Source organism: Stigmatopora nigra, chromosome 10, assembly GCF_051989575.1.
Source record: "Stigmatopora nigra isolate UIUO_SnigA chromosome 10, RoL_Snig_1.1, whole genome shotgun sequence".
Lineage (NCBI taxonomy): Eukaryota > Metazoa > Chordata > Actinopteri > Syngnathiformes > Syngnathidae > Stigmatopora > Stigmatopora nigra.
The window spans coordinates 11553455-11675350 of record NC_135517.1 but is presented as its reverse complement, the minus strand read 5'-3'; the positions used below and the strand labels follow the sequence as shown (position 1 = coordinate 11675350).

The 121896-nt window shown below is 41.0% G+C and overlaps 7 protein-coding genes, 2 long non-coding RNA genes and 13 other non-coding genes across 43 annotated transcripts; 7 read left to right on the top strand and 15 right to left on the bottom strand.

Annotated features, from left to right (window-relative positions):
- Nucleotides 1-4354: 4354 nt before the first annotated feature.
- trnay-gua (transfer RNA tyrosine (anticodon GUA)) lies at nucleotides 4355-4440 on the bottom strand. Its single transcript is given in 2 exon segments — nucleotides 4355-4390; nucleotides 4404-4440. It is a non-coding gene; the product is annotated as a tRNA-Tyr (tRNA).
- Nucleotides 4441-4531: 91 nt separating this feature from the next.
- On the bottom strand, nucleotides 4532-4617 carry trnay-gua (transfer RNA tyrosine (anticodon GUA)). The gene is given in 2 exon segments: nucleotides 4532-4567; nucleotides 4581-4617. It is a non-coding gene; the product is annotated as a tRNA-Tyr (tRNA).
- A 92-nt stretch (nucleotides 4618-4709) lies between these two features.
- On the bottom strand, nucleotides 4710-4795 carry trnay-gua (transfer RNA tyrosine (anticodon GUA)). Its single transcript is given in 2 exon segments — nucleotides 4710-4745; nucleotides 4759-4795. It is a non-coding gene; the product is annotated as a tRNA-Tyr (tRNA).
- A 3093-nt stretch (nucleotides 4796-7888) lies between these two features.
- slc2a1b (solute carrier family 2 member 1b) lies at nucleotides 7889-24669 on the bottom strand. The gene is made up of 10 exons (XM_077725638.1): nucleotides 24329-24669; nucleotides 19017-19112; nucleotides 15305-15465; nucleotides 12265-12505; nucleotides 12022-12184; nucleotides 11396-11583; nucleotides 11209-11313; nucleotides 11022-11123; nucleotides 10737-10940; nucleotides 7889-10603 (listed from the first exon to the last, which is right to left on the bottom strand). Exons 1-10 carry the CDS (start codon nucleotides 24341-24343, stop codon nucleotides 10409-10411), a joined length of 1470 nt encoding a protein of 489 aa, XP_077581764.1. The 5' UTR covers nucleotides 24344-24669; the 3' UTR covers nucleotides 7889-10408.
- Nucleotides 12868-12953, bottom strand: trnay-gua (transfer RNA tyrosine (anticodon GUA)). The gene is given in 2 exon segments: nucleotides 12868-12903; nucleotides 12917-12953. It is a non-coding gene; the product is annotated as a tRNA-Tyr (tRNA).
- trnay-gua (transfer RNA tyrosine (anticodon GUA)) lies at nucleotides 13046-13131 on the bottom strand. Its single transcript is given in 2 exon segments — nucleotides 13046-13081; nucleotides 13095-13131. It is a non-coding gene; the product is annotated as a tRNA-Tyr (tRNA).
- On the bottom strand, nucleotides 13401-13486 carry trnay-gua (transfer RNA tyrosine (anticodon GUA)). The gene is given in 2 exon segments: nucleotides 13401-13436; nucleotides 13450-13486. It is a non-coding gene; the product is annotated as a tRNA-Tyr (tRNA).
- On the bottom strand, nucleotides 13579-13664 carry trnay-gua (transfer RNA tyrosine (anticodon GUA)). Its single transcript is given in 2 exon segments — nucleotides 13579-13614; nucleotides 13628-13664. It is a non-coding gene; the product is annotated as a tRNA-Tyr (tRNA).
- On the bottom strand, nucleotides 13757-13842 carry trnay-gua (transfer RNA tyrosine (anticodon GUA)). Its single transcript is given in 2 exon segments — nucleotides 13757-13792; nucleotides 13806-13842. It is a non-coding gene; the product is annotated as a tRNA-Tyr (tRNA).
- On the bottom strand, nucleotides 14113-14198 carry trnay-gua (transfer RNA tyrosine (anticodon GUA)). The gene is given in 2 exon segments: nucleotides 14113-14148; nucleotides 14162-14198. It is a non-coding gene; the product is annotated as a tRNA-Tyr (tRNA).
- Nucleotides 14291-14376, bottom strand: trnay-gua (transfer RNA tyrosine (anticodon GUA)). The gene is given in 2 exon segments: nucleotides 14291-14326; nucleotides 14340-14376. It is a non-coding gene; the product is annotated as a tRNA-Tyr (tRNA).
- Nucleotides 14646-14731, bottom strand: trnay-gua (transfer RNA tyrosine (anticodon GUA)). The gene is given in 2 exon segments: nucleotides 14646-14681; nucleotides 14695-14731. It is a non-coding gene; the product is annotated as a tRNA-Tyr (tRNA).
- On the bottom strand, nucleotides 14824-14909 carry trnay-gua (transfer RNA tyrosine (anticodon GUA)). Its single transcript is given in 2 exon segments — nucleotides 14824-14859; nucleotides 14873-14909. It is a non-coding gene; the product is annotated as a tRNA-Tyr (tRNA).
- trnay-gua (transfer RNA tyrosine (anticodon GUA)) lies at nucleotides 15002-15087 on the bottom strand. The gene is given in 2 exon segments: nucleotides 15002-15037; nucleotides 15051-15087. It is a non-coding gene; the product is annotated as a tRNA-Tyr (tRNA).
- Nucleotides 24264-36621, top strand: LOC144202726 (uncharacterized). 2 transcript variants are annotated; one of them, XR_013327550.1, is made up of 5 exons: nucleotides 24264-24312; nucleotides 26403-26518; nucleotides 31790-32034; nucleotides 33408-33614; nucleotides 35537-36621. It is a non-coding gene; the product is annotated as an uncharacterized LOC144202726 (long non-coding RNA). The 2 variants fall into 2 exon arrangements; XR_013327549.1 differs by lacking the exon at nucleotides 31790-32034.
- A 4353-nt stretch (nucleotides 36622-40974) lies between these two features.
- On the top strand, nucleotides 40975-52168 carry phc2b (polyhomeotic homolog 2b (Drosophila)). The gene is made up of 15 exons (XM_077725790.1): nucleotides 40975-41165; nucleotides 44029-44401; nucleotides 45362-45523; nucleotides 45603-45680; nucleotides 45851-46012; nucleotides 46107-46253; nucleotides 46359-46650; nucleotides 47514-47842; nucleotides 48829-49039; nucleotides 49114-49325; nucleotides 49891-50020; nucleotides 50354-50459; nucleotides 50547-50661; nucleotides 50764-51091; nucleotides 51173-52168. Exons 1-15 carry the CDS (start codon nucleotides 41122-41124, stop codon nucleotides 51325-51327), a joined length of 2844 nt encoding a protein of 947 aa, XP_077581916.1. The 5' UTR covers nucleotides 40975-41121; the 3' UTR covers nucleotides 51328-52168.
- Nucleotides 52169-52185: 17 nt separating this feature from the next.
- On the top strand, nucleotides 52186-87912 carry LOC144202785 (uncharacterized). Its single transcript, XR_013327561.1, has 9 exons — nucleotides 52186-52275; nucleotides 55498-55663; nucleotides 64719-64861; nucleotides 70316-70413; nucleotides 85390-85581; nucleotides 85665-85722; nucleotides 85810-85881; nucleotides 86486-86625; nucleotides 87367-87912. It is a non-coding gene; the product is annotated as an uncharacterized LOC144202785 (long non-coding RNA).
- anks1ab (ankyrin repeat and sterile alpha motif domain containing 1Ab) lies at nucleotides 53417-81297 on the bottom strand. Of its 8 annotated transcripts, none has more exons than XM_077725791.1 (15): nucleotides 80984-81297; nucleotides 77567-77633; nucleotides 71462-71577; nucleotides 65236-65334; nucleotides 64695-64841; nucleotides 62939-63046; nucleotides 62337-62552; nucleotides 61383-61520; nucleotides 60433-60504; nucleotides 60281-60364; nucleotides 60073-60210; nucleotides 59706-59882; nucleotides 58420-58518; nucleotides 56960-57057; nucleotides 53417-53946 (listed from the first exon to the last, which is right to left on the bottom strand). In XM_077725791.1, the coding sequence occupies exons 1-15, from the start codon at nucleotides 81224-81226 to the stop codon at nucleotides 53850-53852; spliced, it is 1899 nt and encodes a 632-aa protein (XP_077581917.1). In that variant the 5' UTR covers nucleotides 81227-81297; the 3' UTR covers nucleotides 53417-53849. The 8 variants fall into 8 exon arrangements, 7 of the variants coding, with proteins under 7 accessions (XP_077581917.1, XP_077581922.1, XP_077581920.1 ...); XM_077725792.1 differs by lacking the exon at nucleotides 53417-53946 and adding an exon at nucleotides 54737-56565; XR_013327560.1 differs by lacking the exon at nucleotides 53417-53946 and adding an exon at nucleotides 58189-58325 and having other exon boundaries at nucleotides 56951-57057.
- Nucleotides 87913-88155: 243 nt separating the features above from the next.
- On the top strand, nucleotides 88156-95083 carry phtf1 (putative homeodomain transcription factor 1). Of its 4 annotated transcripts, none has more exons than XM_077725942.1 (17): nucleotides 88156-88264; nucleotides 89440-89531; nucleotides 89630-89700; nucleotides 89762-89829; nucleotides 89897-90055; nucleotides 90130-90313; nucleotides 90381-90489; nucleotides 91429-91572; nucleotides 91647-91889; nucleotides 91969-92097; nucleotides 92209-92478; nucleotides 92885-93016; nucleotides 93087-93173; nucleotides 93482-93637; nucleotides 93737-93832; nucleotides 94076-94201; nucleotides 94386-95083. In XM_077725942.1, exons 2-17 carry the CDS (start codon nucleotides 89502-89504, stop codon nucleotides 94404-94406), a joined length of 2025 nt encoding a protein of 674 aa, XP_077582068.1. In that variant the 5' UTR covers nucleotides 88156-88264; nucleotides 89440-89501; the 3' UTR covers nucleotides 94407-95083. The 4 variants fall into 4 exon arrangements, 3 of the variants coding, with proteins under 3 accessions (XP_077582068.1, XP_077582067.1, XP_077582070.1); XM_077725941.1 differs by lacking the exon at nucleotides 88156-88264 and adding an exon at nucleotides 88994-89267; XM_077725944.1 differs by lacking the exon at nucleotides 88156-88264 and adding an exon at nucleotides 88995-89267 and having other exon boundaries at nucleotides 89630-89686; nucleotides 89760-89829.
- Nucleotides 95084-95528: 445 nt separating this feature from the next.
- Nucleotides 95529-101255, top strand: pfkfb2b (6-phosphofructo-2-kinase/fructose-2,6-biphosphatase 2b). Of its 10 annotated transcripts, none has more exons than XM_077725947.1 (16): nucleotides 95529-95724; nucleotides 96176-96301; nucleotides 96423-96519; nucleotides 97006-97072; nucleotides 97342-97416; nucleotides 97539-97595; nucleotides 97684-97808; nucleotides 97886-98093; nucleotides 98152-98298; nucleotides 98380-98484; nucleotides 99060-99189; nucleotides 99283-99345; nucleotides 99534-99598; nucleotides 100027-100197; nucleotides 100499-100521; nucleotides 100689-101255. In XM_077725947.1, the coding sequence occupies exons 1-16, from the start codon at nucleotides 95664-95666 to the stop codon at nucleotides 100756-100758; spliced, it is 1590 nt and encodes a 529-aa protein (XP_077582073.1). In that variant the 5' UTR covers nucleotides 95529-95663; the 3' UTR covers nucleotides 100759-101255. The 10 variants fall into 10 exon arrangements, 9 of the variants coding, with proteins under 9 accessions (XP_077582073.1, XP_077582080.1, XP_077582076.1 ...); XM_077725954.1 differs by lacking the exon at nucleotides 100027-100197 and adding an exon at nucleotides 99882-99898; XR_013327571.1 differs by having other exon boundaries at nucleotides 100027-100521.
- A 306-nt stretch (nucleotides 101256-101561) lies between these two features.
- yod1 (YOD1 deubiquitinase) lies at nucleotides 101562-104571 on the top strand. 2 transcript variants are annotated; one of them, XM_077727121.1, is made up of 3 exons: nucleotides 101562-101706; nucleotides 102582-102790; nucleotides 102870-104571. In XM_077727121.1, the coding sequence occupies exons 2-3, from the start codon at nucleotides 102583-102585 to the stop codon at nucleotides 103559-103561; spliced, it is 900 nt and encodes a 299-aa protein (XP_077583247.1). In that variant the 5' UTR covers nucleotides 101562-101706; nucleotide 102582; the 3' UTR covers nucleotides 103562-104571. The 2 variants fall into 2 exon arrangements, with proteins under 2 accessions (XP_077583247.1, XP_077583246.1); XM_077727120.1 differs by having other exon boundaries at nucleotides 101574-101706; nucleotides 102578-102790.
- A 1655-nt stretch (nucleotides 104572-106226) lies between these two features.
- On the top strand, nucleotides 106227-107614 carry mrps16 (mitochondrial ribosomal protein S16). The gene is made up of 4 exons (XM_077726591.1): nucleotides 106227-106387; nucleotides 106517-106555; nucleotides 107040-107306; nucleotides 107389-107614. Exons 2-4 carry the CDS (start codon nucleotides 106543-106545, stop codon nucleotides 107502-107504), a joined length of 396 nt encoding a protein of 131 aa, XP_077582717.1. The 5' UTR covers nucleotides 106227-106387; nucleotides 106517-106542; the 3' UTR covers nucleotides 107505-107614.
- The last annotated feature ends 14282 nt before the right edge of the window (nucleotides 107615-121896 follow it).

Genomic DNA, 121896 nt, shown 5'->3' with positions numbered 1-121896 from the left:
AACATTTTCGGTGAATCAATTGTCATTAACTGCTGGGACTTTTCAATTCAATTCAAGCTGAAAATCAAAGCCTGGGCCTCAGGAAGTGACAAGTCATCTGGGTAAAAGCTGTTGTGGAGAACGGCAGTGCTACTACAATTTGACAGTTCTTTTTACCCCCAAGGCTTCCAATTGAGGAGCAGAAAGTTGCTATATTGTGCCGTATATATTTTCAAGCATTGCAAAGCTGTTCCCCAATGCCACCCTTTAATGTCTTCTACAGCTACAGTTAATGTCCTTGTTTTCTAATGATCACCGTCTTTAGGCATCGTCAACTATTTGTGCAATGCGAGGCAGCGTGTCGCAGCTGCCTAATTGAATCCATTCATTATTCAGAAGCAAGTGCTATGTCGTAGAGAATATCAATGTCAGAAGCACTGCTGTCACTTACGGACTCACAGATGTCAGATGTTATAAATGTCACAACGGGGATCTCTGGCTAAATGGTAAACACCTTACACTCTATCCTACAGGTACAACGATCTGATGCCACTATGGGGTGTCTTACCGAGTTGCTTATAAATAGAGTCGCGCCAGGAATCACTTCACAGTGAGAGACTGCAGAGTCGAAAATATGGACCCAATTACCCTGTTCCGCTTTTCAGCATGTGGAACCAAGTGTGGCGTCATTAATTTTAGTCGCCTCAACCCACTGCACCTTTCGAGGCAGCATGCTGGAGATGACAAATTGGCTATTTTGTATTGTTGCATTGGAAACTTCTTTGAGTGTTAAGTAAAGTTATCAAAGCTGATTATTTCTTTGGAATCCAACACAAAATATGTCTGATTATTGGACCCAATAAAACTATACAAGTATACAGTCAGTTAAGATTTAATGATGGAGATAGTTTTCAATAAATTCACTATACAGCCCAGTACAATTTTTGATATTCTACTCTTTTACTTTAAAATCTGTATTCAGTAGCAAGATTTTGAGGCATTTTATGTCCCCCTTTGCCGCAGCTGAATGCAAAATTCAACAACTTGTGTCAAAATGCCAAAAGAAATAGATTTACACGGTCAACATTTTGGGATTTTCAAGCTCCATATACATTTTATCTTGGCATTCTCTTATTCCATACATAAATAAATACATGAATAAAAAGAATGCCAATCACTGCAAACGAAAAAGGGATTATGCGTCACTAACAAAGCCCTTGCAAAAAAATAAAAATAAATCATACACATAGGATTAGTTCAGTGAATTCTATCCGGTTGACTGGAACTGTCTTGTTTTTTGGCTCTCTCTTTCTACAGGCAGCTGGATGATTCGTGGCTGCTGTTCTGTTGAGCCTCAGATCGATATGTACTAGTTTAATCTGGGCGTTGGTGTAATAAGATGCGGTATTACCGCCGTACTGTCGCCTGGAAAAAAAAAGAGAGACGCTCCCTTGGTGATTGATCAGTTGGAAGAACGGCAGAGAGAAGAGTGCATTTGTGTAGCCAGCCCAAAAGATGTAAACTGGTGGTTTGAGGTCGTAAATTTAAGGGTCTGGTCGTCCTTTTTGTACTGAGGCTAATATAGCGGTGCATGCAAAGGAGATTTTAGGTTTTTTAATTCAGTTTTTGTGTACATATGCTAGTTGTAAGGGCCCGGTGATGAGAGTGGTTAGCACATCGACCTCACAGCTCTGGGGTCCTGGGTTTAAGTCCAGTCTAGAGTTTGCATGTTCTCCCCAGGCCTGTGTGGGTTTTCTCTGTGTACTCTGGTTTCCTCCCACATTTCAAAAACATGCATGGTAGGCTGACTGGACACTCTAAATTGCCCCTTGCTATGGGTGTGAGAGGACATGATTGTCCATCTCTTTGTGCCCTGCGATCGTCTGCCCACCAATTCAAGATGTCCCCCACCTCTGGCCCAAAGTTAGCGGGGTAGGCTCAGCACCCCCTGCGACCTTAATGAGGATAAAGCAGTTCAGAAAATAAGAGATTTCATGACTTGATTTGTTTCCGTATATTGGAGAAACAAAGAAATAGATAGAAATATAGCATGGATCACATGAATAAGACATCACAGAATGACGGATTGCATTTCATCCAGATTATTCACGGCAGAAGTGAGCGAGCCGATCTCTCCACGCTTGTATGTAATTTGCATAATATCTCTTTGCCTTCGCACAACTCCGTTCATGTTTCCCGTCACAGTCCAAAAGCTCAACAAGTCAGTCAGTGGACTTCCTTCCAAGACTGCAGGCTCCCCGAGGTACAGCAATGATAATAATAACAACAACAATAGGCCACCCGAGCAGATGCATGTTTCCGTTTGATTCCAGCTTGTGCATATGAATGAAAAGCAGAATAAATATGGCTATCCCAGAGGGGCCAAGCGCAGGAGAAGAAATATGATTTCAGTTCACAACAGAAAAGGGGAAACTAACCAAAACAGAGTGCAAAGAAGTGCTGAACTGAGTTAATAGCAAGAAATAGAACATTACAAAGAAACCAACATGAAAATTATGTACATACATTCAAAGCATCAAGAGTGGGAAAGATTCACAATATAAACATTTCATCTTTTGATTTTTGGCACTGAATAAAACTATAATTCAAAATTTGACATGGCAAACTTACCCAGTCTCAATGATTATATTCCACAATACAATCTTGGAGCACAAAGGAAAGTCTGGTACACTTCAAAATAACTTCATAAGCATACGCCGGCAGCACAATTCAGACCTTGTTGACAGAATAGCCTCATTCGTCAGGGTCGCCATGTCCGAAAAAAAAGCTTCAATCACAAGGCGGCTGTCATTTCCATCATCTTCATCATCATTTTCATGCCCTCTAGATCACGCCGTCTTAAAAAAAGTGAAAAAATGCTGTGTAAAATAATGTGAGTCATGATAAATTGCTACTGGGCTTGCATGTGTGACGCATTGAAGTGACAGCATTTCTGAGACTTGTAGGATTTAAAAGCAAATTAAATGCGGCAATTTGGCAGGCGGCACATGAATGAGTAATTGTTATAGAAAACAAAAACAAATTTAAGCTTGAAAACAAGTGGCAGGCACTCCCTTCCTTGTATTCCTTATTCAGGTAAGGCAACACAAGTGAGTGTGCAAATATAAATAAAGAAAAAGTCAAATACTCTCAGGTTTGATTGATGCAATTATGAGGAAGACCTGGGTAAAACAGGTGGCTGATTGATTTGTGCTAGAGCATTAGGAACAAAAACTTAATTAGTAGACAAAAACACCACCCAAGAATTTTTACCTCCATGCATTTGTGTTTTGACATGCATATTTTGATTTGGAAAAATGTCACTATATGAATGCACCAACATCATATATTTATTTGTACATTTATTTATGAACTTACTTATTATCTATATATCTCTGTCTAAAATGCATTTTCTGTGTCTGCATTCTCACCCTCTTGCTACTGTGACAATGAAATTTCCCAAATACGGGATAAATAAAGTTATCCAATCCAATCCAGCAAGAGAAGTGCAACATAAGTTGCTATGTTTGTTTTATTGACCAGAGAAAAGCTTTCGACCCCCGAGCACTGGCCACACTTCCTCCATCTATTTCTGACCAATCATTTGTGACATGACACATCAGCAGAGACAGGTCAAGCCTGCTTCACTTTGAGTTGAAGAGTTAAAGCCAGTCCCAATTGTCACTATGGAAAAGTCGCCCACTTGGCATGAAGTGTGGCTGTCTACTAACTGGACGTAGGCGTGCCCGTTATTCCCCCGGCAGCGAGGTCTTTGCCGCATGCCGATGAGGAGATAATTGTAATTAGCTTGCCTCGGAGGTCAGGTCGCTGGTGGACATGTAAAGTTGGAATGTGTGAGCTACTACGAGTGTGTGTGTGTGTGTGTGTGTGTGTGTGTGTGTGTGTTTGGCAGCTGCAAAGCAAACTTGACATTTAAAAGGAACAAGTGTTCCCTCCAGCGCCAGCTGATCCATGTCCGAGGTCAGACGGATTTAGAGCCTACCTTCTGGAACAAAGACTGTGAGGTCACTTTCAAATACTTGTTGTCAGGAGACTTGGTGGTGGTTAACTACCATTCAGTACTATGAGGTTAGTTCAAAGGGGAAAAAGAAGAGGAAGGGGAGACGAGAGGAGAAATTACTTTAAAACAGGCGAAAATGTCATTTTCTGAACCACTTTATTGTCACTAGGATCGCAGGGGGTGCTGGAGCCTATACCAGCTAACTTCAGGCCATAGGGAGTGGACACCCTGAATTGGTGGCCAGCCAATCACCGGGCATGAGTGGTAATTATTTGTTTTCATTTATTATTTTCAAATTACTACTGTTAAATTTTGGCCGTTCAGATTATAGGGCAGTCGAAACACAAAATGCAATCCTTCGAGCCGGATTCGAACCAGCGGCCTAAGGATGTCCAACTCATTCCTACAGTCCTCCGCTCTACCAACTGAGCTATCGAAGGTGTCAATTATTGCATTTTATCTATTTTTTGAAAATACTACAGTTCAATTTTGGGAGTTCAGATTATACAGCGATCAAACCACAAAACGCAATCCTTCGAGCCGGATTTGAACCAGCGGCCTAAGGATATCTAACTCATTCCTACAGTCCTCCGCTCTACCAACTGAGCTATCGAAGGTGCCAATTGTTGTATTTTATATATTTTTTTGAAAACACTACAGTTCAATTTTGGGAGTTCAGATTATACAGCGGTCAAACCACAAAAAGCAGTCCTTCGAGCCGGATTTGAACCAGCGGCCTAAGGATATCCAACTCATGCCTACAGTCCTCCGCTCTACCAACTGAGCTATCGAAGGTGCCAATTGTTGTATTTTATCTATTTTTTGAAAATACTACAGTTCAATTTTGGGAGTTCAGATTATACAGCGGTCAAACACCAAAAAGCAGTCCTTCGAGCCGGATTTGAACCAGCGGCCTAAGGATATCCAACTCATTCCTACAGTCCTCCGCTCTACCAACTGAGCTTTTTCAAACTACTACAGTTCAATTTTGGCCGTACAGATTATACGGCAGTCGGAACACAAAATCCCACAAAAAGGGGTGCAGTTTTTCATTCTAAGCCATCTACATAACACATACATCTTAACTAATGGGGTTTCTGCTGAAACAGGCAGCACCAGACTGAAATCGACTGATTACACTTGTAAGACATCAAATTGCTGAACTGCTTTGCTCTTGATTAGATGGATAAAAAAATATCTGTTATTTTTTTGAGACGGGACCAAATTAAAGGAAGTTGTGTGGCTATGTAGTTTTAAATTTCCATTTTTTTTCCTACTACAGAAGAAAAAAAGTCATTATCATCAACACAGCGCTTTGTAGGGAAAGGTCAAAGGTCAATTTTAGATCCTATACTTTTAATCAATTGAATTGACAGATGAATGATGGTAGAAATATGATTATAACATAAATATGAAAATAAGCCTCCGACAAAATACTGATTTAGTTGTTTCATTTCTTTGTTGTTTAACATTGTATGTAGTAGACACATATATGTATGCATACACACACATTTAAATAATTTAGGGTACAACTCCCCTTACGAGGATGCGCGGTTCAGAAGATGAATGAATGTTTCCTCATTACCCAGCTCACTGCATCCTCTCGTGGTTTCCGCCCTGCAAATAGGTTGACTACAAAAACATGTATTCCAAACATGTTTCCAGGGGCTCAAGGGATTGGTCACGCAATATGATGGGCTGTTGGTTTTCTCATAAATGCTGACCTCAGACCAACAATCTTACAAATCCAAGAGGGAAAAGCAAGTCCACTCAAGCATATTAATTTGAACTCACATTGAAATTGATGGTTTCATTGAACAATAGTCAGAGTGACATGGTAAAATATGGAAGTAAACAATGGTGCTCCAGCTTGTGGGACTCGATATGGTTCTTCAAGCATTTGCGTGGCATTTGGCGTATCAGAGGGTATTGATGAAACATCCATTTTTGCATGAGTAACACGTGCTCATAATGATGTGGTACATCCATCTTGCACCTCCTTTTTGTATGCTAAGAAAAACACCAGGCATTACATTCACCTGCACAATACTTACGATCAAAAGCTTATCTTATTTTTATGAGAAAAAACAAGTGAGGATTTGAGTAAGGGTGTGTAAACATTTATTTAAATAGTCACCTTATGGGGAAAAAATTACTTTCAGAGGCAGAGCGAGACACTGATTCCGACTGAGGCCACTGCATAACAGTCTTGATGTCGTCATCTGCCCCACGTTCCCATTTTTCAAGCTGTCCCTCAACCCGACAGCCTTTTTTTTCCCCCGGGGAGACTCTCTAGTCATGTTGCAATCCAACCTGCTTGATGTTCACTCTGCTGTGAAAGCACAGTCTGCAGCTCTTGGCCGCAACTAAAAAAGGCAAAGCGTTTTCCAACCCTTCCCCGAAGCCCCTTTCTGTTTCCGCCTGCAGCAAATTGGGGTCAAGCAGTCTCAGGAAGTTGCTTTCGTCCAATCTCGGTATGTCACTTTCAACTTTGGTTGAAATCTTACTTTTAGTTAGTGCTGGCTTTCATAATGAAATTAACAGCAGTAGCCATACCAGACATAGGCAAACTACGGCCTGCGGGCCACATTTGGCCCGCTAGGCTTTTAAATCCGGCCCGCCGACGTTGTCCAAATAATGTATTTTTTTCTTCCCCAAGATGGCGCTGTCACGCGGAAGCCAGTGGCAGTAGCTGTGTCCACTCTTATTTGTTTTTCGTGTTTTACAGCCCCTCTATCTTTTTAAAAATTACATTTTAATATTTCTTAATAGATTCCTTTTTACTTTACTTTGTACTTTATACTTTTTATACTTTAATGAGGAGTGATGAGTATATTAATACTTTAGTCCTTTTTTTTCTGTTTATGTTTCATATGTACTGTTAACAGATGCAGTTTTTTATATGTATCGTATCTTGTCCTAACCCGGCCCTGTCTGTCAAATCTATAAAGTCAATTTGGCCCCCGGGCTGAAAAGTTTGCCCACCCCTGATCTATACTATTAAGGTTATGACAAAAAAAAAACAATCCTATGGCAGCCCTTGTCAAATAAAACATAATAATGATGCAGAACAGACATGTAACCATCAATCCAGAAGATCTCCATAGGTCACTGATTCAAATCTGGCTTGAAGGACAAGTGTTTTTTTTAATTTAAGCGAAAAGCTCCAGCACCACAATAATTCCTACCTCTACTGAAGTAATGTAGATACGTGCTGGCTAGACATTCTGACGCCTTAGTCACAGTATTGCCTTTTTGACATTTCCGTTCTTTTATCATATGCTGCATTTATCCAAAGGTTGCATGCCAACATGACAGGCTTATGTGAATAAAGCAGGCAATCAAACAGAGGCCACCCTGGTCACAACAATCACAGCCTACATAATCCACTACAATTCGGAGAAAATTGGAAATGTTTTCAAGACACCGCAGCCTGAATAGGGGTTGCCATTTCCCCGTTGTGCCCACCCTATCCACCACTTTCCCTTAATAAAATAAATAATACGAAACTACGGGAAGTGGAGGTGGAAGCGTTTGAACTGGTGATCCTCTTTATCCATCCAGGGGCAGGAGAGGATTTGGAACTACCCTGGAGGTCACATCTCTAATGCAGTACTGTATCTCATTAATGAAAGCTGTAGCTCACAACGACCTTGAGAACGCTTTTATAACGGCGTAAACCCACCGAGAGCTTTCTCTATGAAGGTTAAAGTTCGCCAATATAGTGAAGTTATTATTCACCACCGAGAAGAGGGACCCAGAATAAGGGGTAGCGTAATAATGACCACTGATTTCTATTGGCGTTTTATATAAATTTGTTGCAATTTTCTACATTGCGAAAAATCCATTTACTGTTCTACCGTTAGCAAATTAAACACAAGCCACATATGAGTGTGCATCATTTCGTTTATTCAGCCGATTTTAACAGCCGGGTCAACAACATCAGTTCATAACATTTTCTTTTCAAATTAGGTTGACATTTTCATAAGATAACACACATCTATTTTTCTTTTTAAATTATTAAAACACTACTATGTTTTTTGTGCCCAAAAAGAACACCTTTTTTCACTCCTTCAACATGTAACTGATGATTGTAAAAACATATATTGAGGCTTTTATTTTATTATTTTTAAATACAGACCTCTTTTGCAATAACAGTTGAATAAAAATCCATTCTATCACTATATTTTGGGGGGATTTGGCTGTGGTGATTTTTTATTATTATTACCAAGTCTATGTTTAAAACCTTATAACAAAATCCCATATTTTTGTGTGAATGAATTGCACTTGAAGGTCACTTGAAAGGCACAGATCAAATGGCACAAAAAAGTAAAACAATCAAAATATGGTCAGTATCCAATGAAAAACAGGTCATTTCACTTTTAGTGTTATTTTTTGGAGTGTAAATCTTGGTGAAAATTTAATTTAAGGATCCTGAGTAAACTCATCTAATACCAGGCTTGGGAAAAATAGGAAAAAAACATTTTAGTGATTAAAAATCAATTTGATAGACATATTTAACCTGGCCAGATACATGAAAAAGTCTCAAGGACTCAAAATCAAAGAATGTTGACTATGTTAGTTGGAGGTAATCCTTTTTTTGTTTTTGTTTTTTTTACTCAGTAGTGACCTGTAGAAGGACTACAGTAGAAAGAATTTGCCTGTGACACCAGTTTAACTGATTTTGAGATGAAACATATTGGAAAACTGCATCACAACAAGACACATGGAAAAGTCTCAAGAAACCATGCAAGAAAATGTAAAGGACATTCTTAATGGAAGCAACCATTTTTCACATCTCAAGGATCCATGACTGAAAAAGAAGTGGAACTTAATCAGACTAGGATCCTCAAGTCTCAAGGACCAAGGCCAGAAAGTAAGTCAAAGCTCTTTACACCTTAGTTAGCTCCCCTCAGGAATGATGGGGGGTGGGGGAGAAGTTTCCCAAAAATGAACCTCTTATTAGTGAACAAATCTGCTTATAACTTATGGAATGGTTGCAATGACAACTAATTTGGATCAAGATCTCAATTAGATGATGCTTCTCTGCCAAAAAGTGTAGTGCACATTTCATACACAACAGCAAAAAGACGTCAAACAATAAGATATGCAAACATGCCTCAATCCCATCCAAACAAATGATTTGAGTTGTTTTGGAGAAGAAAGAAAATATGACATACATATAAAGTGCTGCTAAAGGTATGTTTTTTTTTATGGTTTCCTTAAACAAAAGAGACATGAGCGGTGATACAGCAGAAGTGGACAGCAAGGCTGAGCAAACTCAACCATACTCCGAAATGTAGCAGCGCACAACAACACTTTCACAAGGGAACGCATAGCAAGGATTTGGGAGAATTGATCCGAGACAGGTTAGTAAGGCTGCCTTTCATTTTGGTCCATTTTTTTCCTCACCCACTTCCCCTTCTAAAAACATGCTTTTCCAAACACATGAGACTCTGAAAGAATATAACCTTGAATTTAAAAAGAGGCAGCTGAGGGCCAGCAAGCTATATAGATTCTAATGCACAGCTAGCCTTCAATTTTATTTTTTTCCTGCAATGATAAAATTCATATCCTCATAATTATCCTACTTTTAATTGTTTTTCACTTCAATTCATGGGTGAACATACAATACAGTAACAAGGGCCACACAGTGTGAATTTCCATGATCAAGTTGTAACATGTTTGATTTTAGATCTATATATGTGATAGAAATTGCCTAGACACGCATTTCATATTTTAGTTGCCATTTTCGGTCGATTTATTTCTAGTGTGGCCACTCCTTTGCTTTAAAAAAATCCTAAAAAATATGTATATACTTCTCTAAAACACAAATAAAATATTGTCAAACTAGAGTCAATAAGTAATATAAATATAAAACATTAAAAAGAAACATAATGTAACAAGGAGTGAGAGATCTCACTTTCCTCAGTAACATGTCGCTGGGTTGTTATTTCATGGAAAAGTGCGCCATCTGAAGGCGGAAGCCGTGCGGGAGCTACAGTGCCAGAGTCTACTACAGTGTTACTTACATACAGCATTTTTACAGTATGCTTGCTCAGTGAAAAAGTAGATCTATAAAAATACCCTTCCTTCTTTGAAATATCAAAAACCTTCTGACGCGCCTCCCTGGCATCACGCCCATCGAGTTTGAGTGACACGTAGAGGGGTAGAGGTTTCCGTGTGTGCATGCTGACTATGTGTGCCAGTGGGGTTGGGGGCGGGGGCACCAAAAGACGTAAAGGTGGATCACACGTAATGACGATCGAAATGTGCTGACAAGTGTGAAAATGATTTTTATGCCGGGACCCGTCGAGAAAGTAGAAGCCCCTCCCTTCTCTCCCTCGACTCCCACCTCCTCACTGTGACCAAGAATTGTCCCGTCAATCGGGGAAAGAAGAAACCGCTTCAAAGTTGAGAATCGGCCCCCAGGCTGTTGAGCTCCTCAGGCTTGTCGGCCCCCGTGATGCCACCTTGGCGGAAACCGGACGCGATCTCGTCAAATGTCCGGCCCCTGGTCTCGGGGACCTTGAAGTAGGTGAAGACGAAGAAGAAGAGCAGCAGTACAATGAAGATGACGAAGACGTAGGGGCCGCACGCTCTCTGTACACAAGAGGGAAGACATACAATGTGTTTTTAAAGACTTTTCTTGACTTAGAGGAAAGAAAAGTGACAAAATCAGACACCGAGGTCTAAACTCATGATAAATCCTTATTTGAGTCCATGTTGTACTCACGGCTAAATACTGGAAGCCCATTCCCACAATGAAGTTGGCGGTCCAGTTGGAGAACCCAGCCACAGCCATAGCTGAAGGCCTCGGCCCTTGTGAAAACAACTCGGCCACGATGAACCAAGGGATGGGACCCGGTCCGATCTCGAAGAAGGCGACGAAGGCAAAGATCGCCACGATGCTCAGGTAAGACATCCATTTGATTTGATGCTGCAAGGGAACGAGAGAGGGTCACGCTAACTTGGATATTCTGTCTTTGCAGATCGGAACCATTGGGGATCACCATCTCACCAGCAGAGCCATGGCGATGGTCATCAGGAGGGCAGCACCCGCCATTCCCAGCAGACCAATAAGATGGAGAGACCTTCGACCGGCACGTTCCACAACAAACAGCTGAAAACACAAAACTTGAACTGCTGATCACCACACATGAATAGCATTTTTTTTTTGTTTAGTTGGGCTTTTTTTCCACACTCACCGACACCACAGTGAAAGCCGTGTTCACGACGCCAGCTCCAATGGTGGCGTACACTGGCTGTGCCACGCCCGCCTCCTTAAAGATGCTTGTGGAGTAGTAAAATACCTGCCAAGATTGCATCCAACATTATTTTCAGGTTTGTCCTGAGAAAATGAAGTACATGGCACAATGGGAAGTCTGAACTCACGGCATTGATGCCAGACAACTGCTGGGAAAGTTGCAGTATGATAGCAACGATGAGAGGCTGGCGATAGAGTGGTGATCGACAAAGCTCCAAGATGGTCACCTTCTTCTCCCGCATCATCTGCCGACTCTCCTCTTTCATTTCCTGCATGTCAGCACTCACGTCGTTGGTGCCCCTTAACTTCTTTAAGACTAGATAAAAAAGGGACCAAAGAACAGGTGAGCGTATGAGCAGTGAAAATACCAATTTGCTACCTTTACTTTGTAGTGTAGTATGTTTTTCAATGTAAATTGTAGATTTTATTGTAATGTATTATTATTATTATAAATTAATTGTAAACATATTGAACTGATTGAACTTATTTGAATATTTTCCTCAAATTTTATTCTTAACTCCACATTCCAGGTACACTTGTTTTTTTATCATATATTTTTGCATGTATATTTTGTTCAGTTTTTATTTTTGAATATTGTTTATTTTTTTTAGTATTTCACACATACATTTGAAACAAAGTGCTACTGTTATTTTTCACCTAACTATTTTTAATTCTAATATTTTCAGGATATGTCAAGCCTTTAAGTTAATCTTATCCAACATAAAAGTGTACCTAAAAAGAAGGTTGAACTCACCAGTCTTGGCTTTGTTTTCTTCGTTTTTGTTGATGAGCAGAAAACGTGGACTCTCAGAGCAAAAAGGCAGAAGGATGCACTGCATCACCGACGGTATGAAGATGAAGCCCAAAAGTAGTGGCCACAGTTCGTCATTTCCCATGATGGCTTCCAACCCAAAGACCTAAACCCCAACCATGAGGATCAAATGATTATAGTTAAAAGTCGCAAGACTGCAAAATATCAATAAAAAATGGACAGTACCTGCGCAATAAGGATGCCCACGACAATGCCGAGCTGATGGAGGGTACCCAAAGCCCCACGAAGCGACGTAGGTGACACCTCGCCCACGTACATGGGCACAAAGCCTGTTGAGAGGCCTGAGTAATATCCCACCACAAAGCGACCGATGATGAGCATCTCAAAGGAGGATGCTGTCTTGGAGAAGCCCATCAGGGCTGCTGAGATGAGGGCCAGCACATTAGCCATGAGCATGGAATTTCTCCTGAGAATGGTAAAACCATTGACAATTAGTTTTTTTTTTATATTAAGTAGCCAGCAGGTCAATATGAAATTGAGTCAATCACTGTAGCAACTGGGATTCCAAAGTATGGTAATGATAACCTTTTTTGTTTTTTGTTTTGTTGGAGAACCACAAGAGTACACCAATGGATGTTGAGCAGAATGTTCAATTTATTCCTACAGGCCTCTGGACTATCAACTGAGCAATCAAATGGTACAAATTTGGATGATCATAGTTCAACTTCGGACATTTAGATTATATGAGATATCAAAGGTTACAAATTATCTTTTTACAGTTCAATTTTGGCCGTTCAGATTATACGGCAGTCGGAACACAAAAAGCAGTCCTTCGAGCCGGATTTGAACCAGCGGCCTAAGGATTTCCAATTTATCTCTACAGTCCTCCGCTCTACCAACTGAGCTATCGAAGGTGACGCTTGTGCTGTTTTAATCATTTCTTTCAAATTACTACAGTTCAATTTAGGCCGTTCAGATTATACGGCAGTCGGAACACAAAAAGTAGTCCTTCGAGGCGGAATTGAACCAGCGGCCTAAGGATATTCAACTCATTCCTACAGTCCTCCGCTCTACTAACTGAGCTATCGAAGGTGACGCTTGTGTTTTTTAATCAATTTTTTCAAATTACCACAATTCAATTTAGGCCGTTCATATTATAGGGCAGTCGGAACACAAGAAGTAGTCCTTCGAGCCGGAATTGAACCAGCGGCCTAAGGATTTCCAGTTTATACCTACAGTCCTCCGGTCTAACAACAGAGCTATCGAAGGTGACGCTGGCGCTGTTTTAATCATTCTTTTCAAATTACTACAATTCAATTTAGGCCGTTCAGATTATAGGCCAGTCGGAACCCAAAAAGTAGTCCTTCGAGCCGGAATTGAACCAGCGGCCTAACGATCTCCAGTTAATACCTACAGTCCTCCGCTCTACCAACTGAGCTATGGAAGGTGACGCTTGTGATGTTTTAATCATTCTTTTCAAATTACTACAATTCAATTTAGGCCGTTCAGATTATAGGGCAGTCGAAACCCAAAAAGTAGTCCTTCGAGCCGGATTTGAACCAGCGGCCTAAGGATTTCCAGTTTATACCTACAGTCCTCCGCTCTACCAACTGAGCTATCGAAGGTGGCCTTCATATGTATTTAATCATTTTTTTCAAATTACTACAATTCAATTTAGGCCGTTCAGATTATAGGGCAGTCAAAACATAAAATGCAATCCTTCGAGCCGGATTTGAACCAGCGACCTAAGGATATCCAACACATTCCTACAGTCCTCCGCTCTACCAACTGAGCTATCGAAGGTGACGCTTGAGATTTTTTAATTATTTTTTTCAAATAACTACAGTTCAATTTTGGCCGTTCAGATTATACGGCAGTCGGAACCCAAAAAGTAGTCCTTCGAGGCGGAATTGAACCAGCGGTTTAAGGATTTCAAGTTTATACCTACAGTCCTCCGGTCTAACAACAGAGCTATCGAAGGTGACGCTGGCGCTGTTTTAATCATTCTTTTCAAATTACTACAATTCAATTTAGGCCGTTCAGATTATAGGCCAGTCGGAACCCAAAAAGTAGTCCTTCGAGCCGGAATTGAACCAGCGGCCTAACGATCTCCAGTTAATACCTACAGTCCTCCGCTCTACCAACTGAGCTATGGAAGGTGACGCTTTGGTTTTTTTAATTATTTTTTTCAAATTACTACAGTTCCATTTTGGCCGTTCAGATTATAAGGCAGTCGGCACACAAAAAGCAGTCCTTCGAGCCGGAGTTGAACCAGCGGCCTAAGGATTTCCGACTCATTTCTACAGTCCTCCGCTCTACCAACTGAGCTATCGAAGGTGACACTTGTATCTTTTTAATCATTTTTTTCAAATCACTACAGGTCAATTTTGGCCGTTCAGATTATACAGCGGTCAAACCACAAAAAGCAGTCCTTCGAGTTGTACTCAAACCAGCGGCCTAAGGATATCTGATTTATTCCTACAGTCCTCCGCTCTACCAACTGAGCTATCGAAGGTGATCTTAAGCCTTTTTAATCATTTTTTTCAAATTACTACAGTTCCATTTTGTCCGTTCATTTTATACGGCAGTCGGAACACAAAACGCAGTCCTTCGAGCCGGAGTTGAACCAGCGGCCTAAGGATTTCCGACCTATTTCTACAGTCCTCCACTCTACCAACTGAGCTATCGAAGGTGACAATTACTATTTTTTATCTATTGTTTTCAAAAGACTTCAGTTCCATTTTAGGAGTTGAGATTATACAGCAGTCGTATCACAAAAAGCAGTCCTTCGAGCCGGAATTGAACCAGCGGCCTAAGGATATCCAACTTGTTCCTACAGTCCTCCGCTCTACCAACTGAGCTATCGAAGGTGACAATTATTAATTTTTATCTATTGTTTTCAAAAGACTTCAGTTCCATTTTAGGAGTTGAGATTATACAGCAGTCGTATCACAAAAAGCAGTCCTTCGAGCCGGAATTGAACCAGCGGCCTAAGGATATCCAACTTGTTCCTACAGTCCTCCGCTCTACCAACTGAGCTATCGAAGGTGGATTTGTGCAGTTTTAATTTTTTTTTTTTCAAATTACTACAGTTCAATTTTGGCCGTTCAGATTATACAGCAGTCCTTCGAGCCGGAGTTGAACCAGCAGACCAAAGGATATTTATCTTATTCCTACAGTCCTCTATTCTATCACTTGAGCTAAAATGAAAGTGCAGGTGCAATTTAATATCATAACTCTTAAAATGACTGTGACAATGAGGCACCTTCCAAAGCGGTTGACAAAAACGCCGACAGAGAAGGAGCCAAAGATTCCGCCGACAGAGAAGATGGCCACTGCAATGGACCAGATGGCTTTCAGAGTGTTGTCTTTAATTTTCTCCTGGTAGCGTTCTTGCCATGTGGCATTAATGAAGTTCTCAATGACCTATAGGGAAGACAGAGTGAAATAGATCAAGACAACGATAGAATCAAAATATAGTTGGAAAAACTTATTTCTTAAATACATCTTTTTAATGGCCTCAATTCAGTGAAACTGTTTTTTCTTAGTTCCCACGTCACATGTAGTACTTTATAACAGGGTTTATTTTCAGATGTTTTCAGCTGTGCTGGTGAAGTGTGCCCAGTTGATGGCAGCATAGCATAGGCATAGTCACCACGCTTTTCTGGCAAGAAGTAAACTCATGCCAAATTTACCCCAACCCCCGCCATGAATGTGTTGATAAACTCACCCTGGTGAGTGAATGGCAGCGGGTAAAAAAACTGCTGTGTGTGTGTGTGTGTGTGTGTTTGTGTGTGTGTCAATGTTATGTCACAGCAGCAGCAGCACATGATTCCAAAAATGTCACCACGCGGTGGATGACTTCGCTAGTATGTTGGTTGACCTCTGTCGACTCAATTGACATCCAGGTTGAGTGTCACATGGGTCTTGTGTTTATTATATTACAATTACAATATGACTGTGGGACTATCCCTTTAAAATGAGGCTCTCTAACAAATGCCAACCTTAATTCCAAAATATGTCATATTTAAAAAAACAAATGGAACATTATTTCACTCGTAATACGTATTTTGATTCATCTCATCTGAATTTCTGACCCGCTTTATCCTTAAAAATTATATATCAGAGCTCTATGGCATTAACATTTAAAAGGTGGAGTAAAGTGGGAGTTACAGTTGGTTTAATATACCATAAAAAAGGTCTTACATGTTTTTAAAACATATACAGCACAAGAAAAATTCAAATTATTCAAACAACTACTTTAAAGTGCCAGACAAGCGGGCTCGTCTTAGCTTTGAAGGCACTTATCGCCTCACACTTGCTTACAGATACTTCTTATCACATAGTGTCCCCTCTGCTCGTGACCTTCCCAACCAGTCAAGTCTAGACTGACACGGCAGTTTTTCTTCAGTTTTTTTCCTTTTCTTTAAAGTGGAATCAACATTATTATCCAAAAAATAGTTAAATTTCTTGTTAATATTCGGAGTTATTGACAGATAGGGATTGACGTGGCAAGACGTAAAGATAAACTCCCACACTTCCTCCTTAGCAATGTTTGAATGGGAAGCAGATCACAAAAAGACGTCACACCAGGAAGTGCAGAACAGCTGCAGCATGCAAAGCAGATACAAGTCGCCCCTATGACATACACGCAGTCATAAAAACACAAGCGTGCCTTAACTGTGAAACCCTGTGTACTGATTCCACTCCACTCAATATGGTTGTATTAATTCTTGTTTGTAAATGATTCAGAGCCTCATTCTCAATGTTTGTATTTAGCTATTTCTCTCTATTTAGACTTGTAATTCAATGAGGTGTGCATTCTACAGATGTCCAACATTGAAACAACTAACTGAACTAAGAAAACCCCCCCAATCAAGTTTAGATTTTGACATTACCCCATTGACTGCAATGGGCATACATTTTCTTATGGCAGGGATCATTAACTGTCAAAATAGTGCCAAACTTCAACAAGCGTCCTGACTGACCCCTGGCTTGTGTTACACGCGACAAGTACAGGGCAAGAACGTCCAGCCACTGGCAATAGGAAGCGTGAGTCCTGCAAACAAGCTCTGCATTCATGCCACCAGCACGTCAGCAGAATTCGTGCGTGCTGGCGTTGTCTTTGGTTGTCAAGGTGGGCAATGTATCAAAACCCCCATCTAGTTAACAAGAGTGAGTCAAGATGAAAAACTCTTGCAGTTACAACAATTTAAGTTAAAGACATGAAGAGGGTATATGCCTAAAGATTGTGGTTGTGAAATGATATATACTCTTGGAAGGTCATTAAAAAGTGCTTATTAGTGAATCCATGAGTGTGTAGAATGAACACACGTGAAGAAAACCCCTCTCATGCACCCACCTTGCCACTAGTGCCACTTGGATCCGTGTGATCTTGGATGTGCTGTTTTCACTGTTCCTACAACTCACTTCTTCAACCAGTGCGGATTAAGAGTGCTGGAGGAGGCCTCTAATGCCGTTCCGCATGTGAAATCATCCGAGGCGAGGAGATTTTTTTGCAGAAAAATGACAGTCTAATATCCTTCGACTGTCTGGGTGTGAAATGAACATCTGAATCCATGCAATTTGGTCCATGAATAGGTCCTACTGGTTCAAATGTATTGGAAATTGGATTTCAAATTGGATTTCTATCAAATATCGAATAAATTAAAGATAAGATAAAGACAAATGATTCACGCTTTTGTTGTCTTTTTCCATCTCCAATAGGTAACTGTCTATTATATGTTCCCTGGCATAAAGATATAATTCACATTCTTAGTATGACAAGATAAAGATAAACGATTCACGCTTTTGTTGTCTTTTTCCATCTCCAATAGGTAACTGTCTATTATATGTTCCCTGGCATAAAGATATAATTCACATTCTTAGTATGACTGGATAACTGAAATTCTTAAGTGCAAAAAAAAAAACATGTTAAACACAGAAGCGAGTTATGTAGAAATTAATTTCCCCCTATTACACTTCTAAGTTAACTCACTGTTTGATTTATTGCATCACTCACTCAGAGTTGAAAAGGAAATTGGCAAATCAATGTGGGAATAGCATAACCTAGGTGTATGTGGGTGTGTGACTAAAATCAGTGACATTTTTTTGGCTGCCATTGACTATCAAAACCGTCCCATCCATTTTAATTTGGAAGTTTGGCAGCAAATGCAAAGAATGTGTTAGCTATTACATGCCATAATTGTGCAATAGCTCCATGCCATTGTGCCTATCATTGAGTCATGTATTTGGCAACAAGCAAACAGCTGAGTGTTCTGTTGAAGCAATAGCAAACAGAGAGCTGCGAATATGTTGGGGCCGACTGCCGGCACACCTGAGACAAGATTGATGAGTGGCCGCAGGGAGCGCCCAGACCAACGTGGACAAATAATCCAGCACAGCAGAAAGAAAGAAAATCACTCTCGCCATAAATCCACCAGGAAATTAGCCCTAACCTCCCTGTTAATAAACTTGAAAAAGACTCTGTAGGGGGTGCGGTAAGGGATGGCGACTGTTTTCTTACTACCTGCCTAGTGCCTGGAACAGGTGCCATTTCATTTCCTGTAATAATCCTTGCCTGGTCTACTGTCACTCCGTCCATTTTAGGGCACTGTTTTACACAGGAACCACTAGGAGTCTGTTAATATAGATGTCCTTGGAGCCGATAAGCCTGAATGCAGCTATTATTATCCCCCTCCACTAAGCCCACCCTTTTTCCACTCTTGGGGCCTTAGCTCAGCAGTTAACTGGCATTGGAGAATATTGCAGACCCAAAATATTTAGGATTTGTCTTAAATCAGGTCTGAAACATCCAGCCATTCATTTTCTGTAGCCCTTACAAAATGAGACAAAGTCATGTTCATGACAAAAGCAAGTCAAAACCATGACCGGGATTGTTGGGAGTCATGGAATAGAGGACAAGGCCAATGCATAATAGTACATGTAGATACACAACAACTCAATAATGTTCTTACCTCTTGGGGTGCATTGATAACACCCGTGTTGTATCCAAACTGCAGAGAGCCAATCACAGCAGTGCCAACACAGAGCATCAATGGTAAGGTGATTTGCTGCAGGATGACAGAAATGGTGACATAAGTAGGTTCAATTGGTTAAAATAAAAAAAGACAATCAAAAAACAGTAGATATTCTGTAGGTCTAACAAATTTATAATTGATTTATCTATAATTTTATGTCATTCATAGTCAAACTTTTGTAACCATATACATTTTGGTTTTAATGAACATCCACATCTATAAAAGTAGTGTAGTCTGGGTGACCAGACCCAACATTATGAAAGCGCTGTTTTGGAAAACTGCTAATATTTTGTCATTTCTAAGGAAAGTATTCTTTAAATGTTATCCTTATCTGAAAATCAGATGTATAATATTCTACACAGATTATGTACACACACCTAGGGCCTCCTGATGCCTACATTGTACTTGTTCTTGAGCTCTCCTTATGCATAAAGCTCCCATTGAGCTGAGCAGCTTAAAGTATATATTTTCATCATAACACAAATCATAAACCAGAGTGGAGCATTGTAATTTCCTGACATCGGACCAGCAGGCAGCGAGCCAATCTAAAATCGCAACTTGTTTTCTGCTATTGACAAGCAATCAACACCCAATCCATTGGAACTGAATCTTTGTCGTCTCCATGACAAAATTATACAAACACAATAGAGGGGAATTTGAAAAATGAAAATTAGTGATCACAGTTACAGGCACTATAAAAAAATAGTTTAAAACCACTCCAAGCTTACTTACAAGGCTTCTTATGTCATTTCAATTCATGGCACATCTTCGGTAAATAAACTTCTGGGCATGAAGGAGTTTTTTTTATCTTAAAAGGCCAACTTTGAAAGGAAAATGATCAATATCTTTTAAACTGTTTCAATAAGCTTCTTCACTGTAACAAAAAATATCTTGTCCCCAGAAGAGAACACATTGCTTGTTGTCTGGCAGTAGTTTCTCCCCCCGGGGGGAAATGCTAAAATTATGCGCAAATAGTTTCTTAAAGGCCTGTGTACAGGAAGCGAGCTAAAGACTGAGTTCTGGAGAAAAATTGGTCACCTTTACCTTTTGCCTACATACCAAAAAACTAGTGCTTGTTTGAAGTAGTTCAGCATGCTGTAAACACTCTAAAGTTAATATTCCTGACAGGAAATGTAGGCTTTCTGTGCAATATAAAGGAACATGTGTATATATTCTGGTAGTGGATAAAGGTAATACAGAGATGTAGCGTCTTCTGCATTTTAATTCCATGTCAGAATTATGGTTTGTCTCCTTTAAATGCCTGAGGGGAGGCAGTGAGTGGAAGATTCCTTCTCCTCTGTGAACCCAAGGCAACAACAAAACAGGCCAAGTAATTGCTCAGGAGGCAATTATACGTTAAATAGAGTACAAGATTTGTTTTAAGTTGGGCCCACATCGCTAGTGTATTATTTGTATTTGTGTGCAAATGGCATCACATTTTCTCACAGTATCAAATTTCTATATCGGTCTGCATACAAGCAAAATATTTAGATGTGTGACAAATTAGCTCTTATATAACTCACAAATGATATTAATCTTGGTGAACATTTTAGTTTTTAATGTATTAAAAGTACATTGAAATCCGAACTATCCGAATAAGTTGAACTACCATCATACCCAACTTTTTATAACTTTATGATCTTTTTCCAAAGCAAATGCGGGTATTTTCATTTACATCTCATTACCATAAACTAAAAATATTAATAGTCTGCTCTCAGGAAAGATGACAAACATTAGAGAATATTTACAGTTAAGAGGCTGAAAGAAGGGGATGTAGGCAATTTATAGGGCAACAATGTCCCAAATATTATATTAATTTCCACTCAAAACTTTGTTGCAAGAAAATAACATAACTAAATCTACAACTGCTGTAATAATTTGCCAATGCGATACAGAAGTGCGTACAAATTGTAACATCTGAGAATTTGTTAGGGGAAAAAAAAGTAGATTTAAGAAGTTCATTTTAGTGCACCCAAGAACCAAGGAATTATAAGGTGCTTAGCAGTCCACTCAATCATTCCAAGACAATGCGAGGCCACAACAAAAGCGAACGCTAATGAAAGCAGCTTTGATTGCTCAGCTGGGTTCCCCCGTAAACACTCTCTACGAGGACTTCATCACGTCCTTGCACCTTCACCGTCTCATCTTACATGTCTGTGGGGAATCCAATATGTGATCCTTTGCAACTTCAGTAGGCTCAACACTCATCCTCCTGACCTGCATTTCCCAACACTCTTGTTTGCTTTGGCATGGAGCAAAATCCCACATTAACTTTCTAATTTTGGCTAAATTTGAATTACAGTCAATAACAAGTTGGCCATGTGGTCGTCACTGTTACACACTTTATTTGTAGTTAAATCAAAATAATCTGGGATTTTGTTGTTTTGATCTGACAGTCATTTTGAACGACTGTACTGAGTACCGTAATCTCCATGAAGCATTCACCTGCACCCAAAAAAAAAACATTAAATTAGCAGTAAAATACATTCACATGTATTACTAGAAATGTAGTGTTGAAAGGAGGTGAAAACTGCAAAGTATAAAAAAAAAAATAGTATACTAGTAAAGTTAAATTTACAGTATATTTTCATCATTTTTTAACTGCAATGAATGGTTGTTTGTTTTATTGTGCTCTGCGCTTATAAACCTCGTTTTTGACTGGTGTTGACTGGTAATGTGCTCCAGCACCCTCGTGAGGATAAACCTAATGGAAGATGAATGAATCTTTTGAACTAAAATTGTGATATATAGAATCAGATGTAGGTAAGGCGACCCTTTTCTTATTCTCCCTTCGTCATTGAAAGCATCATCTAAGCAGTCGAACGTGCTGACTACCGAGCTATAAAAAATGGTAAAATTAAGTTTTATAGTATATAGAAAATTAGGATATGGTTACCACGCTCATTGACGTAAAACAATGGGTAAAATTATTTTGACTGTATTTTGTTATTAGGATAATAGTCATTTATAAACTATTTTTAAATAGTAAAGAACAGTAATCTTATTTGAGCAAAGCCTTCAGTGGGGTCTTTTTAAAAAAAAAAATTAAAAATTCAGTTTGTCTATGTATATCCAAAAAGTGATTTAATCCCCTGACATACCAGACGGTCACATGTAGGGCCAACAAAAAAAGCTATGCACTTTACTAAGCGTCGCTAAAGCAAACACGACGACCTTGGTGACAGAGTTCCTCTCAAAATAAATCTTGTGCGTGTGACAAGTCAGGGGGTCTTTTATGTCCTCTCACGATTTACCGACTGAGTGAATAATTTCATTCAAGTAATATATTATTACTACTTGTTAATTGTAGAATAGAGCGGTCTCATTAAAAGGTGCAAATACAATGAAACATCTCAAAAGGGGGCGTCGGCTTGGGCGCACGTGAACTGTAGACCCTGTTATTAAGTAAGATACTCACCAAAATAAGCCGAGTCAAAAGTTCGCTTGATCCCAATTAGCGTTTAATTCTTCGCAGAAGGGAAAACCACAATCAATTCATTGTTCCGGGTTGAACTGTGATAGAGCCAATGTGCTCTTTAAAATTGGTTAACATGTTAGGTGTAGGTGTGTTATTCACTGTGATGTGATGCAAGATAGTTGTAGAATCAGGCTGACAAAATCATAGACAAATTCGATCAGAAATCCCCAATAGAGTTTGACTATCGACATCATTAAGTTACCTTCAATTCCAAGAAAAGAATGTGTAGTCCCAAATTTTGTGCAATGTGTAAATGTGCTTTGGCTGCTTCTTGTCGGACTGCCGTATGACCCAATGTGCACCCGATGGGTAATCGTGGCATGGAAGAACGCTATCACAGGGGAAAAGTGCAATAGCAGCTCTTGGTGTGTTTCTTGTCTCAGAATGCATGGAAGCAACAAACAGTTCTCTTAAATCAGAGACTGTATTATTAGACCGCAAACATAGGCCACAAACAAATGCAACTTTGGTAAAGATAAATCTTGCTCCATATTTTTTTCCCTTTAAATTATCCAACAAGTGTTTTCCTCACTTTTAAACATTGAAGGTTTTGTCCATGCCATGTGGGCTTTTTGATGCTGGATAATGAAATACCATAACTATAAGAAACCTTGACATTGTCGTTCAAATTTGGCAAACGCATTCATTTGTTTCACAGCTGGTTTATCCAGTTTGTTGTTAGATTTAAAGTCCATCTTTTCTTTTGTTTTCCTACAATCAATACTGATAGCAGAATGTATTTCATTTGTTTACAAAACTCTTTCCTGAACATTAATGCTGTGTTTATATTAAATCAATGACTTAGTTGATTTGTAGTTATTTTTCAAAGATTAGTATAAGAACAGGTCTGAAATAAATTCTGCTATTGGGCAGTTTATAATACAGCTACTGTCACATTTGGAATAATTAAAACAGTGGACATTTGCTAGTTAAAAATACTTTTTAGGCTCTAGCCATGCCACTGATAAGTAGTAATCAGAATTGAATAGGGGGAAAATGTAAACAATAAAAAAATAATTTCTGATGTTTTGCAAATTATTGTTAATGTTTGGACATACGTGCTTTGTGCGTGCGTGCTAATAATGACATTTTTTTTTATTTAGTTTGTTTTTCAATTTATATTAAACATTAAAATCTTTCCAATTAAATGTGTTTTTTTTTTTGGCCAGATTATATAATGATCAGTCTGCACAATGCCCATGAACTACACCTTTACTAACCTACTGTATATTAATTTCTTTCTGTTAATTTAACCTTATTAATGATACATATTACCGTTTTTCTGTAAGAATGATTCTATTGAAACAAACATTGAGTATAAAGGCAATTCTCTAGTCCAGTTTATAGAAAACAACAAAATGCCCTGAGTTCACCCTTTTAAATACTAGAAAGAAAAGAAATCCCCCTTATAAATTAAAAAGGTTTCAAAATTAAAATAGGAAGGTCATGCATGCTGAACGAGCCCCAAATTTGACTTGTATCTGTTATTAATTATATATTACACAATATAAACAGCAATTACTATGAAATGGGATACATCTAAAAGAGGGTTTTGGGACATGCAACAGGTTGACACAAACATTTTTACAGCTAAAAGAGCTTAAAAAAGTGTAAAGATGCTCTAAAGTGTTTTAGATGAGCGCTTATTGTCCCGAAGCATCACAATAATAATAACGCGTCTATTATGCGAACTGCATGCTGGGTAATGCGCACCCATCGAACTCACATTTCGAACAACAGCCGGAAAAAGAACAGGTTTGACAAAAGTTACCTTTCCAGAATCCATAGCAGCGCCGTGACTCAATCTTGTTTGTTGTTATATTCGCCCACTTCTTTTTAGCTGAAGTTAGGAAGATAAAGATCAAAAGTTCGCTCAATACTGAAGTTGTCGCTGGGTTTTAAACATAAATGTGCAGCAGCAGCAGCGTTGTTTCTTCCCAAAACAAGTCCCCTCCCACCTTTTTCTGGGACTTGTTTTTTTTTTATTTAAAGGTTAAAATGTTTGCGAGATCGTCTCAGGTTGGTGCTTGTAGGATCCTGGTTGGGTAAAAAAAAAGTCTGTCTGATGATCTTTGCCTCGAGCCCCCGAAACAGCGACTCGTTGGATTCGGAGGCCGGGTTAGGTTGATATACGTCGCGGAGCTGACGCAATGTTTGCAAGAAGTGGGCCGTCCAACCCAGCCTCCCTCTTAGCCAATCGCATTCATTCGGACTTCTTTCGAAACTCGAACAGAGTCCAATAAAACCATCAGTGCCGCAACAACAAAAATGCATTCAAATGTCAAAAGACTTACTTGCTATTCATACAATGCACTTTCTTTGCCTCTAAAGAGAAGCTTTTGTGATATTATATTGGAACAGTAGTTTATGAACAAATTTGAAGAGAGTGATCCAACCTTGAGATACGGATGAGGAGATGTCTTGTCATTTTTGAGATATGAGACATTGTTCATCTGCATTGTTTTGACCTGTGAGCTAATACTGTAATGGAGATGTAAGTGCTGAAACCACAATCAATTTCCATCTTTTACTTTTTGTTACAAAAACTACAGATAATTTATTCAAGACAAAAAATACAGTTCTTGGGACATTACATGCTATTATTTTAAATATTATTTCTGCAACTTAAACACAATACGGGTAAGGATATCCTGCTTTTAAGTCAAAAGTTTTCTTGAAGTATTAAATCATTGAACTTTTCAAGGAACGTAAATTGTCAGATCATAATTTATTAACATGTAGTAATCTGTAATCTGATTCCCTCCACTCAGAACCCTTTCTGGCTCTGATCTGCAATATTTATTTTAAAAAACAAGGCCTGGAACAACAAATTCAAAGAGCAAAAATGAAGCAATACCTTTTGTTTTGGATATATGAGAGGGGTCAAGCCAGCGTTGAGAGTTTGGGCGTGAATCCATGAAAATCCATCTTCTGATTCCCTTTGAAACACTGTGTAAACAATGTCAACGGACACTAAAGTATTTGGACCCCTGACAATGACAAACACTGGAAACTGCATTGTTTAAGCCTGATTAAAATTCTATACAAAAATGGAAGATAGCATGCTGTAATATTGTGCTTTGCTAAAACTAACATACGACATCATACCTGTCAACCTCGAACCATTTGTGATCTTACCAAATTTTGTTTTCGCCCTTACATATATGTATAAATACATGGAAAATCTTACCACTTTACTTTTTTGTAAAAAATCACGAACAACAAAATGAAAGTAAACATAAACAAGGGAACAGGAAACGGAAATCACATGGTGAAAGTGTTACAAAACGAAATGTTTATCATGATCTTTTTTTTTTAGCCAATCAGAGGCGCCGGTACATATATCACTTGGCAGACATGCGTTTCCGGGAACGATTCTCAAAATCACCGTTTAGCGTACCATTTTCATGTGTACAGCGTACCAATATAAAAATGGGCTTTCAGTTGTACCAATTACGGCGAGAACGTACCAGTTGACAGGTATGCGACATCATACTTAAAGACTCGTGTCTTGAAAAAAGTATGAAACACATCTAAAACCTGGAGCATTCATCTCAGCATTCAGGTATTACAAATTGTAACAGATTGAGAAACTGTTTCTGTTCCATTTTAAATTACTATTTGTTTGAGTTAAATGAACAAAAACACACTCCAAACGGGCAAGACAAACATACTCCATGAATAACGTTGAATTGTTACAATCCGGGTTTGGTATTTCAAGACATAAACATAAATACCTGAAATGGAAAGAAAATAATCATGATTGCAGAGAGGGAAGAGCACCTGCATTTGTCTGTGGTCTGTGTATGTGTTTAAAATGCAAACAATAACAGACATTTCTCTAGAACAAAGACCCGACCGACATGGTGGAATACGATGCAAGAGAGGCCCACTTTTGTCCAGTTTGGAAAAAGTGCACTGCAACCTCCAAAGTGGAACACAATTCAATCGATGGCACTTGGTGAGTAACGTGTTGTTCTAATTTCCAAACTTCTAATTTATTTCATGCATAAACTGACAGTGTTGCCAATGAGAAGCAAAAAATGTTTGCTGTATTACTGCAGTAGAATACAAACGGACAAATAAAACTCTGGACACTGTTGGACTGAATCAACAGGCCTGCTGAGATTCACCCACACACAATAGGAGCTGAGCTCCGTGCAGCCTTTCACGTAATCTCGCCTGCTATGTGATTCTTGCCAGTCAGTGTGCATCCCCATCCATTGTGTTGGTAATACTCTTTTGAGGGCCCACTTCACAATGCCAACAGAGCTCAGTATCCGCCCCAAATGCATACCTAGTACTCCCTTTTTTGAGTTTCACTTCATGGCCTTGTTCAAACACTTTTGCATCAGCTTCATGATTAATTCTTGATTTCTTTTCAAATTTACAGTCACTCACTTCAACAGAAGCAACCACCCATCCTCCCATCTTTTTCATCCTCCTCCACAAAGCCGAAAAAAAGCTTTTTCCTATAGCTGCAAAATCACATTGGTAGTGAAATGTGGTCCAACCAGCATTTGTACATACATTGAAATTAGCAGTATTCTATCGGTAAGATATGGCAACAGTAAAACAATCAAATAAAAGACATTAAGTATACCGAGGAAGCCTTCGTTTTGATCTTAAACGGAACCAGCAAATACTTCATTGCTGTTTGTCACTTCTTTCTTTAATGTTACATTTATACTTATAAAAGTCAATCTACACACGCCCTGAAGAAAAGTCAGAACTTAAAACTAAGTTTTGATTGAAAATTTAAAAAATACATTTTATAAACTCAATCATCCTCAAAAACTTGAATAAGAGCAAGTTCTACTGCTTGTATTTCTCTGTTCATATTTTAATGACATATCTAAACTAGGCTCCAACTAATTCCAACTAACTTCTTTCTAAATTGGGAATCTCGTAAACATTCCTGCAGCTACATGTATTTTGTGACTCTTTTTTTTCTTTCTTTTTGCAATGTGTCAAGACAATTTGTATCAAGACACAATAGTGTTCTATAATCAAATCATGCCGCTGATAGGCTATACAGTTGTTTAGGTCTATAGTTAAAACTTTGACCCCACCATACACTTTAGCATCCTTTTAATCCTCGAAGATGTGAACTCGATTGTTTGAGAGGAAATGCGAAAATAGGAAGTTTGATTACGCAGTTCACCTGTTAGACGTACTATGATTCTCGGGTGGGGCTTTTCCACACACACAGAAATAAATAAACAAAAAAAAAACTAAACACGGCATACCGTGAGTGCTCTGAGCACTCCCAAGATTCCAAACTTGGGATGATCCAAGAAAAACAGCTTTGTTTCCTCCTTCTGCACAGCTTGGGATGTGGTCCCACCAAACACAGACCACAGACAAAGGTATCCTTTCATCGTGGGGTCAGTACGTATAGTGCATGGCAAATCTGTTTTTTGTTGTTTTTATTAAACTTGAAATAGAATTTCCGATTTGATGACGTCATTTTATCGCTTTGTTTCAGGCACACAAAACAAACAATTTCCTAAAAGCCAATTACTTCCCATTTATGTGTTCCCAACAAAGTAATATAAGAGTAAATGTGATTTGGATACTGGATAACTTATTGGATAACAGGGTTGTTAGAAAAAGATAGGTTTTTGGCAGCCCAACTGTAGTAAAACAATTGGAATACAAAAAATAATTTTTAATCAATGATATGATTCAGAATGCATGTTTTTATTCTGGTCTGGAGTGAGTAGTTCATAAAAAGAGATGATAGTGTAAACACAGGAGCTTTATGACAAGATTCAATAGGCTTATCCGATGTCTCCAGCAAGAGTAATGGACTTTCACTTGGCTTCAAGCTTGAATGCCTCAGTCAGGCAAGGTCGTGAGGTTGTCCTGTCATCCTTCTTCCTAAACATTTGGACAATAATTGATTGGCAAGAGCTTGTGCCAAGCCATGCCTTCCATTGCCTGTTGAAGCCCTGACTGATGTCCAGGCTCTGAATGCTAGTGGGTGGACATGATAACTGGGTACTGGGGGCAGGTTATTTCTCGTAAAACCATGGATACAGAACATCCGATGAAATGTACTCTGCGGCAATGGCAAGCAATAAAAAAAGAAGCACAGTCATTGTGAATGTGTTTTTTTCCATCTTTAAGATAGCCTTGACCTGTTCTATTTATTGGTCAGGAATATTTCCACTAGAGTATAAATGTATGTAAATATTTATTTTCCAGGACTCAAATGTATGAAAACGATGACTTAGTTGTTCGTGGTAATGAACCTTTAAAGCAAATAAGCATATTTGAAGTTGATATTGGTTTTATACTGAAATGTCTCACCTATTAGACTCGTTGTCCTGAGGGGTGCGGGACCAATGCCTATGACCATTCCGGCTCAACATTGGTGGTAGCATGGAAACTAGTCGCTAGGAATGCGTCACAATTGTGAATCTGTTGTCACGGTTAGATTCCGTTTCATTGTGGCATCTGTGGCCTTTAATCTGCACTTTTATTGACTGAATCTATCAGTGGAATCTTTAGTTTTTTTGCTAATTAACATGTAAACTGCTAAATTGCTCTGTTTTTGCTCAGTTGCGTCATTCAGTCTTTGGCTTTAAACATCGTGGTCGTTGTAACAGTTCTTCCACCTGAAAGTTGAGCTCCAACCAGCTGTTTTAAACTGCCGGCATCTGGTAGGTTAATTGCATTGCTTGTATCAGCAGACTGATAGCTCCAACTATATACGTGACACTTACTTTACCCATTTCCACTTAGGTCTCTATATCTGTTACTGATAAAATGCCTGGCACCTTGCATGCCTTTAGCCTAGGTCAATGGGAGTTTCAAGTGTTTGGGATTTGTTGGTAACGGGTTAAAACTAAAAGAGAGTGGACCTGCATGCTTCCAAATAATTCGCTGGTCTGCATATAATACTGGCTACCAAGTCAGGGCGTCCTTAAATATTTTTGACAGTCCATTCTACAGGGGGTTTGCGATAACCCTTCACCCATTGACCTCTGTTCTGACAATGTTTGCATACGTTTGTCTCCCCTAAAATAACAAAGAACAGGAGAAAACTCTCCTAGTATGAAGCCTTCTCTCTTCTCAGAGCAGCTACACAATTGCACCTCTGTTGTGACCTTCTAAAGCTGCCCAAATCGGAATCCGTCTCAGCTGCTTATGACGGAGGCCCTTTTCCAAGAACCCTTTGCCAGGCACTTTAAATCTAATGCAAGTTGGCTAATTTTGACTAGTTTTTACCTTTGATATACTGGCATTAAAATGACGTTGATAGCCAATTCTTTAGGCGTGACATTCTTTACGTGATACAAACATGTCTTTAAGTTCCAAAGATATATTTACATCTTGCTGTTGTGTGAATTATAGGATTAGCGAAGAATGCGTTGCATAATGAAGTGGAATTCCAACACCATCGAAAACACGTTTACAAGAGTATGAAAAAGCACGAACGTACAGCTGTTTATTTGAATTCCCATTTCTCTCTGCTTGCAATTTATTCTCTGTTCATTTTTTAATTGAACCCTTTAATATCAACTGTTGTTTATATAAATTGGTTTTGAAGCCTTCTAGGGTCTTTTGATCATTTAGGGCTAAAGAAATTAACTTGACTTGGCATGACGTCCCAAAAGAATTGATTTATGCATCAAGAAAAATATATCAGTGGATAAATTTAGGTTTGCTGCAGACATAAATGCTGTTTGTATCTTGGTTATAACAGAAAAGTACAGATATCTCCATTCAGTTTCATTCTGATCTAGGTTGACTGTTGTAAATACATCTATTGTTTCATGTTTTTTTTTTAGTCCACATCCGCAAAGTTCACCAATCCAAAAGAATCAGGAACTTCCACTTCCAAATCTAGAGTTAATTAGTATGTCTAAAATGCCTTAACCTGAAGTCTAAGGATCCATGTCAACATATTGTTGAAAGAATTTTTCTTTTGTTTCCCAAGGACACTCATAGTACGCCTGTAGCATTGCTATGTTACAGCGTATATGACAGTAATGTTCTGTCACAGTCTTGCACCAATACTTAATGACTAACGTAACATTCCATACTTGAAGTGATGCAATTCAACATGCGCTAAAGCAGATAAAGCATTTTAGTTATCCATGTATACTTCAATTTTGACTTGACCTTAAACTGGTTGACCCAGTACAAAGTAACTTGCAATCACCAAGGCGACAGCCACCACAGACAGTCTCAGTGAGGTCTTTTGGCACGTTCAGCGAGCTCACCAATGCTTTCTAAAGCCCATTCTTCTTCCTCTGCTCCTTCGATCTGCTTGTGAAACGACCAGATAAAGCACGGTGCACAACAAAAGGGGAATGTTTGTCTTAAAGTCCAAATTTGCACGCCGCTGGGCTTTCTTCATCATGTTGCTCTAGTTTTGTCCTCATATCGATTTATTGCAGCAGCTGCTTTCTGGGGGGCCCCTTTTGCTACTGGACCGATAATTCTTTTATAGATCATATCTTTGCCAGTTGATTGTCACTCACCAAACCTGTTCTATGGGCCAAAAAGTACAGAATACTACATTGTTTTAATCTTTTAAAACATTTACCTCATTGGTAGCCATTGATTGTGCTTGTAGTTAATAGCTGGGATAGGCTTCAGCACCCCCAGGACACTTGTAAGGATAAATGGCATTCGAAGATGAATGAATGCATTTGAAAATAATGTATTTTAATTACTATTAAGTGTTTTAATAAGAATTAAAAGCCCATTATCAAATAAATTAATAGTAAGATATATGGAGTAATAATGAATAATAATACTTTTTTAAAAATCAGGCATCCACATTTTGCCCTTCCGTTGATTGTTTACCAAATGTAAATATTGTAACCTACATGACCCAAAATCTGATGTCCATCGGAGGAATGAAAGTGAAGCCGAGGATTGCAATCTGATTTAACTCAAATCTGATCACTATTAAGTCTACAGGAAGTTTAAGACATTGTTGTCTTACTCTTTGTCTTCAATCAGATATACAGTAAAAAAGATGCACGGTTAGCCTGTTGGTACAACAAAATGTTAGTGGAAATTTCCACGCCGGCGGCAAAAATCTGGAGTTTAGACAACGAAGCCGTCGAGCGACTTTTTGACAAAGATAAAGCCACACCTACTAGCTACCTGATTACCACCACATTTTTTATTTCTGGTTTCTGACCGTGAAAACCAAACATCTGAAATCTAATCTATCATCTAATTTTCTGAACCACTTTATCCTCACTAGGGTCACGGGGGGTGTTGGAGCCTATCTCAGCTGAGTTCGGGCCAAAGGTGGAGGATACCCTGAATTGGTGGCCAGCCAATCGCAGGGCACAAGGAGACAAACAACCCTTCATGCTCTCACTCATACCTAGAGGCAATTTAGAGTGTCCAATCAGCCTAGCATGCATGTCTTTGAAATGTGGGAGGAAAGCAGAGTACCCAGAGAAAACCCATGCAGGCCCGGGGAAACACGCAAACTCCACACAGGTAGACCAACCTTAGATACTCCCACTGTGATGTTTAACTAAAAAAAACATGTTTCTAATCACAGAAACTGAGATGTTTATGGCTCAAACGTTAACACTTAAGGATGCTTGAAATACAGCCAAATACAAACTTGCTGTTGTTTAGTTTTCAAACTTGTCCCCAAAAAGGAAAAAAAACAATAGACTTGGTTCTTCTAACATGCAATTAAATCAAGAATCCAGAAGGACAAAGATAGCAAAAAAAAAAAGAAAAACTTTCCAACCAACCATCATAAGAACCTCCTCCCACCCAAAAAAAATCTAATGATGCTAATTGCTCAAAGATATTTTTAAAGAATTCCTTGACTGTTAAATAATGTTGCTTGATCATCAATGTCAATATTTTGAAGCTCCCAATGATTTATTATCGGGCGATTGATTGGCTTCCATTTTTTGGCACTTGTAGGCAAACCAAAAAGCAAACTAGAACCAGCTGGTTGTTACAGGAGCCGCCAGAATCAAACAACAGGGGGCTTAATGCCCATTCTTCTTTTCCCACCAAAGCCAACAAGGTCTCAATTCACTGCGAGCGCCTCCCGGCTCAGCAGAGCGGGCAGCAGGCGAGAGGCCAAAATGTTGCCGTAACTCTGCCGGTTAAAGCGCTGACACACTCCCTTCTTTTCTTCACCAGGCCCTCCGTCAGACATTTGGGACCCCAGGAGAAAAAAGTGCGCCCCCACCCCACCGCTACTGGTGGCGATTCTAGGTGGAACTGAAAGTCAAAGACAGGGCCCAAAAAATTGGACATTAATGTAAATGTCACTGTTAACCTTTCCCATGACCCCTTGGCCATTGTTCTACCAAACTTATTGCTCGAAACATTTCAGTTTGTAATTGTTCAGTAAGCTAGGGAAGACAAAACTGCAGTGTACCTCGTTAATCCCCACTAACCAAAGAGACAGTTTAATGTATACGAGCCATTTGTCTACTGGACGGGTGGCAAACTAAAGGCTTGGGGGCCACAACTGCTCCATCCGATCATTTTGTATGGCCTGTGAGGGGAAATATGTGAATTAACTACCCTTTTTCTCACAAAAAAAGCTTCAAATACACTATTTGTATGCCTATGAAAGCTCAAGGAATACATGAATCAAAGGATAGTTTGTTTTTTTAAATAAAAGATAAATAAAATGTGTATTTAACAATTCAGAAGAGAATATTTTGTGTTTTTCTGATATTTTGGCCATATTTTTTAATAATTAGAGTCTTCTTGTCCCATGTGAAGTTTTATTGCAAAAGGATGGGTGCCTGTCAGATTGTAAAAAAAGTGTTGAAGTATGACAAATGCTTATGACTGATTTTGCTAACTTTGTTGTCAATGTGTTTTGGTCCCAGCTCAACTCAAGCCAAACGGTTGCAGAAGGAGTTAAAATCTTGCCCAAATCATCCACAACTGAGGGAGATCATCTCACCTCTCTCCTCATCATTATGTCCATTTGGAAACATGTCACTCCCACGCGCTACCTCGGCAAAAAACAGACTGTCACACGGCATTAGCTGTTTGGTCAAGCTCACCGAACCGTGTGGGCCGATCCGAGTGAGGTAAGCTTGGAATGGAGCAACCGGGGGGTTTGGGAGGGGGACATGCAAACCTGCTGTCCTCTCATTAAACCGTGTTCTCCATTTAGGACTCTCATTGCATCCTGAATCATGAATCTCATGATGAGTTGATGACTAAGACCAATTCATTACCAAACCCTTCCCCTCCTTTTTCTCAAACATATTGATTTTAAACAATGTAATCATTTGTTCTGTCTTCACACTCCATTACTCCACTCCTACATTGATTCCAACACGAAGGGAGGGAATAAACACATGCTCTTAATTTCCTTGTTATGGAGATGTCGTCTTGGCCTCCTTTTTAGTCATGGCGGACGTGCTCCGTGTCCAACAACGACTCACCGTCATCTACTGTGAGTCAGTAACTAACGCCCGACACTTCTCACTTGTGTGTCGAGGCAACTTGGCTGTCCCAGACACTCCGAATAGAAGTTACTTTTCTCTCTTGTGGTTGATCCAACTTAGCCTCCAGGCAAATGTGGTTAATGTGAGGAGGAGGAGAAAATAAATGGCGGTACAGTAAAGTGGAATACTAGTGTTTAAAAAAACTGCAAAAGAACATAATCAATGCATACATTCTGTCCATACGATGATTACTCCTTAGAATTTCAGGATATTTTAATTTTGTCAACGTCTTTACAACGCACCAGTTTGCTTACTGGCTAATTGTGAAGAATGGAAATTTCCACGTGCATGTGAGAGGTTTTTTTTTTATATATATATATAAACAGGTTTGACTAAGCAAACAAACAAAGTAGAGAGTAACATTTCAACTAATTATTCATCTGTTGCGTTTCAGGAATGAAGAAGTACTAGGGAAAAAAAAGGGTATTGTTTATGAAAGTGTCCTTGATGAGTTGATTATTTGTGGATGTTTCTTTAGAGAGACATTTTTCATTTGTTAGCCTTTAATGGGGCGGGTTCATGGGTGTGGAAATGGATGTGTTTTGTTGTCTATACAACACCTAGGGTTCACTAAAGAGACTGAAATGTCAACACGCTTTGATCTACATGAAAAAAACACGTAAAACAATTGCCTAATATCACCAATGTTGGGAAAAAAATGCACATTAACTCATTGACTTGGCTAGACAGGCATTCATTGGCTGCCAACCATCCCCTTTCAAATTGAATGGACATCTGAGAAACTCATTTAATTCACATAAGTCGTCCCTCACCTCAATGGGAAAATGTATATGTTAAAAAAAGTATTGTAGAAAACCAATTCAAATTTACTTCACTGCTCAATCAGTTAAGTATTTACTGGTGCTTTTTCTAACAGAAGAAGAACACCAAACATGCACGGGAACTTCGAATCCAAATAGGCGATTTGTTAGGCCTTTTTTTTTAGTTAATTCAGCCTGCTATAAAAAAGAAAAGAAAACTAAACACTGCAGCCTTGTTCCTCTCCGCACACTACAAAGCACGTTGTAACTTCTATGACGAGAATCCTATTATTTTGATCGGCTGTGAGGGAATTGAAGTAATGAGGGCTCATGTTCGAGAGGTAACTCTGAGCCCTGTTTTTTCGGAAATCTTTCAAAACTCACTTTCTTTCTGAAAATAGAAGAAATTCGAAAAAGTCACATATTCTGATCAACTATTATCAGCTGTTATTTCAAGTCTACCAACTTTTTCATTAGTATTGTTTTTAGCTATACTACTCTTTCCCCTTCAATGTGGTATGCTGATCTCTCAAGCTTTGCAATGAAAAATTGGGAGGTGAGGCTGTAACTACACCCATTGAACCATTTTTAATGTCCAACTATTTCCTCTTGCTCATTCTTCCTCATTAACAGCTGTGTACAGGGGTTATTCAATCAACAAAGTCAGTGATAGTTGAGAAGGAAGGAAACAGACCCATAATTATGACTTAATTCATCATGATTTGTATTTCTTTACAGGTTGCATCTTCAAAAACGCCCTTGGCCACCCTTCTTTTGATCACATGTAAAACAAGATGTCCTGATTTGATGATGTTTATGCCCAAAACATGGTATTAGATTATCTCACAGTTTTTACTTTTTTTTTTTTTGTATTGTCTGGAGTCTATCCGTGGTCATTCTAGGGAGGGGACGTCTACCGCGGCTCAATCAGACTAAATATCCTTTTTTTCACAATAGTCATGGACGCTGTGATAACACAATGTGAACTCAATGGTGAACACGAAAGCCGGTCCTGAACTAATAAGCAAACTTTGATGATACAGTTCAAAAAAAGTATCAAGGTGGCGCTCAGGTCTGTTTACAATGTTGTAAACAAGGATGAAACGCATACACGCTGAAGAGGAAGCAGGCTAGCCTTTGACTGCAGGAATTTTCATTGTCTGGGCTAAACCATTGTCTTCATTCCTGGTTGCTATTCCAAGTTTTTTTTCTTCTTTTTATTATTGTGAACCCCTGTGAGATGACATGTTAAGTTATGCAGACAGGACCCAAAAAGATGCAGATATTATTGCTTGAACCTGTAAGATAAAAAGAAAAATGGTAAGGTAACAGTCACAAATTACTTTTTAAAAAGCAAATCATTCTAGTGTATTCATTCTGTCAATATATGATGGCTTGGATGAAAATTTGATAGCTTGTTAGACAATGTTGCCTCTCTGTGGAGCACTGATGTAATAACGTTTTTATGTTGTTTTTCTTTTTAACAATCAATTTGTGCATGTGTTTTCACTAAACCTTCGTTTCATTAAATTTAATGATTTTATTTCTTTTTTTTTCAAGATTGGGGGTTTGTTGAAAGGGTTATTCTAGTTTGTATTTATTATATTAGCTAATTAAAATTCTCAGAACATCCATTGCATGACAGGATACAAATATTATATTGTTGCATATGTTGTTGAGCATTTTTACACATTTTTGTAATATTTTTTTAAATGCCATATAATTATGGTGTTTCAAAAGATGGATTCTATACTGCTTTGCAACCTTATATGTGTATATTACTGTATTAATAGCACAAGCATATGTATATACATCTTGTTTACACATCTTCATTACATGCTTTTACAAACATTGCTAAAAAATAACGTCCTAATACAATTGTTAGTTTTAGGGCTGTTTTCTTTCATCACCATTATCAAGAATTATGAATAATACTATTATTATCTAAATGATTTCATATTATATAATTATACAATATTCCATATTCAAAGTGTCCCACGTCTGCTGCCCATTGTTGAATGGGATAACCTTCAGCACCCCCTGTCACGCTAAGCGGTAAAGAAGATGAATGTATGAATGAATATATGTAAATAAATGTGTGGATTTAATCATTTATCACATCTCCATTTAAGCACCAAAAGTTCCCATACTGTAAAGTGAAGAGCAAATATCAAAAAGAAACATTACACTTTTAAAATCCTGTATTTTGTAGGCCTCTGAGCATCAGTGTAAAAACCTGCCTTGAGGGGGGTCATCTGAGTAGTGTTGAGTCGCGTCAAGGGACCAATAAGCTTAATTAAGTCATAGCCTAAGAAAATAAGTTATATTCTGATGAATTATTCAGGATTTGTAAGCAGAATGAAGGCAACCTCCGCTTTCCGTCTCTTCTTCCCTTTCTCATGTTACAAGGCAACTAATATGACAGCTGCATAAGCAATCTGTTTTCTTTGCCTATTGTGCTAATGAATGTCAAGCAAAACAAAAGCAGCTGCTGGTTTTTCTTGAGTAAAACTTGATTTAAGTGTTTCAAGTTACGTGTCTCAATGTGGAACAAATTCAACTCGTAAATCAAGGTACCACTGTTTACTCTCACATGGTACGGCCTCTTTAAATGTTGCCATGGAGACCAAAACGGCGCTTTGACAGGCCTTGTAACAGGAGACGGGGGATGAGCACGAAGGGGGCGGGACCCCATCGCTCGCTGTTCAGTCTCTCATTGGATGCTGAGTGTCACATGACTCATGTGGAATGCAAATGCAAAAAGTTCTGCCATTGCTCTGCTTCTGCTGCCGTTTAGCGGTTCTTCGGCGGGCCACAAATGGAATTCGTAGTAAGCTAAGCAAGAAGGATCCAACACCCTGAAGCAAGGACGACCCTTTAAAGCATACGTAAACGGTAAGCCGCGATCTAGTGATTGAATAGTATGTCACGGATCGCTTTCTGTTTGCCTATATGTGCTGGAACGCAGGAGGTTGCCTCGCTAGCTAAAGCATCCGATGCCAACCAAAACACTACAATGTTTCGTTTTCCCCCCTCAATACCCTGGTTTTATGAGTTCAAGTTGACTTGGCTTTCACAACTTTCCGGATCGGTTGAAAACAAAAACATGCGGGGTAGCGTAGACGGGGCTGTCAAGCTCGGTTGCATTGCACGAGTCCTCCATATGCTTGCCTTGTTATTGGCGTTTGCGGGGGGCAGAAGTGCGCGCGTGACGTCACCCGGGCTATTTTGACAAGCATGGCTCACAGCAGCAGCGTGGTAGTTTCTCTCCACCAACCTGGAGTTGAACTGCAACCCCGGTGATGCACATGTGGGTCAAGCACGTGACTGCAGTGGAAAGTGGTCATCCAAGGCCACAACAGTGCAGCTTCATCCATATTTCTGACAACTTAATGCCTAAGGACATGGACTTTTGCGAATGATGCCCGCCTCTTAGAATGTCAAGGTGCCCTTGACCCAGGCACCGATCTCCCCAGCCAATAAATGGGATTGCTGTGACTGGGGGGACTCGTAGTTGACCCATTTGTATCCCATTGAAATGAAGCCCTTGGGGTTAAGTCGAGAGAGACACTACTTCACCGTTTTCCTAATTGGTGGGCTTTGCCTGAGTTTTTTTCCAGCAAATGTGTTTTTTTCTTCAAAGCAGCATTATTTAAAAAAAACTAGTACTGCTGCCTCAGTATAACTGGATTGTGAAGGTAGTAGCAGTCTATTACAGTTGTGTTTTTGATGCGAGTGTGTCACGATGACACGCGGGAATTAGTTTTTCTAATTAGGGCAATTTTACTTGAAACGCAGCCTGGGTGTCTTTTTGTTGCTCTACTCGGCTGTGTGAAGGGTTGTCTTCAGTGTAATGTCTCATTTCAGGAGAAAAGGTGCTTGTTTTTGTTCACATTTGTCAAAAAGTTCTTTTATGACCCATTTCCTCTGCCCTATTTTAAATCATTTCTCAGAAAATTGCATACCATTTTACCAGATGTTTTTAAAGCTATGAACAGAAAGAAAGACCCATTACTTGCTTCATTAGGAATTCTTTTTTTGGTGTAGTGTCACCTGACACTTCCATGAGCCCATCTATTATACCCACAGGTTCATCATCAAGCAGCTACCATATCATTGTCCCTTTCTTCTTATTGTTCAACAGCCCCCATACCCCCACACCCCCACCCGCCTCACAAGTACAAGGCTGGAGGCTTGCATCCCTGGCGGAACCTCTAGCTAATCTATATGCTAATGACATGTTGATAATCAATGAGCTTCATGCATGGTCGGACCCAATCAATACAATGTTTCAGCGGGATGGCTACATTTCTCCCAGCCAGACGTGCGGGTGGCGTCTTAATATGACGGGGCAAACCATAAGCACGCAATTATCCTCTGATTCCATCTACTCTGAGTGCACGTCAATGAATAGTGTTCCCATTAGGGAGAGCTTTGAATTCCTCAAGTCCAAAAGTCAGTTCATTCATGGAAAGGATGTACTGTATATGTACTAATTTCTGAATATATATATATATATATATATATATATATATATATATATATATATATATATATATATATATATATATATATATATATATATATATATATATATTAAAAAAGAGTCATATATGTGAAAATAAAGGCTCGTCATCAGAACTTATGTGGGGTGGTATGGCTCAGTAGCAGAGTTGTTTCTGTTAGGGATTGGTTTTGCTCAGTTTTTTTCCCTCTGTGTGACCTGTCCTTGTGATTGTCCGATGAGTTCACCTGTCGTTTTTCCACCCCCGGTGTATCTCCTGCTTGCTGCCTCTTGTATGACCCCCGGACAGAACGATCCGACCAAGCTGTGGACCCAGCGGGAAGCCGTTGGCGTGAGCGCCGACAACAGCGTACGTTTGTCATGCTCATGTTCTTGTCCTGTGATCCTCGTTTCCCCACGTCCTCCTTGTCAGGTTTGATTTTGTTATTTGATTTCAAAGTCTTTGTTCTCTTTTGAGAACCTTTCAATGTTTATGACAGTTTTTGTGGGTCTGACCACACTTCACAACCCCTGACAGTTTCTTCCCCCCCAATACAAAGGGTATGAATGCGTTTCTCCGTGTTCCCTCATAGGCCGCAGCACCTCCCGCGAACCTGGTGAGGATAAGCGGTTTAGGAAATGAAGGCATGGGTGAATTAGTTTTTCACTCTAGGGCGGTCACAATTGATCGATTAATTTACAACTGGTCAATTATCATATTATAATAGATAACTTTATTCATCCCTTATTTGGGAAATTTCATTGTCACAGTAGCCAGAGGGTGAGAATACAGACACAGGAAAATACATTTTAGACATAAGTAAATAGGTAATATATAAGTTAATAAATAAATGAATACAAATATATATAAATAAATAAGTGTTGCTGAAAAATACATATGTACATATATATAAATATACATACCTATATATAAATATACATATATGTATACATATACATACATACATATATATAAAAATATACATACTTAAATATAAATATACCTATACATACATGTATATAAATAAACATATTCATACATACAAATCGACTATATTAACTATAAAGTCTTTGTACTTGAATAATTAAACACATATAACCACTAAATCGACAAAACAGCTTGATGTCAATTGTCTCGACAAAAGGATAATACTTACAGGCGCCCTCTAAATTCAAACAATTTTTGAGTGTATACCTGGAATCGTGTATACGGCTCCTCAAGTCTTTGTGAAGTGATTGACACTAAATTAATTTTCCTCCAAGCTGCCATTCATTTCTTCTAAGGTTCCAATTTGATTGTAAATGGGGAAGTGATCCCAATCTTAGTTCTTACATCAAGTGAATGGAAATACGCAGTGCTACAGAACCGATAATAGCGTCACATCAGACATTCTATGCGTGAATACAAAAAATAAATAAATCAAAATTGGGGTACCATAGGGGGAGGGGGCGTCATCATTACCATCATCTTCATTAGAGAGCATCCCACCATCCAATCAGCGAGCCGTCCTACTCGGGGATTCCGCCGTGGCTCCGTTGGCTGTCGCTAGGATACCACATAATCAGGAGGCAGGCTGCGGCCTGGTTGGCGGAGCAGGGCGTTGATGCCGGGACGACGAGCTCGTCGTGCGTTAGGGGGTAGGTGGAGGTGTTGGAGGAAGGGGGCTAAAAAGGGAGGGTGGGCCGATATAGCACGCTCGCACAAACGCATCGAGTCAGTCAGTCAGTCGCTCAGTCAATCAGTCAGCCAAGCAAGCGTTCGCAGGGAGCCAGACAAAGAAGAGCAGCATCCTGAAGTAGGACAGCACGCTCCCGGGGGATGGGGCATCATACCCCTGCATCGCGTTGGGGGGGCCACAGGAGGTAGGAGAACCGGGCTTTGTCTCAGCAGCTGAGCACCTCACACGCGCACTAACATTAGCTCCAGCCAGCCACCATTATATATTCGCTTTTGGTGCTCGATGCTGCCTCCTTGGCATTCTCGTTGTGTTGGAGCCAGCCAGTCTGTCTGTCTGGCTGTGGCTTTGACAGCCTCTTAATGGCTCTTCTCCCCTCTTGACTTATCCTCTAGACGCAAGCCCGTTTGACCATGTGAAAACATTACATCCGTAAAGAAGGGGGTCGGAGGGCTGCGGTTGACTTGTCGTAGTTGTTCGTATAGTTGCATTCGTATTGCAAGTTTCCAGTGACGCATCCTAACCCCTAAAAATAAAAGAGAATTGCTTATATTCTGTCCATCTGAGCTTGACGTCATTCAAACACGACGGTGAACGGCATTTTTGTGCGTCTTCTTCCCTAAACAAGACCCCCGTGGTGATGTACGACAGCGGAAGCTAAACGAAAAGAGAGAGCTAATGAATCTGATTTTTTCAAGGACTAAATGAATCACAAACGTCTCAGCAATCTGTTGTCAAAATGGTTGTCGATGAATTTGGTAGTCTAATTCATTGTTGAATGATTGATTCAATCGTAGCATCCTTAATCGTGAAATTTGGTGTTTATTCCTTGACTATTTATATGGAGCTGAATTGGCGCCGCTTGACGTCCAATCCATTTAGCAGTTGCTGCCAATCTCTCACATTCAAAATGGATTGGACGTATAGCACTGTCAAAAGCACTGAAAAGAAAATATATAAGCTTTAGAGTGTTATTGGGGGAGTCCTGTAGGCTATATACTTGTGTAAAAAATGTTGATGCTTTGGCCCACATGACCCAAAATGTCAGCTCTTCATCAAGTGAAATTTCTATAATGACCAAAATTAGCCATTGCTTAAATCATTCACCAAAATTTGTGCATTTAATTACAAGAAAAATGCTGTCAATGATACCATTAACCAAACATCACTTCTGCTGATAGCCTTTTTTAATGGCTTCACTTGTGTTAAACCATTTAACACATGAAACTATTTTGACTGTAGTGACATACATATTTGTATCAAACACTATTAATGATCAGATATTTTTAACAATTAAATCTACCTGCCAAACTTCACTGGAAAAAAATAATTTTCATGGTTAAATCATGCAAATGGTCATGTAAATTCAACGTGTTCTCTTTCTAGTTCCACATTTAAAGCCAAGCATAGAAGGGAAGCATTGTGTATATATTTAGAGGTATTCTCCATCACCCTGTCACTGATGGAAGGGTGATTTACCCTTATGGAGAGACTGCGGGGGCCAAAAGCAGCATTTCCAGAGGGGATTCCCTCTCCTTTCTCCGTGACTGCGGCGCGATTGCGGCGTCTGCTTTGTGTGCAACTAGAGCGTTCGCGCTGTCTGATTGGATTTCACTTCCCTGGCGCACCGACATTGCATTCTAATGAGGGCTTAATCAGATGCAATATTCATGCTCTTTCTCGTTAAATTTGGGCACGGGGGCCAACTTTTGCAGTTGAAGACATGCTTTTTCAGCTCGCCGTTACACTCTGCATTTAATGGACAATCGTATGGTTGCTAAGGGTTTTCATTTAGTTCAAGGTCTGCAAAATAAGCAGGCGGTACATCTGGGCACGGGCCCCTAATCCTCTCTAAATAGTAATGAGAAGGAGGAGGCGGTAATGGCTTTAGAATAGAGGCTGTGGAGGTCTTGATTTAATTACTTCCATGAAAACCCTCCTCTCAGTGTTTAAAAATCCTCAAGACCCTCTCTCAACCTTCACCCCTCATTTTGCCATTTAATTACATGCACACACCTCTAACCTCCAGGCTAGAAATTCTATACTTGCCACTTTTAGTTTTTTTTCTTCACCACCATCAGCTGGTGACCTCTCTTCCTCTATAGCGTCACCACTTCCTCTTTTTTGGTCCCAAAGGCTGGATTTACTTAATTCCTTTCTTTCGTTTTTCCTCTCGAGTGGCATAAATGGGATATACGCCTGTTGACATGAATTGAAAAATAAATAAAAATACGCCCCACCCACCACCACCACCACCAAATCATCCTTCCAGGCTTTTATTCGGTTTCTTTTCAAAGCAGTATATATTTATATATTTTGCCTAGGGTACTTTGACTTTTATGTGACTCCTAAAATTTCTTAGCTCCCGTAGCATCACTGTGTCTACATTTGAAACACCCAGAAAATGAAACGTTATTTATTATTGTTATTGTTATTATATTGTCATAGAGGCAAGTGAGAGTATTTGTCATTGTTTTTTGCCATCAAGTGATGATATCTGTTATGGAAATTATAGTTGAATTCATTTAAGACGGCAGTGCAAAAGTGGAAGAGGGTCTGCATCAGTTTTAGCTAAATAGCCCATTTTTGTCGTGTTTTCCACACATTTGTCAGTGCACTTTTTTATGTGATGATAAGAAAACAAACGCCTAATTCCCATGTATTTCCCATTGCTTTATGTGGAATTTATCTAACTGTTCAATGTGCACATAATATTGTACTAAATCAATCGAAAGCCCTTGAATCGAATTGTGACCAACTTATATTAGACAATATATCCTATTGTTGTTCAAAAAATCAATAGAGGATCATCATGACCTTAATGCTTTACATCCTTATGACTCATTTAAAAAAAACTTCCAAATATTTCATTGTCTAACATAGTTTAAGCGCAACCTCCTCAAAGAAAATGTAATCTTTACCTACCAGACTATTTGCCTTTTACTCATTTGTCCCGAAGACTTGAGCTGTTCCACTTTCCTTTGTGGTTGCCTTTCTATTTTCCAAGTCTGTTTCTTTTCTCACACGCCACATTTTCTGTTCTTTTCCAGGCACAGGCGGGCCATTCAGAAGAGTCGGGGGTCAAAGGTGAGAAGAGCAGAGGGTACCATAATGAGTGAGCCAGGGCCCCCCACCACACCCGCACCAGTCGCCAGCAACTCAACCTCCAGCACTAGCACCTCCAGCACTTCCTCCAGCTCTACTGCGGCCGCCAGCAGCATCACGATGACACCTTCAGCTATTACTGCCGCTTCTGCTAGCACTACAAATACCACCGTGGCCACCACTCCCAGTGGTACTGGCGGTAGTACTACTAGTAGCACCACTAGTAGTAATATCACCACTAGTACTACTACTGCAGCAAGACAAGCAGTCCCTCAGATTTCAGTTTACGGCGGGATACCCGACAGGCAAACTGTGCAGGTGATTTCTTGACAGCTAATGTGACCGAATTAGTGAATATTTATGTTCCTTTTGGGGTTTTAACCAGTCTAAGAGTGGAATGCTTTTTGCACTTTAGTGCACTTGACACCCTGACCCATAGGATTAGCCTCCACACTGGCTGAATGAGGGGCTGTTTGACTTTTAACGGCGGGTGTCTTTTAACGGCGGGTGTCTCCTCCATTCAATCCAACAGAATTGTTACCAAGCAGCAGAAAAGGAGAATGGCTCGTTTAGTGTCTTGGTGCCAAAGCTTTTTTTTTTGGAGTCATTTAAGGTGGCCCGGAAGCTTATAGGTCCAGAAAATAGCTTATAGTTTACTGTCATTTCCAGAGGTGTCCACGTCTTAATATCTGAAGGTTTACACAGAGAGATGTAACACAGAAAAAATAATTCATTTATGAACCGCTTTATCCTCACTAGGGACCACGGGGGGTGCTGGAGCCTATCCCAGCTGACTTCGAGCCAGAGTCTGCGGACACCCTGAATCAATGTCCAGCCAATCACAGGGCAGGAGGAGACGTACCACCACCCATGCTCACACTCATAACCCGGAGCAATTAAGAGTGTCCAATGTGGAAGGAAACCGGAGTTCCCGGAGAAAACCCACGCAGGCCAGGGGAGAACAGGCAAACTCCACACAGGTGGACCAACATGTGGCCCACTCAAGCTGCCGGACCGCCTCAAATCAAAATTTATTTCACTTTATTTACCAAATTAACATCAACATTCTGAGTTAGGTCCTTTACAATCATATGCATGTACTAAAATGTCTGTTTTTGCCACTAGCACGCGATAGCTATTTCATGGCAAACTATTTTAAAATAATGTCTCAACATCCATGCTAGCCTTAAACCATTCTTCTGTAGCGCACTTAGAGTAATGACCAGTTTTTATGCCACATCCATTTTCAAGCAAGCTTTGTTTTTTTTGTTTTTGTAGGTGATCCAACAAGCACTCCACAGGCAACCCAACACTGCAGCACAGTACCTCCAGCAGATGTACGCGGCCCAGCAGCAGCATCTCATGTTACAGACTGCCGCACTTCAACAGCAGCACAGCCTCAGCACCGCGCAGCTACAGAGCCTCGCCGCTGTACAGCAGGTGATAATTCCCTTCCCAGGAACTTCTTTTTTCTCTCAATATTTTGAAATATCTTAAATCCTTGGTTCGACACCCGCAGGCCAGTATCGCAGCCGGCCGCCAAAACTCCAACCAGAACGGCACAACATCTCAGCAAACGGGGTCGACTCAGACTACGGTAAGAAGAATATCTGAAATACTACAAATGACACTCAGTAGAGCTCAGAAAAAAAAGTTTGGATTAAATTTGACACAGTTTGAAATTTAGCCATTCATCTAAGTTAGATGGTGAAAGGAAAGTATTTGGATTTTTTTTAACTTATGACAGTCATCGTCTCTCTCATGTAGATCAACCTGACAGCTTCGCCCGCGACTGCACAGCTGATTAGCCGCGCCCAGAGCATCACGTCAGCTCCCGCCAGTATTACCCAGCAGGCTGTTCTACTCGGCAGCCCGTCAAGCCCCACGCTCACCGCCAGTCAGGCGCAGATGTACCTGCGTGCGCAGATGGTTGGTGGAAAAAAAACTCCTAGTCTAGTCTTTTCTTGCTACCAGATGTTTTTTTTACTTTTTTTTCCTCATTCTATCTGTGTTTTTTCCCTAGGCCCAGCAGAGTAACGTTTTCCAGGCACAGCAAAGCAACCTGGTGCAAGTGGCGCGGAGTTTAGGCCGAGCCGTTCCCCTTTCGCCTCAGCTTATCTTTACGCCGACGGCAACTGTGACGGCGATGCAGTCCGACAGCTCCGCACAGGTACATGACCCATCACTTTTTTTTTTCCAAGCGGTGCGATACTGTTAATAAATTAAAGTTGACTTTGCAATGCGTAAAATAACCCCTGCGCCATCCTGTTTCCAGAATCAGGTCCAAAATTTGGCCATCCGCGGCCAGCAAGGAGTGACCATGACCACGTCCTCCTCCCAGACTCAGACGCTGCAGGCTCTCAGTCTGAAGCAGACCCCCGTGCCCATCCAGCCCGCCTCGCTCGTCAAAAACACGGCGCAAGCCTCTGCCGGAGTCAAGTCCAGCATTTCCGAGAGTCCCTCGGAGGCAGGAAAGAAGGGGGAGGGTGCTGTGGTCACGGAGGCCCGGGCTATTAATATGAGCCGTAACGTCACAACTGTGAGTGCACAGCCTCTCATTGCTCCAGGTGAGTGTTACCTGTGACACTGTGTTTTGAATTTCATTGCATAATTGTTTTAGCGTTGGACCTCCAAAATGATTTTTATGCAGTGACATTGCTTTTCTCAAGGCTGACTTTTAGCTCATGTGCTTTTGAATGAATGAGGTAGCTTAGATTGAGGTATTGAGTTTTTGCATTTGGGGTATTGTTTTTGTACATTGCCAAAAGCAGGTACTAAATGTGGGGAAGCAATAATTGTAAAACGTGGCATGGAATAGCTGCTTGATACAGCATGATCAATATTGAAGCATGGCAACGTGCTCGTAACATAACATAAACAAATTTAAATGAACTTGGGTTACGATGTAGACACACTCAAAAATAGCCTCTCGCGTCCGCTGTATGGTTGTATATCAAAATTTGTCTCGTATCTCAAGATAAATATATGCTCGAAATTTTACTCGTATCTCAAATTACTCATGTCGGGACACTTGTATATCGAGGTATTACTGTATATAGTAAATCTCACCACCAGGTGACGGTACCGCGCTGCAAACAATGTTCTGTTGGGGCTTTTAGCATTTTGTGTTTTTGAGCGTGTCTGGCAGAAGTGTGGGAGTGACGGAAGCGTGTCATGGTAAAATCGCATCTGGCTTTGTTGCACTAATTATGCACATGGAGCAAATGGAGAATGGGGAGTTTGCATGCCGTCAGTTCCAATTCACATGGCTTACCATGACAGCAAGCCACAAGGAGGCAGGAAGAGCATAGATGAGAAATCCTGACAACCGTGTCTGGATTTCCTTAGTACTCAAAAGTTTAATGATTTGTGGAAACGGTCATGAACACAATACTCTTTGTCAAATTTGAAAGGCCCTCTTTTTTTGCAGCTTACACACAGATACAGCCTCACTCACTGGTTCAGCAACATAAGCAGCAGCAGCAGTTTGTGGTCCATCACAGCCAAAATTCCCAGAGAACTCCCAGTCAGCTGCTGCAAACGGCGTCCATCCAACCGTCACCTCACCCCGTCCCCGTGCTGCCCAAGCCGGCGCCGCACTCGCCCACCATTCCCGGCCAGCACGCCACCATATTCCACTCCACCATCAGCCCCCACATGCTTCAGCCCACCGCTTCGGCATCTTCTCCGACACTCACATGTCACGCCAAATCGCAGCCTGTGCAGCTCACGGCCATCAACCTGCAAATACATCCCACGGTAAGAGCTGAAACTTTCCCAGCAACGTAGTTATCGTGACTGGACGTTTGATATTAAACAGTATTTAGATATTAAACAGTACTTAGGTATTAAACAGTACTCAGATATTAAACAGTACTCAGATATTAAACAGTACTTAAATATTACACAGTACTTAGATATTAAACAGTACTTAGATATTAAACAGTGCTTAGATATTAAACAGTACTTAGATATTAAACAGTAATTAGATATTAAACAGTACTTAGGTATTAAACAGTACTTAGATATTAAACAGTACTTAGATAGTAAACAGTACTTAGATATTAAACAGTACTTAGATATTACACAGTACTTAGATATTAAACAGTACTTAGATATTAAACAGTACTTAGATATTAAACAGTATTTAGATATTAAACTACTTAGATATTAAACAGTACTTAGATATTAAACAGTACTTAGATATTAAACAGTAATTAGATATTAAACAGTACTTAGATATTAAACAGTACTTGGATATTAAACAGCACTTGGATATTAAACAGCACTTGGATATTAAACAGTACTTAGATATTAAACAGTATTTAAATATTAAACTAATTAGATATTAAACAGTACTTAGATATTAAACAGTACTTAGATATTAAACAGTATTTAGATATTAAACTACTTAGATATTAAACAGTACTTAGATATTAAACAGTACTTAGATATTAAACAGTAATTAGATATTAAACAGTACTTAGATATGAAACAGTACTTGGATATTAAACAGCACTTGGATATTAAAGAGCACTTGGATATTAAACAGCACTTAGATATTAAACAGTACTTATATATTAAACTCTCTCATGAATATAATTTTAAGAGCTGTCACCATTTGACCGGCGACCAAACGTCCACACACATGTAGTTATTTACCCCAACACATACATTTATATTTTGAATAAACGTTAACTGGCACCAAAAGGGGTTAACAATTATCTTTTCCTTGAACAACTCAGGCCTCGCGAACACTTGTTCACGAGTGTAAAGATAAGCCGACTTCACTGGTGGTGCGAGAGACGTGTGCAGTTTCCACGCCGCAGCATCAGCAACAAAAGCCACCACCACCACCACCACCATCTCCAACACCCCTACCACAGCAGCAGGATGTGATTCCGTCACAACCCAAGAAGTCCGTCGAGCAGCCCAAAGATAACCCCGCACCGCAAGGTTAGTTGCAAAAGGGTCGGTCCACAGTAGAGCGTGGTTTTATGGAGCATCCCACCGTCTCTTTTACCCCTAAGCACCGAGTACCACTAAGAGGACGGCCCCCACACCCGTAACCCCACCTCCGACCGTGACCCCGGAAAACGTCAGCCAAGCGCTTATCACGACTCCTGTCGCGACGCTCAACGGCGAGAATAAGCCGCCACAGGCCATCGTCAAGCCGCAGGTCCTCACGCACGTCATCGAGGGATTCGTCATCCAGGAGGGCGCCGAGCCCTTCCCGGTCTGCGTAAGTAGCATCTATTCGGCGCCGGTCAGACCCGATTAGACGAGCCCCGAGCTATCCAGCACGCTCTCAGTGGCGGGGAAGCTGTCAACCTGCGAACGCAAAGCCTTTTTCTTGATCTATGCGTTCTGACGGCTCCCGGCTTGAATGAGATCGTGGCTTTAATTATGGAAATAGTGCTCTTGCTCTAAAGAATGAACAAAGTGCGAGGAGCATCTTTTTCCTCATCAATTTTAATTCCCTGAGTGGATCCCCTTGAATTTTAAAGATTGCGTCAAACAAAATTTGAGTTCAAACCCATAGGAGACCTTACCAGTATTACTTTTAAGTCACTTCCAATTTTATGGAAGTCGCTGTAGCAATTAAGTTATCTCAGGAAACTTTCAATGCTCACATATTTTAGAGTTTGAATCTCCACTCCTATCAAACTCAAGACACCTGAGCCACCACAATATTTATAGAGGCCCGCCGAAGTAAATCATGTGTCTTTACATTTCCTTCTCATATTCAAAAGAAAAAGCTTCTGTTTTCTTCGATGATTGAAGATTATTTTCATACATCCTAACAGGTGGAGCGTCTCCCCATCCTCATCAACAGCCCCAAGAAACTGGAAAGTCAGCTCTCCTCCGACCCGGACAAAACACCGCTCAGCAATGCGGCAAATTCTGACTCCGAACCTGAAGACTTAAACCAGACAGGTGCCTCCAAGATACTTAATAGGATATATGCTTACCTTTTCTCAATATAACATGAAGAGAATACAATTGATACACAACACACAATCCCTTCTGTGCAATAACTTCGGGGTGTGCAATAACAATGTGCAATATCTTAGATTGTGCAAAATTTTAGATTTTACGTGACTTTTTGTATTTTAATTTTACTTATTGATGTTTTTACTTGGAAGACGCACTTTGTGAAGTAGCACCACCAATTCAATTATAAGGAGCTGTTTATAATAACAATAAAGGCTTTTGATTAATTTTGATTTGATATCAATTGTAAATCTGAACAATCATCTGTCACAACAGAAAAAGATCAAGAGCCCAAGTTGACGTGTGAATATTGCGGCTGGGTGGATTTTGCCTACACGTTCAAGGGCTCAAAACGCTTTTGCTCCATGGTTTGTGCTAAAAGGTGAGTCACTTTTTGATTAAAAATCTGTCATTTTCTTTCGTATGTTAAATGTAACCCCCCCAAAAAAATCTGTGTTTTTGTGCATAGGTACAATGTAGGCTGCACAAAGCGCATAGGACTCTTCCGTCCAGAGAAAACCAAACCAGCAAGCCGCTGGCGGAAAAGAAGTCAGGCTTGTTCCAGAAGTGAAGCTAAGAAGCGGGTATGCAAAATATACGATTATAACAAGTCTGTTTATGAGCATAGTCATCTAAAAAACAAAAAAAATCAAATTTCTCTCATTTCTCTTCATCAACCCTCTCAGAAAATTACACCATCGCCAAAGCAGGCTCAAGGCGGCTCCGTATCTTCTCCACACGCATCTCAACCCAGTCAAGAGGAGTCTAGTCCTTGTTCAGAAATGTCCAGTTACGAGGAGCCGCCATCACCACTTTCCGCAGCCAGTTCGGGACCCCCAGAACCCCCCACCCCGGCCCCAGTCCCCGTCCAGCGACAGTCGAGGAGGGCGTCGTCGGAGCCGGAGGCCCTCGCCGGCAGAGACTCTACGCCTGCTCTGTGTCACCCCTTTGTACCCAATGATCCCACCAAGTGGAATGTGGGGGAGGTTTACGAGTTCATTTGCTCGTTGCCAGGTAAGAGAGAAAAAAAATGTTTAACCGGCAAGAATATAGGAAGCTATTTTCTTATCATGTTGTTATTTATTTGTCCACCAGGCTGTCAGGAGATTGCCGACGAGTTTCGCTCCCAAGAGATTGACGGGCAAGCGTTGCTATTGTTGAAGGAGGACCACCTGATGAGCACCATGAACATCAAATTAGGACCCGCGCTTAAGATTTTTGCACACATCAACATGTTAAAAGACTCGTAGCGACGCCCTGACGAGGTGAAGACCTCACTTTGTCTCCATATTTGCTTCCTACAGAGAATCGACTGAGTTTAAATATCTTTTAAGTGTTATTCAGGGGAGTTGGCATCCTAATACATTTAAATATTGTTGAAAAGTTCACTAGTTCAGGTTTGAAAAAATGCGTTATATGGGGTCAACAAAAATTATTCTCAAAAAAAATCTGTTCCTCCAGTTGTCAAGTCATTTGTGACTTGGGTTTGGAAATTTGGGGTTTTCATTTGATAGTCATTATAATTGCAAAATTTAAATTGTTTTTCCCCATTTTAATGAAACTGGTTTTCCATGATTAAGATGCAGTTTTGCAAGTTGAGATGAGGTTTACATAAGACTAGGAATGAACTTTTCACAGTCTAATTAGCACTGCCATTAAATGATTTTTTTTGTTTTGTTTATTTTTTGGTTTTCTTTTGACATGTTTGTCTTTTTGTCAGCCTGAAAAAATGGCAAAACAAGCAGTTTCATGTCTAGGAACACAATACTGTATTAAGTGTTCCTGAATTGTTCTGTCTTTAGTTATCTAACATGGCACTTAAAGTATTTTTTTATGTTGCCATCTTCAACATAACGTGAAAAGTGTAAATAGCAAACAGACTGACTAAGACAGTGTGGTTAACTTATCCTCGTTATTTGAGTACAGAAATGTTTAATATTTTTTGAAATATGCAAATGTATAAAAATCATTTGAGTTTTTCTATTTGTTTTTGTAAATTATGCCATATGTGTGTATTGACTTGTTCAATGATTGTTTTAAAAGCACCGTTTGGTACGCTACGTTTTGCAGTTATAAATAATTTCAACACCACTTCAGTCGCACTTTATTTGCAGGAGACGCGTATGCGCTTTTGTTGCACTGACTCAAGGGGACGCTGTTTTATATCATTCCGGTTGGACTGCAGGGAGGAAGTTATGGTAAGTCGATGAGCGTGTTTGTTTTCCCAAACAATTCATTAAATATTCATTTCTTCGAGTTGTGTGTTCCAAAACGGTGCTTTAAATCATGAAAAATTACTTAATGGTGCAGCTGGGGCCTTACAAGCTCAAACACAACCAGATCTGTGACTTTGGTTGGCTAAATCAATGAAAGTAAAATTAATTATGCAGCATAAGTTTAATTTGTGTCACATGCAACTGCAAAAAGGCGTCTATTACCTTTATTTGTTATGTAATATAAGTAGTCCCCATTCGGAAATGCAGGTTATTTTACAGATAGTACAATTATCTGACTTTTTTAATGCAAAAAATGCAGTATGGTATGTATTGGGGCTGGTTAATCTTGGAGGAATAAAAAGACAAGGAATTATTTCTCAAAGATATACATGGTAGGCTGATTGGACACTCTAAATTGCACTAAGGTATGAGTGTGAGTGGTTGTTTGTCTCCTTGTGCCCTCCAATTGGCTGGCCACCAATTCAGGTGCCTCAGGCAGGTTGGATAAGCTCCAGCACCCCCTGCTACCCTAGTGAGAATAAAGCGTTTCAGAGAATGAGAGGATGAGGGATACATATTGACAGTAAATGGTTTCGTATATTCTTTTACTGGATACCAAATAAGCTAATACATAGTTCAATGTTATATTAAACAAAGGCAACTTTTCCACCAAAGTTTGATATAGTAAATTGGCAATCAAAATGGACTTGATATTTTTTTGCAATTAACACTCACGATTATATAATCACCCAGCTGCACACTGCGTCCTATTGTGTTCAATAAATTGAGGTTTATCTCTCCTTGCTTTTGCTTAATCAGGATGCATGTGAATTTATGGAGCTAATGGATTGGACATCTATTCAACTCATTCACTGCCTTTGACAGTGATGGACATTAAATCCATTTGAACTGGGACGGATGCCGCAGAGTGATCATGTTTCATTGGCTTTATGGCGGAAGACGTTTCATTCAATTTGACCGGGGGGGCTCACAGTCGAAATGCATTGAACGTCTCGTGGCGTCACCGGATAACAAGTGACTTAATACCATTCCACCAGATTCCCCCATTGACATGAGTAGGACATGAAGTGACAAAAACAAGGCTGACATCAAATTTGTAGGATGCTTTTCACATTGTTTCATTTAATATCATGAATTTAATATTGCTTTCTGAAATGTTGGAAAGAATATGACATTTTCATCAACAAACCCAAACTCTGGTCGCAAAGCTTTGATTGCTGGCACAGGTTATTATTCTTTTTTTTAATTTCTTTTGTTTCTCTCTTTAAATGTATTGTGTGTTCTTGACATTTCTCTGAGTCTCCGACAGACGCGGATCAATCGGCATGCTCGTCTATACAACGCCCTCGTCCAATTGCGGGACCTAAATAACGAGGGAAGTGGCACGCTTGCCAGGAATTGGACGTGACCTTTGGAGTCGACCTTTTCGTGGCGCTCACAGTTCGGTTTAGTTGGCCGTTTCGGACAGGTTACCTTTTCGCCTGCGTGTATAGGTAGTGGGAGCGGGGAGGATTGCGCGGCCAGCGTACTAAATGTCAAGAGTGGATTTGCTCCATCCGGCTACCTCTTCCCTGCTTTAACTCGCTTGGCAACTCACAGCTTGGTGTCCGGGAACTTGAACGTCGGGGCGAGCTACACAAGGAGAACACCAAATGTTAACAGATCCGAAAAGACGGCCGCTCAACTTGCTTCATATAGCTGCAGCTGCTGGAATCCCGCCCGAATAGTTTGTTTCTACCTATTTGTTTTTTTTTTTTTGGTTTCCAAACAAGGTTGACATGGTGATTTGGTGATTTGCCAAGATTACAGAACTGCTGACTCAGGCTAACATAGGAACCGAATCAATGTAGGAACAATTTAATGGATTTGAATGTTTGCTCATTTATTCTTTCAGTCGTGACATCACCAAAGCAAAATTCAAAGAAAAGCGGAGTGAATTCCTCAGATACTCATTGAGCTGAGATTTCACGTTGAGGTATCACTTTGTTATCTTGAACAATTTAGGTCGATCCACTGTAGGTTGCATGACTTTAACAGAGTATACAGTCAATTCAATTTGGGCCTTAATGGCCTAGCATAGACCTCAACGTCAAATAGAAGAGGAGGCTTTTCAAAAACAGTGTTGATTGAGCCAAAAAAAAAATGAAACTCTGGCAAATATAACAAACCCTGTCATTGTTTGGCTTATATTTTGTATCTAATTGAGATAGGGGTCATTGAGATCATCTCTACTTCTCTGATGACATCACAAAAACAAAATAAAAAGTTCATCCACTACAGTATCTTTGATTTCCGACTGGGGTTTTATCGTATATAGGTGGAATAAATTTTAGCGTTGTGGTACTTTGAGATACAAATAATGCAAATAACGGGTAAGGCTGGGCGATTTTAAGCTTGAGATAAAATACATTTAAGACTTGTTAATCAGGTTTGTAATATTTTATTGACTAGTATGGAATAGTCTTGGCAGAGTTTTAACTGTCCCTCAAAAATAACCCAACATTGACCGTTTAAAAAGACTTTTTTTACTCTCTAAACAAATTAAACTAATGCCAAACATCCCCCTAAATTCCTCATTAAAACTCAATCTACATTTATTTCCAAGCACCTGCTATCTTAATGTTAATCTACAATGGTAAATGCCATTGTATCAAACCTACTAGTTAAAAAAAAACAATGTCCAGATTGCCCAGCTGTTACCAACATTTTTTTTGGCATATGAGTTCTTTTAATTGAATTTGCTTTTAATTGCTCGAGTGTTGTGGTACTGTTCGATTCAATTAATACATTGAATACTAGCATGCAATGGCTAGTAATGATCATAAATTTGGCACTTTAAGCAATGGATATTGCACAGGAGATACAAATCCATGTTTTTGCTCATCTGTGAAGAATGACTGTTACTGCTGGATAAATTCGTATCTCAAGGCACCACTGTACTAGAACCAGCAACCTTGTTGCTTGCTTTGAATTTCAAAATTCAAAATAACTGAACTGAGTGAGGCTTTTACCACTCTCACAAGGCCCCCCAAAAATACACTTCACCAACTTAGTTACCCTGGGAGCCGTATTTGGCTTTAGTTTAGCTCCAATTTTCAACCTTGGCTCGACGACGAAAAAGGGTTAGCTCTGAACTTCAGGCCTCAAACTAATGTCTGCTTTTTCCCCATCCTCACATTGCAGCCATACGAGAGCAGGTTGCCACGGTGAGACACGAGACGGCGGGGTGACGATGGACGTACGGTGGGATGAAAGCGACTGACTGATGACGTTCAAACCCAGGCCATGGATGGATGGAACGGCATGGAAGACGCCAGACACACGCACGCACAGAAACAGACTGACCCAGGTACAAAACACAAAAAAAACTGCTCTTAATACGGTGCCACACCAACACACACGAGTCACATGTTGAAGAGTCTGCCAACACGCACACACGGACAGTGGCCAGGCATGGAAAAACGTGTGTGTCTGTGTGTGTGTATGTGTGTGGACGCCACAACAACATCCTTTGCACAAACAAAATGAAACATAGTGTGTGCGCGCATGTCATGCTCTCAGCATATCCAATCCATTCGTTATCACCACAACACTAAAAAGGAAAAAAAATCCATTTGGTTTCTTTTTAAAAACGCAACGTGACACGCTTGCCGTGCGAGATGTTTAAGCGTGATAATGAGATGCTAAATTGGGAGGAAACGCGTGCATGGTCCCTCTGCTCTCTCTCTTTTTTTCTTTTTTTTTTAAATACTGTCAAATATATCGGGGCGTGTCGGGATTCCATTTACAAATAATCATCTCTAATAGTGTCACAGCCTCGGCCTATCAAAATAGTATCACAAAACGGGGGCCCCGGCTGAGATATTCAAAGGGATAGTGCCATGTGTCAACACAGTGTTTTTTCGTCGTCGTCGTTGTTGTTGTTGTTGTTAGTTTTGTCTCTCGGTGCTACCGTAATGCTGAGAGGCACAGGGCAGTTACAAGGCCAGAGCAGAGACCCCCCACTAAACCTCCCGTCCCCCACGGTCTTTCATAAAGTGTTTTAGAGAAGCGGCGTGCAGTCGTTGGTTGGTGTCATGACATGACATCGGGCTGCTGGCCTCCTCAAAGTGCAGCAAAAGTGTGTGGATAGACTTTTTTTTGTACAAATGCATAGAAAACAACAACAAAAACAAAACTGCTCATTGGTTTGGCATCCTGTCCTTCCTCACAGAGCCTCACAGTGGTAGATGCCTGCTAAGACAAGAGAGGCTACACACGGACAGAGAAAAGAAAGTCCAAAATTGAAAAAAAAGACATCTTTTTGGGGTTCAAAATTTACAAATAAGCAACCTCCGGGAGGTATCGAAGGGTTGGTGATGTAAGGAAATACGAGCTCAGTCCAGGAACGGGGGTAGGCATCCTCAACTGCAGTTTGGGAGGGGCGAGGAGGGGGATCCATGGAGCAAAAAAAAAAAAAAAATAGAAGGGAGGGTGCAAGAGGAGGCAGCCCTGAGGGGTTGGTTACACCGTCACAGTGAGAAGGCACGGGCTCGAACTGTGCGTGGATTGCGAACCGGATGCAAGAGGGGGGGGAAAGGGGCGCAGGATGTGGGAACGGGTGGAGGAGAGAGGGAGGGGTCCTCAGAATATGGTGGTCTCGTACTTGGTGCTGACGGGCCGTCTGTTGGGATCGCGATGGTCCAAGAGCCAGGAGGTACTGCCAAGGGAGTGCATGTCGGCGTCCATCTCCAGGGGGTCGATCTGCCGGGTGAGGGGAGTGGGAGGAGGAGGAGGGAGAGGGGGAGAAGGGGGTAGGGAGGAAGAGGCGAGAGGGAGTGCGTCAGACGGGCGTCAGCGGAGGAGGTTTTCCCCCGCACGGCCCGGCGATCGATCGGCGACCGATCGCCAACGCTCGGAGGTTCCATCCACCACATGGATGACGGACGGACGGACGGACGGGCTCGGCGGGCCGTCGGAATCAACTCGAGGAGATTTCACAAACAACAGGCCTCACGTTTCTCAGTTCTGGGTTTGGTGATATGGATTTTGTTTTCGAGATTGTAAGGTTGTTGGCGTGTAGTATTGCCATTCATTTCTCATCCTGTCACGCTCATTCTCTCGTTTTCGCTTTCTCATCATTTGCCCGTGTCTTATGAAGTCTTATGGTCGTATGCCTTTTCCTGCTAAAATGCATTATTGCTGGGAAAGCCTTCTGGCTTTTAGAATTTCGTATTTCATAGTATCGTGTAGTCACATGCAGGAAAAGAGGTCCTGCTCTCTTTATATGTCTGAAAGTTTGCAATATACATGAGGACAAGCCCTATATTCACCCCCTAAGCCCGTTCAAATGGGTCGTACGTCAAATTAATAGCAAACCACAAAGCATACTTGAGCACTGAAGGTCAATTCCCGAATTCCTTAAAGCTATTTCACGATAAAAACCCGCCCCAAAATTGATCCCTAGTCCTCATCATGCAGCACCATGTGACTCTAAAGAGACAGTGCTCATTTCAGCACCTCATTTTTTACCCTTGTATTGTTTTCAAATGTTTAAATGTCTTTTCCTAATGTAGAGATGGATTAATGGCTGATTAGGAGTTCTTCTATTTGAGTGGTTTGTGTGCCTGGCTTTGAATCAACTTCTTGGGTCAATAGTCATTTAATTGTATCTTGTCTTACATTTCCAATAAGTTGTCTAATTTGCCCATAATTATGAATAGGTGCTTGTCGTATGTGTCCTGAAATTGGGTGACATGCTGCACTGAGATCAGTTCCAAGACTCTTGAGAAGAAATGGGACGCTTCTTTATGTAAACCTGAGCGAAACTATTTTCAACTCGTACCACAAAGCCAACCTACGACTGGATTTCTGACAGAAAAAACCCATGCTTACCACACATCGCACTCATTCACCTTCCGATTCAAACGAAAGAAAACATCCAACCCTTTCTTTGCGCTAAACTGCAACACTTGCGTTCACGGCGTCCATGAGGTAAGATGGCGATGACAGGTGCGAGAGGGAGATGGACTCTGCGGTAGCGGGAAAGGAAAAAGATGGTGGGGCGGCGTGAGCGGGTGTTGGATGGCAGCGGGTGGGTGAGTTGAGGCAAGGAAAGAAAAGGACCTGGACTCCGGGGCTAACGGAGTGCAACGGGAGCAAGGTGGGACGGTGAGTGGTGCACGTGTGACAGTGACAGCAGCGGCAATCGACAACGGGGGCAGGCTGAAGGGCGGCAGCGGCAGCACCAAGAAGACAAGAAGACAAGGACATGTTAAAAGACAGACAAGAACATGGCCACCTTGTCACGCGCTTTCCCGAAATATGCGCCACTTTTGGGGATTGGAAGTTAGGGTCAAGCACGTTGTGGGGAAGGTTTTCTCGGGTGTGAGTAGTTATGGATCCTTTCCGCAATTGGAGGACATTTTGGGTTTAAGATTCTTCAAAAATAAACCATGCCACATATAAAGTATCTTATGGATCTGTGATAACGGTATGTTGTTTTGACCATAGGCGTAACTATGTTGCATGAGGTAGAGTGGGTTATTAAATGTAGAATTATTTAGGACTATGACTATTTCACAAAAACTATCAAGTCTAGTGTAACATGGGATTTCCTGCTTTCGTCTTTTCACCAAAGTGTTGAGACAAAAGTCATATTTAAGCTATTATGTGTATTACTTTTTTATCATATTCCTATAGTACTACTATTAAGATGTTTCCCACAGATACACAAGACCGCATTGAAAGATATAACAAGCAACCCCCAAAAACACATTTATTTTCTTTTTTTTAAGATTTACGAATTTTAAGATCTTTGGACGTTTTTATAACCTGCAGGTTTTTGCATTTTGTATGTGGAATAGTTCAAATTAGTGTAAAATGAAGCGTCCTCCAATTCTGGAATGACCATATATTATAAAGCCACCGGTGCATGCATGCTAATTTTCCTCTTTGTAATAGATTTCTTCAAAATATTAAAAGCAACAATATTGGAGCTCTGCTTACCATTTTTTCTCGACGCAATTCAGTAATATTCAGATGGTCTTCTTTCCGGCACATTTTCAAAACTGCATTTGTTTGTGTAATTTCACACTTGATGGTTGGGGAGGCACTTCCCAACTATTTGTATACACACCATTAAAAAGTCTATTTTCCATTGTACGTCCCCTTTAGAACAATAAAAAAAATGGGAAGGGCCATACTCTGCAGACCAACTTGGCTGAAAATTGCAATTTGTCAACGACGTGGACAAACTCAGTAATGACGCATTAGAATGACTCTGGAAAAACTGTTTTTTTGTATACCAGCCTTTAGGGAAATACCATTTAACATAGTTTTATATATTAACAAAAGGGTGTTCCCAAGCATGAGCCCTCTACTAATTATTTGTCAGCGGGGGCGCTACTCACTGCCGATCTCCTCATGCTGCTCCACGCCTGTGACACCGGTCGGCTGCTCTTGGTGTCAATAACCTCGGAACCCAAGGACGAATGGGGGACGTAGTTTCTCTGCCTAGACTGCACGGTCATCTGGTAGGCCACCTCAAAGGCTTGGCCAAGAGTTAAGATGATCTCATACGTCTGCGTCTGTGTGAGCAGATTACAATTTATTTATTTTTGGTTCCTCCATGAGCCGGCCGGAGGGGGGAGGACAATGAGGTTACACTTTGAAGTGGTGTTGTGAATTTTAAGTCTACATTTTCTGGCATGTTCCTCTATTTGAAAGGGATTTTTTGGGGGGAAGATTTTTGGGAAGGCACGTTTACTTAGCACTTACCACTTCCACCGTACTGAAAACGTGACAGAAATGGTGGCCGCTCTTCAAGTCCTTAGTGATATAGGCGAAGGTGCACAGGTCGTCCGGGTCTTGCGCGGCGCATGAAATGTTTCGAATCTCGTGCTCTGCAACTATCGTCTGACGGATGACAAGAAAGAATCAATGAAGGCAAATACCACATGTTGTCCCGGTGGCTCCTTTTCATTACCTTTGTGGCCGCGTCAATAAACTTGACCCCCCTGTAAGTAATGGAGAGAATAACAACAGGGCCCTTCTTGGAATCCTTTGATTTCTATGAAGAAAACAATACTGGTGTAAATAGAACCGTATTTTTTAGGATGTATCGTTATGGATACTTGCCCTAATTTTTGCGCAGGCATCTTGTGTGGACTCGATCCCCCGTAGATCCCTGATTATCATTGAACCTAAGTACTGCCGAAAAGTCCCAAGTTTCAGTTTCATTAATAAGAATATCGTTTTTACCGCACTATAAGGCACACTTTCAATGGATGGTTTGTCTCAATTTTTTTTTTAAATAGAAAGCGGGTTATAAGAAGCAGAAGTAGTAGTGGTAGTGGTAGTAGAAGCAGGGGGTTTTGATCTACATCCACTAGATCAGGGGTTGGGAACCTTTTTGATGGAAAGAGCCATAAACAATTCCTATTTTTTAAATGTTAATCCTTGAGAGCCATGCACATACATGAAAATATGTGCATTTTTTAGTCACTTCACCACTTTTAAAGTACAAAAAGAGAGTATCAATGAGAATATCCATACAGAAGATGCAATGAAAATACATGATAGTAGTGTCAATGCTATGATATCAGTGGAACGCTCCTATTCTTGCGCTTTCTCACCCGCTGTTTCCATAGTTTACCTTACAGCTTAGCATAGAGCCATATGCGGATCCAGAGCCATAGGTTCCCCTCCCCCTGCACTAGATAGACAGGTTAGGAGTTGTGTTATGCGTCTACTAGATACTAGAACGGAATTTTATATAATTATTAACCAATATTGATCCATATATAAGGTGCAGTTTTGACAAAATGTTCATATGCGGATCCCGAGCCATAGGTTCCCCTCCCCCTGCACTAGATGGACAGGTTAGGAGTTGTGTAATGCGTCTACTAGATACTAGAACGGAATTTCATATAATTATTAACCAATATTGATCCATATATAAGGTGCAGTTTTGACAAAATATTCAATCTTAGTTGCGGCTTATAGTGCGGAAATTACAGTACATGTTTTTTTGGATATTGTTTGTAGAGACGGTTGTTTTATGAGACAGGTTAGGAAAGGTGACTTACAGTTGCCTCGTACCCGCAGGCGTCCAGGATGAGCTTCTCAGGCTGGTGGTGCCAGGCGGACACAGTGGCGTAGGTAGCAGAGTGGCTCGGCGGCCGCAGGTTCACCCGAGATTCTTTGTGTCGCTCGCTGTGTCGGTCCTGTGTTGAAAATGGGTGTTTGATAGAAGTGAGCAAAGTGCAAGAGCGGAAACATTTCCTCTGGATTTGCGTGCGTGACTGAGTCTGTGCCGCCGTTGTTGACCTTTAGCGAGTGCTAAGATTTGACGGCGGCGCTGGAGTTATTCTGGGCGCTTTCACCTAAAGGACCGAGAGAGCCGTCACGTGAAAGCTGCGCCGGTTCATGACGGTGGGACCCAGATGTTGGATGGGTTCATGTGTTAAGTCAAATCATCAGAGGCAACCTCGCCGACACATCTGTTTGGGACGGACGGACAGACGGACGACGCTTTTGCGTGCATGACGGCTCGCTTAACCAGGCTCAGCTTTACCTCATTAAAACCTCAAAAGCACTCATCGTAGTAAAATAGTACATTCAAGATATGTCATGTGATTATGTAAATGTACTATTTAATATAAATGAACTAGTAATTGGGTAATATTCAAATGAATTCATTATTTCATTGTGAATGAATTATAAGAATTAGAAATAGTATGACAAATAGGCAAAATATGAAGATTTACTAAAAATATTTTAGTTCAAAGAAATTAGATATCAATAAAAAAATTGTTAAAAGTTAAGTTACATTTTAGTTTGATTTTATTTTTAAGGGCTATCCAATTTAGTGTCTCTCTTTTTTCTTAAAAACCTGGCATTTAACTCATTAATTGCGATTAACGGCAATAGGCGTACAATCCATTTACACTGGGAGTTGAAATTTTCGATTTGTGAAACTGAAACTATTGCAAAAGTGCCCAAAAAACTTGAAAAGGACCCCAAAAAAATGAGGTACTCACAACGGAGCGGGGCCGCTCACAGTAGGAACGCAAAGAAACGCTACAGTCATGATCCAGTCCTCCTCCTCCTCCCCCTCCTCCACCTCCTCCTCCCCCTCCTCCTCCTCGCCGCCGCCGGTCAGGCTCGGCCAGGGGCAGCAGCATGTCCATGGAGCGACTGGTATAGGGGTCCATCTGGCCCAGGGGACAATTGGTCTGGGACAGGAGGTCGTGGAACTATAAGGCATGAAAACAAAAGCCATCATGTTACAACAATGAGACAGCCACGTCGCCTTAAGCGTCCTAGATTTCGATCCAACATTCATCCTCAACTATACAACAGTCATTCGTACGTTAGGGTTACGATGTTGAGTTTCAATATAGAATTCCCTTTGTCTCGATTTCCGTTTTCAATGTCATTCGATTGTCTGTTAGCATATTACAAATGGAGGCTTTTTCAACAAAATTCGACTGGTTTGGTTTCAAACCATCATAATTCAAAGAAGAATTTACTTTCTTATTTGTCATTGCTTGATGCATTTTTTGACCTGTGGCTGTGCTAGTGGCCTATTTGTGCGATCTAAGCCTGTCAAAGAACAGAAAGGATTGAAGTGGTCACTCACCATAATAGGAGACAGGCGTCTGGACTTGGAAGGGGCCTCCTCATAGGGTCTCTCAGCCAGAGAAGCAATGATCCTCTTCCTATGACCCAGTGGACCCACCCTGATGACCTATACAAGGTGCAAAAAGAAGCCAGTAAAGCATCCTTGAAGCAATTCCCAAACAAAAACTAACAAGAGTGGCCTCCAAAATCTACTAACTCGGTGGCACACGCCCCCCTTGACTGCCCATCAATAATTCAGCCTCAATCTGTTTTACCATGGGCTTGGCGTACGCTACTGTCTCTTACCCGGGAACGCTCCATAATTCACGAGGCATCTTTTGTGCTTCGTGCTTAAATAACACAGTGAGCCAATTTCCTTTGCAAATTCAAGAAACACGGCATTGCCGCAAATCAAGGTCATCACACGGACAGGATAGAATTGCATGATTAACTAACTGACCAACTCACTAATCCACTAACCGACTGAGTTACTAAAACTAATCCCAATGCCATATTCACCTGAGTAACTCACAGACTGACTAGTCAACAAACAGATTTACTGTAATTGATTGATTGAATGGAAAGTGGTATAACCAATCAGCTGACTGACTCACAAAGTAGCCTCCATGACTGACTGCCGACTGGGTGAAAAACTAATGGACTGATCGGTCTGACTAGTTGAAAGTATATGCTATAATTATATAACTTGGTCAAAAATGGGTTAAGATTGGCGTAATAACTGACTTATTATAGAGAAAACCAGACTGATACTGACTTCCCTGTTGGAAAATTTCCTGACTGACTAATTCAGTTTCTGACAAACTGAAAAACCACTATAACTGAATGATAAAAATGAAGTTAAATTGTTGTCTACAAAAACGATATTTGGATCCTTTTTGTATTTTTAGACGCTCACCTTCTCAAAGCATGTTCCTCACTATAAACCTGTGATTAAATCCGTCGCAGGTTGTTAGTTTTATGGAGTCCAAACTCTTCTCTTTTGTTTAAATTTGCATAATTGCCGACTAGTACACTCACGCCCATTATTAACGTTTCCGCGTGCAATTAGCTATGCTACTTGATTCTTAGTAACAGTCGCCGCCGTGCGAGTATCTTTTTTTGTCTCGATTGGTCAATTATTCATGGCGTCTCGTGGAAGATCTGGTCTGGAAGTATCGTCTTCCCACAGGGGATTCGAGGTTGTGTAAATCCTAATGATAACCTGGCGATGATAGCGTGTGGGAACGTAAAGTGGTTTGTAGGTCATGTCAATGCTCAATTTGCCGTGAGATGCTGCAGAGCCCCGCGGAAATGTTAGAAGTAAAAGAAGACGGGTCGCTTTAAGAAAGTCTGTGGGACGTAACCATGGCAACGTGCGAGTTTTGCCAACCTCTGCCCGGCTGTAACCCCATAACTTAACCACGAAGAGAAGCCACATTTTGGATGTTTATATTTTTGCCACAATGGATGATTGTAGCCTCTTCGTCAATTGAAACTAACACGGGTAAATGATGAATAAGAGCCCTGAACTAAAGTGAGTCACTCGTCAGAGAGCAGAATACAGCGTGTCCTCTGTTGACCTCAGTTAAATCCTCACTCTAAGAGGCGACTGTCCCTTTGAAAATACTCGCTGGTTTTCATGTGTCCCCAAAATAACCGGCGGTTCTCCGACCTTGGGCCAATTTCCAGTGCTAGAAAAGTCATGTTTCATTTGTAATCAGACAGTAAAAGTGTAACTGTCTTCTTGCGAATGCCATTTATGAATGACCGCTTACGTTAATTATCTCCAACTCCCACAGGTTCTTGACGCACTCCAGCGTACGGTAGCCACTAGACAAGAAGTTGGGCAGATACTCGTGCAGGCCCAGGCCATCCAGCCAAGAAGCCAGAGATGTGCTACCGTCGCAGCCCAGAGCTTTGACCTGCAGCAGGAATTTCACAGGTTAGTCTCCTCTAACTACCCTAGCTGACTGATTAGTACCATTCTCTTTTCTGTTGGATTAGAATGGGTTTAACATTTTAGCTGTGATCGTGCAGTGAAATCCAAAATTATGCAGTGAGAAAAGTTGGATAATGCTTTGTCAAACCGTATCATGAAATGGTTAACCGTTAGTCTTTAAATAGTTCTCCATTCATTTTATAGAGGTTCAATAAATGATTCATAGTAGCACGAATTGCTTGAAGTAGAATAGAAAGATAATCATTTTCCTGTAGATTTATAGATATCCAATCCATTTTGCGCATGATCACGGCTTGCCTTCCTACTATACGTTAAGTCTAGAAAACAGCATGTTTTATATGATGGTTTTGGAGTACCTTTGGCAATCCTCGTGCCGCGTGCAGTATTTTCTTCCTGTGTCCCGGGTCAGTGATCCCGATGTCTCGGAGATCCTGGTCCTCCATCACGTTACTTCCCTACGCATGCACAGAGGGTGTATACAAAATCAGACACATATAGGAACTGTCTCAATTCTACAAACTGGTACGGAAAATGTATCCATCGACATAGACTTAGTGGTCTGGGTACTCCGGACTGATCGCTTCTAAGACCTGGCCCTGGCATACTGTAGTGTCATGTACTGTAGCCGGTGCACACCATTTTAAGTGCACTTTCGGGTAGAAGCCAGACTCGGGATGCGACAAACGAGTGTTTAGCGCACACACCCCTGACACGAGGCGAGTGGGAGGACAATGAAGTCAAATAAATTGTGCATGGCGCGGCGAGATCAATGTGATGCGGTGCGACGCGTCGGGAACAAAGAAAGCCTCAGTGGATGCGTGGAGCTGCTTTCTTTGGAATAGGAAAGCTACATTTTGTGGTTTCTAAAGCAGAAAATTGTCCAGAGCGTTAAATAGACACTATTTTAGTCTTGTTATGTTTCATTCTTAACCATCCTCAGCATTTAGTAAGATGACGCAATTCCAAGACAGAAAGCAGACTTGTCCTGGCTGTCTAAAAGGAAGGGCATGTTTTTTTTGTCTGTTTTTTACAGAACCTGTCACTTTAAGACTTGAACTCAAGTCATATTCTATGGTAGCTTCAATATCTTGTAGTTTTACCCCAAGTATCAGAAAGACTGCTACATCATGTGGTGAATAGAGAGTGATTTCAAACACACAGCCGGAGAGCGAGTGGGGAAAATGTGCAGCTAAGCGTTTTTCCCTCCCCAGTGCGTACTGCTGCATATTGATTGTTCCCGGGCAAGAATGTTAAAATGTTCTGTCTTTGCTCCATCCCGCTGGCTAGGCCTCAGCCCCACTGCAGCCTCCGATTAATAAAAGGTCGCCAGCCATAAATCCATGATGGGAGCCTGAAATAGATTCTCCCCAGTCGGACGACGCCTCGGGAAGCTCTCGTTCGTCGTCTTTGACATCACGCGACGGGCAAATGCGCGCTTGAGTACTTGCATAGCTAATGAGCCGCTCGCGACGGCGTTGACGTGATGCACGGCGACTTGCCGATGGTGATGATGGTGATGATGATGAAGGCAAGCTAGCGACCCTCCATCGCGCTACGTGGGCTGCCAAATAAGAATCACTCTTTTGACCCGTATGGCAATTTGTCTTCATTTTTTTTTTTGGAGCGAGTTCCGCGGGCACGGTTACGCTCAGGCATGTGTTCGGCTTTGTGTGTTTGCGTCCCAAGACTGCCCAAAGGCATGTGCCAATTCAGATGGTAAAAATGTTGTTGTTTTTTTGTTTTATTGTATCTGAAAGTCAACAGTGTTCCCTGGGTATATATACCATTGGCTAAACCTCAATAGGACACAAAGCAGTGGTATAAATGGAAGAATATTCCATTTTACATTAAAATTGTTCATTTTAAACGTTGTAATCTTGCCAAGTTCACAATTTTGGACAACTACTCACGTAAACACTCATGTGGAAGGACACCGGAGTACCCAGAAAAAAACCCACGCAAGCCCAGGGACATCACATGAAAATTCCAACCATTGAGGACCGACCTGGGATCGAACCCTCGACACCATAACTGTGTCACCTAAGCACTAACCACTACACTACAAGGCCGCCCAATGACAAATTCATTCAAGAAAATTCTCGCTTGGCTAGCAACCCAACGAAATATTAACATATGAGTTACGAAAGCACCGCGCAAATGGCTGGCGTCCGCGATCTCTCATCCGAAAGACATCGTCACTTGCAAAATTGATGGCGAATGAGTCGAGAGACTTGTACGATTCTCAGCGGATGATTTTGCACATTTGCTCGGACGAAGAGGCGACAAAGTGTCAACACGCAAAAGAATACCAAGTAAAAACAGCGACGCCGGAGAAGGCGTCGGCGACCCACTTGCGATGAAAAATGATAAACGTCGTGTAAAAATGATCAGAACGGGCACACAGCTGTTCATAATTTATGATCCCTCAAAAGCTGCCTCTCGGCGCTGTCGTCACGGGTGGCGGCGGAGAGTAACGCCATTCGTGTTAGAGGCTGCCAGTAGAGAAAACTTCTCGCGTCGAGTTGGACGGATGGGCGGTGACTGTTGCCACTCCTCAAAATCGGACTCAGAATGGCTACGAATTTGTCGTCCGATTTTTAATACCGTGTTCTTGCACTTCAAATAAATTGGACGGCGGGCAATGAGAGAAATACTATGATTAAAAAAATATATAATAATAAAGTTTAGTGTTAACAGTGAGCATAAGGGTCAAAGGTTACAAAGCGTGCCGCCACCTATTGAGGAACTTTTTGCTTGATGACATTGTTGAATCTGGCAGCAAGTTAAAGGGCAGGCGATGAAACATCGAGCTGCATCCGGTGGACTCGTCTGACCTTTGCCATTGTTTACAAGCATGGCGTCGGCGCGTTTCTAACGTGGCCGCTTTGCCCCACCGAGCGAGCACATCGTTCATCCCACCCATGCGGCAGGTCCGGCAGACGCATGATGCTTCATCCGCAAATGAACAGTAGAAAGCTTAATGACCCGTGGGCTAAATCATAATATGTTTGGGAAATCTTCCATCCTGTGCTGATTTGACCAATCTACTTTTTCAGCTTCGTGTTTATCACCTTTAAACCAGATTTCAGATTATCAAAATCAGTCTGGTTATGCTGGATATAAAAGGAGGGTATTACGGACAATGTACATTTTTTTACGTTATCTTCTGATGGCGCTATTTTTGAGCAATTCCTCATCTTATTTATCTGCCTAGCTACAAGTGGCCACACATGATGTGTGTACTATACAAATCCAACCAACTGCCCCAAATTAGCTGTAAAGTATTTTGTGTTTTGGATGTGCATACATGAATCAAAGAGATTCTACTAAAAGTAATGTAGTAGGTTTTTAAATTTCATAATGGAGCAATTGGGTTAGTGCCAATGTCATTATAATTAAGGAAATCATTTTTGGTCTGGTGACTAAAATAAATCAAAACTCTAATTAAAATTAGAAAACATAATTTTCTGTGTATAGTGTGCATACTATAGTGTATAAAAATATTAAAACGTTTGAAGTATTCTATCCCCAGAGCATTATTTATACACATAAAAATGGCAAAATTCAACAATTTGAATACATATTACTATTCAAATGTTTCTTTCCATATCTCCCCAAATGTAATCACCTCCTTGATTTCATATTACAGAAAAATCATCATTTTAATGTTACCTTGAACCAAAAAATACAGAGATAGGGACCAAAATACATGCAAGTTTTCCCTTTCTAAAAATCCAAAACTACCTTATAACTTTGGTCAACAGCAGTTTGCACTGTGACAAAGAGACTGTTATTTTTTCTCCAAATTAAACAAATCAATTAATATTGGTTCATTTATAGCATAGAAGGCCATTTCCATGACAACGATATTGGGGGTGACAATGTAAAAACCTTTCCAGGGACCCCTATCAGCCCATTCAAAACCATTCAAAGGCTGAATAAACATATGGTTTATTCTAAAAAACATTTTTAGCATATGTTTGTGTTCCTAGTGCTTGCAGCTTTGCCTTTTGGGTCACCATGGAAACAGCCGAGTCAGCATGACTGGTTTATACCAATGTTTTCTTGGTGTGGTCCAGTGTCCCCTTAGCAACAAGTCCATACTCAGCTGTGACCAGAATACAGTGGTTTTATCGTTTTTTTTCGGCCGAATAGTGGCTTGATACGGCAGCGGTTTTGGCCCGTATGCTAAAGAGGTCACGACGCGCATCTCCCCTCCACGCCCACGCTTATCCGAACCGGCGTGACAAGGTGACGTAACCCGACAGCAGCTCAAACGCTCGCTCCGAACCCCTCCGGGTGACGTTATTTACGGCGCGGCGGCCATCGTTTGACCCGGGGAGTCGACAACGTCAAAGGCGTATTTCTGTTTAGCCCCCCCCCCCAAAAAAAAAAACCTGAAATAAAACACGATAATGCTTTTAGTCATGCTGGGGCCAAGGAGGTGCAGTTAAATCAACTGATTAATGTGTAAGTAAGGTGAAGGCCTCACTTTACCCATGCAACTATTTCTCTGCTCGTTATTTAAGCAGAAAATTTGTCCGTCAGTATTTTCAACCGTTGTACTTTGACTTGAGAGTTGATTTTTGTTCGAGACCACATTCATGACTTTTACTTGAGAATTTATTGTTTTCGGAGATTTGTGAGGGAAACACAAGAGATTTTATTGTTTTATTTGATTGTACTTTATTGTTGTGCACTTACTTATTCATTTATTTTTTTATTCCTATTTTATTCACTTATTTTTTACCTGTGTACTTATTTATTTATTTAGTTTGATTTTCTTTATTTATTTATTTTCCTAATGTACTTATTTATTTTTACCTAGGTCTACAATGTCGTCTGTGTCTTATCTGTCTTGCAACTGCAAGAAATTTCCCAAATATGGGATGAAATAAAGTTCTAATCTAATATAATTTAATCTTGTAAATCTTAAAAGATAAAAAGGATTTAAAGAAATATTTTCTGTTGTTCATGATATTTGATTAAATGAATGAAATCAATATAGATTTCAATTTGAATAATGTTAGCAGTGGCCATAACCAAAGTTTATTACTGGTTTTATTCATTTCAATTTGGATTCAATTGGGATTTTACTGGTTTATAATATTATTTCCCCAGAAAAATATAAAATAATCCTTAATAAGAACAGTTTATAGATATAGTTAGTAATGAGACCAGGTGTCGACATATGTGGACATCCCATTTTGGAAATTATGGTCTTAACCTTTTTTCAATGACTAAAAACATTCATGTTTTTCAAAATTCCCAGCTTAATTTTAAAAGTAAAGTGGAGGAATCTCTGTTATTACTGCATCTTGACACGCCAGCATACATAAATCCAAATTTTACTCGCAAGTCAAGACAGAAAAACTGCTTCCCGCCCGGCTCTCTTATGTAAGAGTCAACCTAATTTATATAACCTCTTCCATGCAGTTGCTCCACCCAGAACATGATGGTTTTTCCCGGGCGAAGATCCAGTGCCACTTTTAAGTGACGTCCAATCACATGAACACCCCTTTCATAGATAAAAGGTAAGCAGAGCGAATGACAATCCGGATAGCTCAGATGTAAGAGGAGTGCAAGAAGCTGCACTGCGTTAAAAGTCAGCTTCACTCTGGCTGGGAAAAAGCGTGCAATGAGATCATCTCATTGTTCATAGCGGGGAACAAGTTAATGGCTTTTGATCGGCATTTGTTTTCCCGACGATAGCGGCCAATGCGCCAGACACGTTGCCAGGTGTCGGGGAGGTCATTGTAAATCTTGGAAGGGTCATGTGTTGGGGAAAGGTTGGAAGGAAGGGGAGGCAAAGTATGGTGTGCTCGCCATGTGTGGGTCATGATGTTCTGGATTTGGGATCATGTTTTGCATTCGACCGAATATGAAGATGTCTGATCGTTTTGGTTTAGTTTATTGGTTGATCATATGGATTTTTTTTCATACATGCTGGGTAGATTAGGTCATCTGGTTGAGTAATTGGTTATTTTTTTTATGAAAAAAAAAAAGGTGTGAAAGGCTTGATGAAGACAGAAACATAAAAAAATGAGACTTTTTTTACTTGTTGTCTTAAATAATTAGTGCGTTGGATATGATTTTTAAAAAATGACTGAATTATTTAATTGAAAGGATCACCTGTAGTTAAAAAAAATCAAGTGATATCAAATATTACCTAAAGTAGTTTTGGTTTTCCTGCAAAGAATAAAAAAAAGGTTTATTGGTATATTTTCTTATTTGGTTAATGGATGTTTTAAGAGGGGAAAATATCAATATCACAAAGGTTCATCATTTTGAAAGCAAACTAGTAATAGCTTTAGTTCATTGTAATTTTTACACGTATATGAGGTAACTACTTTCACTTATTAGATGAATTCAGATTCCAATGACCAGTAGTATTGAACAATAAGGCAATACTTAACGATTATTCCAAATATTTTGGACTGTTTTTTTTAAGCCCCAACTACAAATGACCCATCTGACCCTTTTAAAAGACAGCCCCCACAAAAGTTTGGTCTCTCACGATGCAGACGTTTGCAAGTAGAAAGCCGAGGCTGGTCATAGGAAGGCCTCTTTCGGGCGACTCACCATGAAGCGCAGGTCATCGAAGCCGTTGAGCAGAAACTTGCCCTCGTACTGCGGCAGCCCGGCACGTTCCAGCCACTCGCCCACCGGCTGGTCCAGGGCTTTGCCGCACGCCCCATCTGCCGAGAGAGGGAAGCGCTTGAGCAGCGAGAAGCCGTTGAGCCGGTAGCAGCGGCACTCGGAGGACGACACGTGGCACTGCCACATCATCCTCGGCCAGCGCGGGCAGAGCCGAGTGCGGCGGCACCGGTGCCAGGCTCGGAGGGAGGCAGGGTCCGGGGGGCCGAGGGAAAAAAAAAGGAAAAAAAAAATAGAGACAAGAACGGATTCGGGTAAAGGTCGACGGAGGTTGCTCCCTGCCGGGCGAGCGTTTACAGGTTAGGGGCAAAAGTGCTGGGAGAGCGGGACACCCGTCTGACAAATCTGGGCTGAAGCGGGCCCACTAAGCGGACGAGTGGGTGAGAAGGCGGGAGAGGCTAGCATCGTGACGGAGAAAAGGGGTATTGGGAGCAGCAATGCACGTTATCCCTAAAGTCGGGTGCGGGGGGGATGGTTCGGGGTGGTCACCACATACTTGTAAAGCTCTGGCTGAGTCCCATGGCTTCATTGGTCAAGCGCTTTGAGAGCTAGGGCACGGCTCGTACGAGCAAGGTAGCAGCATTCTTTAAAGTACACTTGAGGTACCGCTCATCATTCTCCCAGGGCGACTCGGGGCTCGGCGGGGGGCCACACAGGTTAATAGGGCAGGTGGACGTATTTGTAAAATCCCGGCGGTGTGGGCAACTCCTCAATTGGTAATCCCAAGGGGGAGGCATTCACACGACGCCGCCGGTCCCCCGGAGCGTCGGCGACGATGAAGGGGAGAAGGAGACGCGCGCCGCAGCCCACCTGGCTTCTCCGCCGCTTTGCTGCATGCCCACCCTTGCTGGAATGGCGGTTGCGAGGGGGGGGAGCGCGCCGAGCGGCTCACTGCTCACAGGGCATGACGTCCCGGCCGCTTCCCGGACCTGCCTGGATCTTTCGCCGCCACTGCTGTCCTCCCCCCACGGCTGGAAGCAAAGATCATGCCCCCCAGCCCTCTCTCTCCTCTCTATCTCTCTATCGCTCTCTCTCTCTGTCTCTAGACCTTAGCTCTCATCACCGTTCTTTTGAACAGCCTTGGCAGTCCTCAGTCCTCGTCTCTGTCGATCTGCGAGCCCCCTTCTTTCCTGATCGCACTGCAGGGCTGCCGTATGGGGCGCCGCTCCACGTAATCACCCCTCCTCGCCTTACCCTTTCCTCTCTCGGCTCTCTCCCTCTCTCTTTCTCTCCCTAACACACACTCTCTCTCTCTCTCTCTCTCTCTTGTACGCGCTCTCTCACTGATTAGAGATGCACATGTAAAGGCGCTCTGATCTTGCCGGTACAGAAAGGACATCACAGGTAGAACGAGGGATGGGGAGGGGGGATGCCAGCCGTTGCGTTCGACTAAGGTGATGCAGTGGGGTTAAGTGGAACAAAGACGAATTTTCAAACGATACTAATGCATAAAAAAAAAGAGGCTGATGGCGGCAGAGGGAGGGAGGGCACTGCGAAAATGGAACAAGTGATGGAATGAGGAGACGGAAAAGTTGAAAATAAGAGCGAACAACCATTTTCAATGCTTAAAGTAGAATCAGAATTCTCAACATTGTCATCATTATTGAAGACTGGATGCATGGGAATATAATTCAAAACATACATTAACATTGGCTTCCATTGATTACATTGATTTGTTTTGTTTTTCCAGTTTTTCTTCACGTGGGTCCATACCATTAACCTGTTCTTAATTGACCCACCATGTTATAAGTAGAGCATAAATTGAGCATAGTTCATATTTTAACACAAACACAACTTAAAATCCCTCAGAAAACTTAATGATAAAGCTTAATTTACATTATTTTGTGTCATCCCAAATTTTAAATAGTCAATTTACTGACCTACTATTTAACCTCGTCCTGTACCCACATTATTTGTTGCATGTCCCTCAATCCTAATGATGAATTATTAAAGCGTTGGCTTGTTTTTTGTTTTTCCAATTTCATTTCTCTGACCGCCATAGCCCAACATGATTCCCGTATCACATAGCGCGTGCAATATACCGTACCATGTTTATTTTTAGGTCTGGAGCAAGCATAGTAGTAATACTTAATGCTATTAAGATCAAAGTCTCTCCAGAATATGCGCGTCTTGTCTTTTTTTTTTTCTTTTACATAAGATGCAACCTGCGAGCATTTTCTCGAGCGGATAATGCTAGAACACGGTTTAACATGTCAGGAGTTTGACTCCTGCCTGTCATGCAACCCACTCCCACATTTCAACAAAATTGGGGCTATTGGGGTGTGTTGTCCCAATTTTTACTCATCTTCGAATTGGCATTTATTTACAGGGATGGTTCATGTCTTTGGCGAGATCTGTCATGTGACACTATACACTTAAATGATTGTATTATTGAGATCATTTCCATCAATTTTCTTGCGGATGTTGAACAACAGCGCTTGGTTGAGTTATAGCAATCGTGGTCACCTACCCATTTGACAACCAACCTTGCTCTCCCTGCAAATTTGAATATCTAAATTGAGGATATTATGCTTTTGTTTTAACATATCGAACCCAAGGTGCGGGGTTAATTTAGTTTAACCTGTGCTTATATATCTAGTAAATACATTATTTTAAGAATTTAAAAAAACTGTAGAGCCTAAAAGAAGGGGGGTTTTGTGTCAAAGATTTTTTTAGTTCAACAATCTCTCTAAAAAACATTTACATAAATCACTACTAGTATCTGCTACTAATCAACAACTACTGTTGATTAATCGATTCATTGTAGCTGCTCTATTTGGTAGATGAAATGTCCCTCAACTTAAGAAAGATACGCCCCTGTAATATGACTTTGATAACCCTGTTTTATGTACAGGAATATTCCTGAATCTCGGGGTGTGTGTGTGTGTCAGTCCAGTGATTGACAAGTCATAAATTCGCTTTGTCCATTGGGAGCTGTGTATCGCAAAATAAAAGGTGTGTGTAGGTTTTTCATGAGTTTGCTAATGAATCCAGTTAGAGCTTGTGCCCAGGCGGCGGATATCCCAGCATGCAACGTAGTCGGCGTTATCTGAAGCTGGATTACCGAGGCTTTCGAGCGGCCCGCAATCGCTCTCGGATGGCGGGTGAGGAAGTCCAAATGGGAGACTAGTATTGAGTGGACCTTCAGTTTGATTGGCATGCCGCTGCGCAATGTGTTAGTGATGAGGGAAAGAAAAATGTGGGAGGGGTTTGGGTTTTTTTTAGTGACCTAGCAATGCCCATCTGCAGCTGAGGGAGGCAAGGCCGTGCATGGGCGAGTTAAGATGGTAATAGCGAGTAAGAAGGATCTAATTGTAATTCAGCGTGAGACCCCCGCAGCTTGACTAAAAAGAGCTTTTTACGCCAGCGCAAGCAGACAAAGCCTGTTAAAAATACCAACCGCCCCTTCCTGCCACTTCTATTGCTTTGGGACAACAAGAGGCACATTTTTTTTTTGCGACCTCCGGGAGAGGAAAGTGGGACAATATTGCTTGTTCGCTTTGATACTGGAAGTGTGTATTTTTTTTTTTTTTTTGCTAGTAGAAATTTCAAAGTATTTGAAATAACTTTCTGAGATTGATGGTGACAGACATCCAATTCATGTGAACTAGGATGGGTTGCCAATCTTGCTATGGTGAATCATGACACTTCATTGTAGAACTTCCACAAATTATTGTTTTGATTGTTGACTCGTTACCAAGTTTTTGTGATTAGTCATCTAAGTGGCATGGTTATAAATCAGTTTATTTCTTGTTATATTTCATAAAAGACTTATTTTATTCTCTGTAAATGTGTATTGGATTAGCCCCACAGTTCTGAGTTGGAGGGTTCAATCCCCAATGGGTTCGGACCTTCCCGTGGGGAATTTGCACGTCGTCCCTGGCCTTGCGTGGGTTTTCTCCGGGTTGTCTAGTTTCCTCCATCCCAAAAACATGCGTGGTAGGCTCTAAATTGTCCCTTGGTATGAATCAGAGCGTGAGTGTTTGTTCATCTCATCATGCCCTGTGATTGGCTGGCATCCGATTCACGGTGTCCCCCGCCAAGTGCTCACAGTTGGCCGGGATTAGCTCCAGCACCCCCCCTCGACCCTTGAGAGTCTAAGATCTACGGAAATGAATGAATATTCACATGATTGTTTTTCATGTGATTGACAAGTCACGGCATTTAATCCCCGTGTTAAACATCTTGTTAAATTTACATGGGAGTACGGGACTTGGTCGCAGGCGACGTGGATAAAAGCCGTGTCTGTTTTCACCGTAGAAATCGCCTCTTTGGCTCCTTATCAACACACAAGAAAATGAGCAGCAAAGCTGATTTAATTCAGGGAAACTGAGGGCAGGATTTTGTTCATTTCATTTTTTTCCAATCACATCTGCCTGTGTGTGTGTTTGTATTTATGTGTACACAAACTGCGCATTATTGGCACTCACACTCGCTCTCCTATAAGCTCATTTACACACCACAACGTTGCCCAAGTTGTCCTTGGAACACCCCGCTGATGTTTCTTCCAAGTGACGCATCTGATGGGCTATTGATATACACTGCATGGCGTCGTTATTCAAAACCCTGCTCTGCGTCTTTTGCATACGTCTTCCTGAAACGTCGGCTCGTTTGCACGCGACACACATTTGAATAATGGCGGCGAAATCGCATCCCGATAACCTCCGGAGCAGTAAACGTGACTCAGCCGAATGTGGGCCACTCGCCTATAAATAGCTAACGCACACCTATGTTATGTGTCATGTGTGTGCAGTAGTGCGGAAAAGGCAAACAAACATATTGCATATTCCAGTTTATGTAATAAGGAATAACCTCCGGCGCTATACCATCGTTCTGAGAACCAAGAATGTATAGGAAATGGGGGCATTGAGGAAAGGTGATGAGAACCGCAGAGCAGGAAAAGGATTACCGATTAGATCCTATTTTTGTTCCTTTGTTACTTTACAATGGTACCTTGAGATACAAGTTTAATTCACTCCGGGACTGAGCTCGTATGTCGATATACTCGTAACTCAAATGAACGTTTCCCATACGGGGGGCTTTTTTGCGCATGGCAACGTGCACGCAACATAACATAAACAAATTTAAAGGAACTTAGATTAGGATGCAGACACACTAAAATAATTTAAATCTAACCTTACACTAAACTTAATTCTGATTTTGTTTCATATTTTGGTACCTTTCTTCTTCCAGCCTTGTTGGCTCTTTTTGCCCCGCCTCTAAATATGCAACGCTCCGCCCAGTGCTCGTAGAGGAATTACACGAGAGTTGCGACCAGAAAGACAGTGACCATGATATTCTTATGAGCAGCCGCTGTATGCTCGTATATCAAAATTTGTCTCGTATCTCAAGATAAATATTTGTCCAAAATTTTACTCATATCTCAAATTGCTTGTATGTCGGGGCACTCCTTTGTCGAGGTACCACTGTATTTTGTTCTGTCTGTGTTGTCTTATTTTGTATGTAATTGCTCTCTCAACCATGGGAAAGTGGCAAATACATTTTTGTTTGCATTGTAAGTTTTACCATAGAAGAAGACAAAAAATACTTTTATTTTGCCGTTGATATAGACCATGTTTTATAGTCATATCTCCTGTCAATTTTTTTCTTCCTTTCTGAGTGAATAGGAAATGAATATTGATGACAGTGGTTTGAATGTAAAAGGTACAAACGAAGCGTGCTCTCTTCATACTGTCATTTTTGTCCAAGCTCAGTTCCTTCAGGTAAATCTGGTTATTTTACTGCGCTTATTAAAAAGAGCTAATAATGCCAACAGATGTAATCAGTCACAAGGTCCCTGCATGCGATGCCCGACGCATAAACCTGAGCGGGCTATCATCAATGCGGCACTGAGCAATAACAAGCTCTATAAACGCTTCCTGACTAAGTCTCACTTAATCCCAGAGCCCCCACTTGTCATTTCCGATTAGCACGCCAATAAATTATGTTCATTTCTCCTGGGGGGGTTAGGAAGGCAAGAGGAATAAAAATCACTGCACCGCTCGTATAAAAAAAAAAAAAAAACGTTACCTGAGCTTGCCTGGTTCTTTCCAGACGTCTCGATGCCGGCGCCGATTAGGTCCACAATTTTCTCAATCTGTTGGGAAATAAAATCACATACATTGTATTTCATTTTCACAGAAATGTCAGCAACTGTAAACGATCATAAACCTGTGTGAGATGTTACCGTGAGAAACTAGCGGAGGGCTTTCTACTGCCCCAGACTGTAGAAAAGTGGGCACACATTGAAAAGTACTACAATAGCAATATAACAAATGTGCTCCTTAATAGGATAACTTGTAGTCTTAGCATTGACTCTTGAGGGACGCCACATAAAATGTCCCAAGGATTTCCACTTAAACATGAACTATGACACAAACCGTCACCTTTTCATTCATTTCTGCAGAGCTGCCAATCTCTTTCGACCCCATTTCAGGAGTACCCTTGTCCCATTTTCAGAGCTTATCTGGAGTGAATGCAATTCATGCAAAATCAATATGCGCTGAAGTCGCACAAGACGAATCATTTGTCAGAACTTGTAACTTGGATGAATCACAATGCACTCTTGTTACCAAATTCTTCAGGTTTACAGTGCAGTTGAATCAAGATGGCGGAAGCCGTAGCAATGGTGTGAATTTCCAGGCATTAAATTGGATTTTTTGGGGGAAATCAACGAAGAAATCAACTGCCAAATTCTTTTTGACCAGTTTACTCTCCGTATGTCATGTTTTTGGGGGTTTTGGTTGGTCAAAACATCATGATTTTCTATCAAAGGTTTTCAGGAAATCAATTAAGAAATCAACAGCCAAATTCTTTTTGACCAGTTCAGTCTCCATGTGTCATGTTTTGTTGGGATTTTGGTTGGTCGGTTATTATATGAGTTTTTGGTACCTGTATGTGTAACTCGTTCCTAATTTTAGAAGCTTTACATGCAATTGACACGGAAAATGCATCGGGAAAGTTTCACTGGGAATTTCATGATAAGTCATGGGTGTGCAGTCTCACAGATATATTATATTTTTATTCGCTTTTCCAATATTTATGTACATATACCGGAGGTACTGGGGCTTCGCTTTGAGCTTTTCATGCCAAATCATCACACTAAATTGCTGTTTGCTTAGCAGTCAAGACAAAGAATTGTAGGAGCGGATCCCAGCATCTTTTTTCTTGGCAAATCCTCAAAATGATTATTAAATTCTCAAGTCATGCACTGTACAAATGACTTTAGAGGGTAGGGGCAAAATGCTTCACAATTCAGAGTGTGCCAGTGTCTTGGTTATCCATTAGGGATCATTATGGCCAAGTTCCCAGTCATAGTTAGTCAATGAGGTTTTTCCTCAAAAAGCTCCATCAAACCAAACTGGTTTGGTTCAATTAAGTCATTTCATACTTTTGTTTAAGACACACGTACACATAGCTGTAGATGTATACATACGATTGGTCTTAAGTATTATTAAGTACTTTTTGTATTTATGTCAAATATTTCGATTGCAACCACGTAACGACACAGACTGCGCACCATGTAGTGACAGAGTGGGACGCTTAAATTAATGATGGTAACCAACCCAACCACCCACTGAAGTGACATCTTGACGACAGACACCAGTAAAGGTACACTTAAGCTGCATGGGATGTCATTTTACTCATGTGTGTAAGTGTGTGCTATAGAATGCAAGTGGGTTAATTCAAGAAGTGAATACGAGGTTTGCCTTGCTCAAGGCACAGTATGCCACGTGCCTGCCTGCCTGCCCGCCTGCCTTCCAAATGAATCAAGGCTCATCTTGCACAGTGTTGATGCCACCAGCCAGCCAGGGCAGGGGGCTCTTTCAAACACTAAATATTACATCAAATGAGCCTGCCGCTCGTGCACGCGCTCACGTCGGCTTTTTAGTCAGCCCCAGTCCTTACCGATGACTGCGGCTTATTAGTTTTCTAATTCAAGCAGCCGAAGCAACCTGCACCGCTTTGTCACTTGGTTTCTTTTTAGGCTGGTGAAACAAAAACAGAAGGACCAGTAGTTGTCTGTCATTCCAAATTTAAAGTGGGCTTAATTTTCTATCATTTAACGCCTTGGTTGGAATTGGTTTTGTCTTTCGGCGTTCATTGGCTAATTCAAATGAGCAGTCGAATCAATTAGATGTCCGTCAAAGACAGCGATGGGTTAAATGCTATGCAATTTAAAAAAATAACATAAGTTATATTAAATATAGTCATATTGTAAGGCATTGCTGTATTTTTGCTGTACATGTTTGTCATGTATACTTGCAGTAGGAAAATGGTTCTCACCATGTAAATGTTTAGGATTGTTGCTGGTCTGTGTGGGGAGGGTGGGGTGGTGTATGTGTTTATTAAGCTACAGAAAATATTTAGGTTTTGCACACAAATGAATGGAGCGCATGATCAGACAGGCAGCTGCAACAACAGGATGCCCTTGAGAACAGGACACCCCACCCAACACAGCCTGAATAAACACTAGTGTCAGGGAAGCAGTGTGGGAGGGGTCAAGGTGGGGGTGATAGGGACGACGCGAGGGTCCGCGATGACAGGACGACGACTTGTGCACAAACTTAAACATGTCCGCCAAATGTCAAGTGGACGTCAGATCATTGTGTTGAAATGCAGGCATGGAGGGCCTCTTAGTTGACTTCACATATCATTTTAATTGGACTTTTAAAGTAGTTTTTTTGAGGTATTTTAATATAAAAGCAAGTCAACTAGAAGATATGTTAAGTCGGTGACATTTTCCTTACAATTGTCATTAGAGTGAATTAGAATGCTTGAAAAATCACCAGTTTAATCCGAAAGGTTTTACAATATGGTTGACCTCAAATGCTTGAAATGATTAATTTACCTGCGCTTACATTTCATTGTATTAGAATACACTTTTTGCACATTTTCAATGAAGATTTGCAATGCATAGTTAATGAATAAAATGTATTTTATTGTCATTATTAAGGATGGATAATACAACTGATTTCTAGAGGAAGAAAACCCATTTTAGTCATCTTTTCATTTAAATTTAACTTTTGCATTAATACCAGTATATATACATATATATTATATTTTACCTGTATTAATTGATGAGGCAATTTCTCCTCAAAATTCCGCCGTAGTAAAAATATCTGCCAATTAAGTTTGACATTACTTGAAAAGAAATAATAATAATGGACACCGTTGACAGTGCTATTAGCCTGATTTTTTTTGGTTGATGCTTTTGCTGTGACATCTGTTTGGCACCAGTGCTCGCCAGCACCCCCGTCGGTGAAAATGGGTAGCTGGCATGACGCGTTGAGTGGATTTGTCATGACAGCGGAGGCCCAATTCGCCCCAGACGCTACATCAAGGCGCTCGCACGGCCGGGACAACGGTCCGTGGCGTTGCCATGGCAACCCCGTTTCCAAAACTCCGAGCTCACACTCTTCCCTCACCAATCCCCAGTCGATTTACCTCGTCCCACTCTGAGGCGAAGGACGGCATTCGCTCCTTGGTGGTCTTGCGTTCAGACACGGATCCACTCCGGGCGCCGTGACCCCCGTCGCCTTCTCCGAGCGACGGCGCCAACAAGTCCGAGTCCGACTTGGACAAACTTCGAGTCAGCCTCAGGTTGTCGGCGGCCGAAACTTTGTCGGGCCCCTTCCCGTCTGTCCAATCGTCTTTGGAGGAATCCTTGCCCGCCGTGCACTCTGACATTGTCTTAGGTCCAGGCACTTCCTTCTTAGAGAGAGAAATCTCGGATCTGTCGGTAAACGCAGAGACTGGAAGACAAAGATGAAGTCAAGTGGAGTAAAGTGGAAGGAAAGGGAGTGGAAGTCCTAAAAGGTCCACCCACTATTCGTATCCTGCCGCCCTCCCCCTTTAGCAAGATACTTTTGTTTTTCAGTGACATCTACAGCCATGGGAAATATTCCCAAGAGAAAACTCACAAGAGGATTCTCACAAACTCTATTCTTAACAAACCTAGTCTTGACCAACATGCAATTTCTAATAACGATCAACTTAAAGCTACCTGTAAATTTTAACTAATCACTAATTATCTCTAGACCAGATCGCAGAAATTTACTCTTGTCTAGGACCAAAAATGTTTTTTTTTGTCTGAGTTTGCACTGCCAACCTTTCCCAGTCAAAATGGATTAGACGGTTAGCTCCGTCCCGGCTAAAAAGTTCAATGACACCCTACAAAAAAGGCACAGTTTCAAAACCTGAATAATTCAAATGTTAATTAGGGCTCCCTCTCACCTCGTTAGCTTTTTCCTGCTGTGAGTAAACGTCCCGTCCATAGAATCCTGAAAGCTCGGTCCTCATTGGGAGTGACAGTCGGGTAATCGGGTTATTGGTGCACACTGAAGACAGCCTTCCTTCCTACTTTGCCTTCAATGACCGCTTTTGCTGAAAACACTTAAATGGGGGTCACGCTTTATTTTCAAAGGACAGACGTAATATTCCTCTGTGACTGTTTGGTGTGGGAACAAGAAGGAAGGACATTTTTTTTGTGTCACAATCGGTCCCAAAATGCCAAATGGAAATCTTATTTCTTTGTGGGCCAAGTGATTATTGTTGTTATGTAAATTTTGAAACCAAGGAGTTGAATGATTGCCATATGAAAGAAGAATACGCAGTTTCATCTCATGGCCTATTTGCTTTTCAGTTGATTTATTGTTACCCACATTTTCCAACCAGCAACATCTGAGTGCTGATTTTGGGGTGGAGCTTCATCAAAGTCTTGGCGGCCCGGTGGGGCGAGTGGTTAGTGTGTCGGCCTCACAGCTCTGGGGCTCTGGGTTTGAATCTGAGATCGGTCCACCTGTGTGGAGTTTCTCCCCGGGCCCGAGTGGGTTTCCTCCAGGTACTCCGGTTTCCTCCCACATTCCAAAAACATGCATGGTAGGCTAATTGGAAACTCTAAATTGTGGGTTTGGATGGTTGTCCGTCGCCTTGCTAGCCACCGATTCAGTCTCTGGCCCAGAGACAACTGGGATTGGCTCCAGCACCCCTCGTGATGCTAATGAGGATAAAGTGGGTCACTAAATGAGATGAGATGAGTCTAATCAAACTCAAACCTTACCTCAAAAAAAAATGCAACCCGAGTTTGGGTTATTGCAGCTCCAAAATGGGGACACAGTCTATCCAATAGGAATGGCCAAATTAGAGTGCCTCATTGGCTACTGCAAATGCAGTTAGGCCCTTACCTGAAATGGCTTTTAATTTGTTTTAATTTGTGTTGTCTTTTTTTCTTTTTTGAATCTGGCAAACTAAGAGTAATTAAAGGACCACAACAACGGAGCATTGCTCTCCCAAGTAGTGTCACCATGGCGACCTCATCCCGCTCCTCCTCCTCTTCTTCTTCTCGGCACTGCGCGCTGGTGACGAGCCGCCATCTCGACGCATAGTACGCCTGGGCGCTCATGCCCTCAATCAGCCAAGCTCCTCCGCATTGCTCACCTCGCATCTCTCGTGGCCGTGACAGAGAAGATGACCCTCCGCTCCCACTGGGTGGGTCGAGGCGAGCGGTAGGCGGTCGGAGAATTCGCTCTGGCGCGGGTAGTGCTGAGCTGGCAAATACAAACGCCACATCTAATGAAAGCCAGCAAAGAAGAGCACGTCTGATGTTCTCTGTGCCAGATATGTGGATAAGCACACATCATTTCTTTTTTTTTTTAAACAAAATCAAACTTATTTGCAACAACTGCAACATTGGGAAATCAATTTTCTGGGCATTATGTTTTTCGGGCATCTATTTTGACTAGGGTGCAAATGAACCATTTTCATTTAAATTGTAACAGAATTGAGCAATTAGTAGTTGTGATTATACTTTATTTGAATGTTTTTCCCATAAGCATTTAAATCAAGAACCAAAATATGTCATTGCTAAATTGTCCATACATATAGACGTGGGAGGAATCCGGAGTACCCGGAGGAAACCGACGCAGGCCCGGGGAGAACATGCAAACTGTACACAGGTGGACCGACCTGGATTTGAACCCAGGACGCCAGAGCTGTTAGACTGGCATGCTAACTACTCACATTGATTTATTACTTTTCAGACAATAAAAAGAAATACGTTGCAATAGGCCAATCAAGCAGAGAAACTTGATTTTGTGCAAATAACAGAATTGTTTGAAGCAGAAAACAAAAAAAAATGCCCTTTTATAATTAGTAGCAGGTGTGATGCAGGAGACTCCGCCTACAACACCCTCCAACAAAACTCTATTAAAAGGAAACAACCCAGCCCCAGGCCTTAGTTTTAGTCTGAACACCCCTGGTTTACCAGCATCACATCTTCACGGCCCATTAGGAGCCACGTCCTTTATGTACAAACATGAAGGAGCCGACTGATGATAGCCCGGGGGGGGCTAGGAGACGGCCGTGACTCATGAACATTCGCCACGCATGCCACGCACGCCACACAGTCGCCTCTGCTGCCAACAGGAAGTGGAACAAACAACGCAGATGGGGGTCACGAAGGGTTTACGTCTTTTGGAGCATGATAAAGACATCCACATTTTTGGGGGGACTTTGGATGATAAAAACATCCATTTTTGAGGGGACTGGGTTTGATGAGGCAATGGTTGTACTGCCTGACTTTGGTGTGGGCAGTCTGGGTTTGATTCCCACCTGGTGGGGTTGATTGTGAGCGTGATTGGTTATCCGTTACGTTGTGCCTGGCAACTAATTCAGAGTTTCTGCTGCCTGTGGATGGCTGGGATCGGCTCCAGCGCCCCCTGTGACCCTTGACCCTTTGTGTTGATTCAGTAAAATCCATTTTTTGTTCGCTTAAAAATAAAAAATGTATTTTTAGTCATGCATATGAAAGTTTTGAATGTAGACAAGTGGCTTTGTCTACTCTGTAGAGAATCAGAACACAGGGCATGTGTAAGTGTAGTTTGGTGTCGCTGTCGGTGAAAAAAAAACTGGGTGCTGCTCCAGGTTTTCATTGCGCCATCAGCAGCCGAGAATGACGACAACATCGTCTGACAGATCTTCATGCCTCTGACCCGGAGTTAACCCCTCACCATTAAATTTTTAAAAATGACTAAAGTTTGCGCACTGATGCATTTTACCTTTAGCATATGTGTCGCTTGTGATAGGTCAAAACTTGCCAAAAACAAAATACTTTGGTCTTCTCGCGTCAAACTCTGTTGTTTTGGTCTATGTACAACTACTACTTAAGTTGTCTTAAGCTTCCAAATTTAAACTCCCACAATCTTAATATTGTGTGTGTGTGTATATATATATATATATATATATATATATATATATATATATATATATATATATATATATATATATATATATATATATATATATATATATATATATATATATATATATATATATATATATATATATATATATATATATATATATATATATATATATATATATATATATATATATATATATATATATATATATATATATATATATATATATATATATATATATATATATATATATATATATATATATATATATATATATATATATATATATATATATATATATATATATATATATATATATATATATATATATATATATATATATATATATATATATATATATATATATATATATATATATATATATATATATATATATATATATATCAGCGACACACTTATTCATTGATTTATATATTTATTTATTTATTACCTATTTATTTATGTCTAAAATGTATTTTCTTGTGTCTGTATTCTCACCCTCTTGCTACTGTGACAATGAAATTTCCCAAATAAGGGATGAATAAAAAAAAATTCATCCAATCTAATCTAATCTAATTATGGGAGAAACTAGTTTGCTGCACCTTTAAAAAATTCAAGTGATGTGTTAAATGTTGACTTGTTTACTTTGAGACCTTTCAGACAAGAGAGACTCCTTTTGGAAGGATTTCTCGGAAATTCCCAATGCACCAGAGGCTGAGTGTCATCGCAATTGCCAGTGGTTTTGTTCGACGTTCGCACGCCTGAACCAAAAAGTCCAATAAAACCACTGCTGGTGCTGTAAGACAAAGGAAGCGCGCTGACTTTGAGGAAAAGACAGCAGTGGTAAGCAGATTGGCGCGTGGCGAGATAACGCCCGGTGCGCTTCCATTAAACGCTAAATGAGTTTTTCACTTGTTGACTGACAGGAGTGAAGAAAAGAAACGTCTGGTTGGCAGATAAGCGTAAACTCCAACAATAATTGAGGTCGGTAGAAAACATATTTCTGGCTTTGGCTTCCTTTTTGCTGCAATCATCAGGAATTAAACTGCTAAACTTGTGTTCCATTTCTAGGGGGAAAAAAGACCTACTTTTTTTAAGATGTGAAATAAAAGATAACATCTTACAAAAATCCCAGGAATTCTAGTAGGTGTCATTTTTTAACACTAGTTTGTTTTCCTCACAATTTGCCAACAACTTTCATTAAAGGTGCTATGAAATAATAACCATGTCAAAAATGAAAATGATCAACTCATGTAATTGTAGTATCATTTCAATATTAATCATCATTGTAAATTTTAATCTATTCTTTTGTTATCATTATAATCACATCTATATATTAATAAAATTGACTGGCCACCAATTCAGGGTGTTCTCTGTCTGGTGCCCATCGTTAGCGGGGAGAGGCTCCAGCACCCCCTGTGACCCTTGTGAAGATACACTATCCATTCATTTTCCCAGCTGCTTATCTACACAAGGGTTTCGGGGGTGCTGCAGCCTATCTGGGCCTACAGTAAGCTAGCATTATTTTGAAATATTTTTTGTCAATTACAAGCAATTTATAGGATTTAAAAAATGATAAAAAGTGACTTAATCTTGATCAAATTACATCTTTATTCCTTTTTCTTCCTGATATATTGTATTATGCGTGCTTTCGTGCATGAACTCACACTGCATTTTGATGACGATGAAAATGGGATGGAAAAAAATGGATATATGATGTATATTCCTCTTATGTTTTTTTTTACAGTGTGAGCATATGGCCTTTGGGAGAAGGAACACTCTGCATAAGTAGAAGCACAAATTGCCAAGTGCTTTGGCGTGGCCCTCTGGAGCAGATGCAGCATATGTCCGAGACCACCATAAAACATTCAAGTGCTCTCATCAGAGGTAAGGCCACATGAAAAATAGACAAGCTTTTTCCTCTTTTAGCTCCTTAGCAACAAACAAAAAAAGAACACCCTCTCAAAAGGGGATCGCCCAGTAAAACTTGTCTTTTGGATAAAATGTATAACTAAGAATGCAAGACATAACGGACAGGAGACATTAGAATTTTCATTAAATATGTAAGTAGATGTTTTTGTTAAAGATTCACTGTTGGTGACTCATGAATGTATTATTTTGTGATACATTGAATATAGTTTGGATGAATAATAACACATTTCATCTCGTCCCTATGTTGTGAAAATGTGGAAAAATAACAACAAAAAGTAACAACAACAAAAAGTTTTGTATTGTTTCTATTATTTATCACAATAATAAAGTTATTATTGAACAGGTGGTCATTTCTGTACATTTGAAAACTGGCTTTAAAATGACATTATTTGCAAAAATGCATTAAAATACAATGCATAGTCACATCACGATTAAAAAGTAGGCAACTTCAAATTTTGACACTTTTTGTGCTTTGGTAGAAAAGTTTGATAACAGCTTTGATAACTATTACAATATGATTATCTTTTGTGTAGCTTTGCCACATTCTGACAAAACATTTGACTTTTTCTTTACAAGTCAAGTGACCCCAATTAAAAAGTTCTCCCGTCCAAATGCATAAATATTAACATTGGGAAAAAATATATTTAAAATCCATTGAAAGAGTAACGACTGTTTCTGGTTTTGTGCTTTTTACAGCATTTGGTGCCCAATCCATTTGAATTGGTTCAAGGTGAACGACTGTCGTCGTCTTTGGCAGCCAATGAGTTAAACGAGTGCCCTACAAAGAGACAAGTTGCTTGGCTTCCTCCCATCTTCCACCTCAGTAAGTGTACCCTCCAAGGCTCTCACCGCAAAGCGCTCTTGTGGCCCCCCGGCAGGCCGCCCACCGCCATGGGGGGACCACGTGGACACTGGCTGTGATTCTCCTCCTTAACCTGCTGCACTGACATGTTTTATAAATAAGCACGTTAAAAATTCATATATCGGCATCTGCACCCAAAAGAAGACTTTTTCCTCAAGTTACAAGAACTAGCCAAGTGTTATGAAACAATTTAGATTACTGTAAGTGCATCGTTTGTGGTGGTTTTAGGTTAAATTATAATATACATTTTCAATACCGTTCAAAAAGACACACAAAAAATTTTAGTGAGTCAGTTTCAGGTAATTTTATGACAGTTTTATTGTTGTTTTAGATATATATTACTGGAAATCATGGTAGAAAAAAATGTTAATGAGAAAGGGCACTATTGCTCTCTAGTGCACTCTTGTGGAACATGTTGTCATTACAGATCCAGTGATAAATGTAGTCATACTAATTTTGAAGCATAAACGTTTTTCATGCATCACATACTCATATGACAACTGTTTAAATTTTGCCTGGATGCTGGGGGGGGGGGGGGGGGGGGGGGGGGTTAATATTTTCCCAGAATGCACTTGGTAGGATTAGAAAAAAAAGGATTATATCCCGTGACGGAAATGTTGCTTTTACAATGCTAAGCCTTGGCGTTCATTTAACAGGATTTATTATTTGAGATTAGTGATGCATAGTATTGACAGCTGTTTTTAAATACACCACAACAGAGCATCATTCTAGGTATGCGCACATTATCTGCCTTTTTTTCAATTTTAAGTTTTGATTATTTAATGTATTTGGCATGTCATTTTTGTATGCACTGTATTCCTCAATTTGCTTGTTTTCGACGTTAACAATTTGAAAATATTAAATAATAAGCAATATTATTATAAATGCATCTTTAAATATTGCTTCTAGTTAATGCGATCCCAATTGTTAAGGTATTTTAAAATTATTTCCTTTTTATATGTTTAAGTAATTTTTTATTTCGGGAAAATTAGAATGTAAATTTTGCTTGTATTTGGCGATCAAAACATTTGGAAAAGCACCAGCATCAAGACGCTTTCAATTAGGCACATAAAGTATTCTTATTTGTGAAATATAGTGTATTTTTTAGTGTTGTTGTCTTTGTGCAATTAGTATTAATTCAATAGTTGCCATTGACAGCGATAGACGTCCAATCGGGTTCTTCCATACTTTCCTCTTATTGGTCAAAATATAAACCTGACCCATTAAGATCACTGAGTCCTCAAGTGAGACTGACAGGCAATTTTTAGTTTAAATTTAGTGGATTTTCTTCTCCTTTGAAACCGTCTTAATCTATACATTTAGAATAAAAGAAAATATGAGTTTGTATAAGTCAATTAATTACATCAGTTAATTGTTTTTGTGACCTACGACGGAGACGCTGCAGCTCCCTGTCAAACAAACTCCAGGGAAAATTCTACTGTTTGTCTCACTGAACCCGGAAAAGGAGCGCATAAGATTAACACTGTTGTGAAACAGGAAGGTACCGTGCAATGGCCGAGGATAACTCAGTTACAACTCCTAATAACGTTTTCGCTTTTTAATGACGTGCATTGGCGAAGGCTCGCGACGTTAAAACGAGATCTACAATTCCGTAGACGCTTTTTAGCACTGGAAAATATGGATTGCAACATGTCCTAAACTAAACAGCAACAATCCATCTTCTAATGATTACATATCGTCGTACAAAATGTGCCAAATCCGCAATTTCTAACAGGTAAGTTTGGGCACAACTCTTAGCAGAATTTAACATCTTCCGAGTAACACTTTGCAGAATTATCTGAACTTTCTAACCACGTTGTCTAATTTGATATGATACTCCTCTGTCAAGTTCAGTAAGTTCATCATCACCCCTCCTGTTTGTTATCGTGCTGTTTCCCTGCCCTCAGATCGCCTGTGTTCTCTGTGAAATGAGCTGACATTGGATCAGTGCTTCTAGCAACCAAACACAATGGCTAGAATATCCTGGTACCAAGAGAAGGTGGGCAGGTGTACGTCTAAAATAGGCTATTTATTGCCTGGGGGGCGCAGAATAAAACTAAGAATATAATTGATCACAAAATGTTGTTGATGCCACAGATTGGAGCCTATGACCAACAAGTCTGGGAAAAATCTTTGGAGAAAACAGATTTAAATGTAAGATACATGGGGGGTACATTTTTTTTTTAATTCTATTCATGTTCTTATAATGAAATATTTTCTCTCCTAGGGTTTAGACAGCAAGCCCAAAAGGACCGGCCACATCAAGAACGACCTTATCGACGTCGACTTAGTTCGAGGTGAGAGTCTGTGAAGCCCAATTTCTGCATTCAGAATCTTCATTACACCACTCTCTTTACCTGGAAGGGTCCACTTTCAGCAAAGCTAAACCACAGAGTCCCTGGACGGCACTGACTCGTAAGGGTTTGGTCCGTGTACTGCTTTTTCCCTTCTTTTTCTCATGGTGGATCCAGGTCACCTCCAAGCCAATTTCCTCCTGCATTTTGCTGCTCTACTTTATGCAAGGTTAGTTATCAACCTTGGTTGTCCTATTGACGCACAGGTTAGCGTTCAAAAATATCTCTCTCCCCCTTTTGTAGTGGCTGCCGTGATGCTCTACGTGGAGGTCCCTGGGGCAAGTGCCAGCGAGGCATTTGGGCCTTTGTGTCTTATGCTTTTACTGGGGACTGTACACTGTCAGATTGTGTCCACAGAGTGTAGCCGATGGCCCACGAACGGTCCGGCTGCTGGGAATGGAGGTAGCAGTCCCACCCGTAGAAGGAGGTGAGGCGCAAACGCTTTGGGTTTTGCGCAGTAAAGCAGTTTTTGCTGTCTTTTGTTGACCACCTAGACCCAGAAAGGGCAGGGGCCAGAAGAGACTGGATGAGAAGAATGAAGGCAAGGAGAAGGACACACAGCTGCCGGTGCCAATTGAGGAATTTCAGCAGCCCATGAAAGAGGTAAAGCTAAAAAAAAATCTCTTAAAAAGTGGAGTTGTTGCGTCATACATTATGTATGCAATGTGTTTTTAACTTAAAGCAGCAATATGTAAAATTCACGTTCACGTCTTCAAAAAAATCACTATTTTATGCATTCATTTTGGAAAATACTTCTAAAACGGTTATAAATGATTAGGCCTAGATTTTCCCATGGAAAAAGTCAATTGTCACCCAATTAAAAATAGTTATTCTTTTGATTCTGTGTTTACCACAAATGTCCGGCCTTCCACCAATCAGGCAATTACGAGATAAATTCTTTGTCTTCGTCCAGGTTGCCAGACTTCTATAAGCTTCATAAACTCAGGTACAGAAATGAGACAAGGCTGTATATGTAACACACATCTGCACCATGCACTTGTATTAAAAGTACATTTACATATCATCCAAGAACGGGCACTTAATTGTACTCAACTGTGATTATTTGTACTACAAGTATGTGTACTTACATTTACTTGTACTACAAATGTGTTTGTGTGTATTTGTAGCTGTGTCTTCTTGTACTGCAAATACCTTGCGTGTACTTGTAGTACAAATACGTGCACTTGCGTGTACTTGTAGTACAAATACCTGCACTTGTGTGTACTTGTAGTACAAATACCTGTACTTGCGTGTACTTGTAGTACAGATACCTGCACTTGCGCATACTTGTAGTACAAATACCTGCACTTGTGTGTACTTGTAGTACAAGTACGTGTATTTCTAGGTACTTATATTATGGTATATGTGGTTTCACATACTTGTAGTATGAGTAAGTACTACAAGTATGTGCTGATCTGTTGATTTGGTTTTGTCTGTCACTATTAATGGGAGCCAATAAGTTAACAAATCAGGTCAGAAAATGAAGTTTAATCGGATTAAATTGCATTAGAGACTAGCTGACTTTTTACCATTTCGTCACAGAGCAAAAGAAAGTCTGGCTTGGGCGTGTCGGACGAGCTCTCAAGTGAGGAAGAGGGGTGTGTCCAACCAGGGGATGGGATTCCTGCGGACCCCTGGCCACCATCTGTGCGCAGAAGAAAGACCAAAGCTGCTGTCGGGACTCAGGTTATTATTATTTTTTTTTTACAATCGTATATACAAAATGAATGCTCTACTTAAACGGACATGTGCACCAATAGAAAATAGCTGGGGCGTTAAAGCTAAAACCACGAGTAGTGGACCGCTTACGACCAAGCGGTGGCTCCCGACCGGCCTCCGACACTGATGACACCCTGTGGGAGGAGCTCCTCCAGGACCCCGACTCCGCCTCCACGGGGAGCAGCGACAGCGAGGACAACGGGAGGTTCTTCGGCGGCCTGGCGCTGCAGCAGAACGTCCAGCTGAGCAGTGACGACGAAAGCCTGCAAAAAGGCATGGCAGGGGTAAGACGCCACCAAGCATTCGCTAAAAGACACCACTCACAATGCTCGTCATGACAGTTGTATGTGCATGTTATTGCAGCATCACCTCTCCTGGCTTCAGGCATGTCACCCTTCCAGGGATCGAGTCAGCGCCATTATATGGGAACTTGGCGAGTGCAAGAAAGCAGACATGTCTGTTCTGGAGATCAGTGGGATCATCCTCACTCGGGTAGTTGTCAGAATCTTTCATGAGACCCTAAAAAACATCTCCAACTTGAAATCTTCAGAATGTTTCATTCAACACAATCTTGATCTGATACCTCATCATCTCGCCCTAAAGGTGAAACTCGCTGAGCAAGGCGTGGGATACTTGGTGTTCGGCGGGCTGGTAACAGCTACGTTGGCACTCCTTCCCTTTGCTTTCCGCCTGGCACAGCGCTTAAGCATGTCCAACTTGGGAACACCGTCGCCAGCAGAGCTCCTGGAGGTTGCCTTTAGCCCGGCTAATGTGCACGCCTATGCATTCTTCTTTATCACCACCGTGCTAAGAGTGTGCCTCACGGGGCTCTTCTTTTTCATGATGTGCGTAGCGGAGAGGACCTATAAGCAGGTGAGTGTCAATGGTTCCTTTTTACTCTGTGATTTATTGAAGGGCTTGTAAAAATGGAAGGTAATATTTATAAATGAGTGGATAGACCACAAGAAAAACCAACCTGAGGGAATTTGAATGGATAAAAATGGGGCTACTTCAAGTTAGTGGAGGGTTCCAACTTGTAGGTGCTGCTTGATGACCAGGTTTTGAAAGAGGAAGATGCAATTTCAGTCGTTATTTCGAAGGAAGAGTGGGCCAGAAAGACCGGCAGGTTTTCCGCACGTATCTTCAGCCATATTTCATTTATTTTGAAACAATGGTAATGTCTTTGTAAAACTCAAACTAACTCTTTTCCAAGGTAGAAAAGAGAACAACAAATGTACTTCTTGATCACATTAACTAAATGTAATGTCAACCCCTGCAGAGACTTTTATTCGCCAAACACTTCAGTCACCTGACGTCCGCTCGCAAAGCCAAGAAATCTGAGATTCCTCACTTCCGACTGAAGAAGCTGCAAAACATCAAGATGTGGCTTTCCCTGCGTTCCTTCCTCAGGGTGCGTACGTACCTGCATTTCTTTAACGCCACTTGTCTGTTTTACCACTTCCTTGGTTCGCGCTTTACAGAGACGAGGGCCACAGCGCTCCGTAGACGTCATTGTTTCCACCATCTTCCTCCTTGCCCTTTCCATCTCTTTCATCATCTGTGCGCAGGTAAACGCCAAATTTTGAGTGGATCTTTTGTCACTTAGCAAATACATTCACAGTAATCCCTCAAATATCGTGGGTAATGTACACAAGCAATGACCGCAATAATCGAATAAATAAATAGATTTAAATTATTATTATTTGATTTTTACATCCATGCTGAGTCCTTGTCCTTCCACTTACAAGTTTCAGCATGGATTTTCAATTTTTTTAATGTATTTTATTATTGTTTTTAAAGAATTTCTGGAAAAAATAGTGGTGAATTTGCGATAAATCGAGGGATTACTGTACCAAGGCATTTCTCTTTTAAAAAGCTTCTGCAGAGCCACAAGACCTTCCTGGACTCGCTAACTAACTGGGAGCTGATGTTATGGGCCTCGTCACTCGTCCTCTTTCTTCTACGACTCGCCACGCTGGGGTCCGAGACCAACTGCAAGTACAGCAACTCCTCAGTGCTGCTTACCGAGCAGGTCGGTACCAAGTAAGCTCATCAACTAATAATGCTTGACCTGTTTACCGGGGGCTGAAAGATAGGCTTGACACTAAGGCCTTGTGTGTGTGCCTTTCAGATTAATTTGTATCTGAAGATTGAGAAGAAACCCAACAAGAAGGAGGAGCTCAACATTGTGAATAATGTTTTGAAGCTGGCTACTAAACTCATGAAGGTGAGCACAACTCACAAGTGTTTAGTTATTTTAAACCATTATTGCTACTAGTGTTGGACTGATATCACTTTTTTTTGGGTCGGTGAGCTTATGATGTTGATACTTACATCATTTTTGTTTTGTTTTTTTAAAGACGCATTTTTTTTGTTTGATTTAGTACTCTTTGACACTGACCTAATTTTAATTTCTTATCAGTATACATGTATCTAGAAAAACACTAATCGCTACCCAACCACATGATAGGAACTGGACACGCCGTTCCGCCTTCTAGGCCTGACCGTCAACCCGCTCATCTACAACATCACCAGGGTTGTCATTTTGTCAGCTGTGTCCGCCGTGGTCAGCGACTTGCTGGGTTTCAACATCAGAGTGAGTTATAGAGTAGATTCTCCCAAAAAAACAACAACAGTTTTTGCATTTTTTATTAAATGTTTACATATTTTACCAAAATATGCTGAAGAAAAATGATAACTGAGATCTAGATTGCTTTTCAGTGATTCCTTCCAACTTTTGTTTGATGCGAGATTTGAATTTCTCTCATTGTGTTTTGCAGCTTTGGAAAATCAAACCCTAATGTGAATGTGGCTATGGGACTTTTTGGCTTTTAAAGCGGAAAGCGGGCCACTTGTGCAAAGCTACTGACCGCCTGGGGACGGCTAATGCTACGGAACCTCACCTTTTGCACCCCCTTTAATGCGGTTTAACATAGCTGGGAAAGTGAACTACTGTGCAGTTAATTGAGGTACGCCACATACTATCTAATGCCAGTAATTTAACACAAAAGTGTATCTTTTGGGGTTTTCTATTTATTTCAGGTTCTAGCACTTATGTATTAATAGAGTAGAATAACCACTATTTGCCTTATCCATTGAGGACCACTGTTATTAAACTATGCAAGTAGGAATTGTTGAACTTTTGTTGGAAGGTTAGCGTTCCTTGTAAGGTGGATGGATACATTTAATGCTCATTTAAGAACAATTTGAAGCATGAATTGAGCCTGCCTTGGTTATATCTGAGAAATGTGGGAGTATGTGTGCTGTAATTATAGGGGATCAGAATATTTTTGGTGTCTGAAAAAACTTTTTTGTGTCAAAGTGGGACTTGTTTGTGATAAAATATATTCTGATAATGTTAGGTTTGGTGAATCTGTCAGATAATACCTAACTTTTAAAATAGGGGGCCAAATAAAATTCTTAGGGTTGCCTACTGCTAATTTAATAATCATTTGTAAAATAAAATGTTTCCAATACACTGCTGTTTGTTTGTTTAGAATTATTTGTTTTTGATTTAGCTATTGTTAGGTTCATCTATAATTATACTTTAATATAACTAAAAAAACACTGCAGGCAGATATCTGATTTAATTATTGACATTTAATTAAGTATTTATTTAGCATTACAGAATTAATCCAACAGCTATGTTCATAGAACCAGTCAACAACCCTCATAACTAAGGAAGAAGAAGAAAAAAGATGATGGAAGAAAAAAAAGTGGCCAAAATTTGGACTTTAAAGTCAGAATTCTGGGAATTAAATCTGAATTGTTGGGGTCAGAGTGAGCCGTCATTTTTCTTTCCAAAGTCAAGCCATCTGCACTGCATTTTTGGTTGCCCTCTTTCTTCAGGTTTTACGTTAAAGAGGTAGGAAATGCTTGCGTGCGCAGTAACTGAGAGAAAGAAGAAAAAAAGAAAACGCCAACGTCACCCAGTCGAGCGCTCCGCGCAGTGGGCTTCAGCTCCCCCTCGTTCAAATCCTGCTTTGCAATTTTACGGAAACTGTCCAACATCGAATGCAGAATTTTGTATTTTTGTCTCCAGAAGTGCTCCATTGCTCATGTCGAACGGGTGCGTTAACGCCAAGAAAACAGACGTCAGGATGAATGAGAAGAAATGCTGTAAGTCAATTCATTAGGTACACATGCCATGTTTGAGGAAAAATGATTATAACTGCTTAATTTGAGATAAATGTTTAATTCTTGACTCTTACGGGAAAAAGTGTTTATATACATATATTTATATATGTATTTATTATTTTTTTAAATTTATATGTACTAAATATATAAATAAATAAAAATAATATATATTCTGTAAATAAAACAATAGAATAAAAATAATATATGTATATATATATTTTTTTATTTTTAATAACTACCCCAGCACATACACTGCCATCTATACACACACCTGGGCTGGCAGGGTTGAGAACTTAATGTTTTGGTTTGTTATTTCTAATATTTGACTCACTGTGAAGCTCTATTACTGTTTAAAAAAGAGAATTTTTAAGTGCATCTCATGTTCTTCTGTCATGGATCTCATTTTCCTTTTTTTTCCTTCTCTTTCCTGCAGCGTGGGCGTCTTACATGACCAATTCCCCCACTGTGATCGTGATGATCGGCCTTCCAGCCAGAGGGAAAACATACGTGTCCAAGAAACTCACACGTTACCTCAACTGGATCGGCGTCCCCACCAAAGGTAGAACACACAGTGGCCGCTTCTGGTATGTGCGACTAAAAATAGGTCTCCTTTAATTGTCATGCCGGTAAATTTAGCCCCAGAGGCCTGCAGAAAGCACCCGTTGTCGTTGTCTTCGCAGTTTTTAATCTGGGCGTGTACCGCCGAGAAGCCGTCCGCGCCTACAAGTCATACGATTTTTTTCGTCACGACAATGAGGAGGCCATGAAGATAAGGAAGTAAGTTTTGACAACACCAACAATAAGCGGATGGATGTGAGTCTGTCAGAGTCCTAAATATCAAAGCAAAAGTGACAGCTGTCGTTCATAGCTTCTCATTTTAGCCTTGGCTCACATACAGTAGAAGTTTTATATAACCATGGAAAACATATCAGGTCTTAATAACAATTGAACACTTCAGTTTATACTGTCACTCATTATCTATCCTTGAAGACCTACTAATATTGCCTTAAGGCGACAGTAAAGCACCCTTTTTTGTTTTGACGAAACTCCTCAACTCACTTCAAAATAAATAAATTCTGCACAATAGACTGCATAGATTGCATAACCCTTATAGTTCCTCACCCAATTGGATAGTAATGTGCTCTCATTTTAGCAAAAAAATGACAGCTTTTTTGTCAAATCTAACCAATCAAAAATGTGCAATTTTTGTGAGCCATATAAAAGAAATTAGAATAATAATTTATCTAACTGTCATATTTCCAGGCAGTGTGCACTTGTGGCCCTCCGGGATGTGAAGGTCTACCTGACAGACGAAGGCGGTCAGATTGCTGTAGGTCCTGTTTTATTCATCCCATCTAATCTCATTTTCCGAACCGCTTCATCATGAAGGTTGCGGGGGGTGCTGGAGCCCATCCCAGCTGTTTTCAGGCCAGAGGCAGGGGACACCCTGAATTGGTGGCCAGCCAATCGCAAGGCACAATGGGACAAACAAACCATTTATGCTTACACTCGTATCTAGGGGCAATTTAGAGTGTCCAATCAGCCTACCATGCATTATGAACACATCTGGACAGATCATCAAGAGTTTTTTCCCCTCAGGTTTTCGATGCTACCAACACGACAAGAGAGCGCCGAGACCTCATTCTAGAGTTTGTGAAGGAAAATGGATTCAAGGTGAGTTCATCAAGTATTAGTAAAGGACATCTGTACCTTTCAGCAGTACATAAACTGGTTAGCTAAACCTCAAATCTAATGTAATGTCCCCTTTAATGTGATTTATTGCATTTTGCCAACAGGTGTTCTTTGTCGAGTCCGTCTGTGACGACCCAGAAGTCATTGCTGCCAATATCCTGGTCCGTGTCTAAAACGTTTCTATTCATATCCGCACTCAACAGCTGTGATATCATGTAACAAACTTCTTGTTTGCACGCCTCCGAACAGGAAGTCAAGGTGTCTAGTCCGGACTACCCCGAAAGACACCGAGAAAGGGTCATGGATGACTTCCTGAAACGGATCGAATGCTACAAGGTGACTTACCAGCCGTTGGATCCCGATGATTACGATAGGTAAGACCCTCGTCCAATGTTTTTTCCGTATGGTAGAGAAACCACTAAAGTCCGACACTGAGTCACCCTCCTCGCAGGGACCTCTCATTCATTAAAGTGATGAACGTGGGCCGACGTTTTTTGGTGAACCGGGTTCAGGACTACATCCAGAGCAAGATCGTCTACTACCTCATGAACATCCACGTGCATTCGCACTCTATTTACTTGTGTCGACACGGCGAGAGCGACCATAACATCGAAGGGCGCATTGGGGGGGATTCGGAACTTTCTCCCCGAGGGAAACAGGTAAGGATACCCAATTCCTGAAAAAGTATCTTCACCTTAACCTTTTTTTGACCCCCAGTTTGCCCACGCCCTTCGCAAGTTTATCGAAGAGCACGATTTGTCAGATTTGAAAGTGTGGACAAGCCAGTTGAGACGCACCATACAGACGGCCGAGGAGCTGGCTGTCCCTTATGAACAGTGGAAGATACTCAATGAAATTGACGCGGTGTGTGGCGTGATCTCATGTGTATCTCGCTGCTGTGGTGAGAACTTTCTTCATAAATGGTGTTTTTTGTTTTTTCTTCAGGGAGTCTGCGAAGAGATGACCTATGAGATGATCCAGAGGGTTTTCCCAGAGGAGTTTGCATTGAGGGACCAGGACAAATATCACTACCGCTACCCTGGAGGGGAGGTGAATCCTAATATACACCACATTTGAAAAGTAAAATTAGCACCCAATATTAAATATGAATAAATATTTGAGTTTGAATAAACTAGAATATGGTCGGAGGGGATTTTTTTTCTTTTCAAAAACGGTATAAACTTTATACATAGATGCTTTATAATTCATCATATGTAGTTTTGGGGGCAATTCATGGAGGTTCTATGATGCCAACACAAAAAAAAACAGGAAAGGAAGGATGATAGAACCAAGAGTACAAACATTACATCTTTAAGTTTAAAAAAAACTCTGAAAAACTCTTGGATCTTAAATCATCCTCCTCCAATTTAAATGTATACTAATCTTGCTTGTTACTTCTGGGGTTTGAGGTTCTACTTTATTGCACTTGTCACATTTTTGTGTTATCAATTGCTCTTAACTGTATTTGTTATTTTGAAAACAAATGGTTGAAAGGCCTTATCAGTAAGCAAGTAATTATACTTTATGTGCCGTTCGTCTGAGAGTTTTATTTTGTTTTTTTATGTCTAGCTCTCTTCATATGTGATCCAATTAAACTGGAGCGTTGACCTCAAATACTCTTTCAGTCCTACCAGGACCTGGTCCAGCGTCTAGAGCCGGCCATCATGGAGCTGGAAAGACAAGGAAACGTGCTGGTGGTCTGCCACCAAGCGGTCATGCGTTGTCTGTTGGCCTACTTTCTGGACAAAAGTGCCGGTAAGTGCTGCCAAGTGCCTCTTAGTGCTTTTTCCATGTGCCACGACACCTGACTTTGATACTGATTATGCCCTGGTTTTCTTCTCGCCACAGAAGACCTGCCCTACATGAAATGTCCGCTGCACACCGTCCTCAAATTAACCCCAGTGGCATATGGTAGTGAATCATCTCTATATTTAAATTGCAGTGGCGGGCCGTGCATTACACACATAGGCCTTCAGTAGTGCTACCTCTGAATCAATGCTACCCTCAATAACTGTTATGGCTATAAAACCTCTACTGCAGTTCCAGCTGCGAATATGCGCTTCATTTTTTTCATCCTGTATATATTTTGTTTCCTGCAGGTTGTAAAGTGGAAATGTTCCATCTCAATGTGGAGGCAGTTAACACACATCGCGACCGACCACTTGTAAGTCCCAAACCACTTCACTCCATCAAAAGAATTTTACACCAATTAACTATTATGAATATTTCCATACAAAAAAACGGATTGGCCAATGACACCCAGTGACTTCAACAAATGCCCTGTAAACCATTTACTGCTAGATTAGTCACCACTTTCCGGTTTATATACTTTTCAAAAGTTTCTTCTTTAACTCCACTTTAAAGAGAGAATTCCCCTTTATTGATGACTTTTTCATGACTTTGCCATTACAGTCTTTTTGATTCTTTTCCTTGCTTAATGTGGCTAGATGCATTTTTCTTAAAGGTGATGATTATTATTCTTATCTTAGCTTATGTCTGACCGTGCTTGGCTTGGAATGAATCCTACCTTTTTCCCCCCTCCCGGCCTCTCCTCGCTCTACATTTCCTTACCCCCTCGCCTCCTGCACCTAGCAGGGTCAAATTCCCAAGGACTCGAGCCTTTTACACCGACGGAATAGTTACACACCCTTGGCCAGTCACGATCAAGTCAAGCGCCCCCGGCTGTACAGCGCGGGCAATCAGCCCTGGCTACCCCTGGCCCCCACGCCACCTGCCCTGATGCCAGGGGGACGGCCAAGCCAAGTCAGTTCCACCGCCGGCCGTGTTGCTAACCAGTCACCTCCCATCCTGATTGTCACATCTCAAACCCCCATTGCACCCCTTCCATGTTTGAGCGTGCACATGTTAATGAAATTGGCCGTGCAGTTTACACAATAAAGCTTCCATCTTGGGTTATTTCTAATGGTCTCCATGCATGTTAATATTTAGCAGGATTCTAAATGTTTGCATTGAAGGGAAGAAAAAAAAAAGCATGTTCATATTTGTATGTCTGACTTGTTGTCTCTACATTTCTATTGTTTTTGTTTTTGTTTTTTTTAAACAGCCTCCAACAGGAAATGTCTGTCTGTGAGTATTTTGAAAGATGTTTAGCCAACCTTTCTTTCTTTTTCTTCTTCTTTACCCCTTTAAAAGCTTCATCTCATTACACACATTCCTCTGAGGCACTGTAACACAAAATATAGCAACTTACAAATTTGTTATTGACATAAGTTTCAATTTTTTTTGCTTGGCAGGGCTCCTTGTGTGAGGGTATCAACTTTGAGGACCCTAAAGAAACGAGAGGCTGTGTGCGTTTCTGACTGAATACAAGTAACATCCATATGTGAAATTTACTTTGGTAAATTTTTAGTCTAAAAAAATATATATATATCAAATCCATGATGTAACATTTTAATCCTGTATTCAACATACTAAGTATGCCCTTGAATGTAATGACATTATTCAGCAATTCATAAAAGAAGGGATACTGTAAATATAATTTGTTTGTAGAAGTCTGAAGTGTTTAAGCATACTACCTTTGTCTAAATTATATTTTTAAAAATAATCTTTTATCTAATTAATAGGAAAAGTCTTTTTGGTGAGTATCTGTTATGTCTGTATGTTAACAGGTTATCATTGAATGAAAGAATAATTGAAGATGGGCTGTTTTTTTTACCGCAACTTGTCATGTTTTGGTGATGAAGCAGATTGAATTTGAAAATATTCAAATGATTTTATATTATGTTTATATAACCTGCTTGTATTTGCACAAAATGTTGCTCATTTATTAAAGTGCAATTAAATACCACACTTAATACTGACAGGCTTGTTGATTTTTCTATCATAATCCGTTGGGATCACAGGAATTGAAGCGTATGACCTTACTCAATTTGTACCACTTTAAGAATAAATGAATAATAATTCATAATAATATAAATCATAAATCAATTAATTTTAAAAATGAATGGGAACTGACCCAAAACCTTTGGAATATATCCTTCAGCAGAACACAGCACCTCAATATAATTTCTCCAGTAACTACATTTTCTAGGGAATGATACAATTTTATTTTGCAGTAATTTGAACTTTAATGCCATGACGAAATTCGTGAGGTGATGGCAAATCTCACGGTACGAATCCCCCCCGTTTGTGAGCTATTAGAGAACTTACGGTAGTACCTGCGTCGTTACGTCACGCGCTGGCGTTTGACGTCGGGCCCCTCTCGGTGGCTCGGTGGGCATTGTTCGAGCCTCTGGAAACGGGCGACTACAGGTAACAAAAACAACAACAAAAAGCTGTCCAGTTTAGACATTTTAGTCCGAGGACGAGAACTTAGGACAAGGAAGGCAACTCGGACGAAAAAATGTCCACTGATGCTAAGTTCATGGACTGCTTTGCAATATGCTAGCCCAGTTTAGCGTCGCTCGACAGACTCATTGCCCACTCAGCACCATTCCTGTTTTATTAAAATCATACTACTAATTTTTTATTTACGCGTCATCACAAGATATGTGACAAAAAAAAAACATGTAAGTTTGAAGCTAAGGCTAAAACGTCCGGACAAAAGAACAGGAAAATGTTGATGTCAGGATGTTTTTTCCCTCCCTGTGTTTTCCCTTTGACATTAGTAGTTTGGCAAACAATAGTGTCTATCTACTATCATTTCAATCAGATATTATAATTTATGTTTCATTGATGAAGGGTTATTTGTACAAAAAAAAATGAGTGGATTTTTAAAACTTAGTGTGTTTTTTTTAATGAGAATGCCTTTTTACACTAAGTTGTGAATTGGGGAAACAATTATGATAAGAAAAATAATTTAAAACTGCCTACTTTCAGAAACAGTTTATTTTCAGGATTGTTGTAATTTTTAAAAATATGTTTTAAAGTACTGTAAAAGTATGACTAATTTCAGGAATGGCTGCCAATGAGGTACAAAAAAAACCTTCAAATGCCCCAAAAAACCAACCAGAAGTAACCTGAAAATTGTCAAAATGAGCAGAAAGCCACAAATACACTAGAAAAAAAGGAAATGGCCCAAAAATGTACAGGAAATGACCTGCGAGGCGTCCGAAGAAAACGTTGTCAGAAGTATTATTATATTTCTGTCTGTTGTAAATATTGAGCATTTATTCCCTGTCAGGCAGGATGTTACGTCTTCGTTGTAAGACCAAAACTGGGACTCACGTCATGCAAGGCTTGACTCACCAGTCTTGTGTGAAAGAGTTAAAAAGCAAAGTGGAGGAGCTGACTGGCATCCCTTGTGAGGTACAGAAAATCATGGTGGGATACCCCCCATCCAGCCTGGACTTGCGCAATGGGGACGCTCACCTCAAGGATTACCCCATCAAATCTGGTAAATTTTTAATTGCGATCTAATTCATTTTACAATCAGCATTCTCATAGCTGTCACGATGTTGCTCCGCCCCCTACAGGTGACACCCTGATCGTGGAGGAGGAGAAAGACAAGCCCAAGCTGAGTGAACGACCCGTCGTCACCAAACCTCCTCGGCTGAGCAACTTGCCAGCGTTGGCGCGCCGCGTGGTGCCCGCCGACAACTCCTGCCTGTTCACTAGCGTCAATTACGTGGTGGAGGGCGGGGTTTACGACCCGGCCTGCTCCCTCGAGATGCGCGGTCTCATCGGCCAAATCGTGTCCAGCGACCCTGCCGAGTACTCCGAAGCCGTTCTGGGCAAGAGCAACGAGGACTACTGCGCCTGGATCCGCCGTGACGACACGTGGGGGGGCGCCATCGAGCTGTCCATTCTGTCCAAGTTCTACCAGTGCGAGATTTGCGTGGTGGACACGCAGACAGTGCGCATGGACCGCTTTGGCGAGGATGCCGGTTACCTCAAGCGGGTGATGCTCATTTACGACGGTATTCATTACGACCCGCTGCAGAGGGAAGCCACGGGCTCGCCCCCGCAGACCATCTTCTCCACCGCCGACGACGTCCTCCTGGCGCAGGCGCTGGAGCTGGCCGACGAGGCTCGCCGCAAACGGCAGTTCACGGACGTCAACCGCTTCGCCCTGCGCTGCATGGTGTGCCAGATGGGCCTGGTGGGACAGAAGGAGGCGCGAGAGCACGCCAAGGAGACGGGTCACACCAATTTCGGTGAAGTCTGAAAACGCCATCTGTCTTTTCTTTTCCACGTCCGTGGCCGTCTACCTCGGTGTTTCCCAACCGAAATCGAGCCGAGGCGTGAATTTTACGGAAGAATAATCTCAATTGGTTACACAGACTTTTACGCTGAGACTATTGGCTGCTTTGAAATGCTCAAAAAATGCCGCAAAATGGCACCAAAGTCACATCTGATCAAATAATAACGTTTAAGGGGCACTTTGGTGTCACTGGTGAGGTCAGAAAAAGTTTAATTTGCAAACTGCCTGCCATAAAAGTGGCGCTTTGGTGTCATCTTGCTCCTTCCAAAGATAATTCTCAATGTTTTTTAGTGGTTCTGAGCTCATTGGCGAGCAATTGACTCCGCCAGTCGTAGAATCCATTGGAGCTGGCGGCAAATGATCACGGTCAGACCTCAGTCAAAATGAATTGGCTGTCTATCAAAGTCAATGTCAATCCCTTAGGGCAAACCTGGGCAATCTGCTCCTCCAAGGCCGCTGTGGGTGCAGGATTTTGTTCCAACCGAGCCAGCTCAGACAGTTTAACTAATTAAATTTCTGATAGAACAAGAAGCACTTGAATGCAATCCACTGATTGCACTTCTAAGATACCAGATTGGTGGATTGTTTCCTCTTATGGGTTGGAAGGAAAACCTGCAACCCCTGCGGCCCTTGGTGAAATTCATTTCCCAGGTCTGCATTCGGAATTATGATGTATCTGGCACCAACCAGGTGGATATGCAAGTCAATTTTCATTCTGCTTAACACTTAATGCCGTAGGTAGATAACAAACTTATTTTTAGTCAGGCACATGCACAGACTTCTAATAGCCATTTGTGTGTTTCTAAAAAAAGAAAATAATAATAAATGGCACCTCCTGTGTTATTGCATTTGTCAGCTGACATCAGTAATGTGGTTGACAACAAATATTTTATATTTTCGCGTGTATTTTATAACACTTTGTCTTACAAATGCATACGTAAGAATGCAAACCTGGAAGTTTATTGCTCAATCTTTCAAAAAATTTTGTTTTCTTATCAAAATACCTACATAGATTTACTCTACAAAGTCTTAGTGTTTGATTTTGGTGGAGCGAATAGCATGTTTTTAACAAAAGTTATTAATTACCGTTAACGCAATCAATGCAGTGAATAAATCTGTTTACAAAAGAGGAGGGGAGAATAACAAGTCTACACCCCTGTTGGAATAGTTTAAATGTCTGGTTTTTAATTTTTAAAGGTAAATCAAGGTCTGTGCAACATGGATGGTGCTTAACCACCACCTGCACTCTATCTGTGCATGTGCCTGTTTATATTCGTTGAAGTCTTCAAATTAATCACGTAAATTAGCTGCGGCAAAGTGGTTGGGAATCACGCTTCTACCTCACGTCGGCCGCCAACATTCACGACACACCTTCAGTGTTTTACTTTTTAAACCACGCGCAACTGCGGACTGATAGCATTTTCGCTTTTTCCACTATTTAACGCATTTATCATTAACTTGCATTGAATGAAACTATTTTGTCGTGTCCAATGTGAAAGACTTCACCCACAAGAAAACAATTATCAAGTCGTGTGCTTTGCGATTCTTGTTTTGGTTTATGCGGAATGACAACACAGCTCCAATCTATCAATGAATTGGATAGAAATTCAAATTTGATGGCCTTTATTGATTCATATCTAAGTCTTTTCACATGGGGTACTTTTTTTTCTTCAAAATGAAATGCCAAACCCTTTAAAAGCCACTTGAAAGCGAATAGTGAGATATAGGCATGATGATGTTTTGATTTAATTAAACTTCAGATTGTTCACTGCTGATTTTATTGCTATTTTTTTGTTGTGAAACTTAAAGTGGGGTTTTTGAGAAAAAAACTTGACGACATTTTCATTTTAAGAAGCTCGCAATCAATGGTGCTGTAGAACATGACCTTAATTTTTTTATTCTTTTCACAAGTATCATTTTTCTGTGAATTTAAATCATGTGAACTGTTGACGCTTTTGTGTGAGTCGAACATTGGTACCGACTTGCTGCCAAAGTCCCATTCAGATGTTGTTTTAATGTGAAACACTGTGGTTGGCATTTTAACACCATTCACAAGTTCTTAACAAGAACTTCCACGATTGTTGCACACAAAACATGACAACTGGACTTATACTTGACTTTTTTTCTGAAATGTGTCACAAATAAAGGCGATGCAAGCAGTGTGTCTTTGGTGTCTTAAATATTCAATTTAGCAATTTTTATGTGCAAAACTGTATATATATACACACATATATACATATATACATATATATATATATATATATATATATATATATATATATATATATATATATATATATATATATATATATATATATATATATATATATATATATATATATATATATACACACACATACATACATACATATATTATATATATGTATGTGTAAGTATATATATTTTGCTACTGCAAATTTTGCATTTACATTGGATATTGCATATATATGTTATACATATATGTATGCAATATGCAATGTAAATGCAAAATTTGCAGTAGCAAAATCTATAGCGTCCAGAAGAGTTATTTGTTGTTATTAATGGCAATTTTGTGTTCTGGTATTTATTTATTGTTGCGACATTACTGCGTGCTCGAAACACCTGGTGGCGCTATTGTGCTTTTCTGTGTTGTCGACTGCTGTAAAATTCCAAAGAAGGAAAAAAAAAAACATGGCAGCGCGCTGACAAATGTCACATTTTACACAAGGCGACCCAAAAAGGTGTTTTGTTATTTAAAATATATGTAAACTACAAGCCAGACCAAGCGTGCTTGCCAAGAGACCTCAAAAGGTATAAATGTTTAGTTTTTATACGTTACCGCTGCTTTTTATTCTTAGCATTAGCTGCTGTTGATGTAAACATTTCTAGCAGTTCATTTTAACGCTCTTTTACTGACATAAAAATGTTCTTTCATTGCAGGGGTTTTAAAGTACTTAACTGGCATTATGGTCCATCTCTGTAAGTATTTTATCGACGTATATCAAAAGGAGTCAGCATTATAGATGCTCTCACATGGAAATAAAACTGAATTAATTTTGCTGTATTTAGTACACAAACGAAAGCGTTAAAACACGTGTTTACATGTGTACTAGTCTATTACTACATATTGTGTTTAAGCTAAAGTGATACCTAAAATTTAAGACTGCTCCTTCTTTTTTTAAAGTGTCATCTGATCCACCGGGAAATATCAATGATAAATATATTATGGGGGAAGATAACTGCATTTTTCCAAGAAACCCTAAAGTTAATCATCAAGCTTCTTAAGCAAATAGAACGATTCCTCATGTAGTGACTGTGAGCTATTTATATAATGATTAAGATAGGCTTCCATTTGCACATTCTTTGAATATTTTGATGATATATTATTTTATTCCAGTTTTCTTCTCTGAATTTTGCAAAAAAATAACACGAGGCTTCCTTCCAAATCAATCCGCCATTGCAGCATCACAGCTGTTAAAGCGTTACCACGGAGGCTATGTGGTCATCCGTATGGCGATGGCGGGCCACAAGCAAGCCAACCGACCCTTCTACCGTATCGTGGCGGCGTACAACAAGCGGGCCAGAGACAGCAAGTACATTGAACAACTAGGCACGTACGACCCACTGCCCAACGTGTACAATGAGAAACTGGTCAGCTTCAACTGGGACCGCATCAAGTACTGGATCGGCTGTGGCGCGCATCCCACCAAGCCTGTGGCCAAACTTCTAGGTGTGTTTACTACTTATTTAGATATAGTATTTTTAACGCATCCCTAAGTGAAGATTGTTCTTTTTTTTCTTCCCTCTCGCAGGTTTGGCAGGCTTTTTCCCACTCCATCCAATGACGGTGACGGAGATGGAACGTCGGCGAGCCCGAGCCGCGCAGACGGAAGTTGAACACACAGAAAGTCGACAGGTGGAAGTGTGAAGGAGTTGTGATGTGACGGAAACTGTTTTGGGACATTGTATATTCGGTTAGATTTGGCTCATGTTTAATGTATGGAGTCCTTTAATTAAAAGTGAAGACATTGACATGCACCTGGTCATAGCTTCTTTTCTAATCTATATTTTTTGTTATCTTAGGTTTTACTTCAAAATACCCGATCCCACGCTCAGACATTATTATTTCAACTGGCATTGACGGCAAAGGAATATTGTTCAAAATATGCAACTTGATTCTAGTTAGATTTTAGGCACTTTTAAATACTGTATGCATTTTTCATTGACAAAAACTGCAACTTCAACGTCATATTAAAACTAATCTTGAAAATAGGATGTTTTGTAGCATCTTACAACTTAATGTAATTTTGCAATTTTAATTCAAAAATTATCTTTAATATTTATCAATATTTTGACTTTAATCTCACGGATTACAATTTAGGTTCAAATATTGGACCATCATAAAAATGTACTTTTCCATTGTACTTAATTCTGGGAACATGACCACTGGAATCTCGGGTATCTCATATATTTATTCACTTTTCATTCAAAAATAATATGTATTTTTATTTTTAAATAGGGGGCTTTCTTCTCATTGGAAAACAGCTTTCCACATTTGAACCAAATTCTTCGAATATTCTTCATCGGTTTCTTTTCCTTCTTGAAGAATTCACTTCCCTCACCGCCCCTCGTAAACGTTTAATCTCCAGCCTTTCTTCTGCTTTCCTTTTCATATGTTTGCTCGTGACTCATTGCTGCTGAGTGATTAACCTCAAACAAGCCATTGGATGTCCATTACATTATTTGCCCAGTTATTTTTAATAATCATTCAGCCCTCCCTTTTTTCCCTTTATCTGAAAAGTATCTTTTCTCCAGCTATTTCATGGATACCCGCACACAAATGATGAGTCATTTACTGTCGTAAAGTTACTCACCGGCTTTATAGAAAAATGACTTATCAAATCTTGTTGACATTTCCATTTATGTCAAGCAACTGCAATCAATTTGACTTCTGTTGTCGTTCATGGCAATGAAAGCTGATCAATCACTGCCATCCCATATTGTTTCATTATGACATGACTTTAATCATCGTTCATGAGTCCGGCAAGGCCCACATGAATGTTTATTTCCAAATCATTGGTGAATATTTCTGCACCTCGCCCATCCAAGCATTATCCTAAAAACTACAAGTTCTGCATGCGTGCGTGTACTTTACAAGTACCCGTGACGTCATACGACAATACTTGAAAGGTTTACCGAGGGAGGGCACGATCGCACCAATCTCAGTTGAACTGTTGATCATTGATGACAAACTGGTTACGCCAAGGTTGGTTGTAAGCTGAATCAAAGTGAACTGTACCACGAATTGTGTATTTCCACATTCGTGAATAAGATGAAATGAACCAGGCAGACATCTTTTGGATGCACAGTTGACAAGGAGGAAAGATGAAAACATGGAAGACACTTTACAGCCTTTTCCTTGTGAATGCAAACCTCATGATGATGGTTATGTTCAGTGTCATCAACAGCCAAGAGCAAGGTGAGTGCTTTGAAATTTTTAACATAAATTGGTGGCAATTGACTTACTTGACTGGCTCAAATTGAACTACAATATTTAGATTTAAAAAAGTAAATTCATTATCCAGAAATGAGGTTCAATTAGGATATTTTGTGAAATTTAGACATTTGATTTCATATGTAGCTATAGAAAAGGCTGAAATGCGGATGAATTTATATGATCACATTAGATTGAAAATAAATAGCAAAGGTGTTTGATTGGTTTCCTTAAATGTGTGTACATATCACGGAGAAATGTATCCATTTTAAGATGTTCCTAAAATACAATGCTATTATGCTATTTTTTAATTCAATCAAATTATAACCTGAACTTTTGACCAAATGTGTCAATATGATTTGCTGTTGAAAGACCGCAAAATGTAAGATTGTTTGTTGATGGTTGTCAAAACAAAGGTACCTGACGTCACCTGTAGAGAGAAAATACAATTATTGATCATTACTGACATAGCCATGAAAGAAAAGTACATGTTAAAGGAATCTTTATGTTGTTTCAATTTTCTCAGAAATGTAATGACATTTTGGCCTGTTGAGTTGGAGAAATAATTTTGGGACGATATAAATTGAATTGGATTTTTTTCATTGCAACCTATAAAAAGTCATGAGATGGAACACTATAGTGACACAGCACATTTATAAATATGAGTAAAGTGACGAGATTTTGCAAATCGATTACTCATTAAGCCAGGGGTCTCCTACTCCTTTCCTAGAGGGCCGCCAACCATTCTGCTTTACATATAACCTTCCTCTACCACACTTGAATCTAATGACCAACTAATCAGCAAGGTGTCCAGGAGCTTGATTATAACCCTGATTATTTGATCCAGGTGTGTTGGTGGAGGCAGACATGGAAAGCAGACTGGAGAGGATTAATACTGATTCCACAGAAACAATTGGTTCTTCGACAAAAAGTGGTGTATCTACAGGCATACCTTCCAGAAGTCTGGAAACAACATTCACCACAGATGGAACCCTCAAAACTACCAATACTGATTCCACAGAAACAATAAAATCTTCCACTGAAAGTGGTGTATCTTCAACCACCACTCAGCTGTCTGACTCAACTCTGAGAAGTCTGGAAACAACATTCAACACAGATGGAACCCTCAAAACTACCAATAGTGATTCCACAGAAACAATAAGTTCTTCCACTGAGGGTGGTGTATCTACAGGCGTACCTTCAACCACCAATCGGCTGTCTGACTCAACCCAGAACAGTCTGGAAACAACATTCGTCACAGATGGAACCCTCAAAACGACCAATACTGACTCCACTGAAACAATCAGTTCTTCCACTGGCAGTAGCTTATCTTCAGGCGTACCTTCAACCACCAATCGGCTGTCTGACTCAACCCAAAACAGTCTGGAAAGAACATTTGTCACAGATGGAACCCTCAAAACTACCAATACTGACTCCACAGAAACAATAAGTTCTTCCACTGAAAGTGGTGTATCTACAGGCATACCTTCAACCACCACTCAGCTGACTGACTCAACTCTGAGAAGTCTGGAAACAACATTCAACACAGATGGAACCCTCAAAACTACCAATACTGATTACACAGAAACAATAAGTTCTTCCACTGAAAGTGGTGTATCTACAGGCGTACCTTCAACCACCAATCGGCTGTCTGTCTCAACCCAGAACAGTCTGGAAACAACATTTGCCACAGATGGAACCCTCAAAACTACCAAAACTGACTCCACTGAAACAATCAGTTCTTCCACTGGCAGTAGTTTATCATCAGTGGTACCTTCAACCACCACTCAGCTGACTGACTCAACCCAGAACAGTCTGGAAACAACATTCGCCACAGATGGAACCCTCGGAACTACCAATACTGACTCCACTGAAACAATCAGTTCTTCCACTGGCAGTAGCTTATCTTCAGGGGTACCTTCAACCACCACTCAGCTGACTGACTCAACCCAGAACAGTCTGGAAACAACATTCGTCACAGATGGAACCCTCAAAACGACCAATACTGACTCCACTGAAACAATCAGTTCTTCCACTGGAAGTAGCTTATCTTCAGGGGTACCTTCAACCACCACTCAGCTGTCTGACTCAACCCAGAATAGTCTGGAAACAACATTCGCCACAGATGGAACCCTCAAAACTACCAATACTGACTCCACAGAAACAATAAGTTCTTCCACTCAAAGTGGTGTATCTACAGGCATACCTTCAACCACCACTCAGCTGACTGACTCAACTCTGAGAAGTCTGGAAACAACATTCAACACAGATGGAACCCTCAAAACTACCAATACTGATTACACAGAAACAATCAGTTCTTCCACTGGCAGTAGTTTATCATCTGTGGTACCTTCAACCACCACTCAGCTGACTGACTCAACCCAAAACAGTCTGGAAACAACATTCGCCACAGATGGAACCCTCGGAACTACCAATACTGACTCCACTGAAACAATCAGTTCTTCCACTGGCAGTAGTTTATCTTCAGGGGTAACTTCAACCACCACTCAGCTGACTGACTCAACCCAGAACAGTCTGGAAACAACATTTGCCACAGATGGAACCCTCAAAACTACCAAAACTGACTCCACTGAAACAATCAGTTCTTCCACTGGCAGTAGTTTATCATCAGTGGTACCTTCAACCACCACTCAGCTGACTGACTCAACCCAAAACAGTCTGGAAACAACATTCGCCACAGATGGAACCCTCGGAACTACCAATACTGACTCCACTGAAACAATCAGTTCTTCCACTGGCAGTAGTTTATCTTCAGGGGTAACGTCAACCACCACTCAGCTGACTGACTCAACCCAGAACAGTCTGGAAACAACATTTGCCACAGATGGAACCCTCAAAACTACCAAAACTGACTCCACTGAAACAATCAGTTCTTCCACTGGCAGTAGTTTATCATCAGTGGTACCTTCAACCACCACTCAGCTGACTGACTCAACCCAGAACAGTCTGGAAACAACATTCGCCACAGATGGAACCCTCAAAACTACCAATAGTGATTCCACAGAAACAATAAGTTCTTCCACTCAAAGTGGTGTATCTACAGGCATACCTTTAACCACCAATCGTCTGTCTGACTCAACCCAGAACAGTCTGGAAACAACATTCGTCACAGATGGAACCCTCAAAACGACCAATACTGACTCCACTGAAACAATCAGTTCTTCCACTGGCAGTAGCTTATCTTCAGGGGTACCTTCAACCACCACTCAGCTGACTGACTCAACCCAGAACAGTCTGGAAACAACATTCGCCACAGATGGAACCCTCAAAACTACCAATAGTGATTCCACAGAAACAATAAGTTCTTCCACTGAGGGTGGTGTATCTACAGGCGTACCTTTAACCACCAATCGTCTGTCTGACTCAACCCAGAACAGTCTGGAAACAACATTCGTCACAGATGGAACCCTCAAAACGACCAATACTGACTCCACTGAAACAATCAGTTCTTCCACTGGCAGTAGCTTATCTTCAGGGGTACCTTCAACCACCACTCAGCTGACTGACTCAACCCAGAACAGTCTGGAAACAACATTTGTCACAGATGGAACCCTCAAAACGACCAATACTGACTCCACTGAGACAATCAGTTCTTCCACTGGAAGTAGCTTATCTTCAGGGGTACCTTCAACCACCACTCAGCTGTCAGACTCAACCCAGAATAGTCTGGAAACAACATTCGCCACAGATGGAACCCTCAAAACTACCAATACTGACTCCACAGAAACAATAAGTTCTTCGACTGAAAGTGGTGTATCTACAGGCGTACCTTCAACCACCACTCAGCTGACTGACTCAACTCAGAGAAGTCTGGAAACAACATTCAACACAGATGGAACCCTCACAACTACCAATACTGATTACACAGAAACAATAAGTTCTTCCACTGAAAGTGGTGTATCTACAGGCGTACCTTCAACCACCACTCAGCTGTCTGACTCAACCCAGAACAGTCTGGAAACAACATTCGCCACAGATGGAACCCTCAAAACTACCAAAACTGACTCCACTGAAACAATCAGTTCTTCCACTGGCAGTAGTTTATCATCAGGGGTACCTTCAACCACCACTCAGCTGACTGACTCAACTCTGAGAAGTCTGGAAACAACATTCAACACAGATGGAACCCTCAAAACTACCAATACTGATTACACAGAAACAATAAGTTCTTCCACTGAAAGTGGTGTATCTACAGGCATACCTTCAACCACCACTCAGCTGACTGACTCAACTCTGAGAAGTCTGGAAACAACATTCAACACAGATGGAACCCTCAAAACTACCAATACTGATTACACAGAAACAATAAGTTCTTCCACTGAAAGTGGTGTATCTACAGGCGTACCTTCAACCACCAATCGGCTGTCTGTCTCAACCCAGAACAGTCTGGAAACAACATTTGCCACAGATGGAACCCTCAAAACTACCAAAACTGACTCCACTGAAACAATCAGTTCTTCCACTGGCAGTAGTTTATCATCAGTGGTACCTTCAACCACCACTCAGCTGACTGACTCAACCCAGAACAGTCTGGAAACAACATTCGCCACAGATGGAACCCTCGGAACTACCAATACTGACTCCACTGAAATAATCAGTTCTTCCACTGGCAGTAGCTTATCTTCAGGGGTACCTTCAACCACCACTCAGCTGACTGACTCAACCCAGAACAGTCTGGAAACAACATTCGTCACAGATGGAACCCTCAAAACGACCAATACTGACTCCACTGAAACAATCAGTTCTTCCACTGGAAGTAGCTTATCTTCAGGGGTACCTTCAACCACCACTCAGCTGTCTGACTCAACCCAGAATAGTCTGGAAACAACATTCGCCACAGATGGAACCCTCAAAACTACCAATACTGACTCCACAGAAACAATAAGTTCTTCCACTCAAAGTGGTGTATCTACAGGCATACCTTCAACCACCACTCAGCTGACTGACTCAACTCTGAGAAGTCTGGAAACAACATTCAACACAGATGGAACCCTCAAAACTACCAATACTGATTACACAGAAACAATCAGTTCTTCCACTGGCAGTAGTTTATCATCTGTGGTACCTTCAACCACCACTCAGCTGACTGACTCAACCCAAAACAGTCTGGAAACAACATTCGCCACAGATGGAACCCTCGGAACTACCAATACTGACTCCACTGAAACAATCAGTTCTTCCACTGGCAGTAGTTTATCTTCAGGGGTAACTTCAACCACCACTCAGCTGACTGACTCAACCCAGAACAGTCTGGAAACAACATTTGCCACAGATGGAACCCTCAAAACTACCAAAACTGACTCCACTGAAACAATCAGTTCTTCCACTGGCAGTAGTTTATCATCAGTGGTACCTTCAACCACCACTCAGCTGACTGACTCAACTCTGAGAAGTCTGGAAACAACATTCAACACAGATGGAACCCTCAAAACTACCAATACTGATTCCAAAGAAACAATAAGTTCTTCCACTGAAAGTGGTGTATCTACAGGCATACCTTCAACCACCACTCAGCTGACTGACTCAACTCTGAGAAGTCTGGAAACAACATTCAACACAGATGGAACCCTCAAAACTACCAATACTGATTACACAGAAACAATAAGTTCTTCCACTGAAAGTGGTGTATCTACAGGCGTACCTTCAACCACCAATCGGCTGTCTGACTCAACCCAGAACAGTCTGGAAACAACATTTGCCACAGATGGAACCCTCAAAACTACCAAAACTGACTCCACTGAAACAATCAGTTCTTCCACTGGCAGTAGTTTATCATCAGTGGTACCTTCAACCACCACTCAGCTGACTGACTCAACCCAAAACAGTCTGGAAACAACATTCGCCACAGATGGAACCCTCGGAACTACCAATACTGACTCCACTGAAACAATCAGTTCTTCCACTGGCAGTAGTTTATCTTCAGGGGTAACGTCAACCACCACTCAGCTGACTGACTCAACCCAGAACAGTCTGGAAACAACATTTGCCACAGATGGAACCCTCAAAACTACCAAAACTGACTCCACTGAAACAATCAGTTCTTCCACTGGCAGTAGTTTATCATCAGTGGTACCTTCAACCACCACTCAGCTGACTGACTCAACCCAGAACAGTCTGGAAACAACATTCGCCACAGATGGAACCCTCAAAACTACCAATAGTGATTCCACAGAAACAATAAGTTTTTCCACTGAGGGTGGTGTATCTACAGGCGTACCTTTAACCACCAATCGTCTGTCTGACTCAACCCAGAACAGTCTGGAAACAACATTCATCACAGATGGAACCCTCAAAACGACCAATACTGACTCCACTGAAACAATCAGTTCTTCCACTGGCAGTAGCTTATCTTCAGGGGTACCTTCAACCACCACTCAGCTGACTGACTCAACCCAGAACAGTCTGGAAACAACATTCGCCACAGATGGAACCCTCAAAACTACCAATAGTGATTCCACAGAAACAATAAGTTCTTCCACTGAGGGTGGTGTATCTACAGGCGTACCTTTAACCACCAATCGTCTGTCTGACTCAACCCAGAACAGTCTGGAAACAACAATCGTCACAGATGGAACCCTCAAAACGACCAATACTGACTCCACTGAAACAATCAGTTCTTCCACTGGCAGTAGCTTATCTTCAGGGGTACCTTCAACCACCACTCAGCTGACTGACTCAACCCAGAACAGTCTGGAAACAACATTTGTCACAGATGGAACCCTCAAAACGACCAATACTGACTCCACTGAGACAATCAGTTCTTCCACTGGAAGTAGCTTATCTTCAGGGGTACCTTCAACCACCACTCAGCTGTCTGACTCAACCCAGAATAGTCTGGAAACAACATTCGCCACAGATGGAACCCTCAAAACTACCAATACTGACTCCACAGAAACAATAAGTTCTTCGACTGAAAGTGGTGTATCTACAGGCGTACCTTCAACCACCACTCAGCTGACTGACTCAACTCTGAGAAGTCTGGAAACAACATTCAACACAGATGGAACCCTCACAACTACCAATACTGATTACACAGAAACAATAAGTTCTTCCACTGAAAGTGGTGTATCTACAGGCGTACCTTCAACCACCACTCAGCTGTCTGACTCAACCCAGAACAGTCTGGAAACAACATTCGCCACAGATGGAACCCTCAAAACTACCAAAACTGACTCCACTGAAACAATCAGTTCTTCCACTGGCAGTAGTTTATCATCAGGGGTACCTTCAACCACCACTCAGCTGACTGACTCAACTCTGAGAAGTCTGGAAACAACATTCAACACAGATGGAACCCTCAAAACTACCAATACTGATTACACAGAAACAATAAGTTCTTCCACTGAAAGTGGTGTATCTACAGGCATACCTTCAACCACCACTCAGCTGACTGACTCAACTCTGAGAAGTCTGGAAACAACATTCAACACAGATGGAACCCTCAAAACTACCAATACTGATTACACAGAAACAATAAGTTCTTCCACTGAAAGTGGTGTATCTACAGGCGTACCTTCAACCACCAATCGGCTGTCTGTCTCAACCCAGAACAGTCTGGAAACAACATTTGCCACAGATGGAACCCTCAAAACTACCAAAACTGACTCCACTGAAACAATCAGTTCTTCCACTGGCAGTAGTTTATCATCAGTGGTACCTTCAACCACCACTCAGCTGACTGACTCAACCCAGAACAGTCTGGAAACAACATTCGCCACAGATGGAACCCTCGGAACTACCAATACTGACTCCACTGAAACAATCAGTTCTTCCACTGGCAGTAGCTTATCTTCAGGGGTACCTTCAACCACCACTCAGCTGACTGACTCAACCCAGAACAGTCTGGAAACAACATTCGTCACAGATGGAACCCTCAAAACGACCAATACTGACTCCACTGAAACAATCAGTTCTTCCACTGGAAGTAGCTTATCTTCAGGGGTACCTTCAACCACCACTCAGCTGTCTGACTCAACCCAGAATAGTCTGGAAACAACATTCGCCACAGATGGAACCCTCAAAACTACCAATACTGACTCCACAGAAACAATAAGTTCTTCCACTCAAAGTGGTGTATCTACAGGCATACCTTCAACCACCACTCAGCTGACTGACTCAACTCTGAGAAGTCTGGAAACAACATTCAACACAGATGGAACCCTCAAAACTACCAATACTGATTACACAGAAACAATCAGTTCTTCCACTGGCAGTAGTTTATCATCTGTGGTACCTTCAACCACCACTCAGCTGACTGACTCAACCCAAAACAGTCTGGAAACAACATTCGCCACAGATGGAACCCTCAAAACGACCAATACTGACTCCACTGAAACAATCAGTTCTTCCACTGGCAGTAGTTTATCTTCAGGGGTAACTTCAACCACCACTCAGCTGACTGACTCAACCCAGAACAGTCTGGAAACAACATTTGCCACAGATGGAACCCTCAAAACTACCAAAACTGACTCCACTGAAACAATCAGTTCTTCCACTGGCAGTAGTTTATCATCAGTGGTACCTTCAACCACCACTCAGCTGACTGACTCAACTCTGAGAAGTCTGGAAACAACATTCAACACAGATGGAACCCTCAAAACTACCAATACTGATTCCAAAGAAACAATAAGTTCTTCCACTGAAAGTGGTGTATCTACAGGCATACCTTCAACCACCACTCAGCTGACTGACTCAACTCTGAGAAGTCTGGAAACAACATTCAACACAGATGGAACCCTCAAAACTACCAATACTGATTACACAGAAACAATAAGTTCTTCCACTGAAAGTGGTGTATCTACAGGCGTACCTTCAACCACCAATCGGCTGTCTGACTCAACCCAGAACAGTCTGGAAACAACATTTGCCACAGATGGAACCCTCAAAACTACCAAAACTGACTCCACTGAAACAATCAGTTCTTCCACTGGCAGTAGTTTATCATCAGTGGTACCTTCAACCACCACTCAGCTGACTGACTCAACCCAAAACAGTCTGGAAACAACATTCGCCACAGATGGAACCCTCGGAACTACCAATACTGACTCCACTGAAACAATCAGTTCTTCCACTGGCAGTAGTTTATCTTCAGGGGTAACGTCAACCACCACTCAGCTGACTGACTCAACCCAGAACAGTCTGGAAACAACATTTGCCACAGATGGAACCCTCAAAACTACCAAAACTGACTCCACTGAAACAATCAGTTCTTCCACTGGCAGTAGTTTATCATCAGTGGTACCTTCAACCACCACTCAGCTGACTGACTCAACCCAGAACAGTCTGGAAACAACATTCGCCACAGATGGAACCCTCAAAACTACCAATAGTGATTCCACAGAAACAATAAGTTTTTCCACTGAGGGTGGTGTATCTACAGGCGTACCTTTAACCACCAATCGTCTGTCTGACTCAACCCAGAACAGTCTGGAAACAACATTCGTCACAGATGGAACCCTCAAAACGACCAATACTGACTCCACTGAAACAATCAGTTCTTCCACTGGCAGTAGCTTATCTTCAGGGGTACCTTCAACCACCACTCAGCTGACTGACTCAACCCAGAACAGTCTGGAAACAACATTCGCCACAGATGGAACCCTCAAAACTACCAATAGTGATTCCACAGAAACAATAAGTTCTTCCACTGAGGGTGGTGTATCTACAGGGGTACCTTTAACCACCAATCGTCTGTCTGACTCAACCCAGAACAGTCTGGAAACAACATTCGTCACAGATGGAACCCTCAAAACGACCAATACTGACTCCACTGAAACAATCAGTTCTTCCACTGGCAGTAGCTTATCTTCAGGGGTACCTTCAACCACCACTCAGCTGACTGACTCAACCCAGAACAGTCTGGAAACAACATTTGTCACAGATGGAACCCTCAAAACGACCAATACTGACTCCACTGAGACAATCAGTTCTTCCACTGGAAGTAGCTTATCTTCAGGGGTACCTTCAACCACCACTCAGCTGTCTGACTCAACCCAGAATAGTCTGGAAACAACATTCGCCACAGATGGAACCCTCAAAACTACCAATACTGACTCCACAGAAACAATAAGTTCTTCGACTGAAAGTGGTGTATCTACAGGCGTACCTTCAACCACCACTCAGCTGACTGACTCAACTCTGAGAAGTCTGGAAACAACATTCAACACAGATGGAACCCTCACAACTACCAATACTGATTACACAGAAACAATAAGTTCTTCCACTGAAAGTGGTGTATCTACAGGCGTACCTTCAACCACCACTCAGCTGTCTGACTCAACCCAGAACAGTCTGGAAACAACATTCGCCACAGATGGAACCCTCAAAACTACCAAAACTGACTCCACTGAAACAATCAGTTCTTCCACTGGCAGTAGTTTATCATCAGGGGTACCTTCAACCACCACTCAGCTGACTGACTCAACTCTGAGAAGTCTGGAAACAACATTCAACACAGATGGAACCCTCAAAACTACCAATACTGATTACACAGAAACAATAAGTTCTTCCACTGAAAGTGGTGTATCTACAGGCATACCTTCAACCACCACTCAGCTGACTGACTCAACTCTGAGAAGTCTGGAAACAACATTCAACACAGATGGAACCCTCAAAACTACCAATACTGATTACACAGAAACAATAAGTTCTTCCACTGAAAGTGGTGTATCTACAGGCGTACCTTCAACCACCAATCGGCTGTCTGTCTCAACCCAGAACAGTCTGGAAACAACATTTGCCACAGATGGAACCCTCAAAACTACCAAAACTGACTCCACTGAAACAATCAGTTCTTCCACTGGCAGTAGTTTATCATCAGTGGTACCTTCAACCACCACTCAGCTGACTGACTCAACCCAGAACAGTCTGGAAACAACATTCGCCACAGATGGAACCCTCGGAACTACCAATACTGACTCCACTGAAACAATCAGTTCTTCCACTGGCAGTAGCTTATCTTCAGGGGTACCTTCAACCACCACTCAGCTGACTGACTCAACCCAGAACAGTCTGGAAACAACATTCGTCACAGATGGAACCCTCAAAACGACCAATACTGACTCCACTGAAACAATCAGTTCTTCCACTGGAAGTAGCTTATCTTCAGGGGTACCTTCAACCACCACTCAGCTGTCTGACTCAACCCAGAATAGTCTGGAAACAACATTCGCCACAGATGGAACCCTCAAAACTACCAATACTGACTCCACAGAAACAATAAGTTCTTCCACTCAAAGTGGTGTATCTACAGGCATACCTTCAACCACCACTCAGCTGACTGACTCAACTCTGAGAAGTCTGGAAACAACATTCAACACAGATGGAACCCTCAAAACTACCAATACTGATTACACAGAAACAATCAGATCTTCCACTGGCAGTAGTTTATCATCTGTGGTACCTTCAACCACCACTCAGCTGACTGACTCAACCCAAAACAGTCTGGAAACAACATTCGCCACAGATGGAACCCTCGGAACTACCAATACTGACTCCACTGAAACAATCAGTTCTTCCACTGGCAGTAGTTTATCTTCAGGGGTAACTTCAACCACCACTCAGCTGACTGACTCAACCCAGAACAGTCTGGAAACAACATTTGCCACAGATGGAACCCTCAAAACTACCAAAACTGACTCCACTGAAACAATCAGTTCTTCCACTGGCAGTAGTTTATCATCAGTGGTACCTTCAACCACCACTCAGCTGACTGACTCAACCCAAAACAGTCTGGAAACAACATTCGCCACAGATGGAACCCTCGGAACTACCAATACTGACTCCACTGAAACAATCAGTTCTTCCACTGGCAGTAGTTTATCTTCAGGGGTAACTTCAACCACCACTCAGCTGACTGAATCAACCCAGAACAGTCTGGAAACAACATTCAACACAGATGGAACCCTCAAAACTACCAATACTGATTCCACAGAAACAATACGTTCTTCCACTGAAAGTGGTGTATCTACAGGCATACCTTCAACCACCACTCAGCTGACTGACTCAACTCTGAGAAGTCTGGAAACAACATTCAACACAGATGGAACCCTCAAAACTACCAATACTGATTACACAGAAACAATAAGTTCTTCCACTGAAAGTGGTGTATCTACAGGCGTACCTTCAACCACCAATCGGCTGTCTGACTCAACCCAGAACAGTCTGGAAACAACATTTGCCACAGATGGAACCCTCAAAACTACCAAAACTGACTCCACTGAAACAATCAGTTCTTCCACTGGCAGTAGCTTATCTTCAGGGGTACCTTCAACCACCACTCAGCTGACTGACTCAACCCAGAACAGTCTGGAAACAACATTTGCCACAGATGGAACCCTCAAAACTACCAAAACTGACTCCACTGAAACAATCAGTTCTTCCACTGGCAGTAGTTTATCATCAGTGGTACCTTCAACCACCACTCAGCTGACTGACTCAACCCAAAACAGTCTGGAAACAACATTCGCCACAGATGGAACCCTCGGAACTACCAATACTGACTCCACTGAAACAATCAGTTCTTCCACTGGCAGTAGTTTATCTTCAGGGGTAACTTCAACCACCACTCAGCTGACTGAATCAACCCAGAACAGTCTGGAAACAACATTCAACACAGATGGAACCCTCAAAACTACTAATACTGATTCCACAGAAACAATACGTTCTTCCACTGAAAGTGGTGTATCTACAGGCATACCTTCAACCACCACTCAGCTGACTGACTCAACTCTGAGAAGTCTGGAAACAACATTCAACACAGATGGAACCCTCAAAACTACCAATACTGATTACACAGAAACAATAA

What these genes read in the sequence shown, in the direction of transcription:
- phtf1 (XM_077725942.1), top strand. Translation starts at nt 89,502, where the DNA reads ATGGCTAGAATATCCTGGTACCAAGAGAAG. An exon ending in AAGCTGCTGTCGGGACTCAG is followed by an intron (nt 91,573 to 91,646) that starts GTTATTATTATT and finishes GTGCACCAATAG; the next exon opens with AAAATAGCTGGGGCGTTAAA. An exon ending in GTGGGATCATCCTCACTCGG is followed by an intron (nt 92,098 to 92,208) that starts GTAGTTGTCAGA and finishes CTCGCCCTAAAG; the next exon opens with GTGAAACTCGCTGAGCAAGG.
- pfkfb2b (XM_077725945.1), top strand. Translation starts at nt 95,664, where the DNA reads ATGTCGAACGGGTGCGTTAACGCCAAGAAAACAGACGTCAGGATGAAT. An exon ending in TGAAGGAAAATGGATTCAAG is followed by an intron (nt 97,417 to 97,538) that starts GTGAGTTCATCA and finishes TTTTGCCAACAG; the next exon opens with GTGTTCTTTGTCGAGTCCGT. An exon ending in ACCGCTACCCTGGAGGGGAG is followed by an intron (nt 98,485 to 99,059) that starts GTGAATCCTAAT and finishes ATACTCTTTCAG; the next exon opens with TCCTACCAGGACCTGGTCCA.
- anks1ab (XM_077725791.1), bottom strand. Translation starts at nt 81,226, where the DNA reads ATGTCAGAGTGCACGGCGGGCAAGGATTCCTCCAAAGACGATTGGACA. An exon ending in GACGCCTGTCTCCTATTATG is followed by an intron (nt 62,553 to 62,938) that starts GTGAGTGACCAC and finishes CATGCCTTATAG; the next exon opens with TTCCACGACCTCCTGTCCCA. An exon ending in CCTGCGGGTACGAGGCAACT is followed by an intron (nt 60,505 to 61,382) that starts GTAAGTCACCTT and finishes ACTTTTCGGCAG; the next exon opens with TACTTAGGTTCAATGATAAT.
- yod1 (XM_077727121.1), top strand. Translation starts at nt 102,583, where the DNA reads ATGTTACGTCTTCGTTGTAAGACCAAAACTGGGACTCACGTCATGCAA. An exon ending in GGATTACCCCATCAAATCTG is followed by an intron (nt 102,791 to 102,869) that starts GTAAATTTTTAA and finishes CGCCCCCTACAG; the next exon opens with GTGACACCCTGATCGTGGAG.
- slc2a1b (XM_077725638.1), bottom strand. An exon ending in TGGGCATCCTTATTGCGCAG is followed by an intron (nt 12,185 to 12,264) that starts GTACTGTCCATT and finishes GTTGGGGTTTAG; the next exon opens with GTCTTTGGGTTGGAAGCCAT. An exon ending in AGTTGTCTGGCATCAATGCC is followed by an intron (nt 11,314 to 11,395) that starts GTGAGTTCAGAC and finishes CAATCTTGGCAG; the next exon opens with GTATTTTACTACTCCACAAG.
- phc2b (XM_077725790.1), top strand. Translation starts at nt 41,122, where the DNA reads ATGGGGCATCATACCCCTGCATCGCGTTGGGGGGGCCACAGGAG. An exon ending in GCCTCGCCGCTGTACAGCAG is followed by an intron (nt 45,524 to 45,602) that starts GTGATAATTCCC and finishes CGACACCCGCAG; the next exon opens with GCCAGTATCGCAGCCGGCCG. An exon ending in GAAGTGAAGCTAAGAAGCGG is followed by an intron (nt 50,662 to 50,763) that starts GTATGCAAAATA and finishes CAACCCTCTCAG; the next exon opens with AAAATTACACCATCGCCAAA.
- mrps16 (XM_077726591.1), top strand. An exon ending in GCCTGTGGCCAAACTTCTAG is followed by an intron (nt 107,307 to 107,388) that starts GTGTGTTTACTA and finishes TCCCTCTCGCAG; the next exon opens with GTTTGGCAGGCTTTTTCCCA.